Source organism: Symphalangus syndactylus, chromosome 21 (assembly GCF_028878055.3).
Source record: "Symphalangus syndactylus isolate Jambi chromosome 21, NHGRI_mSymSyn1-v2.1_pri, whole genome shotgun sequence".
Lineage (NCBI taxonomy): Eukaryota > Metazoa > Chordata > Mammalia > Primates > Hylobatidae > Symphalangus > Symphalangus syndactylus.
In genome coordinates this window covers 88,951,453-89,095,631 of record NC_072443.2, presented here as the reverse complement: position 1 = coordinate 89,095,631, position 144,179 = coordinate 88,951,453, and positions in this window count along the sequence as shown.

The window sequence follows — 144,179 nt, the reverse complement described above, 5'->3', positions numbered from 1 at the left end:
TCCATCTAACTTTAAAGAACTTTGAACTTCATAGAATTTTCTATTTTTTCGTGTTCTTAATACCACAAAACACAGGTATTAATATCATATGTATTGGCATTTGGATATCTCTTATAGCTTTATCTGACATGGGTTTGAAAATTATAAGGTCATTCTATTGGCATTTATTTAATTATTGCTTATGACACTTTATGTTGATTGAGCCCTACATTTTTGGCTTTTGGAAATAAAGACTGCTGTGATTTTGTCTGTAATGGTGCAAACACATTGTCATTCATTGACATATGAATGTACTTCAAGTTTAAAAGATGTCCTGTTTCTCTTGATCATCAGAAATCTCAGAGCTGACAGCACCAGGCATGTGTGTTTGTGTGTGTGTGACAGTGAGAGAGGGAGAGAGAGAGCGAGAGAGAGAGAGATTAAAAAACACCCCAGAACATAGTAAAGTGACAGAAACAAATTAAAGATGAATTAAATTTCATCCAAACTTTAAATATGGTCATTTTGCACCTTTGAGAAAGTTGGGTAGCTTATTCTAGGAAGACCATACTGTAGAAAGGATGGAATACCTGATTAGTACATTAACGTAATTTTGAAGACATGAAATGAATAAAGTACTTGATTCTAATGCATGATATGCAGGTGTATGTAAGAACTTTGCTAATAGTTGTCTTTTTGAAACAGTAATAGATGTTTCCACGTGTGCACAGGTATGTGCGAATATCAGAGATTAAAATAGAAATGGAACCAAAAAGCTGTGCCATCATTGAAAATGTATTTGTTTAAAGACTACGTGACACTTAGGAGGCATTTTAATGCAATATTTTATGTATGCAATTATTTACATATGTTTAAGTGTTTTTTATTTGACTTCCATAAAGTTTAGATTTGTCGCAATCTTATTTTTACCCTTGAGGGAAGAGAGAGACCCTCTCATATTGTTTTATACTGTTTTATACTCAGTACCTGTTTTAAGAAAAAAACAAGGAAGTGAAATCAAAGACAGGCAGCCCAGCGCCAGACCCAAAACCAGGCCTGGGCCTGCCTGGCCTAAACCTAGTAGCTAAAAATCAACTCATGACTTAGAACCCGATGTTACCCATAGATTTCAGGCATTGTATGGAAGAACATTGTGAAACTCCCTGCCCTGTCCCGTTTCACTCTGACCACCGGTGCATGCAGCCCCTGCCACGTACCCCTTGCTTGCTCAAATCAATCACGACCCTTTCTTGTGAAATCCTTAGTGTTGTGAGCCCTTAAAAGGGACAGAAATTGTGCACTTGGGGAGCTCGGGTTTTGAGGCAGTAGCTTGCTGATGCTCCCAACTGAATAAAGCCCTTCCTTCTACAACTCGGCGTCTGAGGGGTTTTGTCTGCGGCTCATCCTGCTACACACTTAGTAGTGTCTGAATCTTGGAAAGGAAGGGGAGGGAATATCCAGATACCTTAAACGGGGTTCTCGGACTTCTAATAAACAGTTAAAATCTTACACACACGGTATTTAAAGCATACAGATGATTCTACATTTGTCCTAACAGATCATAGTGCCATGAATATTTGTCCATTAACGAACATCCCTTACGTGTAAGAACATTTTGCCACTGCGCTTTGAGTTATCTCCTTTTCACCTACTGTCCCCTGGAATAGTCTCTCCCTTTCGTTTCTCAGGGGTCTTCTTGAGCCTGAAGCTTTTATTGGGCCTCACTTTTTGCTGCTTTGTTCCTTCGCCAGTTCTGGGCCTTTTTGCTGTGTCGACTACAGGTTGAAAAAAGGAGAAAGCGCAACCCCAAGCTACTGACCTATGAGTAACAAGGTCACCGAATTCCCCTTAATCCTGCTGGTCTGATCCCCCACTCTGTGAAGACCACGGCTGGGGAAGACCTAACCTTCACTCCAGCTCGCCTGAATTTGTCAGTCTTTGATGATGGAAGCCTGAAATGCAGACCTTATACCCTAACCAATTCTTCCTCGGCCAAAAAAAAAAACAACCAAAAACCAAACAAAACAAAACAAAAAAACACGGCCACCTCTTTATGACCAACCATAGTTTTGGTTTAAGCCTTCAAGACGCACTTATCTACTTCATCCACAATTACATTGTAGTATCACGCTAAGCCTGGAGTTAATATCAAGGAGCAAATGGCCTCTGGCCTTTTGGAATCCACATGATCTTGGAACTCTGTGGAGATTGTCTTCGGATCACTTTGCCCTGCTGTTGTCCCCCCACCCCGTGCATTTTGTCTTTTCTATCTCCTTCCCTATTGTCGTGTAAAGTTACATCACGATGTTGAGTGGTGTGTTTTACACCCCGATGTCCCATAAACAAATACTTTTAATACCCTTTTGTTGGTCTAATTTGTAAGTGACCATTTTATACGCCACAGTAAGTACCTGTAAAGTTGGAGACAAAGAAAAGAGAATTGTGTTGTTCTCGTTCTAAGAAAGGGCAGCATTAAACTCCTCCGTAACCTCTTTTCTGTATTTCCGTTTTAACAAGGGTAAAGTTATCACAAAGTAGGTGAATGTAAGCATTCTTCCCTCAAACATCTGTGTTCTTCAGCCTGTCCCACTTCACCCTTTCCAAAGAAGGGCAGGTTTTTAAATAGAAGAGAAGCAATGTTGAATAAAGAGTATATCATGACGCTCCATAATTCATATAACCTCCAGACAAGCTCTCAGGTTTATTGGTCAGAAAACACATGGTGACATTCACTACTTTTTTGTTATTATTTTAAAGATTTCTGTGAGAGTGTGGGGCTCAGTCAAACTTTGTAGGGAGAAATAAGCCACAGTCACAGAGATTCATTCATTCATTCAACACATAGCTTTGTTTCTATTATGCCCCAGTGTCCTAGGCTCTGGGGATTAGACAGTGACCAAAACTGACAGGTATTTAGCCTCATGGAGCTTAAAGCATATTGAAGGGAACAGACAAAACTCACATAGGAATGTGCGATGTGCATAAATAAAATACTTTCGGTAAGTGCCATGACTAAAATACACCGAGGGCTGACATACAGTTGCATGTTGCGTAAGAGAGACTTGCGTTAGGTAAGGTGTCTAGGTTAGCTGTCTCTGAGGAAATTGCATTTCAGCTGAGACCTAAAAGATTACAATGAGGTCGGAGAGTGTCCTAGGCAGAGATAAATAGAATGTGTAAATGACTTTACGTTGAAAAATTCCTAAGCTGTTTGAAAAACTGATAGCGGCCAAGTTGCAGGTGAAATGGATGAGAGCAAGTCAAGCTATTACCATTTTATTACAAACCACACATAGGGTCTTTAAATGTTCCAGAATTTTGATTTTTTTTATTACCTGGGAGAGAATGTAATTTTATTTTCATCAAATCTTGTTCTTATAAACTCCGTTTACATTTTGCTTTCATCTGAGTAAGCTGACCATATAGTGCCCTCGTGTGGCGTAGTGCTGTATTACACGATTAATACTGTAGACTCTTTGAGGCATGATTTTAGCAAAATTCTTTTACACCTTTTTCAGTTAATCTAAGTCACCTCTAGCTGCTCTCACTCAGACTCAAACATAGAATCTTATTTATTTGTATTTTTGTGTTTTACTACTTTCTCACATTCCACTGTGGAATGGACACGCGCTGGGAGCACAGAATCCAGTGACCTCAGGATCCAGGCAGACTGAGAACAAAAATGAGGGAGGCCAGACTAGACCTGAAACAAAGACTCCGAGAGATTTGGAGAAGCAGGTTATAGGAAAGACTTTCAATTTTATGTATTTACTTTATAAATAAGTAATGCCAAAATAAATAGCCTTGGGGATCATTGTATTTTTCAGTCTCTGTCCCCAGATTTCTACGTTTAGCAAATGTACATGGTTAATTTCTCAGTCAACACCACAAATGCTTTGTATCCTTTTGTACATTTTGACTATTTTAGAACTGATTATTTTGTGCATCAAGTTGTCTATTTCTGTTTCCAAGTTCAGCATTTTGCCACAGGTTTATTTTGGAAAGTATTTCAGGAATCTTTGTTGCTCAAAACCAAGCACTGTAGCTGGAGCTGGTTTCTTTCCTCCTCTCCCTTCCTCTCTCTTCCTTCTTCCTTCCTAAGGCTTGAGCCATTTTTCACTAGAAGAGTTTTATTTTTAATTTTATTTTTATTTATTTTTTTTGACAAATGACTGCCAGTATGCTTTATGGAATGCAGCTGTTGAACTTTATTTCCTGCTTTTCTTTGCATTAAAGTAGTCCCAAAATTGTTTTCTGAGGAACTCTTCACTTTGACTGCCAGCGCTGCTTGTGTACCTTTCAAGTCAGAAATTGAGCGGTCTGTTAAGGCCCATCTTTATCCAGCTCCTGCTTTTCACATGAGGATGTTTGTGCTACATGCAATTTTGTTGACTTTTGGAGTGTAATGCTTTGTTTGCAAATGAAAACATAGAATTACAGCTTTCCCGGTACTTGTCAGGGACTATAATCACGAATTCACTGCAGCTGGATACTTTTCAGACACGTGGATAAGATAAATAATATTTATGAAAGATGGCCTGGAGGAAACGAAGCCATCTATTCTGCATTGTTATCTAAAATCTGTTTCAAGATGAAGTGAGACCATCAAAAATGCCTAACTGGCCGGGTGCGGTGGCTCACCCCTGTAATCCCAGCACTTTGGGAGGCTGAGGCGGGCGGATCATGAGATGAGGAGATCGAGACCATCCTGGCTAACACGGTGAAACCCCGTCTCTACTAAAAACACAAAAAATTAGCCAGGCGTGGTGGCGGCGCCTGTAGTCCCAGCTACTTGGGAGGCTGAGGTGGGAGAATGGTGTGAACCCGGGAGGCGGAGCTTGCAGTGAGCCGAGATTGCACCACTGCACTCCAGCCTGGGCGACAGAGTGAGACTCTGTCTCAAAAAAAAAAAAAAAAAGAAAAAAGAAAAAGAAGCCTAACTGGACCACATCATACTGGGCCCAACACAGTCGCTTCTTACTGAACTGCTTTAGCCATCATAAAACCTTCTCTTCTTGAGGGGCCGTAGGAAATATTTTCTCTTATTTCATATTGGTGTTCTCCCAAATAACTAGAATATATCATGCACGGTCTTGTTACTGGTTATATTTTCTCCTTTCTGCATGTTAATTAGAAAACTCAAAGTCAAATTTGTGCTCTGCCCTGACTCAGTGCATGATTCGTCAAAGTGTCCATTTGTTCACTGACCACGTTTCTGACACCATCTTGCTTCCCTATTTTTTGTATTTTCTAAAGGTTCTTTCTAAAGAGTTTAAGTATTTTATATTGCTATATTGTATGCATTTGCAAGCAACTTAAATGCATTGGGAACAGAAGTGATAGATAAGTAGCAACCATGGGATCGCTATCGATTCTGTACCTAATTATAAGTACATAATTCCTGGCTTAACCGTCTGTAACCTAAATAAGTAAGAATTAATACACCCTATAATTCCTCGATAGCTGAAACCTCCCCCCAGATAAATTTTATAAGCCATGCTAATCCTATTTCTCAGTGCACAGAGGTTGAACTTGTGGACTAATAATGCATTAATATTCCTCATGAAAAATATAGCTAAATAGGGAGAAAGAGATGAAAAGAACCAAAAATATTCTTTTAAGGATAATATTTGATCCTCTGCATCCATTCATTAAAGCTAATATTCATTCTCCATTTCTCTCTGTCCGTCTGGTTCTATGAAAAGACCTAGCCTGCCCTCAACATGTGTGTGACATTAATAGATGTTAGTGATACAGAGATTGCCCTCAGTGCAGATTGACAGCACTGTGTGGAGGTGAGAAGGAGTCTTGTTTACCACTTAGGATCTGGATCTCTGGTCTGCTTTGTCATGCAACACAATCCTTCTGGGATTTGTAAGTGACGACAAGCCTCAGCGATAATTATATTAAAATGCTTTTAACTTAGTGTAAACATAATTTAATAAGATGTAGATGTTCAAAAGGCTAGCCTTGAATTCAGTCTTGAGACCAGAGACAATATGCCTGTGTGCATGGTGTATGTCTGGAAAGCATGTACATTCTTTGACCCCAGTTAATTTCTACGAAGAAGTGTGTTAGTCTCTGATCTAATAATCTCATCTGCAGATTACTACATTTTTATTACGATAAAGAACACCTGGGCTTTTAAAATATAGTAAGGTTATCTTACCTGGAATATTAAATATTATTGAAGTTACAACTTTGGAGAAATTATATTTTTAATGAATATGGTTATATTATACCTGTTCGTTATTAGAGTAGCCCTCAAAGTTGGTGATTTATCAATGCGTTGTTGCTGAATAACAATAGCTTTATTGAATGTCTGCTTGATACTGAGCGTTGTATTAGCGGCTTTTCATATATTATCTCATTTAGTCATCGTAAAACATTTTATGGAATGCATTGTCAACATTTTGAGAATGATAAGTGGAGTAAATTGTTTGCATTCCCTTAGGTGGGCAGGTATTTTATGCTAAAAAAAAAAAAGAAAATAGTTGCATTCACATCTCTTAACCTATATGCACACTTCCTTTGCACGGTGGGGTTTGGCAAAGCTCTATCTTCTGCTAGTGATAGGGCAATTCTGATTGAAATCATACCATTTTAGATAAAATTAAAAATTAAACTTGTATTTGTATAACTTGAAAATTGTGAATTTTTCCTGCAATGACAGGGAGGCACACATCATGATTGGCACTCAGGTTTATGTTTTAGAGTAGCAAACAGACAGTGATAAGCCAGAAAAATGAGTTTGTACGTAAACTGCAAATATTTTTACTTAATATAGTAAGCAGTAAATAATTAGTCAATGTTTTTGATCATATGAATGACAATTTGAACATGGGAATATTGCAGCCCTTATGCACTGCAGATGAGATTATGGATTGTCACACTGGTTGAAAAAACAATATGAAATTATACAATATGTTTTAAGATGCTCACAACCCCTAAAAAGCTAGCAAGGAAGCTCAGACACATGTGCATAAGGACACACAAGAGCATCCATGGCAGCTCTGTCTACGGTAACGGGGCACTGAAGATTAGCAGGAGAGCAAGTTAACAAATCATAGCATGTTTACAAATGGAATACTACACAGCAGTGTGAATGAGGGACCGGAACTGTAAATGTTAACAAGATTAATCTCAGGAACACAATGTTGAATGAAAATAGCACACCACAGAAAGATACATACTTCTTGAGTATACCTGAATAAAGTTCAAAGCATGCAACACTAAACAACATATTAGAGGCACATATGATGGTACAACTATTAATAAAAATAAAGAGGAATTAAAAACCACACAAGATACAGGATAATGGTAATCTCTTTGGGGGAGAGAGTTGTCAGGTTGAGGGACCCTCAGGGACCCTAAGGGTTTCGGCAACTTCTTTTTTTTTTATTTTTTTTTGAGACGGAGTCCCGCTCTGTCACCCAGGCTGGAGTGTAGTGGCGCGATCTCGGCTCACTTCAAGCTCCGCCTCCCGGGTTCCCGCCATTCTCCTGCCTCAGCCTCTCCGAGTAGCTGGGACTACAGGCGCCGCCACCACGCCCGGCTAATTTTTTGTATTTTTAGTAGAGACGGGGTTTCACCGTGGTCTCGATCTCCTGACCTCGTGATCCGCCCGCCTCGGCCTCCCAAAGTGCTGGGATTACAAGCGTGAGCCACCGTGCCCAGCCTCAGCAACTTCTTATTTTGAGCTGGGTAGCTAGGCGGTGGGTGTAAGGAACACCCTTTTACATTTAATCTCAGTGTCTCACGTTTATCACAAGCATTTTTTGTTTTTGCTTTTGTTTTTTTGAGACAGGGTTTTGCTGTGCTGCCCAGGCTGGAGTGCAATGATGTGACCACAGCTCACTGCTTCAGCCACGACCTCTTGGGCTCAAGCAGTCCTGTCACCTCAGCCTCTGGAGTAGCTGAGACCACAGGCGCATGCCACCACCCCTGGCTAATTTACGTGTATATATATATATTTTGTGTGTGTAGAGAAAGAGTTTTCCATATTGCCCAGGCTGATCTCAAACTCCTGGACTCAAGTGATCCATCTCCCTCAGTCTCCCAAAGTGCTGGGATTACAGGCGAGAGCCACAGAGCCTGGCCACAAGCGTTCCTTTAGTGTCTATGTATTCAATATTCCAACAAGGACAAACAATGAGAAAATATTTAGACCTTAAATATTTTCTAAGTAAAGTTATTTATATCACGCTCTTTAGAGAAGCACCTCCTCTTACTTTATTATTTACACATATTCTTCTCTGAATTTAATTCATAAAAGTTATTGTCCAGTGTCCTCTAATTTGTGCCACTTTTTCATCAAACGAGGAAGATATGTGTGTGTCCTCGTACCCTGGGTGGCATGTTGCAAATTTTTCACTCCTGGTAGTGCATAGTCCCTCTCTGGAAATCAGGTCAATTGGTAGAGTCCTCTGTATTTCTGCCTCCTGCCCCAGTGTATTAAAAATGATAAAAAGATAGGCCTCTTCTTCTTCGTGTTGTAATACAACCCAAGCATAGCAAAGCTTTGATTAAATGAGTAGAGAATAGTTGGTAGCTGATGCTTGCTATTCCCCAGTGTGATGGTTAATAACGAGTGTCAACTTGATTGGGTTGAAAGATGCAAATAACTGTTCCTGGGTGTGTCTTTGAGGGTATTGCCAAAGGACATTAGCATTTGAGTCAGTGGACTAAGAGACACAGACCCACCGTCAATCTGAGTGGGCGCTGTCTAAGCAGCTGCCATTGTGGCTAAGATAAAAGCAGGCAGGAGAACGCAGAAGGACCAGACTGGCTAAGTCCTCAGGTCTCCATCTTTCTCCCGTGCTGGGTGCTTTCTGCCCTCGAACATCGGACTCTGAGTTCTTCAGCTTTCAGACTCTTGGATTACACCAGTGATTTGCCAGGGGCTCTCGCGTCTTCGGCCACACACTGAAGGGGACACTGCTGGCTTCCCTGCTTTTGCAGTTTGGGACTCAGACTGGCTTCCTGGGTCCTCAGCTTGCAGATGGCGTATTGGGAGCTTCACCTTAAGATCATGTGAGTCAATTCTCCTAATAAACTCCCTTTCATGCATACATCTATCCTATTAGTCCTGTCGCCCTAGAGAACCCTGACTAATACACCCAGCTAGGAGGTACAGTTAAGTTGTAAATACCACCCACAGGCTGGTTCTTGTGGCCACTGCCTCTTACAGTGTTTATTTCTCCATCGAGTTCGCAACGGCTGTGTGCTTGCTGTGCTCTCCCTCTTCTCTCTCAGTACCTGATGGCCAGAGCTGTTTCCAGATCTTTTGCCTTTATAAATGCCTTCTTCCCTCCTACAGCTGATTCCTTCCAACAGGGCTCAGCAGGTGAAAGGCAGTTCACACAATTCTTCTCTAATGAATACTGCTGTGATGCTTTTTGAAATTACTAACATTCCTATCGTTTTCATTAAACAGTGAAGATAGAAGATTAAAGGCCACTATCCCTGCACAAGAGCTCCTCCTTGTGGCCTGCCCATGTTTTAAATGTGCAAACCTTGGTGATATATTGATATCCTGTGATGAGTTTATCCCACATCAACAATTGAGTTTTCTTCTGTTCTTTCGTATTTTATCACGTGTATAATTATTTTTCTCCAGATGAATCTTGTACTGTTTGTTATATTTACTTGTTCTTATATATATTGCCATATTGCCTAGGCTGGGAAAAAAATTGACGTATGCACTTACTTAGTGCCTCATTTGAAAAAAATGATTTCAGTGATATGAAACTCTAAAGTACATTTTCTTCATGTCTGTTTTCTATATTTTAAAAATGAAGTACTTTCATATGTATTCATGTCACTACAGTCATAAGTTCCCGTCCAAAGTTCCTCTGAAGAACCACCTTATCTTACACATCTCAAGGGAATTTAGCTGATGAAATAATTTGAGCTACATTAATCACTGTTTCTGACAGGTAAAATGCTGAAATAAGCTTCTTGTAATGAATGTGAATTTTTTGGGGGGCTTGCAGAATATTGCAGATTAATATCACAGAAAGCATGTCTAGTTCATGCAACAATTATTTTCATGCAAATTTTGTGGGGCTTTACAAATAATACGTATTTGTTACCACTCTTCTTGACAGCAAAGAAAATAAAAATAATAAATATTTGAGAAAAGATCAGGTTCACTTATACTACATATACCACATTATCTTTCATGTCAATAGTTGCCTTGCACTTTAAACCTGTGACAAAACATGACAAATTTTAGAAGGGAAAATATTGTAAGAAAAATTAATACCTCTGAAGCCTGTATTCCTATAAATTTAGTTGATAAAGCTCAGCTTATTTAGAGTTTTGAAGAGATATTTTCTCTTCAATGAAGAAATCTCCATAATTGAATGATCTAAATTTCAATGATTAAAAGTACTATTAAAAGAAAATATTTATAGAAAAGCTTTCCTTTAACAATTTTTACGTCCAAAATATGATTTATTTTTTCATGAAATGGGAATATGAATGATCATACATTCTTTTACACACACTTCATAAATTAAAAAGTTCTCAATCTATTTTAAAAACCCATATGTAAACAACAGTGTCATAGGATGTGTTAAGAACTACAGCAGTCAGAAAAAGTTAACAACCCTTGAAATGGCACAGGAAAGGACAGGATGTCTTCCAGGAAGAGGTGCCAATTCTGTTTAAAATTAAGAGACAACGGAGTAATGCAAATACTAACTTTACCCTGCAAATTGCAACATTTATCATCTAGCATCAAATGTGTATGCTGGGACTGACACATGCACGCATAGATGGTTTGTGTTCCATAATAAAGTTAATTGGTGAAATAAAATAATGGGTTTAATTTCTAGCAAAGAAATGCTTGGTTAATCTAAATTAGTAATGTTTGCTTATGGAATTTCCTACCCCAATTATTTCAGATGCTGTCCTTGAGATTCTTTTTGTTAAACTGCATGATACACATTTTGCGTGAAGTATTTTTAAAACTTAGGGTATCTCCTTATTTTCTGATTAAAGTAAAATTTCTCAGTGTTTCTGTAAGGACTTTGGCAAATACTCTTTCTGCTTTATAAAGCAAAATATAAGAACCAGAAATCTTTGTAATCCTTCACTATGTTGATGTCTTTTTACAGCAGATTTCTCAGGAATTATTGTTTGTGGTTCCAAATTGAAATTTTCCCTGCATAATCTAACATTCATATCTTCAGATCTGATGTGATAAACTGACCAATCTCTTTGTAAGTGATATTTTGTAAAACTCATTCTGTGTTTCGGACAAGGGAACACAAAGTTGTCACCTTCAAAATAGCTAATGGTCATATCACATGTTAAATTGACTGGGGAAATTCTAAACATTGAAAGTGTTCAAGTCTGGATTTTTCCTCAGGAAATATAACCTTTGGTTATTTATATTTGAAAGAAGCTAGTTTTATGAATTAAGCTTTAATTCTGAGATAATTATATGTTCATAGGCAGTTATAAGAAATAATACAGAGATATTTTATTGCCACTTGCCTAGCTTCCCGCAGTGGTCATGTAGGCCAAACTATAGGACAGTATCGTAACAAAGATGCTGACATTGATATAATCCACTGAACTTATTCAGGGTCAGTTTTACTTTTTACGTTAAAGTACATGATTCATTTAGTTTTTGTTTTTAAAATAAAATATCTGAGGGCCAAGTCTGCTGACTTAGTTCTTTAAATTTTACAACTAATACAAAGTTACTGAGACTTACAGAGCTTTGAGAAGTGCACTGTTATTTCTAGAGTTAAATTTAAATAAAACACTTAAAGTCTGAGACTATTTTCTAGTTGTAAAAAGGTTAAAACTGCATTGTAGATGTTCTTTTCCTTTCATTTCAAAACCTAAACAATGTTCTATTATTTAAAGGTAGTTCATTAATAAGCAAAGATTTGTTACAACTGTGATGAGAATAACATGTATGTATATTTTAGCATTTGAATACATTCTACATGAAAACATTTCTTTATATTTAAACTATTATTTCATACAAATAGAAGTCAAAAGAAATGTTATCAGATGCTATAAAATAACTCTTCCATAATGTAGGATGCACTAGGAAAATAGTGAATACAATATCATGTGCTGTTTTGGCATTAGATTTTCCATACATTAAGATAAATGCGTTCATTAACTTCTTCCACCCACCTTTTTTATTTTGGAGATTGACTTCATATTACTGTGATAAGAGGCAAATTGAAATCCTGGCTTCCTGATGATATATCTTCTTGTATGAACTCTTGTTGATGTAGATTAAGTGGGCTAGCAGATACAGTAGTACTCATAAAATAGTTTTTCAGAGCTTTTTATAGTTTAATAAACATTTGCCTATTTCCCAAAAATATCGTGCAAACATACTAAATTTAAGTCAATAATCCGTACTTTATATATCTATTACCATTGTCTAACAATGTAATTTATCTATTTGAAACTAAATTGACCAAAGACATTAACAAACATATAGGGAAATTTAAGTTTTATGTCTTTATGGAAATATGTTTTAAGTCCTGCCTTTTTGTAATTGAGAGTTATATTTTTACTCGAATATTTAAATGTTATAAGTAATTACAATCATAAGGCAACCCCTATCATGAATGAATCCTGATTTGGTGAGGTGAAATGTCTTAGTTTATGTTTGTATAAAATGTATACAGTATTGTGTAATTTGTATAAAATATTTTATCTGAATTTAGTTCTTTAGTTCAGATTGAAAAACCTCTCCTGCCTAGCCCTACCTCCAATAATTGGAAAATCTACTTACTGACATGTCAAGTCACTTCTCTTGAGGAATAAACTTCTAAAAGTAGTAGTCATAGAGTGAGTTTAGACAGAAATTCAGAAACGTCAACTAAAGTTAACTATACCCCTGTTGTTCACTGTTATCATGACTTTCATTTTTCTATCCGGCCAAAAATACTTCTAGTTTTATTCCCTCCAAGTTTAATGCCTTCTTGTTTACATGCCTATTGCATGTTGTCACTTATAAGTAGGAGCTGAAGAGTAAGGACACATGGACATAAACAGAGATAACAGACACTGGGAATTCCAACAGGATTTGGATTATGTATTATATTATTCACATTAAGTCCTATGAGCCTATCAGTGGAGGTGCATAATAATTATTTCAAAAATAATTTTAAACATGGAAGTTTGAAACGCATTTTTGGCATAGTTTATCAGGGAAAGTTGGAGAGAAGAGCAGAGATTTTCTAGCTGTCCTCTTGGTATGCTTGCTTATGCATTAGCTTGCATAAACTGACACATCCCGTGTCAGCCCTGAAACCCTTAAGCTGGAGTTTGGGGAGGTGAGGAATCTCTGGACATATCCTTGAGTTGATTGATTATCAGTTTGAAAGTGCAGTGTACTAGTCTGTTCTCATGCTGCTAATAAAGACACACCCGAGACTGGGTCATTTATGAAGGAAAGAGGTTTAATGGACTCACAGTTCTACATTGCTGGAGAGGCCTCACAATCATGGCTGAAGGTGAATGAGGAGCAAAGTCACATCTTACATGGCAGCAGGGAAGAGGGCATGTGCTTTATAAAACCATCAGCTCTCATGAGACTTATTCAACATCACGAGAACAGCATGGAAAATAACCACCTCCATGATTCAGTATCTCGCACGGGGTCCCTCCCACAACCTGTGGGGATTCTGGGAGCTACAATTCAAGATGAGATTTGGGTGGGGACACAAAGCCAAACCATATCAGGCAGACCTTACTAATTGTCACCACCATCTTTTTATTGTATTTATCTTATGTCTAATTTTAGATACATAGATTATTTGTTACATGGCTATTCCATGCGTGATGGTAGGGAATGTGCTTCTAGTACACCTGTCACCCAAATGGTGAACATTATACACAATAGGCAGTTTATGAACCCTCATTCCCATCGCCCTCCCCGCTTTTGGAGTTTTCAGTGTCTGTTATCTCCATCTTTATGTCCATGTGTCCCCATTATTTAGCTCCTACTTGTGAGAATATGAAATGATTTGATTTCCTGCTTCTGGGTTTGTTCACTTAGAATAATAGCCTCTAGCTCCATCCACATTGCTGCAAAGGGCATGATTTTATTATATTTATGACTGTATGGTATTCCATGGTGTATATATACATTTTTTAAATCTAATCAACTGTTGACTACCAGCTTTTATTTTATTTATTTATTTTTTTAATTTCATTTTTTGAGATGGAGTCTCACTCTGTTGCCAGGCTGGAGTGCAGTGGTGCCATCTCGGCTAGCTGCAACCTCCACCTCCTGGGTTCAAGCGATTTTCCTGCTTCAGCCTCCCAAGTAGCTGGGACTACAGGCACCACCACCACACCCGGCTGGACCACCAGCTTTTAAAAACAAACTTGATTGACTAATTTTACTAGTTTTTGTGACTGACGACTCATTCAACACTTTGGAGATTAAAAATACATCCTCTGGTTTTGCATCCATGGATTCAACCAAGTGCTAATTGAAAATATTTGAAAAAATGAAAAACAAAAAAAGATACAAATAACACAAATTAAAAACAATACAGTATAACAACTACATAGCATTCATATTGTATTAAGTATTATAACAACTCTGTAGATAATTTAAAGTATACGGGAGGATGTGCATAGATTATATACACATATTACACCATTTTATGTAAAGGACTTGAGTATCTGCAGATTCTGAGGAGGGTCCGTTCTGGAACAAGCGCCCCACAGGTACCAAGGGATGACTGTATTCAGACTGAAACAAAATATTCTTAAACAGAAGCCATTGGCCCATATAATATAGTTCTAATACTAACCCTGCTTTTAAAACCTTTAAATTACATGATATTTTCTTTAAAAAATGGTGACTTTTTAAAAGGCACGATCATGTTGGTTGTATTTAATTTTAACTACATGTTCTAAAAGGGTCTCCAAAATAAAATCGAAAAAAAATAACCCATTCACTTTTAAAATACTGAGGTTTTGTTGCCTGTTTATAGAGGAGGTTACCAAAAAAAAAGAAAAGAAAAAGGATCTTACATGTATCACTACACTGAAGCAATTGCCTTCAGAATACTTAGCATAGACTTAAATTTGAGTCTTGTAACATTCTGAGGAACATTTATGATGGGAGGGTTGCAGATGTTTATGGCAATTTAAGGAGGTACACATCTTAAACATACATCAGTAGATTATGAATTCAGAAGTGGTGATTGGTAGCACTTTATAATCTGCAAATTGATTTGCTAAAGTCTACCCTATAATAGAGGAAAGTGTAATGTCAGATGTAGCAAATTGCAATTTTGGGGCATATGTTAATAGTATGCAGTTTCAATCCTTCATTAAAACAAAACAAAACAGCTAAAAATTATGGTCTTTTTTAAAAAAAAATAATTATGTTGTGTATGCATGTGTATGTATTTAAAATATGTTATTTACCTAAATATTCTGTCTACTTAATTTTGGAGTTCCCCAAATTTTCTAAAGACCAGTTAGAAACAAAATGAGATCTTAAAATATTTTATCATGAGCATCTGGATTCCGTTCCTTTGTGTGTAATATTTTAAGTTACCATCATCTCTCACCTTCTAGGGCCTTTTATTTATACGTGCTTCAATCTGATACTAGGCGTATGCAGGCTTATTCAAATGTGTGCCACTCACAGCCTGCAGTGCCTATGACATTGAAGGAGTTTCTTAAAGTCATTTAGACTCTCCATCCTTGGGTTTATACGACACATTTGTTACTTCAGTAATTCAGTATGAATGATCCTCAGTACCTCAGGAGGAACAAAGCTCTTATGCTTAGAGATGTTAATATTTAGAAGCTTTGGAAGGTTCGAAATACTTTAAAGGAGACAAGCATTCTCTTAAAAAGCTAGAATATTTCCATATTTCCTTTATAAACATGTTCATGGTTGATAAATAAGTCAGTTTTGGGTCACAAAAAGGGGTTGTGCTGCACACTTCTGCATTTGGAATTATCCTCAGCATAGTAAGCTTTCAGGGTGACACGTAGATGGAACTTTTTTAGAGATATATCACTTTCTCGGGAAAGTATTGTGGAGTAGAACAGATTTATAGAGCTGGAACCGTATTATACAGAGCTGTAGATCACTGCTGCTGACCAATGAGACCAGCTTTTTTTTCCCTTTTTGCAAATATTCACCAAATGTCCTTTGTTTTATCTTTCCTTGTTGAAGTAACAATTCAATTAGTTTTTTGGTCTGAAAAATAAGATCATTCCCTGTTCTAAATCATTTTTCTTGATTTTTGTTCCTAATCTCATACCATAAACAAATGTTTTTGTTTAGCTGTGTTTGTCAGGAATGACAGATTTAACAGCAAAGCATAAATGTAGATAGGTAGTTAAAAATCCAGTACAGTAAATCACTGCTTTTACCATGTGTTTGTGAAGGGTTATGATTAAAAATGGAACCTGAGTGAGGTAGATAAAAGAAATCCAATAATGTTATTTTAGGAGGATAGTGTTGTAACTTTCAGAATTGTAATCATTATAAAGAGCTTTTTTTTTCCCCTTTTTTAAACTATACATTCACTTCTGGGACACATGTGCAGAATGTGAAGGTTTGTTACGTAGGTCTACACGTGCCATGGTGGATAGCTGCACCCATCAACCCATCACCTCCATTAGGCATTTCTCCTAATGCTCTCCCTCCCATAACTCCCACCCCTGACAGGCCCCAGTGTGTGATGTCCCCTCCCTGTGTCCACGTGTTCTAATTGTTCAACTCCCACTTAGGAGTGAGAACACGCGGTGTTTGGTTTTCTGTAGAGAATATTTTTAAAAGGAAAACAGATACTATAGTTATTACTACTGAATGTATTTAGAAGTTCTAATAAGTTCATATTATGAATGTAATACTGCCTTTTGCCTGAAGCACCTAGTGGGTAATTATAAAACTCATTGCGACCTAATTGATTAAATAGGTAGAGTGACAATTTCCACTTGTTGATGAACGTTACACATGAACTATCACATGTCGAAACAGCAGAAACTCTTTTTTTTTTTTTTTGCTATTTGGTTGCAAGATGGTTTCTTTGCCTTTTTCTTTTAATTATTATTATACTTTAGGTTTTAGGGTCCATGTGCACAACGTGCAGGTTTGTTACATATGTATCCATGTGCCGTGTTGGTTTGCTGCACCCATTAACTCGTCATTTAACATTAGGTATATCTCCTAATGCTGTCCCTCTCCCCACCCCACAACAGTCCCCGGAGTGTGATGTTCCCCTTCCTGTGTCCATGTGTTCTCATTGTTCAATTCCCACCTATGAGTGAGAACATGTGGTGTTTGGTTTTTGTCCTTGTGACAGTTTACTGAGAATGATGGTTTCCAGCTTCATCCATGTCCCTACAAAGGACATGAACTCATCCTTTTTTATGGCTGCATAGTATTCCATGGTGTATATGTGCCACATTTTCTTAATCCAGTCTATCACTGATGGACATTTGGGTTGGTTCCAAGTCTTTGCTATTGTGAATAGTGCCTCAGTAAACATATGTGTGCATGTGTCTTTATAGTAGCAACGATTTATAATCCTTTGGGTATATGCCCAGTAATGGGATGGCTGGGTCAAATGGTATTTCTAGTTCTAGATCCCTGAGAAATCGCCACACTGACTTCCACAATGGTTGAACTAGTTTACAGTCCCACCAACAGTGTAAAAGTGTTCCTATTTCTCCATTTATCCACATCCTCTCCAGCACCTGTTGTTTCCTGACTTTTTAATGATGGCCATTCTAACTGGTGTGAGATGGTATCTCACTGTGGTTTTGATTTGCATTTCTCTGATGGCCAGTGATGATGAGCATTTTTTCATGTGTTTTTTGGCTGCATAAATGTCTTCTTTTGAGAAGTGTCTTTTCATGTCCTTCACCCACTTTCTGATGGGGTTGTTTGTTTTTTTCTTGTAAATTTGTTTGAGTTCATTGTAGATTCTGGATATTAGCCCTTTGTCAGATGAGTAGGTTGTGAAAATTTTCTCCCTTTCTGTAGGTTGCCTGTTCACTCTGATGGTGGTTTCTTTTGCTGTGCAGAAGCTCTTGAGTTTAATTAGATCCCATTTGTCAATTTTGGCTTTTGTTGCCATTGCTTTTGGTGTTTTAGACATGAAATCCTTGCCCATGCCTATGTCCTGAATGGTATTACCTAGGTTTTCTTCTAGGGTTTGTATGGTTTTAGGTCTAACATGTAAGTCTTTAATCCATCTTGAATTAGTTTTTGTATAAGGTGTAAGGAAGGGATCCAGTTTCAGCTTTCTCCATATGGCTAGCCAGTTTTCCCAGCACCATTTATTAAATAGGGAATCCTTTCCCCATTTCTTGTTTTTGTCAGGTTTGTCAAAGATCAGATGGTTGTAGATGTGTGGTGTTATTTCTGAGGGCTCTGTTCTGTTCCATTGGTCTATATCTCTGTTTTGGTACCAGAGAAATTCTTTTATATATTTTTAAGACATTATCACATCAAGGTATTTTGGTGTGATTTCCAGCAGAATCAGCTAGAAAATGTTTTTTTTTAAAAAAAGAAAATGTGATTTGAGTATTTGATTATCATCACTGACTATAACTATAAATCATTTCCATGCTCTTATAATCCAAAAACTACCTGTGGGAAAATTATTAGCAATCACATCTATGCTGAATGTTCATTCATACATAAATTAAAAAGCATTTTCACACAGAGACCTGATTTTTGTGTACATCAGAAATAGAATAAAACCTAATATGGGTATTGTATTAATAATCCCATGTGGTGAAGGAACGATTAACTATATCTGTAACCATAATCTTGAGAAATATCTTACCTTTTAGTAAATAATAAAACCCATCTGCTGTTGCATCTCTCTGAGGTTTATAAAATTATGCTAGGGTTAGTTATTTTAATCAGCACAGGACATTTTGGCCCCGGATCTGTTGTCTTCTGGGAAAACATTGGCTTCCACAGAAGGTGGTCGTTTCGAAGGCTGGCAGCGATTTCTGCTGGTGACTGTCACCGAGGATTTTCATCCCTAACAATGGGAAGTGTAAATATAATCTGACTGCTGTGGCTAATTTGGGTCCCTTTACAACTGTAAATAACTAGTCCAAGGTTTTTGCTTAAGGTGTCACACCAATGTTACAACTCTTTTGAATTTTTTCAAGTCAGGAATAGACATCTCCTTCTTACTGCTGTGTGAAAGATAATTAATAGATCTTGTCTGTGACTCTTAACTTGGAAAAATGATTTGTTATGGGCAGAGAAATAACAGAGAATAAGAAATCTCAAACTTCGCCATCTCATGATCATCCCTGTTCCCACCTTGGAATTTGATTTAATGTTCTTTCACCTTGGACAGCGGTCAGTGTTTCAACATTAGAAATCCTAGAAGCATGTTCTTGCTATAGTTTCACCCCAAGGACAAGATTATTGCAAAACTCCACTCGATTTGAGGATTTTATTTTCCCTGGTATGATTTGCAGCCACCTGGAAAATGCCATGTTTATTTATGTTATTCTTCTTTATAAAGATTGCGAAAAATCAATGTCAAGGTGAATTCACATGTGCAAATTCTCAGCAACAAGTTAATTTAATGTCAAAGTTTAAAAAAAATGTCGTTATCATTCCTAAAACCAATTTTAGAAGCTGGAATTGTTTTACTGAATAAATTCAGGTAAAGTGCATGCTTCCTTTGAACACCTGCATCCTGCATCTCATGGTCAGCAACCAAGTTAATAATTAGGAAACACATCGCATTTCAGCTGAGTTGTTTGAGCTCTCTGTGTTTAAGTATAGTCTCATTATTCAGATTGTTTTTTTCTTTTTTTGGTAAGATGTATTTTTTACTTTTAAAGGAACCTGTAGTCATTGTTTACTCTGTAACTAAAGGTGGACACAGATATAAAATATTGCTTGCCTGTATTTTCTATATTTGACCAGGAGTTATTAACAGAGTTGTTTGATAGTAGAGACATGTTCTGTTGAAATTTGTGAAAAAAACATATTTTATCTAGATGAACCTGTTTACCAAATACTTTTTGGATATACAGCTGGAAGCACCAGAAATTTCCCTCCTGGAGAAAGTAAAGTCACACTTTTTAATTGTGTTAGTTCTATGCAGCTGCTGTAACAAATTACCTCTAATGGCTTGGTGGCTAAAACCCCAGAAATCCATTATCTTAAATTATGTATCTTAGAAATTCAACAAGGGTCTCAGTGGGCTGAAATCGAGGTATCAGCAGGACTGAATTCCTTTCTGGAGGTTCTACAGGGTCCATTTCCTTTCTTTTTCTATCCGGCAGGGGCCACCCGCATTCCTTTGGTCCCACAGCATCCTCAAAGCCAGCAACACTGCTCTCTCTGTTTCTTTCTTCCATAGTCACATCTCCCTCTGACTCTCGCTCTTCAGCTTCTCTTTCCCATTTTAAAGACCATTCTGATGTCACTGGGCTTGCTGGGATGACTCTAAATAATCTACCTATTTTGAGGCCAATTGGCTAGCAATCTTAACTTTCCCTGTGCCATGTAACCTAACATATTCACAGGTGTACAGAGATTAGAATGCGGACATTCTTGGGGGATATGGCCTAGTTCTGCCCACCACAAAGATGGAGCCAACTCTTAAAACAATCTTTGAAAGGCATAACTGATTTTTGGGTGCAACAGTAAAATTTAAATATTAATAAGATAATCAAAACAGCACGTCTAAAATAATTTGTTTTAAAAGTTAACTTACAAATTTCAATTGAAACATATTTTTTTTTATCAGAAATCCTAGCAGAGTTATATGCTGTCCGACTACTTCACTAATGTGATCCCCAAACAATTACAGGTGTACGAGTCACTGTAGTTTTACGACATTAGCAAAACTTTGTACCAGGTTTTGTCAGTCACAAAACGCGAAATTTCAAATCCAAGTTTCTCCCTCCTTCATTGATAAAAAGTGAAGTCAATACTCAGTCTTACCTGGCATTCTTCTTCTTACTTGGGTTATAGGCCTGTGTTCTAGATGCAAAGGAAATTGGGTTTTTGCTTTCATCTTAGAGAAGAATTTATAAGGTGAAATTTTCCCAGACACAGGCACAGTATTCAAAGAAATGCAGATCAAAAAGCATGAACAGTGTTAGCTATAGGGCTGTCAGAACGGAATCGTTGCTTGACCCTAGCAAATCATAGCTTTGTTCTGTTTTCCCCCAGATAATGGTGAGAAATCACAGAAAACATTTGGGGAGATTTCAAAATTGTTAAAATCATATATGTTGGAGTTAATATAGGAGAAAATTATGCCTACTGATACTAATATTTGTCTATGTCATTTTTAACAATCAGAGTTCATTTAAGTGATTTTCTATTCATAAGTAAGAAATCTATTACTGTAAGTTCTTGATTAAGCTTATTAGATTCATTCATTCTAAAAGCCTGGTTACATTTTGTCACATATCAGCTCATTTAAACAACTGATACTCAAATACTTAACCTATGTTTATGCAAGGTAACACTAACTATAGTCTTTAAAGAGGGAATGAGTCACCATACTTGGCAGCTATGCAAAAGTTTTGCATTGTTAATCATGAGCGTAATGTAATGTGGCAGAGGGCATGGGGCCTTTTGAGTTACTGGGCGAAGTCTAAAAATAGCTGCCATTCACTGAGTCCAGACCATAGACGTTGCTCTGAGAATTTTTTTATGCTGCCCTCCTCCCCCCCTTTTTTTTTTTTTGAGGCGGAGTCTCACTCTGTCACCCAGGTTGGAGTGCAGTGGCACAATCTTGGCTCACTGCAAACTCCATCTCCCGGGTTCACGCCATTCTCCTGCCTCAGCCTCCAAGTAGCTGGGACTACAGGCGCCACCACCACGCCCGGCTAATTTTTTTGTATTTTTAGTAGAGACGGGGTTTCACCGTGGTCTCGATCTCCTGACCTCGTGATCCGCTCGCCTCAGCCTCCCAAAGTGCTGGGATTACAAGCGTGAGCCACCGCGCCCGGCCTTTTTTTTTTTTTTTTTTGAGACAGAGTCTCACTTTGCTGCCCAGGCTGGAGTGCAGTGGTGCAACGGTGGCTGACTGCAGTCTTGACTCCCTTTGGGCTCAAGCAATCCTCCCACCTCAGACCCCCAGGTAGCTGAGACTGCAGGTGTTGCCACCACACGTGACCAATTTTATTATTTTTTTTGTAGAGATGAGACCTCACTCTGCGATCCAGGCTTGTCTTGAACTCCTGGCCTCAAGCTATCCTCCCATTTCGACCTCCCAAAGTGCTGGCAATACAGGCATAAGCCACTGTACCCAGCCTGTGTTAACTTTTCTTTCTACCAAACTTTTGAGATAGGTGCTAAGCTTATTCATATACTGAGATGTAACTTGACAAAGGTCACTCAGCAGACTTATGGCAGAGTAAAATCTCTGTACATCTGTTTTGTCTCCTGTGTACATGTGCTTTGTTTAATACCCTACCTTTAAGTGGAATTGGTGTGTGTGAATATAACTAAGCAAATTATACCACAAGAGTGATCCTCTTGGGATTATTTCTTGTTACATAAGCCTCCCTTATAGCAGGCTGGAGAGTTTCCTCTAGCTTTAGAGAAGTAAGCTGCTATGTGTTGAGAGGGCCATATGGCTTGGATCTGAAGGTGGCCTCCAAGAGCTGAAAGCAACTCTCGTTGACAACCAGCAGAGAAACAGGGACGTCAGTCCTCTAACTGCAAGAAGCTGAGTTCTGCCATCAATCAGAATGAGACTGGAAAAAGACCTCCGAGTTTCATGTGAGAATTGCAGACCGGTTGACACCTTGATTTCAGACTTGTGAGACCCAGAGCAGAGGATGCAGTTGAGTCACACACTCAGATTCCTGACCCATGGAAAATGTGAAATAATACACTTGTGTTGTGTTACACTTCTAATTTTGTTGTAATCTGTTATGCAGCAAGAGGAAACTGACATATTATGAAGGTTACACAGCTGATGAGGAGTTAAGTATTTTGCTGAGGAAGCTCAGCTGCAAATCCTCTGGCCTCTCCCATTATAGATGGTTGCCTTCAAATTCGAGGACTCAGCCGTGAACCAGTCCAGGGAACTAGCACAACCCTTGTCCTCTGGGCCAAGCTCCTAGGTAGTTCCACTCTCATTAGAGAATTACGGTTTGGTCCTCTGATGACCAAATTTAAAGACAAATTATTGGTGATTTGAAATTTATCTGAATGCTAATATATGATTAGCTCTAACAATCCTTAAAAAGAAAGAAAGATTTTCTAATAATTACTTTTATTCCTTTAGCAAATATAAGTACATCTGAATCAGGTCTTTTAAACTGATTTTCTTTTAATGAAAATAAAAGTTGGGGGCCTGAAAGAATACATACAATGTAAAAGCACAATAGAGCTAAGATATTTGAGGAAGTGTCTATTCAGGGCAGCTTGAATCTATGCTCCTGGAAATAACATTTTAAAAATAAAAAAGAGAAAGATCTAAATATTTTAAAGGGTGTATGTACCTAATAATACCTATCTTTTCCAATTTTATTTCAAATGTGCCATGCTGCCATAAAATAAAGGTAAGTTTTTTTTCTTTGTTTGTTTGTGTTTGACTTGTATATCTTTATCACAGGAGTATAACAAAGATTATATGTATAGTCATTAATCAATTTGCATTCCAGATTGTTATTATATATATATTTGCATTCCAGATTGTCCATATATAGGGAAATAGATAAGTTGAAACAACTTTCAGAAAGAAATGAAGCAAAAGTGGTTAATAAATATAATAGCATAAAAATTATTGTTAGAAACCGAAAGATTTGTAGCCCGTAAAGATTTCATTAATGTGGTGAGAGACACAGGCTCCGTATCTCTCTGTTGTCAGAGTTAACTTGATTTCCTCACAAAAAAGTGCTTTCAACAATCATTGTGGTTGCTTATCCTAGAATTATAGAATATGTTTTTCTTTGCTCAATTGTAAAGTAGTAATTAGTGCTTATTCTCAGGATATTTTAAATAATGTGCGAGAACAATTTACAATCTCAAGGAAGATGACTGCAAAGCGGCTTTTAAAACACTGTGTATATGATTCAAAAATCATTGGTAAAGACATAACAATCGTGTTGTGTTGAATACTTACTTCCAAATCGATGCCAAAGATTGTTGGCCACTAGTTAACCATATTTTGAACTATAAGAAACAAAATCTTTGGCAAATTCTGTCTGTAAAAGCATCAGAAACCTAAAAAGCCTCTACTTAGAAAATGAAATTTCCCTTATAATAACCTTTCCTCCAAAGGGTTATATTTTTGTAATGTTATGAAAGAAATAAAAATTATTTGACAAAGTAAAATTTTAAATGCCTAAAAATACAGCCTGATATGAGTTTTCACATTCATACCAATTTTTAAACTAAATATAAGCATGTGTATATATATATACACTCACATATATGCTGCCATTTGTAGTTTTACTTAGACATGTTGATTCAGTGCAGTGGTTATTCCAAATTTTGTCTGAAATATTTTAGATTAACTATTTAAAGAATAGTCCCTGTATTGAAAAATTGTCCATCCCATGGCAGTGCAGATGATAAGCTTTCTGTACTTCTGTATTATTCCCTGCTCTCAACAGCTGCTCTTAATTGAACCCTAGGTACGATTTAGGATTGTTTTCTTTTGCTTTGTTGTTCTAAGAATTCTCACTTTAAATCCGTCTAAGGTTACAACAGCCTCTTATCATGTAGCTTTCGTACAAATGTGACATGGTCTCATTATATTTCTGCCAATGGATTTTATCGCTTTAATAATCCTTTGCAATATTTATAGAATGTCATGATGAATCATATTATATTTATCATATCACACAATAAATAGCATGACATGCTAATAAATCATTCCAGTTTGGAGAGTGTTGAAATTATTCTTTGTAAGCTTACATCAAAATGATTAGTCAGCATCCAGTCTCTGCATTAAATCTGTAGTCTTACACCAATTTATAACTTAGAATGGATAATGCAAATGAATACTCAAAATTATTTAATTATTTGCTAATATTTTATATAAGTTAACTTCTTTAGTTGTACAAAATACTAAATTACGGAACCAAATATTTTTTATAATGAACCATTTTCTTAAGAATAATACAATAGACATAAGTCTAATAAGACTTTGCAAAAATTGAGATGTTTGTTGAACATTTTTCAAATTAGCAAGAATAAATTTAAGAGAAAACTTTATTTTAAGGATATTAGAATCCACAGAGAAGAAAGGAATAGAGAAATATGATTTAGTCTGCCAATTTTATATGTGAAAAAACATAGGCTCACCTATGTTAAGGAATGCAATCAGTTAGACTGACAAAGAAATGAAATTAGAAATTAGGTTTTCAGACATTTATCTTAGTGGTACTTTATAATAAGTTCTTTTCTGTTCTCTTTAAAATTTCATGTTGAGTTTTAAGAATTTAAGAAATAATATATAAATATTAAAAGATAATTAAGCTGATAGATATAATCAATCAAGTTAGCTTAGATTGCATCAGAATCTTTTGGAATCCGGGTGTTATCTTCTTGGCTGCGTGTTTGAAGCCAGCAATTTCTTTTCAATTGTCTTTTGCCTTAATGTGAATTCTTTATTAGCTCTTTCGAAACAAAGACACTTTCCATGGACAAATACGAGTCTCCAGCTCGATGACTGTAGGGTTCCTGAGGTTGTGTGGCTGACACAGGAAGCCCGAGGCAATAGCTGAGCAAAGTGGTTCAGGTTGTGAATTCTGGAGTCGGCTTTTTTGGTTTGAATCCCAGATTAGACACAAATCAGAAATGTGATCACAGGCCAGTTATCTGATTTTTCTAAGCCCCAGTTCCCTTCTGTTAAAAATGGGGATAATAAAGAATACAACACAGCTCACATCTGTTGTATGATTAATTATTGTATATCAAGATCAAAGGAGGACAATATCTGCATAATAATCAGCAAATAACAGCTATTGTGTATACTAGTAACAGGGACTAAGAGGAATCTTTCTGAACAAATGTTTGGAAAACATGGTAGAGATTGGCAGCCAAATTTAGTCAAATAGTTTACAGAATTCCTGCGATTCACTGCTTTTCTTTACAATAGATACCAGAGCCTTGGAAATGTTTTTTTTAAAAAAAACTATTGTTTACCTAAAGATCCATAAATATATCAGGCTCCGCACAATTAAGTAGAAAAAGAATCTTTTTTATATTATTATTATCCTGTAGCATTTATCTGTACTTGGTGTCATATCAAAAACCTTTGCGAGAGGGCCTGGTTTCTTCCAATTACAAAGTAGGAAATGTATTTATTTTGTAAACTTTCACCAGTGCTCTAGTTACCAGTATTTATTTTTGCCTTCTAGTCTTACGAGAAATCTCACTGAAAACTACAATACCCTCTAGTGTACATGATTGCATATAGTTTAAACATTGTTGTTTTAGGATTTTTATGCAAAGTAGTAAAAATTTGAGGTTAAGCCCTAAAATATCATTTTATTCATTTATCTGGCAAACTTACTGAACATGTAATATGTGATGGATAGTAATTTAGCTGCTGGATATATAGCAGTGAACGACGGGTAAAAATTTGTGTTCTCTTAAAATCTAAAGGGGTAAGACAATTATCAAAGAAAATATTTAAAACTCTTAATATGTCGTGTATTGGTGAGTGCTAAGGAGAAGAAGTACACGTGGAGGGTGGAGGGTTACAAGGTCAGGAAAGACTTCATTAAGCAGGTGAAATGTGAGCAAAGGCACAAATGAAAAGAGAAGGCAAGCCCTGCAGAATAGCCTAGTTGTTAAGAGCACAGACTTTGCAGGTACAGAGGCGTGCAGGTGTCTGGTGTGTTTGAGGGAGGGTAAGGAGTTCTGTCTGACTGGGCTGTAGTCAGCAAAAGGACAGTGAGAGCAGAAGGGGACAGCGGGGTAATGGAGCCAAATTACATAGTTCCTTGTAGGCCTCCGTAACACCTCAGGCTTTTACTTTGAATGAGATGGAAAGCCACTGAGGAGTTTGTAACCAGCCATACCTTATGGTCTGGTTTAATACGAGAAACTGTCACTGTGGGTGCCATGGAGAAGGTGCCCTAAGAGGCCACAGTGTGTTCATAGGAAATGCTAAGCCTTCTACCTGTGTGCCAGACACTGTCACCTCTCACCTAATGCAGGAACATCATTCCCCCAACTTTTCCCTTTCTTCTGCATCATCAATTCTCCTCTTGCTAATTAATAATATTCTTCATATGCAAACATGCTACAATTATTCTTATTTTAAAATACCTTTCCACATTCTACAAATCTCTCAAGATACTGCCTCCGTTCTCTGATCCTCAGAGCAAAACTCCATGCACCCATTATACCCAAATCCTTTCATCTTGGTTTTTAAAGATTCCACCCCAATCTGCCTTCTCCTTTTCTACTGTCCAAAATTTGTTGTTGCCAAGGACAACATTGATCTCCATATTCTTCAACTTTTAGTCCTTTTCACAGAATTTGACACAGGTAATCACTGACTTCTCCTTGAAACATGTTTGTCACCTGGGTTCCAGGTCACAGTATTGTCAGTTCCATTCACCTTGTTACAGCTGCTGCTTCCTGCGTTCCTTCGTTCACCACCATCTTCCTGATTTCTCAGTTACAGCACAGAAGGGATGATTCTGGCATTTATTTACTTTATTTAAATGCATTTTCTTTTTTATCTCAGATGGTGTCATGCTTTAACTCCTATGCGTATACTGCCGATTTTCAAGTGTTTAATCACCAGCCTTCATTGTGCTGTAGAACTCTAGAATTGTACATTGAGCCACCTAGTTGATATCACTTCTTGAAATCTAATAAGTAACTCAAGGTTATTATTTGCAAAATTGACCCTCTGATTTTCTCCCTAAACCTGGTTCTGCCGCAACTTGGCCAGCTCAATAAATGACAGTTTTATTCTTCGATAATTTAAACCAAACTCTATGAAGTTATCCTTACCTGCTATTTCTAGTTTTCCCAGATTCAATCCATCAGGAAATCCTGCAAGTCTACTTTTAAACTGAATGCCTGTTGAGGTAATTTGCACTGACACTACTTGGTATAAACCACCATCAGCTCTCAATGGAATATTGCCTTAGTTTCCTGTTTGCGTCTAGAGCTGATGAAGCCGGACAGCAGGCTGATGGCTAGTTTTTTTTTTTTCCTGAAAGAAATAAATTATTGTAATTTGGTGGGTCTTAAATAACTGACTTAGAAATTATGTAATCTCATTAAAATTCCTACACTATTTTTTAATGAAAATTAGAAACATCCTAAACTTTGTTTAGTAAAGTCTTGACAAGTTCTTTCTGTGTGAGTTTTAATGGCGAAATCTTGTTCAAGAACAAAGAACACGTTCAGACGTGTTAGGTAAGGGAAGGTCTAAGCTAAACTCAGAGAGAAGAGGCCTATTGCTTTATTTGAATTTGTGATTCTTTGAGATTCTTAATGTCACAAAAACAAGTATAAAAAGAAACCATACAAATACCTCATTAGCCATCTAGTTTTTAATATGCTGTCTAACCAAGGGTTGCATTTCTTGAGTCAAAGGTAGCATTTTATGATTCATAGTTTCTACCATTGCTAAAATTTTAAATTTGGTCTTAACATTTGATTGGTTCTCTTTCATAATTGCAATTTCAGGGCCTATAGTTTGTCTGGGTTGATAATTATTCAGATGAATGATTTATCCATTTAGATAAACATCAACTGGTTCTAATAATTTGCAGTTACTGTTTATGTCAGGTTGCTTAATCATAAATGCTTTCTTGAGACCCCCTCTTTGTCAAAACTGTTCTTTAGATTCCCACAAAACACTTTTGGAGTTAGAATTTTCCCTATCATTTCTAAAGATAAATGGAAGAACTCAAATTAATTTGACCTCTTTGCTGCCTTGCCATCCTGCTTAATTACTACAGAGTTAACTATAAAAGCTATTATCTCATCAGAAACTATCTAATTTATAATATCCTATATTGAGTATAAAATGTATGAACTGGTTGGGTTATCTGGCTTTATGTTACATAATTGCCCATTCAAATTTTTATTTCAACCTGGTTTATGTGCTTTGCGACATTTCGGATATATTCGTATTTTTAGGTATTTCTCGTTTTAGTAGAGACTGATGTTCTTAAATACAAGCTTTTACTTTGATTTTTATCAGCATTGTGAGCAATTTGCTCATTTTCTAATCGGACGTTTTCAGGTCATAGAAAAATTAAGGAATGATATTGTCATTTAAATTCACTAAGAGAGTTGGAAACACCAGTAGTGATTTACAAGTTAAGGAAAGTAAACAGACGCTTTAAAAATATATATTTTTTAATGATTATATTATTATTAATTGAAAGCTGATTTTTAGGAATGGAAACAAATGTAGATTTGTGGGTTCTTAATGTCAAGCTAACACCTGTTTCTGGTAGTTTAATTTACTTTGGTTCACTGTCTTCTTCATGTAAGAGTAAAAACTGTTTTGTGGAACACACTTCAGTACCAAGAAAAGCTTGTTAATAGCTGTTCTACAGTATATATTCTCAAATTCGTGTCATGCCACATCTTTTCATATGTTGTAAGTCAGTGGTTTAGGACATTAAAAAATGATGTTTCTCAAAACACTTGTTATTTTCTCACACATACTGTGTTCTAGCATTCTAGAAGTGTTTTGGTAGATTTAAAGATTGGTTTGCTCTGTCACACTATAATCTAACAAAGTTTTCTTTGGCTTTTAAATCTAATCTCTGAGGCTGGATAGTAGACTTTCTTTCCCCCACAAAAAAACTCTTCGTTGGATTTTTTTTCCTTGAGGCATATCAAATTCTTATTTCCTTTAGGTTATAAATAAATAGAGACTCAAAACATTGTGTCAAAACTTTTTCATATTTTACCCCCTATTTTGTGGAGAAATGTTTCGAAAAGTAGCCAATGCTATATTTCTTAGTTGTATTTTATTTTTATTTTTACTTCATATTATGTTGAATGTAAAATAAAACTTGAGAGATGCATTTACCAGTTTATTCAATAAGGCCTTTTCTTTATATATACTCCTAGATAAATTTTAGCAGGAAAGTCAGAAACTTGTACTAAATTAAAGCTTAGTTTTTTTTTTGTTTTTTTTTTTAAGACCTACAAACTCCTCTTGTATCAGCACACTTCATATTATGGCTTAAGCTGTTATCAGAAATACTATTTCTTAATATCATATATTATTTTTAAAGCGCAAAAATTTAATACAGCTCTATTTATTAAGACCCTCACAGATCAAGAGCTGAGGGTGTTTATAAATGAAACATAAAAGATGACAGACATAGGGCCAGTGGTCTCGAGCAATGTCCATGAAACCCCAGTGCAGGAATGCAGGCAGGCCTCAGAGGTAGTAAAGTTATACTAAGAAGTAGAAAGTTGACAATTGTTTCTCTACCTATTCAGACCTCTGTTTCCTCATTTGTCAAATGAAATCAATAATAGAAAGTACCTCCCAGGACAAACGATGGGATGGATATAAAGCATTCTTACACTTTAGCACATAATAATTTTTCAGTGTTCCACAAGAAACCTTTATTTTGATTTATTTTATTTTGTCCCTATTCTTTCCCCAGTCACTTGAAATGTTGGAATGAAGGTGAGGGGACTGATCTGCTTACTGCTCTTGTGTTGTGGCTGAAATTTGTAGGGGAGGCTGCTCTCCATAATTAAGTCTAGTATCATTGTTTCATACGTGTGCCTTTAATATTTTTAAAACATTTATTTAAAAACTTAAGCCTAACTGATTTGTGAACTTCTCAGAATGAGTATTGTTCTGAAAATGTTAAATTAATAAGAAAATTAAGCACAATATAAGGAAGATATTTATATAAAAACTGAACAATAAGTTAAATTGGAGTGTAGTCAAAGGCACTTGGGATGCTAGAGCTGTTATAAGTGAGCTTTCAATTTATGTCAAGAGTCCTGGTAGATGGAAGATTAAGAGTCTTTGTATCTTACCATCTTATAAAGTAAGTTATACGGGTTCAACTAGAGAGATAAGCAGTGTCCTGACAAACGTGAATACGGGTTCCCTTTTAAAAACGTTTCTAATAAAGGCATTGCGTTGAGCTTGCCTCCAATGTGGCATCTCGGTGGAGACCTGAAGCTGAGGCTCCAGGTGCGTGGAGGTCATTTCTCACTCTTCAGTTCCATCAGATGATGTGCCAGGGGTTAGGAGAAGCTACACCCCGTCTCACATTTCAACTCTGCTGCAATGAGAAGGAAATAAGCCAAGGAAAATGCCTTACTGCGTTAAGGCAGGGGCAAGAGAGAAGAAGAGCACCATGGTTTGCTCATGATTAAAAAATATTCAGCCAGATGGCCCACAAGTAAATGTGGCCCAATTAATTGGTAATGTGTAATCAGATTAGAATCTCTTGCCTTCTTAGAGGAGTAAGAAATGGGCAAAGATATGGACAGAGGTGCCAAACATATCTTCTTTCTTAATTTCTCATCAGGAAAAATGTTGATTATGAGTAAAAAGGAAGGAATTAAATGAAGTTAAACTAATATTAAGTGAGATGGATCAATATGTTAGGTTAAATACTTGTCATTAATCTGGAGGAATTAGTATAAAGTAAAATATAAGACTGTTCATTATAAAATAGTCAATAAAATGAATATAAAGGCACATAGCCCACATATGCTAGTTTTTTAATGAAAAAGGAAAGTTCTGTTTCAGATATGGCCCTTCAAAATATATGTAAAGAAGACACAAAATAAATTGATCAAAAAATGGTAAAGTAACATGTCAGATTACTTTTAAAAATTGTTCCTTTAAGCAAAAGTTAATGAAATGGTGGTAGTTGCATATAAAGAAAGAAATATGTGACAATAGGGTCTTTCATATTCACTAGAAACATACTTGGGGATGAGACTTAACCCATAAGGCATGAATACGAACAGAAATGGAAGACATTCAGACACAAGTGATCATTTGTGAGACATGAGATTGGTCGTATTTATCCTGCTGAGTTCTTTGTTGAAACGACATTGCTTCCCCACATGATATTTCCCACAGCCCGTCTGAATTATGCTGTGTGGAGCCGTGTCACCCAGGCTTTCTGTGCCAGGGCCACCGTGTGATGGCTCATCCAGTATCTACTATCCACTAGCCAGTAACTTCCAAGGCTGAGAGTGGCCAGGGGAGGAAGAAAGATTATGTCATTATTACCAGGAAGGCAAGGTACACTGGTGATATCTACAGCCTGAATGTTTCTACAGGAAGAGTGTTTCAGAAAGGCTCAATCAAAAATATAGTTCAACTCTTTTAGTTGAATGCAAAGAACAGAACGAAGTTTCACAGAATGCTTCTGTGTAGTTTAGATTTGAATATATTCCTTTTTCACTATTACCCTCTTAGCGCTCCGAATGTCCACTTGCATTTTCTACAGAAAGAGTGTTCAGAACTGCGCAATCAAAAGTATGGTTTAATTCTGTTAGCTGAATGCACATATCAGAAATAAGTTTCACACAATGCTTCTGTGTAGTTTTTATTTGAAGATATTATTTTTCCCAATATAGGCCTCTTAGCGCTCAGAATGTCCAATTGCAGTTTCTACAGAAAGAGTGTTTCAGAACGGCTCAATCAAAAGTAAGGTTCAACACTGTTAGTTGAATGCACAGAACAGAAAGAAGTTTCATACAATGCTTCTGTGTAGTTTATATTTGAACATATTCATTTTTCCATTGTTACCCACTTAGCGCTCCGAATGTCCAGTTGCATTTTCTACAGACAGAGTGTTTCAAAACTGCTCAATCAAAAGTATGGTTTAACTCTGTTAGCTCAATGCTCAGATCAGAAAGAAGTTTCACAGAATGCTTCTGTGTAGTTTATATTTGAATATATTCCTTTTTCCACTACTACCCTCTTAGCGCTCCAAATGTCCAGTTGCATTTTCTACAGAAAGAGTGTTCAGAACTGCTCAATCAAAAGTATGGTTTAACTCAGTTAGCTGAATGCACAGATCAGAAAGAAGTTTCACAGAATGATTCTGTGTAGTTGATATTTGAAGATATTACTTTTTCCACTATTACCCTCTTAGCGCTCCGAATCTCCACTTGCATTTTCTACAGAAAGAGTGTTTCAGAACGGCTCAATCAAAACTAAGGTTCAACTCTTTTAGTTGAATGCACAGAACAGAAAGAAGTTTCACAGAATGCTTCAGTGTAGTATTTAGTTGAAGATATTCCTTTTTCGACTATTACCGTCTTAGCGCTCCGAATGTCCACTGGCAGTTTCTACACAAAGAGTGTTTCAGAACTGCTACTTCAAAAGTAAGGCTCAGCTCTGTTAGTTGAATGCAGAGAACAGAAAGGAGTTTCAGAGAATGCTTCTGTGTAGTTTTTATTTGGAGATATTCCATTTTCCACTATTACAATCTTAGCGCTCCGAATGTCCACTTGCATTTTTTACAGAAAGAGTGGTTAGAACTGCTCAATCAAAAGAATGGTTTAACTCTGTTAGCTGTATGAACAGATCAGAAAGAAGTTTCACAGAATGCTTCTATGTAGTTTTTATTTGAAGAAATTCTTTTTCCCAATATAGGCCACTTAGCGCTCTGAACGTCCAATTGCAGTATCTACAGAAAGAGTGTTACAGAACTGTTCAATCAAAAATAAGGTTCAATAGTGTTAGTTGAATGCACAGAACAGAAAGAAGTTTCATACAATGCTTCTGTGTAGTTTATATTTGAAGATATTCCTTTTTCCACTATTACCCACTTAGCGCTCCAAATGTCCAGTTGCATTATCTACCGAAAGAGTGTTTCAGAACTGCTCAATCAAAAGTAAGGTTCAACTCTTTTAGTTGAATGCACAGAACAGAAAGAAGTTTCACAGAATGCTTCTGTGTAGTTTATATTTGAATATATTCCTTTTTCCACTATTACCCTCTTAGCGCTCCGAATGTCCACTTGCATTTTCTACAGAAAGAGTGTTCAGAACTGCTCAATCAAACTGTGGTTTAACTCTATTAGCTGAATGCCAATATCAGAAATAAGTTTAACAGAATGCTTCTGTGTAGTTTTTATTTGAAGATATTCTTTTTCCCAATATAGGCCTCTTAGCGCTCAGAATGTCCAATTGCAGTTTCTACAGAAAGAGTGTTTCAGAACGGCTGCATCAAAAGTAAGGTTCAACTCAGTTAGTTGAATGCAAAGAACAGAAAGAAGTTTCACAGAATGCTTCTGTGTAGTTTGTATTTGAATATATCCCTTTTTCCACTACTAACCTCTTAGCGCTCCAAATGTCCAGTTGCATTTTCTACAGAAAGAGTGTTCAGAGCTGCTCAATCAAAAGTATGGTTTAATTCTGTTAGCTGAATGCACAGATCAGAAAGATGTTTCACAGAATGATTCTGTGTAGTTGATATTTGAATATATTACTTTTTCCACTATTACCCACTTACCGCTCCAAATGTCCAGTTGCATTTTCTACAGAAAGAGTGTTTCAGAACTGCTCAATCAAAAGTATGGTTTAACTCTGTTAGTTGAATGCAGAGATCAGAAAGAAGTTTCACAGAATGCTTCTGTGTAGTGTTTATATGAAGATATTCTTTTTACCAATATAGGCCTCTTAGCGCTCAGAATGTCCAATTGCAGTTTCTATAGAAAGAGTGTTTCAGAACGGCTCAATAAAAATAAGGTTCACCTCTTTTAGTTGAATGCACAGAACAGAAAGAAGTTTCACAGAATGCTTCTGTGTAGTATTTAGTTGAAGATATTCCTTTTTTGACTATTACCCACTTAGCGCTCCGAATGTCCACTGGCAGTTTCTACACAAAGAGTGTTTCAGAACTGCTCCTTCAAAAGTAAGGCTAAACTCTGTTAGTTGAATGCAGAGAACAGAAAGGAGTCTCAGAGAATGCTTCTGTGTAGTTTTTATTTGGAGATATTCCCTTTTCCTCTATTACAATCTTAGCGCTCCGAATGTCCACTTGCATTTTCTACAGAACGAGTGTTTCATAAGTGCTCAATCAAAAGTATGGTTTAGCTCTATTAACTGAATGCACTGATCGGAAATAAGTTTCACAGAATGCTTCTGTGTAGTTTTTATTTGAAGATATTCTTTTTAACAATGTAGGCCTCTTAGCGCTTAGAAAGTCCAATTGCAGTTTCTACAGAAAGAGTGTTTCAGAACGGCTCAATCAAATGTAAGGTTCAACTCTGTTAGTTGAATGCACAGAACAGAAAGAAGTTTCACAGAATGCTTCTGTGTACTTTTTATTTGAATATATTCCTTTTTCAACTATTACCCTCTTAGCGCTCTGAATGTCCACTTACGTTTTCTACAGAAAGAGTGTTCAGAACGGCTCAATCAAAAGTATGGTTTTACTCTGTTAGTTCAATGCACAGATCCGAAAGAAGTTTCACAGAATGCTTCTGTGTAGTTTTTATTTGTAGATATTCTTTTTCCCAATATAGGACTTTTAGCGGTCAGAATGTCCGTTTGCAGTTTCTACAGAAAGAGTGTTTCACAACGGCTCCATCAAAAGTAAGGTTCAAATCAGTTAGTTGAATGCACAGAACTGAAAGAAGTTTCACAGAATGCTTCTGTGTAGTTTATAATTTCATATATTCCTTTTCCCACTATTACCGTATTAGCGCTCCGAATGTCCACTTGCATTTTCTACAGAAAGAGTGTTCAGAACTGCGCAATCAAAAGTATGGTTTAGCTCTGTTAGCTGAATGCACATATCAGAAATAAGTTTCACACAATGCTGCTGTGTAGTTTTTATTTGAAGATATTATTTTTCCCAATATAGGCCTCTTAGCGCTCAGAATGTCCAATTGCAGTTTCTACAGAAAGAGTGTTTCAGAACGGCTCAATCAAAAGTAAGGCTCAACTCTGTTACTTGAATGCACAGAACAGAAGGAAGTTTCATACAATGCTTCTGTGTAGTTTATATTTGAACATATTCATTTTTCCATTATTACCCACTTAGCGCTCCGAATGTCCAGTTGCATTTTCTACAGACAGAGTGTTTCAAATCTGCACAATCAAAAGTATGCTTTAACTCTGTTAGCTGAATGCTCAGATCAGAATGAAGTTTCACGGAATGCTTCTGTGTAGCTTATATTTGAATATATTCCTTTTTCCACTACCAAACTCTTAGCGCTCAAAATGTCCAGTTGCATTTTCTACAGAAAGAGTGTTCAAAACTGCTCTATCAAAACTATGGTTTAACTCTGTTAGCTGAATGCACATATCAGAAATAAGTTTCACAGAATGATTCTGTGTAGTATTTAGTTGAAGATATTCCTTTTTTACTATTACCCACTTAGCGCTCCGAATATCCACTGGCAGTTTCTACACAAAGAGTGTTTCAGAACTGCTCCTTCAAAAGTAAGGCTAAACTCTGTTAGTTGAATGCAGAGAACAGAAAGGAGTCTCAGAGAATGCTTCTGTGTAGTTTTTATTTGGAGATATTCCCTTTTCCTCTATTACAATCTTAGCGCTCCGAATGTCCACTTGCATTTCCTACAGAACGAGTGTTTCATAACTGCTCAATCAAAAGTATGGTTTAGCTCTGTTAACTGAATGCACTGATCAGAAATAAGTTTCACAGAATGCATCAGTGTAGTTTTTATTTGAAGATATGCTTTTTAACAATGTTGGCCTCTTAGCGCTTAGAAAGTCCAATTGCAGTTTCTACAGATAGAGTGTTTCAGAACGGCTCAATAAAAAGTAAGGTTCAACTCTGTTAGTTGAATGCACAGAACAGAAAGAAGTTTCAAAGAATGCTTCTGTGTACTTTTTAGTTGAATATATTCCTTTTTCAACTATTACCCTTTTAGCGCTCTGAATGTCCACTTACATTTTCTACAGAAAGAGTGTTCAGAACGGCTCAATCAAAAGTATGGTTTTACTCTGTTAGTTCAATGCACAGATCCGAAAGAAGTTTCACAGAATGCTTCTGTGTAGTATTTAGTTGAAGATATTCCTTTTTCCACTACTACTCTCTTAGCGCTCCAAATGTCCAGTTGCATTTTCTACAGAAAGAGAGTTCAGATCTGCTCAATCAAAAGTATGGTTTAACTCTGTTAGCTGAATGCACAGATCAGAAAGAAGTTTCACCGAATGATTCTGTGGAGTTTATATTTGGAGACATTCCTTTTTCCACTATTACCCTCTTAGCGCTCCGAATTTCCACTTGCATTTTCTACAGAAAGAGTGTTTCAGAACAGCTCAATCAAAACTAAGGTTCAACTCTTTTAGTTGAACAAACAGAACAGAAAGAAGTTTCACACAATTCTTCTGTGTAGTTTTTATTTGTAGACATTCTTTTTCCCAATATAGGCCTCTTAGCGCTCAGAATGTCCAATTGCAGTTTCTACAGAAAGAGTGTTTCAGAACGGCTCAATCAATAGTAAGGTTCAACTCTGTTAGTTGAATGCACAGAACAGAAAGAAGTTTCATACAATGCTTCTGTGTAGTTTATATTTGAACATATTTTTTTTCCACTATTACCCACTTAGCGCTACGAATGTCCAGTTGCATTTTCTACAGACAGAGTGTTTCAAAACTGCTCAATCAAAAGTATGGTTTAACTCTGTTAGCTGAATGCTCAGATCAGAAAGAAGTTTCACAGAATGCTTCTGTGTAGTTTATATTTGAATATATTCCCTTTTCCACTACTACGCTCTTAGCGCTCCAAATGTCCAGTTGCATTTTCTACAGAAAGAGTGTTCAGATCTGCTCAATCAAAAGTATGGTTTAACTCTGTTAGCTGAATGCACAGATCAGAAAGAAGTTTCACCGAATGATTCTGTGTAGTTTATATTTGAAGACATTCCTTTTTCCACTATTACCCTCTTAGCGCTCCGAATCTACACTTGCATTTTCTACAGAAAGAGTGTTTCAGAACGGCTCAATCAAAACTAAGGTTCAACTCTTTTAGTTGAACAAACAGAACAGAAAGAAGTTTCACACAATTCTTCTGTGTAGTTTTTATTTGTAGACATTCTTTTTCCCAATATAGGCCTCTTAGCGCTCAGAAAGTCCAATTGCAGTTTCTACAGAAAGAGTGTTTCAGAACGGCTCAATCAAAAGTAAGGTTCAACTCTGTTACTTGAATGCACAGAACAGAAAGAAGTTTCATACAATGCTTCTGTGTAGTTTATATTTGAAAATATTCTTTTTTCCACTATTAACCACTTAGCGCTACGAATGTCCAGTTGCATTTTCTACAGACAGAGTGTTTCAAAACTGCTCAATCAAAAGTATGGTTTAACTCTGTTAGCTGAATGCTCAGATCAGAAAGAAGTTTCACAGAATGCTTCTGTGTAGTTTATATTTGAATATATTCCTTTTTCCACTACTACGCTCTTAGCGCTCAAAATGTCCAGTTGCATTTTCTACAGAAAGAGTGTTCAGATCTGCTCAATCAAAAGTATGGTTTAACTCCGTTAGCTGAATGCACAGATCAGAAAGAAGTTTCACCGAATGATTCTGTGTAGTTTATATTTGAAGACATTCCATTTTCCACTATTACCCTCTTAGCACTCCGAATCTCCACTTGCGTTTTCTACAAAAAGAGTGTTTCATAACTGCTCAATCAAAAATATGTTTTATCTCTGTTAACTGAATTTACAGATCAGAAATAAGTTTCACAGAATGCATCTGTGTAGTTTTTATTTGAAGATATTATTTTTCCCAATGTAGGCCTCTTAGCGCTTAGCATGTCCAATTGCAGTTTCTACAGAAAGAGTGTTTCAGAACGGCTCAATCAAAAGTAAGGTTCAACTCTGTTAGTTGAATGCACAGAACAGAAAGAATTTTCACAGAATGCTACTGTGTAGTTTATATTTGAATATATTCCTTTTTCCACTATTACCCTCTTAGCGCTCCGAATGTGCACTTGCATTTTCTACAGAAAGAGTGTTCAGAACTGCGCAATCAAAAGTATGGTTTAACTCTGTTAGCTTAATGAACATATCAGAAATAAGTTTCACAAAATGCTTCTGTGTAGTTTTTATTTGAAGATATTATTTTTCCCAATACAGGCCTCTTAGCGCTCAGAATGTCCAAATGCAGTTTCTACAGAAAGAGTGTTTCAGAAAGGCTCAATCAAAAGTAAGGTTCAACTCTGTTAGTTGAATGCACAGAACAGAAAGAAGTTTCATACAATGCTTCTGTGTAGTTTATATTTGAACATACTCTTTTTTCCACTATTACCCACTTAGCGCTACGAATGTCCAGTTGCATTTTCTACAGACAGAGTGTTTCAAAACTGCTCAATCAAAAGTATGGTTTAACTCTGTTAGCTGAATGCTCAGATCAGAAAGAAGTTTCACAGAATGCTTCTGTGTAGTTTATATTTGAATATATTCCTTTTTCCACTACTACTCTCTTAGCGCTCCAAATGTCCAGTTGCATTTTCTACAGAAAGAGTGTTCAGATCTGCTCAATCAAAAGTATGGTTTAACTCAGTTACCTGAATGCACAGATCAGAAAGAAGTTTCACAGAATGATTCTGTGTAGTTTATATTTGGAGACATTCCTTTTTCCACTATTACCCTCTTAGCGCTCCGAATCTCCACTTGCATTTTCTACAGAAAGAGTGTTTCAGAACGGCTCAATCAAAACTAAGGTTCAACTCTTTTAGTTGAACAAACAGAACAGAAAGAAGTTTCACACAATTCTTCTGTGTAGTTTTTATTTGTAGACATTCTTTTTCCCAATATAGGCCTCTTAGCGCTTAGCATGTCCAATTGCAGTTTCTACAGAAAGAGTGTTTCAGAACGGCTCAATCAAAAGTAAGGTTCAACTCTGTTAGTTGAATGCACAGAACAGAAAGAAGTTTCATACAATGCTTCTGTGTAGTTTATATTTGAACATATTCTTTTTTCCACTATTACCCACTTAGCGCTACGAATGTCCAGTTGCATTTTCTACAGACAGAGTGTTTCAAAACTGCTCAATCAAAAGTATGGTTTAACTCTGTTAACTGAATGCTCAGATCAGAAAGAAGTTTCACAGAATGCTTCTGTGTAGTTTATATTTGAATATATTCCTTTTTCCACTACTACGCTCTTAGCGCTCCAAATGTCCAGTTGCATTTTCTACAGAAAGAGTGTTCAGATCTGCTCAATCAAAAGTATGGTTAACTCTGTTAGCTGAATGCACAGATCAGAAAGAAGTTTCACCGAATGATTCTGTGTAGTTTATATTTGAAGACATTTCTTTTTCCACTATTACCCTCTTAGCGCTCCGAATCTCCTCTTGCATTTTCTACAAAATGAGTGATTCATAACTGCTCAATCAAAAATATGTTTTATCTCTGTTAACTGAATTTACAGATCAGAAATAAGTTTCACAGAATGCATCTGTGTAGTTTTTATTTGAAGATATTCTTTTTCCCAATGTAGGCCTCTTAGCGCTTAGCATGTCCAATTGCAGTTTCTACAGAAAGAGTGTTTCAGAACGGCTCAATCAAAAGTAAGGTTCAACTCTGTTAGTTGAATGCACAGAACAGAAAGAATTTTCACAGAATGCTACTGTGTAGTTTATATTTGAATATATTCCTTTTTCCACTATTACCCTCTTAGCGCTCCGAATGTCCACTTGCATTTTCTACAGAAAGAGTGTTCAGAACTGCGCAATCAAAAGTATGGTTTAACTCTGTTAGCTTAATGAACATATCAGAAATAAGTTTCACACAATGCTTCTGTGTAGTTTTTATTTGAAGATATTATTTTTCCCATTAGAGGCGTCTTAGCGCTCAGAATGTCCAATTGCAGTTTCTACAGAAAGAGTGTTTCAGAAAGGCTCAATCAAAAGTAAGGTTCAACTCTGTTAGTTGAATGCACAGAACAGATAGAAGTTTCATACAATGCTTCTGTGTAGTTTATTTTTGAACATACTCTTTTTTCCACTATTACCCACTTAGCGCTACGAATGTCCAGTTGCATTTGCTACAGACAGAGTGTTTCAAAACTGCTCAATCAAAAGTATGGTTTAATTCTGTTAGCTGAATACTCAGATCAGAAAGGAGTTTCACAGAATGCTTCTGTGTAGTTTATATTTGAATATATTCCTTTTTCCACTACTACTCTCTTAGCGCTCCAAATGTCCAGTTGCATTTTCTACAGAAAGAGTGTTCAGATCTGCTCAATCAAAAGTATGGTTTAACTCTGTTGGCTGAATGCACAGATCAGAAAGAAGTTTCACAGAATGATTCTGTGTAGTTTATATTTGCAGACATTCCTTTTTCCACTATTACCCTCTTAGCGCTCCGAATCTCCACTTGCATTTTCTACAGAAAGAGTGTTTCAGAACGGCTCAATCAAAACTAAGGTTCAACTCATTTGTTTGAACAAACAGAACAGAAAGAAGTTTCACACAATTCTTCTGTGTAGTTTTTATTTGTAGACATTCTTTTTCCCAATATAGGCCTCTTAGCGCTCAGAATGTCCAATTGCAGTTTCTACAGAAAGAGTGTTTCAGAACGGCTCAATCAAAAGTAAGGTTCAACTCTGTTAGTTGAATGCACAGAACAGAAAGAAGTTTCATACAATGCTTCTGTGTAGTTTATATTTGAACATATTCTTTTTTCCACTATTACCCACTTAGCGCTACGAATGTCCAGTTGCATTTTCTACAGACAGAGTGTTTCAAAACTGCTCAATCAAAAGTATGGTTTAACTCTGTTAGCTGAATGCTCAGATCAGAAAGAAGCTTCACAGAATGCTTCAGTGTAGTTTATATTTGAATATATTCCTTTTTCCACTACTACGCTCTTAGCGCTCCAAATGTCCAGTTGCATTTTCTACAGAAAGAGTGTTCAGATCTGCTCAATCAAAAGTATGGTTTAACTCTGTTAGCTGAATGCACAGATCAGAAAGAAGTTTCACCGAATGATTCTGTGTAGTTTATATTTGAAGACATTCCTTTTTCCACTATTACCCACTTAGCGCTCCGAATCTCCACTTGCATTTTCTACAAAAAGAGTGTTTCATAACTGCTCAATCAAAAATATGTTTTATCTCTGTTAACTGAATTTACAGATCAGAAATAAGTTTCACAGAATGCATCTGTGTAGTTTTTATTTGAAGATATTCTTTTTCCCAATGTAGGCCTCTTAGTGCTTAGCATGTCCAATTGCAGTTTCTACAGAAAGAGTGTTTCAGAACGGCTCTATAAAAAGTAAGGTTCAACTCTGTTAGTTGAATGCACAGAACAGAAAGAATTTTCACAGAATGATACTGTGTAGTTTATATTTGAATATATTCCTTTTTCCACTATTACCCTCTTAGCGCTCCGAATGTCCACTTGCATTTTCTACAGAAAGAGTGTTCAGAACTGCGCAATCAAAGGTATGGTTTAACTCTGTTAGCTTAATGAACATATCAGAAATAAGTTTCACACAATGCTTCTGTGTAGTTTTTATTTGAAGATATTATTTTTCCCAATATAGGCCTCTTAGCGCTCAGAATGTCCAATTGCATTTTCTACAGAAAGAGTGTTTCAGAAAGGCTCAATCAAAAGTAAGGTTCAACTCTGTTAGTTGAATGCACAGAACAGAAAGAAGTTTCATACAATGCTTCTGTGTAGTTTATATTTGAACATATTCTTTTTTCCACTATTACCCACTTAGCGCTACAAATGTCCAGTTGCATTTTCTACAGACAGAGTGTTTCAAAACTGCTCAATCAAAAGTATGGTTTAACTCTGTTAGCTGAATGCTCAGATCAGAAAGAAGTTTCACAGAATGCTTCTGTGTAGTTTATATTTGAATATATTCCTTTTTCCACTACTACTCTCTTAGCGCTCCAAATGTCCAGTTGCATTTTCTACAGAAAGAGTGTTCAGATCTGCTCAATCAAAAGTATGGTTTAACTCTGTTAGCTGAATGCACAGATCAGAAAGAAGTTTCACAGAATGATTCTGTGTAGTTTATATTTGGAGACATTCCTTTTTCCACTATTACCCTCTTAGCGCTCCGAATCTCCACTTGCATTTTCTACAGAAAGAATGTTTCAGAACGGCTCAATCAAAACTAAGGTTCAACTCTTTTAGTTGAACAAACAGAACAGAAAGAAGTTTCACACAATTCTTCTGTGTAGTTTTTATTTGTAGACATTCTTTTTCCCAATATAGGCCTCTTAGCGCTCAGAATGTCCAATTGCTGTTTCTACAGAAAGAGTGTTTCAGAACGGCTCAATTAAAAGTAAGGTTCAACTCTGTTAGTTGAATGCACAGAACAGAAAGAAGTTTCATACAATGCTTCTGTGTAGTTTATATTTGAACATATTCTTTTTTCCACTATTACCCACTTAGCGCTACGAATGTCCAGTTGCATTTTCTACAGACAGAGTGTTTCAAAACTGCTCAATCAAAAGTATGGTTTAACTCTGTTAGCTGAATGCTCAGATCAGAAAGAAGTTTCACAGAATGCTTCTGTGTAGTTTATATTTGAATATATTCCTTTTTCCACTACTACGCTCTTAGCGCTCCAAATGTCCAGTTGCATTTTCTACAGAAAGAGTGTTCAGATCTGCTCAATCAAAAGAATGGTTTAACTCTGTTAGCTGAATGCACAGATCAGAAAGAAGTTTCACCGAATGATTCTGTGTAGTTTATATTTGAAGACATTCCTTTTTCCACTATTACCCTCTTAGCGCTCCGAATCTGCACTTGCATTTTCTACAAAAAGAGTGTTTCATAACTGCTCAATCAAAAATATGTTTTATCTCTGTTAACTGAATTTACAGATCAGAAATAAATTTCACAGAATGCATCTGTGTAGTTTTTATTTGAAGATATTCTTTTTCCCAATGTAGGCCTCTTAGCGCTTAGCATGTCCAATTGCAGTTTCTACAGAAAGAGTGTTTCAGAACGGCTCAATCAAAAGTAAGGTTCAACTCTGTTAGTTGAATGCACAGAACAGAAAGAATTTTCACAGAATGCTACTGTGTAGTTTATATTTGAATATATTCCTTTTTCCACTATTACCCTCTTAGCGCTCCGAATGTCCACTTGCATTTTCTACAGAAAGAGTGTTCAGAACTGCGCAATCAAAAGTATGGTTTAACTCTGTTAGCTTAATGAACATATCAGAAATAAGTTTCACACAATGCTTCTGTGTAGTTTTTATTTGAAGATATTATTTTTCCCATTACAGGCCTCTTAGCGCTCAGAATGTCCAATTGCAGTTTCTACAGAAAGAGTGTTTCAGAACGGCTCAATCAAAAGTAAGATTCAACACTGTTAGTTGAATGCACAGAACAGAAAGAAGTTTCATACAATGCTTCTGTGTAGTTTATATTTGAACATATTCATTTTTCCATTGTTACCCACTTAGCGCTCCGAATGTCCAGTTGCATTTTCTACAGACAGAGTGTTTCAAAACTGCTCAATCAAAAGTATGGTTTAACTCTGTTAGCTCAATGCTCAGATCAGAAAGAAGTTTCACAGAATGCTTCTGTGTAGTTTATATTTGAATATATTCCTTTTTCCACTACTACCCTCTTAGCGCTCCAAATGTCCAGTTGCATTTTCTACAGAAAGAGTGTTCAGAACTGCTCAATCAAAAGTATGGTTTAACTCAGTTAGCTGAATGCACAGATCAGAAAGAAGTTTCACAGAATGATTCTGTGTAGTTGATATTTGAAGATATTACTTTTTCCACTATTACCCTCTTAGCGCTCCGAATCTCCACTTGCATTTTCTACAGAAAGAGTGTTTCAGAACGGCTCAATCAAAACTAAGGTTCAACTCTTTTAGTTGAATGCACAGAACAGAAAGAAGTTTCACAGAATGCTTCAGTGTAGTATTTAGTTGAAGATATTCCTTTTTCGACTATTACCGTCTTAGCGCTCCGAATGTCCACTGGCAGTTTCTACACAAAGAGTGTTTCAGAACTGCTACTTCAAAAGTAAGGCTCAGCTCTGTTAGTTGAATGCAGAGAACAGAAAGGAGTTTCAGAGAATGCTTCTGTGTAGTTTTTATTTGGAGATATTCCATTTTCCACTATTACAATCTTAGCGCTCCGAATGTCCACTTGCATTTTTTACAGAAAGAGTGGTTAGAACTGCTCAATCAAAAGAATGGTTTAACTCTGTTAGCTGTATGAACAGATCAGAAAGAAGTTTCACAGAATGCTTCTATGTAGTTTTTATTTGAAGAAATTCTTTTTCCCAATATAGGCCACTTAGCGCTCTGAACGTCCAATTGCAGTATCTACAGAAAGAGTGTTACAGAACTGTTCAATCAAAAATAAGGTTCAATAGTGTTAGTTGAATGCACAGAACAGAAAGAAGTTTCATACAATGCTTCTGTGTAGTTTATATTTGAAGATATTCCTTTTTCCACTATTACCCACTTAGCGCTCCAAATGTCCAGTTGCATTATCTACCGAAAGAGTGTTTCAGAACTGCTCAATCAAAAGTAAGGTTCAACTCTTTTAGTTGAATGCACAGAACAGAAAGAAGTTTCACAGAATGCTTCTGTGTAGTTTATATTTGAATATATTCCTTTTTCCACTATTACCCTCTTAGCGCTCCGAATGTCCACTTGCATTTTCTACAGAAAGAGTGTTCAGAACTGCTCAATCAAACTGTGGTTTAACTCTATTAGCTGAATGCCAATATCAGAAATAAGTTTAACAGAATGCTTCTGTGTAGTTTTTATTTGAAGATATTCTTTTTCCCAATATAGGCCTCTTAGCGCTCAGAATGTCCAATTGCAGTTTCTACAGAAAGAGTGTTTCAGAACGGCTGCATCAAAAGTAAGGTTCAACTCAGTTAGTTGAATGCAAAGAACAGAAAGAAGTTTCACAGAATGCTTCTGTGTAGTTTGTATTTGAATATATCCCTTTTTCCACTACTAACCTCTTAGCGCTCCAAATGTCCAGTTGCATTTTCTACAGAAAGAGTGTTCAGAGCTGCTCAATCAAAAGTATGGTTTAATTCTGTTAGCTGAATGCACAGATCAGAAAGATGTTTCACAGAATGATTCTGTGTAGTTGATATTTGAATATATTACTTTTTCCACTATTACCCACTTACCGCTCCAAATGTCCAGTTGCATTTTCTACAGAAAGAGTGTTTCAGAACTGCTCAATCAAAAGTATGGTTTAACTCTGTTAGTTGAATGCAGAGATCAGAAAGAAGTTTCACAGAATGCTTCTGTGTAGTGTTTATATGAAGATATTCTTTTTACCAATATAGGCCTCTTAGCGCTCAGAATGTCCAATTGCAGTTTCTATAGAAAGAGTGTTTCAGAACGGCTCAATAAAAATAAGGTTCACCTCTTTTAGTTGAATGCACAGAACAGAAAGAAGTTTCACAGAATGCTTCTGTGTAGTATTTAGTTGAAGATATTCCTTTTTTGACTATTACCCACTTAGCGCTCCGAATGTCCACTGGCAGTTTCTACACAAAGAGTGTTTCAGAACTGCTCCTTCAAAAGTAAGGCTAAACTCTGTTAGTTGAATGCAGAGAACAGAAAGGAGTCTCAGAGAATGCTTCTGTGTAGTTTTTATTTGGAGATATTCCCTTTTCCTCTATTACAATCTTAGCGCTCCGAATGTCCACTTGCATTTTCTACAGAACGAGTGTTTCATAAGTGCTCAATCAAAAGTATGGTTTAGCTCTATTAACTGAATGCACTGATCGGAAATAAGTTTCACAGAATGCTTCTGTGTAGTTTTTATTTGAAGATATTCTTTTTAACAATGTAGGCCTCTTAGCGCTTAGAAAGTCCAATTGCAGTTTCTACAGAAAGAGTGTTTCAGAACGGCTCAATCAAATGTAAGGTTCAACTCTGTTAGTTGAATGCACAGAACAGAAAGAAGTTTCACAGAATGCTTCTGTGTACTTTTTATTTGAATATATTCCTTTTTCAACTATTACCCTCTTAGCGCTCTGAATGTCCACTTACGTTTTCTACAGAAAGAGTGTTCAGAACGGCTCAATCAAAAGTATGGTTTTACTCTGTTAGTTCAATGCACAGATCCGAAAGAAGTTTCACAGAATGCTTCTGTGTAGTTTTTATTTGTAGATATTCTTTTTCCCAATATAGGACTTTTAGCGGTCAGAATGTCCGTTTGCAGTTTCTACAGAAAGAGTGTTTCACAACGGCTCCATCAAAAGTAAGGTTCAAATCAGTTAGTTGAATGCACAGAACTGAAAGAAGTTTCACAGAATGCTTCTGTGTAGTTTATAATTTCATATATTCCTTTTCCCACTATTACCGTATTAGCGCTCCGAATGTCCACTTGCATTTTCTACAGAAAGAGTGTTCAGAACTGCGCAATCAAAAGTATGGTTTAGCTCTGTTAGCTGAATGCACATATCAGAAATAAGTTTCACACAATGCTGCTGTGTAGTTTTTATTTGAAGATATTATTTTTCCCAATATAGGCCTCTTAGCGCTCAGAATGTCCAATTGCAGTTTCTACAGAAAGAGTGTTTCAGAACGGCTCAATCAAAAGTAAGGCTCAACTCTGTTACTTGAATGCACAGAACAGAAGGAAGTTTCATACAATGCTTCTGTGTAGTTTATATTTGAACATATTCATTTTTCCATTATTACCCACTTAGCGCTCCGAATGTCCAGTTGCATTTTCTACAGACAGAGTGTTTCAAATCTGCACAATCAAAAGTATGCTTTAACTCTGTTAGCTGAATGCTCAGATCAGAATGAAGTTTCACGGAATGCTTCTGTGTAGCTTATATTTGAATATATTCCTTTTTCCACTACCAAACTCTTAGCGCTCAAAATGTCCAGTTGCATTTTCTACAGAAAGAGTGTTCAAAACTGCTCTATCAAAACTATGGTTTAACTCTGTTAGCTGAATGCACATATCAGAAATAAGTTTCACAGAATGATTCTGTGTAGTATTTAGTTGAAGATATTCCTTTTTTACTATTACCCACTTAGCGCTCCGAATATCCACTGGCAGTTTCTACACAAAGAGTGTTTCAGAACTGCTCCTTCAAAAGTAAGGCTAAACTCTGTTAGTTGAATGCAGAGAACAGAAAGGAGTCTCAGAGAATGCTTCTGTGTAGTTTTTATTTGGAGATATTCCCTTTTCCTCTATTACAATCTTAGCGCTCCGAATGTCCACTTGCATTTTCTACAGAACGAGTGTTTCATAACTGCTCAATCAAAAGTATGGTTTAGCTCTGTTAACTGAATGCACTGATCAGAAATAAGTTTCACAGAATGCTTCAGTGTAGTTTTTATTTGAAGATATGCTTTTTAACAATGTTGGCCTCTTAGCGCTTAGAAAGTCCAATTGCAGTTTCTACAGATAGAGTGTTTCAGAACGGCTCAATAAAAAGTAAGGTTCAACTCTGTTAGTTGAATGCACAGAACAGAAAGAAGTTTCAAAGAATGCTTCTGTGTACTTTTTAGTTGAATATATTCCTTTTTCAACTATTACCCTTTTAGCGCTCTGAATGTCCACTTACATTTTCTACAGAAAGAGTGTTCAGAACGGCTCAATCAAAAGTATGGTTTTACTCTGTTAGTTCAATGCACAGATCCGAAAGAAGTTTCACAGAATGCTTCTGTGTAGTATTTAGTTGAAGATATTCCTTTTTCCACTACTACTCTCTTAGCGCTCCAAATGTCCAGTTGCATTTTCTACAGAAAGAGAGTTCAGATCTGCTCAATCAAAAGTATGGTTTAACTCTGTTAGCTGAATGCACAGATCAGAAAGAAGTTTCACCGAATGATTCTGTGGAGTTTATATTTGGAGACATTCCTTTTTCCACTATTACCCTCTTAGCGCTCCGAATTTCCACTTGCATTTTCTACAGAAAGAGTGTTTCAGAACAGCTCAATCAAAACTAAGGTTCAACTCTTTTAGTTGAACAAACAGAACAGAAAGAAGTTTCACACAATTCTTCTGTGTAGTTTTTATTTGTAGACATTCTTTTTCCCAATATAGGCCTCTTAGCGCTCAGAATGTCCAATTGCAGTTTCTACAGAAAGAGTGTTTCAGAACGGCTCAATCAATAGTAAGGTTCAACTCTGTTAGTTGAATGCACAGAACAGAAAGAAGTTTCATACAATGCTTCTGTGTAGTTTATATTTGAACATATTTTTTTTCCACTATTACCCACTTAGCGCTACGAATGTCCAGTTGCATTTTCTACAGACAGAGTGTTTCAAAACTGCTCAATCAAAAGTATGGTTTAACTCTGTTAGCTGAATGCTCAGATCAGAAAGAAGTTTCACAGAATGCTTCTGTGTAGTTTATATTTGAATATATTCCCTTTTCCACTACTACGCTCTTAGCGCTCCAAATGTCCAGTTGCATTTTCTACAGAAAGAGTGTTCAGATCTGCTCAATCAAAAGTATGGTTTAACTCTGTTAGCTGAATGCACAGATCAGAAAGAAGTTTCACCGAATGATTCTGTGTAGTTTATATTTGAAGACATTCCTTTTTCCACTATTACCCTCTTAGCGCTCCGAATCTCCACTTGCATTTTCTACAGAAAGAGTGTTTCAGAACGGCTCAATCAAAACTAAGGTTCAACTCTTTTAGTTGAACAAACAGAACAGAAAGAAGTTTCACACAATTCTTCTGTGTAGTTTTTATTTGTAGACATTCTTTTTCCCAATATAGGCCTCTTAGCGCTCAGAAAGTCCAATTGCAGTTTCTACAGAAAGAGTGTTTCAGAACGGCTCAATCAAAAGTAAGGTTCAACTCTGTTACTTGAATGCACAGAACAGAAAGAAGTTTCATACAATGCTTCTGTGTAGTTTATATTTGAAAATATTCTTTTTTCCACTATTAACCACTTAGCGCTACGAATGTCCAGTTGCATTTTCTACAGACAGAGTGTTTCAAAACTGCTCAATCAAAAGTATGGTTTAACTCTGTTAGCTGAATGCTCAGATCAGAAAGAAGTTTCACAGAATGCTTCTGTGTAGTTTATATTTGAATATATTCCTTTTTCCACTACTACGCTCTTAGCGCTCAAAATGTCCAGTTGCATTTTCTACAGAAAGAGTGTTCAGATCTGCTCAATCAAAAGTATGGTTTAACTCCGTTAGCTGAATGCACAGATCAGAAAGAAGTTTCACCGAATGATTCTGTGTAGTTTATATTTGAAGACATTCCATTTTCCACTATTACCCTCTTAGCACTCCGAATCTCCACTTGCGTTTTCTACAAAAAGAGTGTTTCATAACTGCTCAATCAAAAATATGTTTTATCTCTGTTAACTGAATTTACAGATCAGAAATAAGTTTCACAGAATGCATCTGTGTAGTTTTTATTTGAAGATATTATTTTTCCCAATGTAGGCCTCTTAGCGCTTAGCATGTCCAATTGCAGTTTCTACAGAAAGAGTGTTTCAGAACGGCTCAATCAAAAGTAAGGTTCAACTCTGTTAGTTGAATGCACAGAACAGAAAGAATTTTCACAGAATGCTACTGTGTAGTTTATATTTGAATATATTCCTTTTTCCACTATTACCCTCTTAGCGCTCCGAATGTGCACTTGCATTTTCTACAGAAAGAGTGTTCAGAACTGCGCAATCAAAAGTATGGTTTAACTCTGTTAGCTTAATGAACATATCAGAAATAAGTTTCACAAAATGCTTCTGTGTAGTTTTTATTTGAAGATATTATTTTTCCCAATACAGGCCTCTTAGCGCTCAGAATGTCCAAATGCAGTTTCTACAGAAAGAGTGTTTCAGAAAGGCTCAATCAAAAGTAAGGTTCAACTCTGTTAGTTGAATGCACAGAACAGAAAGAAGTTTCATACAATGCTTCTGTGTAGTTTATATTTGAACATACTCTTTTTTCCACTATTACCCACTTAGCGCTACGAATGTCCAGTTGCATTTTCTACAGACAGAGTGTTTCAAAACTGCTCAATCAAAAGTATGGTTTAACTCTGTTAGCTGAATGCTCAGATCAGAAAGAAGTTTCACAGAATGCTTCTGTGTAGTTTATATTTGAATATATTCCTTTTTCCACTACTACTCTCTTAGCGCTCCAAATGTCCAGTTGCATTTTCTACAGAAAGAGTGTTCAGATCTGCTCAATCAAAAGTATGGTTTAACTCAGTTACCTGAATGCACAGATCAGAAAGAAGTTTCACAGAATGATTCTGTGTAGTTTATATTTGGAGACATTCCTTTTTCCACTATTACCCTCTTAGCGCTCCGAATCTCCACTTGCATTTTCTACAGAAAGAGTGTTTCAGAACGGCTCAATCAAAACTAAGGTTCAACTCTTTTAGTTGAACAAACAGAACAGAAAGAAGTTTCACACAATTCTTCTGTGTAGTTTTTATTTGTAGACATTCTTTTTCCCAATATAGGCCTCTTAGCGCTTAGCATGTCCAATTGCAGTTTCTACAGAAAGAGTGTTTCAGAACGGCTCAATCAAAAGTAAGGTTCAACTCTGTTAGTTGAATGCACAGAACAGAAAGAAGTTTCATACAATGCTTCTGTGTAGTTTATATTTGAACATATTCTTTTTTCCACTATTACCCACTTAGCGCTACGAATGTCCAGTTGCATTTTCTACAGACAGAGTGTTTCAAAACTGCTCAATCAAAAGTATGGTTTAACTCTGTTAACTGAATGCTCAGATCAGAAAGAAGTTTCACAGAATGCTTCTGTGTAGTTTATATTTGAATATATTCCTTTTTCCACTACTACGCTCTTAGCGCTCCAAATGTCCAGTTGCATTTTCTACAGAAAGAGTGTTCAGATCTGCTCAATCAAAAGTATGGTTAACTCTGTTAGCTGAATGCACAGATCAGAAAGAAGTTTCACCGAATGATTCTGTGTAGTTTATATTTGAAGACATTTCTTTTTCCACTATTACCCTCTTAGCGCTCCGAATCTCCTCTTGCATTTTCTACAAAATGAGTGATTCATAACTGCTCAATCAAAAATATGTTTTATCTCTGTTAACTGAATTTACAGATCAGAAATAAGTTTCACAGAATGCATCTGTGTAGTTTTTATTTGAAGATATTCTTTTTCCCAATGTAGGCCTCTTAGCGCTTAGCATGTCCAATTGCAGTTTCTACAGAAAGAGTGTTTCAGAACGGCTCAATCAAAAGTAAGGTTCAACTCTGTTAGTTGAATGCACAGAACAGAAAGAATTTTCACAGAATGCTACTGTGTAGTTTATATTTGAATATATTCCTTTTTCCACTATTACCCTCTTAGCGCTCCGAATGTCCACTTGCATTTTCTACAGAAAGAGTGTTCAGAACTGCGCAATCAAAAGTATGGTTTAACTCTGTTAGCTTAATGAACATATCAGAAATAAGTTTCACACAATGCTTCTGTGTAGTTTTTATTTGAAGATATTATTTTTCCCATTAGAGACGTCTTAGCGCTCAGAATGTCCAATTGCAGTTTCTACAGAAAGAGTGTTTCAGAAAGGCTCAATCAAAAGTAAGGTTCAACTCTGTTAGTTGAATGCACAGAACAGATAGAAGTTTCATACAATGCTTCTGTGTAGTTTATTTTTGAACATACTCTTTTTTCCACTATTACCCGCTTAGCGCTACGAATGTCCAGTTGCATTTGCTACAGACAGAGTGTTTCAAAACTGCTCAATCAAAAGTATGGTTTAACTCTGTTAGCTGAATACTCAGATCAGAAAGGAGTTTCACAGAATGCTTCTGTGTAGTTTATATTTGAATATATTCCTTTTTCCACTACTACTCTCTTAGCGCTCCAAATGTCCAGTTGCATTTTCTACAGAAAGAGTGTTCAGATCTGCTCAATCAAAAGTATGGTTTAACTCTGTTAGCTGAATGCACAGATCAGAAAGAAGTTTCACAGAATGATTCTGTGTAGTTTATATTTGCAGACATTCCTTTTTCCACTATTACCCTCTTAGCGCTCCGAATCTCCACTTGCATTTTCTACAGAAAGAGTGTTTCAGAACGGCTCAATCAAAACTAAGGTTCAACTCATTTGTTTGAACAAACAGAACAGAAAGAAGTTTCACACAATTCTTCTGTGTAGTTTTTATTTGTAGACATTCTTTTTCCCAATATAGGCCTCTTAGCGCTCAGAATGTCCAATTGCAGTTTCTACAGAAAGAGTGTTTCAGAACGGCTCAATCAAAAGTAAGGTTCAACTCTGTTAGTTGAATGCACAGAACAGAAAGAAGTTTCATACAATGCTTCTGTGTAGTTTATATTTGAACATATTCTTTTTTCCACTATTACCCACTTAGCGCTACGAATGTCCAGTTGCATTTTCTACAGACAGAGTGTTTCAAAACTGCTCAATCAAAAGTATGGTTTAACTCTGTTAGCTGAATGCTCAGATCAGAAAGAAGCTTCACAGAATGCTTCAGTGTAGTTTATATTTGAATATATTCCTTTTTCCACTACTACGCTCTTAGCGCTCCAAATGTCCAGTTGCATTTTCTACAGAAAGAGTGTTCAGATCTGCTCAATCAAAAGTATGGTTTAACTCTGTTAGCTGAATGCACAGATCAGAAAGAAGTTTCACCGAATGATTCTGTGTAGTTTATATTTGAAGACATTCCTTTTTCCACTATTACCCACTTAGCGCTCCGAATCTCCACTTGCATTTTCTACAAAAAGAGTGTTTCATAACTGCTCAATCAAAAATATGTTTTATCTCTGTTAACTGAATTTACAGATCAGAAATAAGTTTCACAGAATGCATCTGTGTAGTTTTTATTTGAAGATATTCTTTTTCCCAATGTAGGCCTCTTAGTGCTTAGCATGTCCAATTGCAGTTTCTACAGAAAGAGTGTTTCAGAACGGCTCTATAAAAAGTAAGGTTCAACTCTGTTAGTTGAATGCACAGAACAGAAAGAATTTTCACAGAATGATACTGTGTAGTTTATATTTGAATATATTCCTTTTTCCACTATTACCCTCTTAGCGCTCCGAATGTCCACTTGCATTTTCTACAGAAAGAGTGTTCAGAACTGCGCAATCAAAGGTATGGTTTAACTCTGTTAGCTTAATGAACATATCAGAAATAAGTTTCACACAATGCTTCTGTGTAGTTTTTATTTGAAGATATTATTTTTCCCAATATAGGCCTCTTAGCGCTCAGAATGTCCAATTGCAGTTTCTACAGAAAGAGTGTTTCAGAAAGGCTCAATCAAAAGTAAGGTTCAACTCTGTTAGTTGAATGCACAGAACAGAAAGAAGTTTCATACAATGCTTCTGTGTAGTTTATATTTGAACATATTCTTTTTTTCACTATTACCCACTTAGCGCTACAAATGTCCAGTTGCATTTTCTACAGACAGAGTGTTTCAAAACTGCTCAATCAAAAGTATGGTTTAACTCTGTTAGCTGAATGCTCAGATCAGAAAGAAGTTTCACAGAATGCTTCTGTGTAGTTTATATTTGAATATATTCCTTTTTCCACTACTACTCTCTTAGCGCTCCAAATGTCCAGTTGCATTTTCTACAGAAAGAGTGTTCAGATCTGCTCAATCAAAAGTATGGTTTAACTCTGTTAGCTGAATGCACAGATCAGAAAGAAGTTTCACAGAATGATTCTGTGTAGTTTATATTTGGAGACATTCCTTTTTCCACTATTACCCTCTTAGCGCTCCGAATCTCCACTTGCATTTTCTACAGAAAGAATGTTTCAGAACGGCTCAATCAAAACTAAGGTTCAACTCTTTTAGTTGAACAAACAGAACAGAAAGAAGTTTCACACAATTCTTCTGTGTAGTTTTTATTTGTAGACATTCTTTTTCCCAATATAGGCCTCTTAGCGCTCAGAATGTCCAATTGCTGTTTCTACAGAAAGAGTGTTTCAGAACGGCTCAATTAAAAGTAAGGTTCAACTCTGTTAGTTGAATGCACAGAACAGAAAGAAGTTTCATACAATGCTTCTGTGTAGTTTATATTTGAACATATTCTTTTTTCCACTATTACCCACTTAGCGCTACGAATGTCCAGTTGCATTTTCTACAGACAGAGTGTTTCAAAACTGCTCAATCAAAAGTATGGTTTAACTCTGTTAGCTGAATGCTCAGATCAGAAAGAAGTTTCACAGAATGCTTCTGTGTAGTTTATATTTGAATATATTCCTTTTTCCACTACTACGCTCTTAGCGCTCCAAATGTCCAGTTGCATTTTCTACAGAAAGAGTGTTCAGATCTGCTCAATCAAAAGTATGGTTTAACTCTGTTAGCTGAATGCACAGATCAGAAAGAAGTTTCACCGAATGATTCTGTGTAGTTTATATTTGAAGACATTCCTTTTTCCACTATTACCCTCTTAGCGCTCCGAATCTGCACTTGCATTTTCTACAAAAAGAGTGTTTCATAACTGCTCAATCAAAAATATGTTTTATCTCTGTTAACTGAATTTACAGATCAGAAATAAATTTCACAGAATGCATCTGTGTAGTTTTTATTTGAAGATATTCTTTTTCCCAATGTAGGCCTCTTAGCGCTTAGCATGTCCAATTGCAGTTTCTACAGAAAGAGTGTTTCAGAACGGCTCAATCAAAAGTAAGGTTCAACTCTGTTAGTTGAATGCACAGAACAGAAAGAATTTTCACAGAATGCTACTGTGTAGTTTATATTTGAATATATTCCTTTTTCCACTATTACCCTCTTAGCGCTCCGAATGTCCACTTGCATTTTCTACAGAAAGAGTGTTCAGAACTGCGCAATCAAAAGTATGGTTTAACTCTGTTAGCTTAATGAACATATCAGAAATAAGTTTCACACAATGCTTCTGTGTAGTTTTTATTTGAAGATATTATTTTTCCCATTACAGGCCTCTTAGCGCTCAGAATGTCCAATTGCAGTTTCTACAGAAAGAGTGTTTCAGAAAGGCTCAATCAAAAGTAAGGTTCAACTCTGTTATTTGAATGCACAGAACACAAAGAAGTTTCATACAATGCTTCTGTGTAGTTTATATCTGAACATACTCTTTTTTCCACTATTACCCACTTAGCGCTACGAATGTCCAGTTGCATTTTCTACAGACAGAGTGTTTCAAAACTGCTCAATCAAATGTATGGTTTAACTCTGTTAGCTGAATGCTCAGATCAGAAAGAAGTTTCACAGAATGCTTCTGTGTAGTTTATATTTGAATATATTCCTTTTTCCACTACTACTCTCTTAGCGCTCCAAATGTCCAGTTGCATTTTCTACAGAAAGAGTGTTCAGATCTGCTCAATCAAAAGTATGGTTTAACTCTGTTAGCTGAATGCACAGATCAGAAATAAGTTTCACAGAATGATTCTGTGTAGTTTATATTTGGAGACATTCCTTTTTCCACTATTACCCTCTTAGCGCTCCGAATCTCCACTTGCATTTTCTACAGAAAGAGTGTTTCAGAACGGCTCAATCAAAACTAAGGTTCAACTCTTTTAGTTGAACAAACAGAACAGAAAGAAGTTTCACACAATTCTTCTGTGTAGTTTTTATTTGTAGACATTCTTTTTCCCAATATAGGCCTCTTAGCGCTCAGAATGTCCAATTGCAGTTTCTACAGAAAGAGTGTTTCCGAACGGCTCAATCAAAAGGAAGGTTCAACTCTGTTAGTTGAATGCACAGAACAGAAAGAAGTTTCATACAATGCTTCTGTGTAGTTAATATTTGAACATATTCTTTTTTCCACTATTACCCACTTAGCGCTACGAATGTCCAGTTGCATTTTCTACAGACATAGTGTTTCAAAACTGCTCAATCAAAAGTATGGTTTAACTCTGTTAGCTGAATGCTCAGATCAGAAAGAAGTTTCACAGAATGCTTCTGTGTAGTTTATATTTGAATATATTCCTTTTTCCACTACTACTCTCTTAGCGCTCCAAATGTCCAGTTGCATTTTCTACAGAAAGAGTGTTCAGATCTGCTCAATCAAAAGTATGGTTTAACTCTGTTAGCTGAATGCACAGATCAGAAAGAAGTTTCACTGAATGATTCTGTGTAGTTTATATTTGAAGACATTCCTTTTTCCACTATTACCCTCTTAGTGCTCCGAATCTCCACTTGCATTTTCTACAAAAAGAGTGTTTCATAACTGCTCAATCAAAAATATGTTTTATCTCTGTTAACTGAATTTACAGATCAGAAATAAGTTTCACAGAATGCATCTGTGTAGTTTTTATTTGAAGATATTCTTTTTCCCAATGTAGGCCTCTTAGCGCTTAGCATGTCCAATTGCAGTTTCTACAGAAAGAGTGTTTCAGAACGGCTCAATCAAAAGTAAGGTTCAACTCTGTTAGTTGAATGCACAGAACAGAAAGAATTTTCACAGAATGCTACTGTGTAGTTTATATTTGAATATATTCCTTTTTCCACAATTACCCTCTTAGCGCTCCGAATGTCCACTTGCATTTTCTACAGAAAGAGTGTTCAGAACTGCGCAATCAAAAGTATGGTTTAACTCTGTTAGCTTAATGAACATATCAGAAATATGTTTCACACAATGCTTCTGTGTAGTTTTTATTTGAAGATATTATTTTTCCCATTACAGGCCTCTTAGCGCTCAGAATGTCCAATTGCAGTTTCTACAGAAAGAGTGTTTCAGAAAGGCTCAATCAAAAGTAAGGTTCAACTCTGTTAGTTGAATGCACAGAACACAAAGAAGTTTCATAAAATGCTTCTGTGTAGTTTATATCTGAACATACTCTTTTTTCCACTATTACCCACTTAGCGCTACGAATGTCCAGTTGCATTTTCTACAGACAGAGTGTTTCAAAACTGCTCAATCAAAAGTATGGTTTAACTCTGTTAGCTGAATGCTCAGATCAGAAAGAAGTTTCACAGAATGCTTCTGTGTAGTTTATATTTGAATATATTCCTTTTTCCACTACTACTCTCTTAGCGCTCAAAATGTCCAGTTGCATTTTCTACAGAAAGAGTGTTCAGATCTGCTCAATCAAAAGTATGGTTTAACTCTGTTAGCTGAATGCACAGATCAGAAAGAAGTTTCACAGAATGATTCTGTGTAGTTTATATTTGGAGACATTCCTTTTTCCACTATTACCCTCTTAGCGCTCCGAATCTCCACTTGCATTTTCTACAGAAAGAATGTTTCAGAACGGCTCAATCAAAACTAAGGTTCAACTCTTTTAGTTGAACAAACAGAACAGAAAGAAGTTTCACACAATTCTTCTGTGTAGTTTTTATTTGTAGACATTCTTTTTCCCAATATAGGCCTCTTAGCGCTCAGAATGTCCAATTGCTGTTTCTACAGAAAGAGTGTTTCAGAACGGCTCAATCAAAAGTAAGGTTCAACTCTGTTAGTTGAATGCACAGAACAGAAAGAAGTTTCATACAATGCTTCTGTGTAGTTTATATTTGAACATATTCTTTTTTCCACTATTACCCACTTAGCGCTACGAATGTCCAGTTGTATTTTCTACAGACAGAGTGTTTCAAAACTGCTCAATCAAAAGTATGGTTTAACTCTGTTAGCTGAATGCTCAGATCAGAAAGAAGTTTCACAGAATGCTTCTGTGTAGTTTATATTTGAATATATTCCTTTTTCCACTACTACGCTCTTAGCGCTCCAAATGTCCAGTTGCATTTTCTACAGAAAGAGTGTTCAGATCTGCTCAATCAAAAGTATGGTTTAACTCTGTTAGCTGAATGCACAGATCAGAAAGAAGTTTCACCGAAGGACTCTGTGTAGTTTATATTTGAAGACATTCCTTTTTCCACTATTACCCTCTTAGCGCTCCGAATCTGCACTTGCATTTTCTACAAAAAGAGTGTTTCATAACTGCTCAATCAAAAATATGTTTTATCTCTGTTAACTGAATTTACAGATCAGAAATAAATTTCACAGAATGCATCTGTGTAGTTTTTATTTGAAGATATTCTTTTTCCCAATGTAGGCCTTTTAGCGCTTAGCATGTCCAATTGCAGTTTCTACAGAAAGAGTGTTTCAGAACGGCTCAATCAAAAGTAAGGTTCAACTCTGTTAGTTGAATGCACAGAACAGAAAGAATTTTCACAGAATGCTACTGTGTAGTTTATATTTGAATATATTCCTTTTTCCACTATTACCCTCTTAGCGCTCCGAATGTCCACTTGCATTTTCTACAGAAAGAGTGTTCAGAACTGCGCAATCAAAAGTATGGTTTAACTCTGTTAGCTTAATGAACATATCAGAAATAAGTTTCACACAATGCTATTGTGTAGTTTTTATTTGAAGATATTATTTTTCCCATTACAGGCCTCTTAGCGCTCAGAATGTCCAATTGCAGTTTCTACAGAAAGAGTGTTTCAGAAAGGCTCAATCAAAAGTAAGGTTCAACTCTGTTATTTGAATGCACAGAACACAAAAAAGTTTCATACAATGCTTCTGTGTAGTTTATATCTGAACATACTCTTTTTTCCACTATTACCCACTTAGCGCTACGAATGTCCAGTTGCATTTTCTACAGACAGAGTGTTTCAAAACTGCTCAATCAAATGTATGGTTTAACTCTGTTAGCTGAATGCTCAGATCAGAAAGAAGTTTCACAGAATGCTTCTGTGTAGTTTATATTTGAATATATTCCTTTTTCCACTACTACTCTCTTAGCGCTCCAAATGTCCAGTTGCATTTTCTACAGAAAGAGTGTTCAGATCTGCTCAATCAAAAGTATGGTTTAACTCTGTTAGCTGAATGCACAGATCAGAAATAAGTTTCACAGAATGATTCTGTGTAGTTTATATTTGGAGACATTCCTTTTTCCACTATTACCCTCTTAGCGCTCCGAATCTCCACTTGCATTTTCTACAGAAAGAGTGTTTCAGAACGGCTCAATCAAAACTAAGGTTCAACTCTTTTAGTTGAACAAACAGAACAGAAAGAAGTTTCACACAATTCTTCTGTGTAGTTTTTATTTGTAGACATTCTTTTTCCCAATATAGGCCTCTTAGCGCTCAGAATGTCCAATTGCAGTTTCTACAGAAAGGGTGTTTCCGAACGGCTCAATCAAAAGGAAGGTTCAACTCTGTTAGTTGAATGCACAGAACAGAAAGAAGTTTCATACAATGCTTCTGTGTAGTTAATATTTGAACATATTCTTTTTTCCACTATTACCCACTTAGCGCTACGAATGTCCAGTTGCATTTTCTACAGACATAGTGTTTCAAAACTGCTCAATCAAAAGTATGGTTTAACTCTGTTAGCTGAATGCTCAGATCAGAAAGAAGTTTCACAGAATGCTTCTGTGTAGTTTATATTTGAATATATTCCTTTTTCCACTACTACTCTCTTAGCGCTCCAAATGTCCAGTTGCATTTTCTACAGAAAGAGTGTTCAGATCTGCTCAATCAAAAGTATGGTTTAACTCTGTTAGCTGAATGCACAGATCAGAAAGAAGTTTCACTGAATGATTCTGTGTAGTTTATATTTGAAGACATTCCTTTTTCCACTATTACCCTCTTAGCGCTCCGAATCTCCACTTGCATTTTCTACAAAAAGAGTGTTTCATAACTGCTCAATCAAAAATATGTTTTATCTCTGTTAACTGAATTTACAGATCAGAAATAAGTTTCACAGAATGCATCTGTGTAGTTTTTATTTGAAGATATTCTTTTTCCCAATGTAGGCCTCTTAGCGCTTAGCATGTCCAATTGCAGTTTCTACAGAAAGAGTGTTTCAGAACGGCTCAATCTAAAGTAAGGTTCAACTCTGTTAGTTGAATGCACAGAACAGAAAGAATTTTCACAGAATGCTACTGTGTAGTTTATATTTGAATATATTCCTTTTTCCACTATTACCTTCTTAGCGCTCCGAATGTCCACTTGCATTTTCTACAGAAAGAGTGTTCAGAACTGCGCAATCAAAAGTATGGTTTAACTCTGTTAGCTTAATGAACATATCAGAAATATGTTTCACACAATGCTTCTGTGTAGTTTTTATTTGAAGATATTATTTTTCCCATTACAGGCCTCTTAGCGCTCAGAATGTCCAATTGCAGTTTCTACAGAAAGAGTGTTTCAGAAAGGCTCAATCAAAAGTAAGGTTCAACTCTGTTAGTTGAATGCACAGAACACAAAGAAGTTTCATAAAATGCTTCTGTGTAGTTTATATCTGAACATACTCTTTTTTCCACTATTACCCACTTAGCGCTACGAATGTCCAGTTGAATTTTCTACAGACAGAGTGTTTCAAAACTGCTCAATCAAAAGTATGGTTTAACTCTGTTAGCTGAATGCTCAGATCAGAAAGAAGTTTCACAGAATGCTTCTGTGTAGTTTATATTTGAATATATTCCTTTTTCCACTACTACTCTCTTAGCGCTCCAAATGTCCAGTTGCATTTTCTACAGAAAGAGTGTTCAGATCTGCTCAATCAAAAGTATGGTTTAACTCTGTTAGCTGAATGCACAGATCAGAAAGAAGTTTCACAGAATGATTCTGTGTAGTTTATATTTGGAGACATTCCTTTTTCCACTATTACCCTCTTAGCGCTCCGAATCTCCACTTGCATTTTCTACAGAAAGAATGTTTCAGAACGGCTCAATCAAAACTAAGGTTCAACTCTTTTAGTTGAACAAACAGAACAGAAAGAAGTTTCACACAATTCTTCTGTGTAGTTTTTATTTGTAGACATTCTTTTTCCCAATATAGGCCTCTTAGCGCTCAGAATGTCCAATTGCTGTTTCTACAGAAAGAGTGTTTCAGAACGGCTCAATCAAAAGTAAGGTTCAACTCTGTTAGTTGAATGCACAGAACAGAAAGAAGTTTCATACAATGCTTCTGTGTAGTTTATATTTGAACATATTCTTTTTTCCACTATTACCCACTTAGCGCTACGAATGTCCAGTTGCATTTTCTACAGACAGAGTGTTTCAAAACTGCTCAATCAAAAGTATGGTTTAACTCTGTTAGCTGAATGCTCAGATCAGAAAGAAGTTTCACAGAATGCTTCTGTGTAGTTTATATTTGAATATATTCCTTTTTCCACTACTACGCTCTTAGCGCTCCAAATGTCCAGTTGCATTTTCTACAGAAAGAGTGTTCAGATCTGCTCAATCAAAAGTATGGTTTAACTCTGTTAGCTGAATGCACAGATCAGAAAGAAGTTTCACCGAATGACTCTGTGTAGTTTATATTTGAAGACATTCCTTTTTCCACTATTACCCTCTTAGCGCTCCGAATCTGCACTTGCATTTTCTACAAAAAGAGTGTTTCATAACTGCTCAATCAAAAATATGTTTTATCTCTGTTAACTGAATTTACAGATCAGAAATAAATTTCACAGAATTCATCTGTGTAGTTTTTATTTGAAGATATTCTTTTTCCCAATGTAGGCCTCTTAGCGCTTAGCATGTCCAATTGCAGTTTCTACAGAAAGAGTGTTTCAGAACGGCTCAATCAAAAGTAAGGTTCAACTCTGTTAGTTGAATGCACAGAACAGAAAGAATTTTCACAGAATGCTACTGTGTAGTTTATATTTGAATATATTCCTTTTTCCACTATTACCCTCTTAGCGCTCCGAATGTCCACTTGCATTTTCTACAGAAAGAGTGTTCAGAACTGCGCAATCAAAAGTATGGTTTAACTCTGTTAGCTTAATGAACATATCAGAAATAAGTTTCACACAATGCTTCTGTGTAGTTTTTATTTGAAGATATTATTTTTCCCATTACAGGCCTCTTAGCGCTCAGAATGTCCAATTCCAGTTTCTACAGAAAGAGTGTTTCAGAAAGGCTCAATCAAAAGTAAGGTTCAACTCTGTTATTTGAATGCACAGAACACAAAGAAGTTTCATACAATGCTTCTGTGTAGTTTATATCTGAACATACTCTTTTTTCCACTATTACCCACTTAGCGCTACGAATGTCCAGTTGCATTTTCTACAGACAGAGTGTTTCAAAACTGCTCAATCAAATGTATGGTTTAACTCTGTTAGCTGAATGCTCAGATCAGAAAGAAGTTTCACAGAATGCTTCTGTGTAGTTTATATTTGAATACATTCCTTTTTCCACTACTACTCTCTTAGCGCTCCAAATGTCCAGTTGCATTTTCTACAGAAAGAGTGTTCAGATCTGCTCAATCAAAAGTATGGTTTAACTCTGTTAGCTGAATGCACAGATCAGAAATAAGTTTCACAGAATGATTCTGTGTAGTTTATATTTGGAGACATTCCTTTTTCCACTATTACCCTCTTAGCGCTCCGAATCTCCACTTGCATTTTCTACAGAAAGAGTGTTTCAGAACGGCTCAATCAAAACTATGGTTCAACTCTTTTAGTTGAACAAACAGAACAGAAAGAAGTTTCACACAATTCTTCTGTGTAGTTTTTATTTGTAGACATTCTTTTTCCCAATATAGGCCTCTTAGCGCTCAGAATGTCCAATTGCAGTTTCTACAGAAAGAGTGTTTCAGAACGGCTCAATCAAAAGTAAGGTTCAACTCTGATAGTTGAATGCACAGAACAGAAAGAAGTTTCATACAATGCTTCTGTGTAGTTTATATTTGAACATATTCTTTTTTCCACTATTACCCACTTAGCGCTACGAATGTCCAGTTGCATTTTCTACAGACAGAGTGTTTCAAAACTGCTCAATCAAAAGTATGGTTTAACTCTGTTAGCTGAATGCTCAGATCAGAAAGAAGTTTCACAGAATGCTTCTGTGTAGTTTATATTTGAATATATTCCTTTTTCCACTACTACGCTCTTAGCGCTCCAAATGTCCAGTTGCATTTTCTACAGAAAGAGTGTTCAGATCTGCTCAATCAAAAGTATGGTTTAACTCTGTTAGCTGAATGCACAGATCAGAAAGAAGTTTCACCGAATGATTCTGTGTAGTTTATATTTGAAGACATTCCTTTTTCCACTATTACCCTCTTAGCGCTCCGAATCTGCACTTGCATTTTCTACAAAAAGAGTGTTTCATAACTGCTCAATCAAAAATATGTTTTATCTCTGTTAACTGAATTTACAGATCAGAAATAAATTTCACAGAATGCATCTGTGTAGTTTTTATTTGAAGATATTCTTTTTCCCAATGTAGGCCTCTTAGCGCTTAGCATGTCCAATTGCAGTTTCTACATAAAGAGTGTTTCAGAACGGCTCAATCAAAAGTAAGGTTCAACTCTGTTAGTTGAATGCACAGAACAGAAAGAATTTTCACAGAATGCTACTGTGTAGTTTATATTTGAATATATTCCTTTTTCCACTATTACCCTCTTAGCGCTCCGAATGTCCACTTGCATTTTCTACAGAAAGAGTGTTCAGAACTGCGCAATCAAAAGTATGGTTTAACTCTGTTAGCTTAATGAACATATCAGAAATAAGTTTCACACAATGCTTCTGTGTAGTTTTTATTTGAAGATATTATTTTTCCCATTACAGGCCTCTTAGCGCTCAGAATGTCCAATTGCAGTTTCTACAGAAAGAGTGTTTCAGAAAGACTCAATCAAAAGTAAGGTTCAACTCTTTTATTTGAATGCACAGAACACAAAGAAGTTTCATACAATGCTTCTGTGTAGTTTATATCTGAACATACTCTTTTTTCCACTATTACCCACTTAGCGCTACGAATGTCCAGTTGCATTTTCTACAGACAGAGTGTTTCAAAACTGCTCAATCAAAAGTATGGTTTAACTCTGTTAGCTGAATGCTCAGATCAGAAAGAAGTTTCACAGAATGCTTCTGTGTAGTTTATATTGGAATATATTCCTTTTTCCACTACTACTCTCTTAGCGCTCCAAATGTCCAGTTGCATTTTCTACAGAAAGAGTGTTCAGATCTGCTCAATCAAAAGTATGGTTTAACTCTGTTAGCTGAATGCACAGATCAGAAATAAGTTTCACAGAATGATTCTGTGTAGTTTATATTTGGAGACATTCCTTTTTCCACTATTACCCTCTTAGCGCTCCGAATCTCCACTTGCATTTTCTACAGAAAGAGTGTTTCAGAACGGCTCAATCAAAACTAAGGTTCAACTCTTTTAGTTGAACAAACAGAACAGAAAGAAGTTTCACACAATTCTTCTGTGTAGTTTTTATTTGTAGACATTCTTTTTCCCAATATAGGCCTCTTAGCGCTCAGAATGTCCAATTGCAGTTTCTACAGAAAGGGTGTTTCCGAACGGCTCAATCAAAAGGAAGGTTCAACTCTGTTAGTTGAATGCACAGAACAGAAAGAAGTTTCATACAATGCTTCTGTGTAGTTAATATTTGAACATATTCTTTTTTCCACTATTACCCACTTAGCGCTACGAATGTCCAGTTGCATTTTCTACAGACATAGTGTTTCAAAACTGCTCAATCAAAAGTATGGTTTAACTCTGTTAGCTGAATGCTCAGATCAGAAAGAAGTTTCACAGAATGCTTCTGTGTAGTTTATATTTGAATATATTCCTTTTTCCACTACTACTCTCTTAGCGCTCCAAATGTCCAGTTGCATTTTCTACAGAAAGAGTGCTCAGATCTGCTCAATCAAAAGTATGGTTTAACTCTGTTAGCTGAATGCACAGATCAGAAAGAAGTTTCACTGAATGATTCTGTGTAGTTTATATTTGAAGACATTCCTTTTTCCACTATTACCCTCTTAGCGCTCCGAATCTCCACTTGCATTTTCTACAAAAAGAGTGTTTCATAACTGCTCAATCAAAAATATGTTTTATCTCTGTTAACTGAATTTACAGATCAGAAATAAGTTTCACAGAATGCATCTGTGTAGTTTTTATTTGAAGATATTCTTTTTCCCAATGTAGGCCTCTTAGCGCTTAGCATGTCCAATTGCAGTTTCTACAGAAAGAGTGTTTCAGAACGGCTCAATCAAAAGTAAGGTTCAACTCTGTTAGTTGAATGCACAGAACAGAAAGAATTTTCACAGAATGCTACTGTGTAGTTTATATTTGAATATATTCCTTTTTCCACTATTACCCTCTTAGCGCTCCGAATGTCCACTTGCATTTTCTACAGAAAGAGTGTTCAGAACTGCGCAATCAAAAGTATGGTTTAACTCTGTTAGCTTAATGAACATATCAGAAATAAGTTTCACACAATGCTTCTGTGTAGTTTTTATTTGAAGATATTATTTTTCCCATTACAGGCCTCTTAGCGCTCAGAATGTCCAATTCCAGTTTCTACAGAAAGAGTGTTTCAGAAAGGCTCAATCAAAAGTAAGGTTCAACTCTGTTATTTGAATGCACAGAACACAAAGAAGTTTCATACAATGCTTCTGTGTAGTTTATATCTGAACATACTCTTTTTTCCACTATTACCCACTTAGCGCTACGAATGTCCAGTTGCATTTTCTACAGACAGAGTGTTTCAAAACTGCTCAATCAAATGTATGGTTTAACTCTGTTAGCTGAATGCTCAGATCAGAAAGAAGTTTCACAGAATGCTTCTGTGTAGTTTATATTTGAATATATTCCTTTTTCCACTACTACTCTCTTAGCGCTCCAAATGTCCAGTTGCATTTTCTACAGAAAGAGTGTTCAGATCTGCTCAATCAAAAGTATGGTTTAACTCTGTTAGCTGAATGCACAGATCAGAAATAAGTTTCACAGAATGATTCTGTGTAGTTTATATTTGGAGACATTCCTTTTTCCACTATTACCCTCTTAGCGCTCCGAATCTCCACTTGCATTTTCTACAGAAAGAGTGTTTCAGAACGGCTCAATCAAAACTATGGTTCAAATCTTTTAGTTGAACAAACAGAACAGAAAGAAGTTTCACACAATTCTTCTGTGTAGTTTTTATTTGTAGACATTCTTTTTCCCAATATAGGCCTCTTAGCGCTCAGAATGTCCAATTGCAGTTTCTACAGAAAGAGTGTTTCAGAACGGCTCAATCAAAAGTAAGGTTCAACTCTGATAGTTGAATGCACAGAACAGAAAGAAGTTTCATACAATGCTTCTGTGTAGTTTATATTTGAACATATTCTTTTTTCCACTATTACCCACTTAGCGCTACGAATGTCCAGTTGCATTTTCTACAGACAGAGTGTTTCAAAACTGCTCAATCAAAAGTATGGTTTAACTCTGTTAGCTGAATGCTCAGATCAGAAAGAAGTTTCACAGAATGCTTCTGTGTTGTTTATATTTGAATATATTCCTTTTTCCACTACTACGCTCTTAGCGCTCCAAATGTCCAGTTGCATTTTCTACAGAAAGAGTGTTCAGATCTGCTCAATCAAAAGTATGGTTTAACTCTGTTAGCTGAATGCACAGATCAGAAAGAAGTTTCACCGAATGATTCTGTGTAGTTTATATTTGAAGACATTCCTTTTTCCACTATTACCCTCTTAGCGCTCCGAATCTCCACTTGCATTTTCTACAAAAAGAGGGTTTCATAACTGCTCAATCAAAAATATGTTTTATCTCTGTTAACTGAATTTACGGATCAGAAATAAATTTCACAGAATGCATCTGTGTAGTTTTTATTTGAAGATATTCTTTTTCCCAATGTAGGCCTCTTAGCGCTTAGCATGTCCAATTGCAGTTTCTACATAAAGAGTGTTTCAGAACGGCTCAATCAAAAGTAAGGTTCAACTCTGTTAGTTGAATGCACAGAACAGAAAGAATTTTCACAGAATGCTACTGTGTAGTTTATATTTGAATATATTCCTTTTTCCACTATTACCCTCTTAGCGCTCCGAATGTCCACTTGCATTTTCTACAGAAAGAGTGTTCAGAACTGCGCAATCAAAAGTATGGTTTAACTCTGTTAGCTTAATGAACATATCAGAAATAAGTTTCACACAATGCTTCTGTGTAGTTTTTATTTGAAGATATTATTTTTCCCATTACAGGCCTCTTAGGGCTCAGAATGGCCAATTGCAGTTTCTACAGAAAGAGTGTTTCAGAAAGACTCAATCAAAAGTAAGGTTCAACTCTTTTATTTGAATGCACAGAACACAAAGAAGTTTCATACAATGCTTCTGTGTAGTTTATATCTGAACATACTCTTTTTTCCACTATTACCCACTTAGCGCTACGAATGTCCAGTTGCATTTTCTACAGACAGAGTGTTTCAAAACTGCTCAATCAAAAGTATGGTTTAACTCTGTTAGCTGAATGCTCAGATCAGAAAGAAGTTTCACAGAATGCTTCTGTGTAGTTTATATTGGAATATATTCCTTTTTCCACTACTACTCTCTTAGCGCTCCAAATGTCCAGTTGCATTTTCTACAGAAAGAGTGTTCAGATCTGCTCAATCAAAAGTATGGTTTAACTCTGTTAGCTGAATGCACAGATCAGAAATAAGTTTCACAGAATGATTCTGTGTAGTTTATATTTGGAGACATTCCTTTTTCCACTATTACCCTCTTAGCGCTCCGAATCTCCACTTGCATTTTCTACAGAAAGAGTGTTTCAGAACGGCTCAATCAAAACTAAGGTTCAACTCTTTTAGTTGAACAAACAGAACAGAAAGAAGTTTCACACAATTCTTCTGTGTAGTTTTTATTTGTAGACATTCTTTTTCCCAATATAGGCCTCTTAGCGCTCAGAATGTCCAATTGCAGTTTCTACAGAAAGAGTGTTTCCGAACGGCTCAATCAAAAGTAAGGTTCAACTCTGTTAGTTGAATGCACAGAACAGAAAGAAGTTTCATACAATGCTTCTGTGTAGTTTATATTTGAACATATTCTTTTTTCCACTATTACCCACTTAGCGCTACGAATGTCCAGTTGCATTTTCTACAGACAGAGTGTTTCAAAACTGCTCAATCAAAAGTATGGTTTAACTCTGTTAGCTGAATGCTCAGATCAGAAAGAAGTTTCACAGAATGCTTCTGTGTAGTTTATATTTGAATATATTCCTTTTTCCACTACTACTCTCTTAGCGCTCCAAATGTCCAGTTGCATTTTCTACAGAAAGAGTGTTCAGATCTGCTCAATCAAAAGTATGGTTTAACACTGTTAGCTGAATGCACAGATCAGAAAGAAGTTTCACTGAATGATTCTGTGTAGTTTATATTTGAAGACATTCCTTTTTCCACTATTACCCTCTTAGCGCTCCGAATCTCCACTTGCATTTTCTACAAAAAGAGTGTTTCATAACTGCTCAATCAAAAATATGTTTTATCTCTGTTAACTGAATTTACAGATCAGAAATAAGTTTCACAGAATGCATCTGTGTAGTTTTTATTTGAAGATATTCTTTTTCCCAATGTAGGCCTCTTAGCACTTAGCATGTCCAATTGCAGTTTCTACAGAAAGAGTGTTTCAGAACGGCTCAATCAAAAGTAAGGTTCAACTCTGTTAGTTGAATGCACAGAACAGAAAGTATTTTCACAGAATGCTACTGTGTAGTTTATATTTGAATATATTCCTTTTTCCACTATTACCCTCTTAGCGCTCCGAATGTCCACTTGCATTTTCTACAGAAAGAGTGTTCAGAACTGCGCAATCAAAAGTATGGTTTAACTCTGTTAGCTTTATGAACATATCAGAAATATGTTTCACACAATTCTTCTGTGTAGTTTTTATTTGAAGATATTATTTTTCCCATTACAGGCCTCTTAGCGCTCAGAATGTCCAATTGCAGTTTCTACAGAAAGAGTGTTTCAGAAAGGCTCAATCAAAAGTAAGGTTCAACTCTGTTAGTTGAATGCACAGAACACAAAGAAGTTTCATAAAATGCTTCTGTGTAGTTTATAGCTGAACATACTCTTTTTTCCACTATTACCCACTTAGCGCTACGAATGTCCAGTTGCATTTTCTACAGACAGAGTGTTTCAAAACTGCTCAATCAAAAGTATGGTTTAACTCTGTTAGCTGAATGCTCAGATCAGAAAGAAGTTTCACAGAATGCTTCTGTGTAGTTTATATTTGAATATATTCCTTTTTCCACTACTACTCTCTTAGCGCTCCAAATGTCCAGTTGCATTATCTACAGAAAGAGTGTTCAGATCTGCTCAATCAAAAGTATGGTTTAACTCTGTTAGCTGAATGCACAGATCAGAAAGAAGTTTCACAGAATGATTCTGTGTAGTTTATATTTGGAGACATTCCTTTTTCCACTATTACCCTCTTAGCACTCCGAATCTCCACTTGCATTTTCTACAGAAAGAGTGTTTCAGAACGGCTCAATCAAAACTAAGGTTCAACTCTTTTAGTTGAACAAACAGAACAGAAAGAAGTTTCACACAATTCTTCTGTGTAGTTTTTATTTGTAGACATTCTTTTTCCCAATATAGGCCTCTTAGCGCTCAGAATGTCCAATTGCAGTTTCTACAGAAAGAGTGTTTCCGAACGGCTCAATCAAAAGTAAGGTTCAACTCTGTTAGTTGAATGCACAGAACACAAAGAAGTTTTATAAAATGCTTCTGTGTAGTTTATATCTGAACATACTCTTTTTTCCACTATTACCCACTTAGCGCTACGAATGTCCAGTTGCATTTTCTACAGACAGAGTGTTTCAAAACTGCTCAATCAAAAGTATGGTTTAACTCTGTTAGCTGAATGCTCAGATCAGAAAGAAGTTTCACAGAATGCTTCTGTGTAGTTTATATTTGAATATATCCCTTTTTCCACTACTACTCTCTTGGCGATCCAAATGTACACTTGCATTATCTACAGAAAGAGTGTTCAGATCTGCTCAATCAAAAGTATGGTTTAACTCTGTTAGCTGAATGCACAGATCAGAAAGAGGTTTCACAGAATGATTCTGTGTAGTTTATATTTGGAGACATTCCTTTTTCCACTATTACCCTCTTAGCTCTCCGAATCTCCACTTGCATTTTCTACAGAAAGAGTGTTTCAGAACGGCTCAATCAAAACTAAGGTTCAACTCTTTTAGTTGAACAAACAGAACAGAAAGAAGTTTCACACAATTCTTCTGTGTAGTTTTTATTTGTAGACATTCTTTTTCCCAATATAGGCCTCTTAGCGCTCAGAATGTCCAATTGCAGTTTCTACAGAAAGAGTGTTTCAGAACGGCTCAATCAAAAGTAAGGTTCAACTCTGTTAGTTGAATGCACAGAACAGAAAGAAGTTTCATACAATGCTTCTGTGTAGTTTATATTGGAACATATTCTTTTTTCCACTATTACCCACTTAGCGCTACGAGTGTCCAGTTGCATTTTCTACAGACAGAGTGTTTCAAAACTGCTCAATCAAAAGTATGGTTTAACTCTGTTAGCTGAATGCTCAGATCAGAAAGAAGTTTCACAGAATGCTTCTGTGTAGTTTATATTTGAATATATTCCTTTTTCCACTACTACGCTCTTAGCGCTCCAAATGTCCAGTTGCATTTTCTACAGAAAGAGTGTTCAGATCTGCTCAATCAAAAGTATGGTTTAACTCTGTTAGCTGAATGCACAGATCAGAAAGAAGTTTCACCGAATGATTCTGTGTAGTTTATATTTGAAGACATTTCTTTTTCCACTATTACACTCTTAGCGCTCCAAATCTAGACTTGCATTTTCTACAAAAAGAGTGTTTCATAACTGCTCAATCAAAAATATGTTTTATCTCTGTTAACTGAATTTACAGATCAGAAATAAGTTTCACAGAATGCATCTGTGTAGTTTTTATTTGAAGATATTCTTTTTCCCAATGTAGGCCTCTTAGCGCTTAGCATGTCCAATTGCAGTTTCTACAGAAAGAGTGTTTCAGAACGGCTCAATCAAAAGTAAGGTTCAACTCTGTTAGTTGAATGCACAGAACAGAAAGAATTTTCACAGAATGCTACTGTGTAGTTTATATTTGAATATATTCCTTTTTCCACTATTACCCTCTTAGCGCTCCGAATGTCCACTTGCATTTTCTACAGAAAGAGTTTTCAGAACTGCGCAATCCAAAGTATGGTTTAACTCTGTTAGCTTAATGAACATATCAGAAATAAGTTTCACACAATGCTTCTGTGTAGTTTTTATTTGAAGATATTATTTTTCCCATTACAGGCCTCTTAGCGCTCAGAATGTCCAATTGCAGTTTCTACAGAAAGAGTGTTTCAGAAAGGCTCAATCAAAAGTAAGGTTCAACTCTGTTAGTTGAATGCACAGAACAGAAAGAAGTTTCATACAATGCTTCTGTGTAGTTTATATCTCAACATACTCTTTTTTCCACTATTACCCACTTAGCGCTACGAATGTCCAGTTGCATTTTCTACAGACAGAGTGTTTCAAAACTGCTCAATCAAAAGTATGGTTTAACTCTGTTAGCTGAATGCTCAGATCAGAAAGAAGTTTCACAGAATGCTTCTGTGTAGTTTATATTTGAATATATTCCTTTTTCCACTACTACACTCTTAGCGCTCCAAATGTCCAGTTTCATTTTCTACAGAAAGAGTGTTCAGATCTGCTCAATCAAAAGTATGGTTTAACTCTGTTAGCTGAATGCACAGATCAGAAAGAAGTTTCACAGAATGATTCTGTGTAGTTTATATTTGGAGACATTCCTTTTTCCACTATTACCCTCTTAGCGCTCCGAATCTCCACTTGCATTTTCTACAGAAAGAGTGTTTCAGAACGGCTCAATCAAAACAAAGGTTCAACTCTTTTAGTTGAACAAACAGAACAGAAAGAAGTTTCACACAATTCTTCTGTGTAGTTTTTATTTGTAGACATTCTTTTTCCCAATATAGGCCTCTTAGCGCTCAGAATATCCAATTGCAGTTTCTACAGAAAGAGTGTTTCAGAACGGCTCAATCAAAAGTAAGGTTCAACTCTGTTAGTTGAATGCACAGAACAGAAAGAAGTTTCATACAATGCTTCTGTGTAGTTTATATTTGAACATATTCTTTTTTCCACTATTACCCACTTAGCGCTACGAATGACCAGTTGCATTTTCTACAGACAGAGTGTTTCAAAACTGCTCAATCAAAAGTATGGTTTAACTCTGTTAGCTGAATGCTCAGATCAGAAAGAAGTTTCACAGAATGCTTCTGTGTAGTTTATATTTGAATATATTCCTTTTTCCACTACTACGCTCTTAGCGCTCCAAATGTCCAGTTGCATTTTCTACAGAAAGAGTGTTCAGATCTGCTCAATCAAAAGTATGGTTTAACTCTGTTAGCTGAATGCACAGATCAGAAAAAAGTTTCACCGAATGATTCTGTGTAGTTTATATTTGAAGATATTCCTTTTTCCACTATTACCCTCTTAGCGCTCCGAATCTCCACTTGCATTTTCTACAAAAAGAGTGTTTCATAACTGCTCAATCAAAAATATGTTTTATCTCTGTTAACTGAATTTACAGATCAGAAATAAATTTCACAGAATGCATCTGTGTAGTTTTTATTTGAAGATATTCTTTTTCCCAATGTAGGCCTCTTAGCGCTTAGCATGTCCAATTGCAGTTTCTACAGAAAGAGTGTTTCAGAACGGCTCAATCAAAAGTAAGGTTCAACTCTGTTAGTTGAATGCACAGAACAGAAAGAATTTTCACAGAATGCTACTGTGTAGTTTATATTTGAATATATTCCTTTTTCCACTATTACCCTCTTATCGCTCCGAATGTCCACTTGCATTTTCTACAGAAAGAGTGTTCAGAACTGCGCAATCAAAAGTATGGTTTAACTCTGTTAGCTTAATGAACATATCAGAAATAAGTTTCACACAATGCTTCTGTGTAGTTTTTATTTGAAGATATTATTTTTCCCATTACAGGCCTCTTAGCGCTCAGAATGTCCAATTGCAGTTTCTACAGAAAGAGTGTTTCAGAAAGGCTCAATCAAAAGTAAGGTTCAACTCTTTTATTTGAATGCACAGAACACAAAGAAGTTTCATACAATGCTTCTGTGTAGTTTATATCTGAACATACTCTTTTTTCCACTATTACCCACTTAGCGCTACTAATGTCCAGTTGCATTTTCTACAGACAGAGTGTTTCAAAACTGCTCAATCAAAAGTATGGTTTAACTCTGTTAGCTGAATGCTCAGATCAGAAAGAAGTTTCACAGAATGCTTCTGTGTAGTTTATATTTGAATATATTCCTTTTTCCACTACTACTCTCTTAGCGCTCCAAATGTCCAGTTGCATTTTCTACAGAAAGAGTGTTCAGATCTGCTCAATCAAAAGTATGGTTTAACTCTGTTAGCTGAATGCACAGATCAGAAATAAGTTTCACAGAATGATTCTGTGTAGTTTATATTTGGAGACATTCCTTTTTCCACTATTACCCTCTTAGCGCTCCGAATCTCCACTTGCATTTTCTACAGAAAGAGTGTTTCAGAACGGCTCAATCAAAACTAAGGTTCAACTCTTTTAGTTGAACAAACAGAACAGAAAGAAGTTTCACACAATTCTTCTGTGTAGTTTTTATTTGTAGACATTCTTTTTCCCAATATAGGCCTCTTAGCGCTCAGAATGTCCAATTGCAGTTTCTACAGAAAGAGTGTTTCCGAACGGCTCAATCAAAAGTAAGGTTCAACTCTGTTATTTGAATGCACAGAACAGAAAGAAGTTTCATACAATGCTTCTGTGTAGTTTATATTTGAACATATTCTTTTTTCCACTATTACCCACTTAGCGCTACGAATGTCCAGTTGCATTTTCTACAGACAGCGTGTTTCAAAAATGCTCAATCAAAAGTATGGTTTAACTCTGTTAGCTGAATACTCAGATCAGAAACAAGTTTCACAGAATGGTTCTGTGTAGTTTATATTTGAATATATTCCTTTTTCCACTACTACTCTCTTAGCGCTCCAAATGTCCAGTTGCATTTTCTACAGAAAGAGTGTTCAGATCTGCTCAATCAAAAGTATGGTTTAACACTGTTAGCTGAATGCACAGATCAGAAAGAAGTTTCACTGAATGATTCTGTGTAGTTTATATTTGAAGACATTCCTTTTTCCACTATTACCCTCTTAGCGCTCCGAATCTCCACTTGCATTTTCTACAAAAAGAGTGTTTCATAACTGCTCAATCAAAAATATGTTTCATCTCTGTTAACTGAATTTACAGATCAGAAATAAGTTTCACAGAATGCATCTGTGTAGTTTTTATTTGAAGATATTCTTTTTCCCAATGTAGGCCTCTTAGCGCTTAGCATGTCCAATTGCAGTTTCTACAGAAAGAGTGTTTCAGAACGGCTCAATCAAAAGTAAGGTTCAACTCTGTTAGTTGAATGCACAGAACAGAAAGAATTTTCACAGAATGCTACTGTGTAGTTTATATTTGAATATATTCCTTTTTCCACTATTGCCCTCTTAGCACTCCGAATGTCCACTTGCATTTTCTACAGAAAGAGTGTTCAGAACTGCGCAATCAAAAGTATGGTTTAACTCTGTTAGCTTAATGAACATATCAGAAATATGTTTCACACAATGCTTCTGTGTAGTTTTTATTTGAAGATATTATTTTTCCCATTACAGGCCTCTTAGCGCTCAGAATGTCCAATTGCAGTTTCTACAGAAAGAGTGTTTCAGAAAGGCTCAATCAAAAGTAAGGTTCAACTCTGTTAGTTGAATGCACAGAACACAAAGAAGTTTCATAAAATGCTTCTGTGTAGTTTATATCTGAACATACTCTTTTTTCCACTATTACCCACTTAGCGCTACGAATGTCCAGTTGCATTTTCTACAGACAGAGTGTTTCAAAACTGCTCAATCAAAAGTATGGTTTAACTCTGTTAGCTGAATGCTCAGATCAGAAAGAAGTTTCACAGAATGCTTCTGTGTAGTTTATATTTGAATATATCCCTTTTTCCACTACTACTCTCTTGGCGCTCCAAATGTCCAGTTGCATTATCTACAGAAAGAGTGTTCAGATCTGCTCAATCAAAAGTATGGTTTAACTCTGTTAGCTGAATGCACAGATCAGAAAGAGGTTTCACAGAATGATTCTGTGTAGTTTATATTTGGAGACATTCCTTTTTCCACTATTACCCTATTAGCACTCCGAATCTCCACTTGCATTTTCTACAGAAAGAGTGTTTCAGAACGGCTCAATCAAAACTAAGGTTCAACTCTTTTAGTTGAACAAACAGAACAGAAAGAAGTTTCACACAATTCTTCTGTGTAGTTTTTATTTGTAGACATTCTTTTTCCCAATATAGGCCTCTTAGCGCTCAGAATGTCCAATTGCAGTTTCTACAGAAAGAGTGTTTCAGAACGGCTCAATCAAAAGTAAGGTTCAACTCTGTTAGTTGAATGCACAGAACAGAAAGAAGTTTCATTCAATGCTTCTGTGTAGTTTATATTGGAACATATTCTTTTTTCCACTATTACCCACTTAGCGCTACGAGTGTCCAGTTGCATTTTCTACAGACAGAGTGTTTCAAAACTGCTCAATCAAAAGTATGGTTTAACTCTGTTAGCTGAATGCTCAGATCAGAAAGAAGTTTCACAGAATGCTTCTGTGTAGTTTATATTTGAATATATTCCTTTTTCCACTACTACGCTCTTAGCGCTCCAAATGTCCAGTTGCATTTTCTACAGAAAGAGTGTTCAGATCTGCTCAATCAAAAGTATGGTTTAACTCTGTTAGCTGAATGCACAGATCAGAAAGAAGTTTCACCGAATGATTCTGTGTAGTTTATATTTGAAGACATTTCTTTTTCCACTATTACACACTTAGCGCTCCAAATCTAGACTTGCATTTTCTACAAAAAGAGTGTTTCATAACTGCTCAATCAAAAATATGTTTTATCTCTGTTAACTGAATTTACAGATCAGAAATAAGTTTCACAGAATGCATCTGTGTAGTTTTTATTTGAAGATATTCTTTTTCCCAATGTAGGCCTCTTAGCGCTTAGCATGTCCAATTGCAGTTTCTACAGAAAGAGTGTTTCAGAACGGCTCAATCAAAAGTAAGGTTCAACACTGTTAGTTGAATGCACAGAACAGAAAGAATTTTCACAGAATGCTACTGTGTAGTTTATATTTGAATATATTCCTTTTTCCACTATTACCCTCTTAGCGCTCCGAATGTCCACTTGCATTTTCTACAGAAAGAGTTTTCAGAACTGCGCAATCCAAAGTATGGTTTAACTCTGTTAGCTTAATGAACATATCAGAAATAAGTTTCACACAATGCTTCTGTGTAGTTTTTATTTGAAGATATTATTTTTCCCATTACAGGCCTCTTAGCGCTCAGAATGTCCAATTGCAGTTTCTACAGAAAGAGTGTTTCAGAAAGGCTCAATCAAAAGTAAGGTTCAACTCTGTTAGTTGAATGCACAGAACAGAAAGAAGTTTCATACAATGCTTCTGTGTAGTTTATATCTCAACATACTCTTTTTTCCACTATTACCCACTTAGCGCTACGAATGTCCAGTTGCATTTTCTACAGACAGAGTGTTTCAAAACTGCTCAATCAAAAGTATGGTTTAACTCTGTTAGCTGAATGCTCAGATCAGAAAGAAGTTTCACAGAATGCTTCTGTGTAGTTTATATTTGAATATATTCCTTTTTCCACTACTACTCTCTTAGCGCTCCAAATGTCCAGTTTCATTTTCTACAGAAAGAGTGTTCAGATCTGCTCAATCAAAAGTATGGTTTAACTCTGTTAGCTGAATGCACAGATCAGAAAGAAGTTTCACAGAATGATTCTGTGTAGTTTATATTTGGAGACATTCCTTTTTCCACTATTACCCTCTTAGCGCTCCGAATCTCCACTTGCATTTTCTACAGAAAGAGTGTTTCAGAACGGCTCAATCAAAACAAAGGTTCAACTCTTTTAGTTGAACAAACAGAACAGAAAGAAGTTTCACACAATTCTTCTGTGTAGTTTTTATTTGTAGACATTCTTTTTCCCAATATAGGCCTCTTAGCGCTCAGAATGTCCAATTGCAGTTTCTACAGAAAGAGTGTTTCAGAACGGCTCAATCAAAAGTAAGGTTCAACTCTGTTAGTTGAATGCACAGAACAGAAAGAAGTTTCATACAATGCTTCTGTGTAGTTTATATTTGAACATATTCTTTTTTCCACTATTACCCACTTAGCGCTACGAATGACCAGTTGCATTTTCTACAGACAGAGTGTTTCAAAACTGCTCAATCAAAAGTATGGTTTAACTCTGTTAGCTGAATGCTCAGATCAGAAAGAAGTTTCACAGAATGCTTCTGTGTAGTTTATATTTGAATATATTCCTTTTTCCACTACTACGCTCTTAGCGCTCCAAATGTCCAGTTGCATTTTCTACAGAAAGAGTGTTCAGATCTGCTCAATCAAAAGTATGGTTTAACTCTGTTAGCTGAATGCACAGATCAGAAAAAAGTTTCACCGAATGATTCTGTGTAGTTTATATTTGAAGATATTCCTTTTTCCACTATTACCCTCTTAGCGCTCCGAATCTCCACTTGCATTTTCTACAAAAAGAGTGTTTCATAACTGCTCAATCAAAAATATGTTTTATCTCTGTTAACTGAATTTACAGATCAGAAATAAATTTCACAGAATGCATCTGTGTAGTTTTTATTTGAAGATATTCTTTTTCCCAATGTAGGCCTCTTAGCGCTTAGCATGTCCAATTGCAGTTTCTACAGAAAGAGTGTTCCAGAACGGCTCAATCAAAAGGAAGGTTCAACTCTGTTAGTTGAATGCACAGAACAGAAAGAATTTTCACAGAATGCTACTGTGTAGTTTATATTTGAATATATTCCTTTTTCCACTATTACCCTCTTAGCGCTCCGAATGTCCACTTGCATTTTCTACAGAAAGAGTGTTCAGAACTGCGCAATCAAAAGTATGGTTTAACTCTGTTAGCTTAATGAACATATCAGAATTAAGTTTCACACAATGCTTCTGTGTAGTTTTTATTTGAAGATATTATTTTTCCCATTACAGGCCTCTTAGCGCTCAGAATGTCCAATTGCAGTTTCTACAGAAAGAGTGTTTCAGAAAGGCTCAATCAAAAGTAAGGTTCAACTCTGTTATTTGAATGCACAGAACACAAAGAAGTTTCATACAATGCTTCTGTGTAGTTTATATCTGAACATACTCTTTTTTCCACTATTACCCACTTAGCGCTACGAATGTCCAGTTGCATTTTCTACAGACAGAGTGTTTCAAAACTGCTCAATCAAAAGTATGGTTTAACTCTGTTAGCTGAATGCTCAGATCAGAAAGAAGTTTCACAGAATGCTTCTGTGTAGTTTATATTTGAATATATTCCTTTTTCCACTACTACTCTCTTAGCGTTCCAAATGTCCAGTTGCATTTTCTACAGAAAGAGTGTTCAGATCTGCTCAATCAAAAGTATGGTTTAACTCTGTTAGCTGAATGCACAGATCAGAAATAAGTTTCACAGAATGATTCTGTGTAGTTTATATTTGGAGACATTCCTTTTTCCACTATTACCCTCTTAGCGCTCCGAATCTCCACTTGCATTTTCTACAGAAAGAGTGTTTCAGAACGGCTCAATCAAAACTAAGGTTCAACTCTTTTAGTTGAACAAACAGAACAGAAAGAAGTTTCACACAATTATTCTGTGTAGTTTTTATTTGTAGACATTCTTTTTCCCAATATAGGCCTCTTAGCGCTCAGAATGTCCAATTGCAGTTTCTACAGAAAGAGTGTTTCCGAACGGCTCAATCAAAAGTAAGGTTCAACTCTGTTAGTTGAATGCACAGAACAGAAAGAAGTTTCATACAATGCTTCTGTGTAGTTTATATTTGAACATATTCTTTTTTCCACTATTACCCACTTAGCGCTACGAACGTCCAGTTGCATTTTCTACAGACAGAGTGTTTCAAAACTGCTCAATCAAAAGTATGGTTTAACTCTGTTAGCTGAATACTCAGATCAGAAAGAAGTTTCACAGAATGCTTCTGTGTAGTTTATATTTGAATATATTCCTTTTTCCACTACTACTCTCTTAGCGCTCCAAATGTCCAGTTGCATTTTCTACAGAAAGAGTGTTCAGATCTGCTCAATCAAAAGTATGGTTTAACTCTGTTTGCTGAATGCACAGATCAGAAAGAAGTTTCACTGAATGATTCTGTGTAGTTTATATTTGAAGACATTACTTTTTCCACTATTACCCTCTTAGCGCTCCGAATCTCCACTTGCATTTTCTACAAAAAGAGTGTTTCATAACTGCTCAATCAAAAATATGTTTTATCTCTGATAACTGAATTTACAGATCAGAAATAAGTTTCACAAAATGCATCTGTGTAGTTTTTATTTGAAGATATTCTTTTTCCCAATGTAGGCCTCTTAGCGCTTAGCATGTCCAATTGCAGTTTCTACAGAAAGAGTGTTTCAGAACGGCTCAATCAAAAGTAAGGTTCAACTCTGTCAGTTGAATGCACAGAACAGAAAGAATTTTCACAGAATGCTACTGTGTCGTTTATATTTGAATATATTCCTTTTTCCACTATTGCCCTCTTAGCACTCCGAATGTCCACTTGCATTTTCTACAGAAAGAGTGTTCAGAACTGCGCAATCAAAAGTATGGTTTAACTCTGTTAGCTTAATGAACATATCAGAAATATGTTTCACACAATGCTTCTGTGTAGTTTTTATTTGAAGATATTATTTTTCCCATTACAGGCCTCTTAGCGCTCAGAATGTCCAATTGCAGTTTCTACAGAAAGAGTGTTTCAGAAAGGCTCAATCAAAAGTAAGGTTCAACTCTGTTAGTTGAATGCACAGAACACAAAGAAGTTTCATAAAATGCTTCTGTGTAGTTTATATCTGAACATACTCTTTTTTCCACTATTACCCACTTAGCGCTACGAATGTCCAGTTGCATTTTCTACAGACAGAGTGTTTCAAAACTGCTCAATCAAAAGTATGGTTTAACTCTGTTAGCTGAATGCTCAGATCAGAAAGAAGTTTCACAGAATGCTTCTGTGTAGTTTATATTTGAATATATCCCTTTTTCCACTACTACTCTCTTAGCGCTCCAAATGTCCAGTTGCATTATCTACAGAAAGAGTGTTCAGATCTGCTCAATCAAAAGTATGGTTTAACTCTGTTAGCTGAATGCACAGATCAGAAAGAAGTTTCACAGAATGATTCTGTGTAGTTTATATTTGGAGACATTCCTTTTTCCACTATTACCCTCTTAGCACTCCGAATCTCCACTTGCATTTTCTACAGAAAGAGTGTTTCAGAACGGCTCAATCAAAACTAAGGTTCAACTCTTTTAGTTGAACAAACAGAACAGAAAGAAGTTTCATACAATTCTTCTGTGTAGTTTTTATTTGTAGACATTCTTTTTCCCAATATAGGCCTCTTAGCGCTCAGAATGTCCAATTGCAGTTTCTACAGAAAGAGTGTTTCAGAACGGCTCAATCAAAAGTAAGGTTCAACTCTGTTAGTTGAATGCACAGAACAGAAAGAAGTTTCATACAATGCTTCTGTGTAGTTTATATTGGAACATATTCTTTTTTCCACTATTACCCACTTAGCGCTACGAGTGTCCAGTTGCATTTTCTACAGACAGAGTGTTTCAAAACTGCTCAATCAAAAGTATGGTTTAACTCTGTTAGCTGAATGCTCAGATCAGAAAGAAGTTTCACAGAATGCTTCTGTGTAGTTTATATTTGAATATATTCCTTTTTCCACTACTACGCTCTTAGCGCTCCAAATGTCCAGTTGCATTTTCTACAGAAAGAGTGTTCAGATCTGCTCAATCATAAGTATGGTTTAACTCTGTTAGCTGAATGCACAGATCAGAAAGAAGTTTCACCGAATGATTCTGTTTAGTTTATATTTGAAGTCATTCCTTTTTCCACTATTACCCTCTTAGCGCTCCGAATCTCCACTTGCATTTTCTACAAAAAGAGTGTTTCATAACTGCTCAATCAAAAATATGTTTTATCTCTGTTAACTGAATTTACAGATCAGAAATAAGTTTCACAGAATGCATCTGTGTAGTTTTTATTTGAAGATATTCTTTTTCCCAATGTAGGCCTCTTAGCGCTTAGCATGTCCAATTGCAGTTTCTACAGAAAGAGTGTTTCAGAACGGCTCAATCAAAAGTAAGTTTCAACTCTGTTAGTTGAATGCACAGAACAGATAGAATTTTCACAGAATGCTACTGTGTAGTTTATATTTGAATATATTCCTTTTTCCACTATTACCCTCTTAGCGCTCCGAATGTCCACTTGCATTTTCTACAGAAAGAGTTTTCAGAACTGCGCAATCCAAAGTATGGTTTAACTCTGTTAGCTTAATGAACATATCAGAAATAAGTTTCACACAATGCTTCTGTGTAGTTTTTATTTGAAGATATTTTTTTTCCCAATAGAGGCCTCTTAGCGCTCAGAATGTCCAATTGCAGTTTCTACAGAAAGAGTGTTTCAGAAAGGCTCAATCAAAAGTAAGGTTCAACTCTGTTAGTTGAATGCACAGAACAGAAAGAAGTTTCATACAATGCTTCTGTGTAGTTAATATTTGAACATATTCTTTTTTCCACTATTACCCACTTAGCGCTACGAATGTCCAGTTGCATTTTCTACAGACAGAGTGTTTCAAAACTGCTCAATCAAAAGTATGGTTTAACTCTGTTAGCTGAATGCTCAGATCAGAAAGAAGTTTCACAGAATGCTTCTGTGTAGTTTATATTTGAATATATTCCTTTTTCCACTACTACTCTCTTAGCGCTCCAAATATCCAGTTGCATTTTCTACAGAAAGAGTGTTCAGATCTGCTCAATCAAAAGTATGGTTTAACTCTGTTAGCTGAATGCACAGTTCAGAAAGAAGATTCACAGAATGATTCTGTGTAGTTTATATTTGGAGACATTCCTTTTTCCACTATTACCCTCTTAGCGCTCCGAATCTCCACTTGCATTTTCTACAGAAAGAGTGTTTCAGAACGGCTCAATCAAAACTAAGGTTCAACTCTTTTAGTTGAACAAACAGAACAGAAAGAAGTTTCACACAATTCTTCTGTGTAGTTTTTATTTGTAGACATTCTTTTTCCCAATATAGGCCTCTTAGCGCTCAGAATGTCCAATTGCTGTTTCTACAGAAAGAGTGTTGCAGAACGGCTCAATCAAAAGTAAGGTTCAACTCTGTTAGTTGAATGCACAGAACAGAAAGAAGTTTCATACAATGCTTCTGTGTAGTTTATATTTGAACATATTCTTTTTTCCACTATTACCCACTTAGCGCTACGAATGTCCAGTTGCATTTTCTACAGACAGAGTGTTTCAAAACTGCTCAATCAAAAGTATGGTTTAACTCTGTTAGCTGAATGCTCAGAACAGAAAGAAGTTTCACAGAATGCTTCTGTGTAGTTTATATTTGAATATATTCCTTTTTCCACTACTACGCTCTTAGCGCTCCAAATGTCCAGTTGCATTTTCTACAGAAAGAGTGTTCAGATCTGCTCAATCAAAAGTATGGTTTAACTCTGTTAGCTGAATGCACAGATCAGAAAGAAGTTTCACCGAATGATTCTGTGTAGTTTTTATTTGAAGACATTCCTTTTTCCACTATTACACTCTTAGCGCTCCAAATCTAGACTTGCATTTTCTACAAAAAGAGTGTTTCATAACTGCTCAATCAAAAATATGTTTTATCTCTGTTAACTGAATTTACAGATCAGAAATAAGTTTCACAGAATGCATCTGTGTAGTTTTTATTTGAAGATATTCTTTTTCCCAATGTAGGCCTCTTAGCGCTTAGCATGTCCAATTGCAGTTTCTACAGAAAGAGTGTTTCAGAACGGCTCAATCAAAAGTAAGGTTCAACTCTGTTAGTTGAATGCACAGAACAGAAAGAATTTTCACAGAATGCTACTGTGTATTATATATTTGAATATATTCCTTTTTCCACTATTACCCTCTTAGCGCTCCGAATGTCCACTTGCATTTTCTACAGAAAGAGTGTTCAGAACTGCGCAATCAAAAGTATGGTTTAACTCTGTTAGCTTAATGAACATATCAGAAATAAGTTTCACACAATGCTTCTGTGTAGTTTTTATTTGAAGATATTATTTTTCCCATTACAGGCCTCTTAGCGCTCAGAATGTCCAATTGCAGTTTCTACAGAAAGAGTGTTTCAGAAAGGCTCAATCAAAAGTAAGGTTCAACTCTGTTAGTTGAATGCACAGAACAGAAAGAAGTTTCATACAATGCTTCTGTGTAGTTTATATTTGAACATATTCTTTTCTCCACTATTACCCACTTAGCGCTACGAATGACCAGTTGCATTTTCTACAGACAGAGTGTTTCAAAACTGCTCAATCAAAAGTATGGTTTAACTCTGTTAGCTGAATGCTCAGATCAGAAAGAAGTTTCACAGAATGCTTCTGTGTAATTTATATTTGAATATATTCCTTTTTCCACTACTACGCTCTTAGCGCTCCAAATGTCCAGTTGCATTTTCTACAGAAAGAGTGTTCAGATCTGCTCAATCAAAAGTATGGTTTAACTCTGTTAGCTGAATGCACAGATCAGAAAAAAGTTTCACCGAATGATTCTGTGTAGTTTATATTTGAAGACATTCCTTTTTCCACTATTACCCTCTTAGCGCTCCGAATCTCCACTTGCATTTTCTACAAAAAGAGTGTTTCATAACTGCTCAATCAAAAATATGTTTTATCTCTGTTAACTGAATTTACAGATCAGAAATAAATTTCACAGAATGCATCTGTGTAGTTTTTATTTGAAGATATTCTTTTTCCCAATTTAGGCCTCTTAGCGCTTAGCATGTCCAATTGCAGTTTCTACAGAAAGAGTGTTCCAGAACGGCTCAATCAAAAGGAAGGTTCAACTCTGTTAGTTGAATGCACAGAACAGAAAGAATTTTCACAGAATGCTACTGTGTAGTTTATATTTGAATATATTCCTTTTTCCACTATTACCCTCTTAGCGCTCCGAATGTCCACTTGCATTTTCTACAGAAAGAGTGTTCAGAACTGCGCAATCAAAAGTATGGTTTAACTCTGTTAGCTTAATGAACATATCAGAAATAAGTTTCACACAATGCTTCTGTGTAGTTTTTATTTGAAGATATTATTTTTCCCATTACAGGCCTCTTAGCGCTCAGAATGTCCAATTGCAGTTTCTACAGAAAGAGTGTTTCAGAAAGGCTCAATCAAAAGTAAGGTTCAACTCTGTTATTTGAATGCACAGAACACAAAGAAGTTTCATACAATGCTTCTGTGTAGTTTATATTTGAACATATTCTTTTTTCCACTATTACCCACTTAGCGCTACGAATGTCCAGTTGCATTTTCTACAGACAGAGTGTTTCAAAACTGCTCAATCAAAAGTATGGTTTAACTCTGTTAGCTGAATGCTCAGATCAGAAAGAAGTTTCACAGAATGCTTCTGTGTAGTTTATATTTGAATATATTCCTTTTTCCACTACTACTCTCTTAGCGCTCCAAATGTCCAGTTGCATTTTCTACAGAAAGAGTGTTCAGATCTGCTCAATCAAAAGTATGGTTTAACTCTGTTAGCTGAATGCACAGATCAGAAAGAATTTTCACAGAATGATTCTGTGTAGTTTATATTTGGAGACATTCCTTTTTCCACTATTACCCTCTTAGCGCTCCGAATCTCCACTTGCATTTTCTACATAAAGAGTGTTTCAGAACGGCTCAATCAAAACTAAGGTTCAACTCCTTTAGTTGAACAAACAGAACAGAAAGAAGTTTCACACAATTCTTCTGTGTAGTGTTTATTTGTAGACATTCTTTTTCCCAATATAGGCCTCTTAGCGCTCAGAATGTCCAATTGCAGTTTCTACAGAAAGAGTGTTTCAGAACGGCTCAATCAAAAGTAAGGTTCAACTCTGTTAGTTGAATGCACAGAACAGAAAGTAGTTTCATACAATGCTTCTGTGTAGTTTATATTTGGACATATTCTTTTTTCCACTATTACCCACTTAGCGCTACGAATGTCCAGTTGCATTTTCTACAGACAGAGTGTTTCAAAACTGCTCAATCAAAAGTATGGTTTAACTCTGTTAGCTGAATGCCCAGATCTGAAAGAAGTTTCACAGAATGCTTCTGTGTAGTTTATATTTGAATATATTCCTTTTTCCACTTCTACGCTCTTAGTGCTCCAAATGTCCAGTTGCATTTTCTACAGAAAGAGTGTTCAGATCTGCTCAATCAAAAGTATGGTTTAACTCTGTTAGCTGAATGCACAGATCAGAAAGAAGTTTCACCGAATGATTCTGTGTAGTTTATATTTGAAGACATTCCTTTTTCCACTGTTACCCTCTTAGCGCTCCGAATCTCCACTTGCATTTTCTACAAAAAGAGTGTTTCATAACTGCTCAATCAAAAATATGTTTTATATCTGTTAACTGAATTTACAGATCAGAAATAAGTTTCACAGAATGCATCTGTGTAGTTTTTATTTGAAGATATTCTTTTTCCCAATGTAGGCCTCTTAGCGCTTAGCATGTCCAATTGCAGTTTCTACAGAAAGAGTGTTTCAGAACGGCTCAATCAAAAGTAAGGTTCAACTCTGTTAGTTGAATGCACAGAACAGAAAGAATTTTCACAGAATGCTACTGTGTAGTTTATATTTGAATATATTTCTTTTTCCACTATTACCCTCTTAGCGCTCCGAATGTCCACTTGCATTTTCTACAGAAAGAGTGTTCAGAACTGCGCAATCAAAAGTATGGTTTAACTCTGTTAGCTTAATGAACATATCAGAAATAAGTTTCAAACAATGCTTCTGTGTAGTTTTTATTTGAAGATATTATTTTTCCCAATAGAGGCCTCTTAGCGCTCAGAATGTCCAATTGCAGTTTCTACAGAAAGAGTGTTTCAGAAAGGCTCAATCAAAAGTAAGGTTCAACTTTGTTAGTTGAATGCACAGAACAGAAAGAAGTTTCATACAATGCTTCTGTGTAGTTTATATTTGAACATATTCTTTTTTCCACTATTACCCACTTAGCGCTACGAATGTCCAGTTGCATTTTCTACAGACAGAGTGTTTCAAAACTGCTCAATCAAAAGTATGGTTTAACTCTGTTAGCTGAATGCTCAGATCAGAAAGAAGTTTCACAGAATGCTTCTGTGTAGTTTATATTTGAATATATTCCTTTTTCCACTACTACGCTCTTAGCGCTCCAAATGTCCAGTTGCATTTTCAACAGAAAGAGTGTTCAGATCTGCTCAATCAAAAGTATGGTTTAACTCTGTTAGCTGAATGCACAGATCAGAAAGAAGTTTCACCGAATGATTCTGTGTAGTTTATATTTGAAGACATTCCTTTTTCCACTATTACCCTCTTAGCGCTCCGAATCTCCACTTGCATTTTCTACAAAAAGAGTGTTTCATAACTGCTCAATCAAAAATATGTTTTATCTCTGTTAACAGAATTTACAGATCAGAAATAAGTTTCACAGAATGCATCTGTGTAGTTTTTATTTGAAGATATTCTTTTTCCCAATGTAGGCCTCTTAGCGCTTAGCATGTCCAAATGCAGTTTCTACAGAAACAGTGTTTCAGAACGGCTCAATCAAAAGTAAGGTTCAACTCTGTTAGTTGAATGCACAGAACAGAAAGAATTTTCACAGAATGCTACTGTGTAGTTTATATTTGAATATATTCCTTTTTCCACTATTGCCCTCTTAGCGCTCCGAATGTCCACTTGCATTTTCTACAGAAAGAGTGTTCAGAACTTCGCAATCAAAAGTATGGTTTAACTCTGTTAGCTTAATGAACGTATCAGAAATAAGTTTCACAAAATGCTTCTGTGTAGTTTTTATTTGAAGATATTATTTTTCCCAATATAGGCCTCTTAGCGCTCAGAATGTCCAATTGCATTTTCTACAGAAAGAGTGTTTCAGAAAGGTTCAATCAAAAGTAAGGTTCAACTCTGTTAGTTGAATGCACAGAACAGAAAGAAGTTTCATACAATGCTTCTGTGTAGTTTATATTTGAACATATTCTTTTTTCCACTATTACCCACTTAGCGCTACGAATGTCCAGTTGCATTTTCTACAGACAGAGTGTTTCAAAACTGCTCAATCAAAAGTATGGTTTAACTCTGTTAGCTGAATGCTCAGATCAGAAAGAAGTTTCACAGTATGCTTCTGTGTAGTTTATATTTGAATATATTCCTTTTTCCACTTCTACGCTCTTAGTGCTACAAATGTCCAGTTGCATTTTCTACAGAAAGAGTGTTCAGATCTGCTCAATCAAAAGTATGGTTTAACTCTGTTAGCTGAATGCACAGATCAGAAAGAAGTTTCACCGAATGATTCTGTGTAGTTTATATTTGAAGACATTCCTTTTTCCACTGTTACCCTCTTAGCGCTCCGAATCTCCACTTGCATTTTCTACAAAAAGAGTGTTTCATAACTGCTCAATCAAAAATATGTTTTATATCTGTTAACTGAATTTACAGATCAGAAATAAGTTTCACAGAATGCATCTGTGTAGTTTTTATTTGAAGATATTCTTTTTCCCAATGTAGGCCTCTTAGCGCTTAGCATGTCCAATTGCAGTTTCTACAGAAAGAGTGTTTCAGAACGGCTCAATCAAAAGTAAGGTTCAACTCTGTTAGTTGAATGCACAGAAGAGAAAGAATTTTCACAGAATGCTACTGTGTAGTTTATATTTGAATATATTCCTTTTTCCACTATTACCCTCTTAGCGCTCCGAATGTCCACTTGCATTTTCTACAGAAAGAGTGTTCAGAACTGCGCAATCAAAAGTGTGGTTTAACTCTGTTAGCTTAATGAACATATCAGAAATAAGTTTCACACAATGCTTCTGTGTAGTTTTTATTTGAAGATATTATTTTTACCAATAGAGGCCTCTTAGCGCTCAGACTGTCCAATTGCAGTTTCTACAGAAAGAGTGTTTCAGAACGGCTCAATCAAAAGTAAGGTTCAACTCTGTTAGTTGAAAGCACAGAAAAGAAAGAAGTTTCATACAATGCTTCTGTGTAGTTTATATTTGAACATATTCTTTTTTCCACTATTATCCACTTAGCGCTACGAATGTCCAGTTGCATTTTCTACAGACAGAGTGTTTCAAAACTGCTCAATCAAAAGTATGGTTTAACTCTGTTAGCTGAATGCTCAGATCAGAAAGAAGTTTCACAGAATGCTTCTGTGTAGTTTATATTTGAATATATTCCTTTTTCCACTACTACTCTCTTAGCGCTCCAAATGTCCAGTTGCATTTTCTACAGAAAGAGTGTTCAGATCTGCTCAATCAAAAGTATGGTTTAACTCTGTTAGCTGAATGCACAGATCAGAAAGAATTTTCACAGAATGATTCTGTGTAGTTTATATTTGGAGACATTCCTTTTTCCACTATTACCCTCTTAGCGCTCCGAATCTCCACTTGCATTTTCTACATAAATAGTGTTTCAGAATGGCTCAATCAAAACTAAGGTTCAACTCCTTTAGTTGAACAAACAGAACAGAAAGAAGTTTCACACAATTCTTCTGTGTAGTGTTTATTTGTAGACATTCTTTTTCCCAATATAGGCCTCTTAGCGCTCAGAATGTCCAATTGCAGTTTCTACAGAAAGAGTGTTTCAGAACGGCTCAATCAAAAGTAAGGTTCAACTCTGTTAGTTGAATGCACAGAACAGAAAGAAGTTTCATACAATGCTTCTGTGTAGTTTATATTTGGACATATACTTTTTTCCACTATTACCCACTTAGCGCTACGAATGTCCAGTTGCATTTTCTACAGACAGAGTGTTTCAAAACTGCTCAATCAAAAGTATGGTTTAACTCTGTTAGCTGAATGCCCAGATCAGAAAGAAGTTTCACAGAATGCTTCTGTGTAGTTTATATTTGAATATATTCCTTTTTCCACTTCTACGCTCTTAGTGCTCCAAATGTCCAGTTGCATTTTCTACAGAAAGAGTGTTCAGATCTGCTCAATCAAAAGTATGGTTTAACTCTGTTAGCTGAATGCACAGATCAGAAAGAAGTTTCACCGAATGATTCTGTGTAGTTTATATTTGAAGACATTCCTTTTTCCACTGTTATTCTCTTAGCGCTCCGAATCTCCACTTGCATTTTCTACAAAAAGAGTGTTTCATAACTGCTCAATCAAAAATATGTTTTATATCTGTTAACTGAATTTACAGATCAGAAATAAGTTTCACAGAATGCATCTGTGTAGTTTTTATTTGAAGATATTCTTTTTCCCAATGTAGGCCTCTTAGCGCTTAGCATGTCCAATTACAGTTTCTACAGAAAGAGTGTTTCAGAACGGCTCAATCAAAAGTAAGGTTCAACTCTGTTAGTTGAATGCACAGAACAGAAAGAATTTTCACAGAATGCTACTGTGTAGTTTATATTTGAATATATTTCTTTTTCCACTATTACCCTCTTAGCGCTCCGAATGTCCACTTGCATTTTCTACAGAAAGAGTGTTCAGAACTGCGCAATCAAAAGTATGGTTTAACTCTGTTAGCTTAATGAACATATCAGAAATAAGTTTCAAACAATGCTTCTGTGTAGTTTTTATTTGAAGATATTATTTTTCCCAATAGAGGCCTCTTAGCGCTCAGAATGTCCAATTGCAGTTTCTACAGAAAGAGTGTTTCAGAAAGGCTCAATCAAAAGTAAGGTTCAACTTTGTTAGTTGAATGCACAGAACAGAAAGAAGTTTCATACAATGCTTCTGTGTAGTTTATATTTGAACATATTCTTTTTTCCACTATTACCCACTTAGCGCTACGAATGTCCAGTTGCATTTTCTACAGACAGAGTGTTTCAAAACTGCTCAATCAAAAGTATGGTTTAACTCTGTTAGCTGAATGCTCAGATCAGAAAGAAGTTTCACAGAATGCTTCTGTGTAGTTTATATTTGAATATATTCCTTTTTCCACTACTACGCTCTTAGCGCTCCAAATGTCCAGTTGCATTTTCAACAGAAAGAGTGTTCAGATCTGCTCAATCAAAAGTATGGTTTAACTCTGTTAGCTGAATGCACAGATCAGAAAGAAGTTTCACCGAATGATTCTGTGTAGTTTATATTTGAAGACATTCCTTTTTCCACTATTACCCTCTTAGCGCTCCGAATCTCCACTTGCATTTTCTACAAAAAGAGTGTTTCATAACTGCTCAATCAAAAATATGTTTTATCTCTGTTAACAGAATTTACAGATCAGAAATAAGTTTCACAGAATGCATCTGTGTAGTTTTTATTTGAAGATATTCTTTTTCCCAATGTAGGCCTCTTAGCGCTTAGCATGTCCAAATGCAGTTTCTACAGAAACAGTGTTTCAGAACGGCTCAATCAAAAGTAAGGTTCAACTCTGTTAGTTGAATGCACAGAACAGAAAGAATTTTCACAGAATGCTACTGTGTAGTTTATATTTGAATATATTCCTTTTTCCACTATTGCCCTCTTAGCGCTCCGAATGTCCACTTGCATTTTCTACAGAAAGAGTGTTCAGAACTTCGCAATCAAAAGTATGGTTTAACTCTGTTAGCTTAATGAACGTATCAGAAATAAGTTTCACAAAATGCTTCTGTGTAGTTTTTATTTGAAGATATTATTTTTCCCAATATAGGCCTCTTAGCGCTCAGAATGTCCAATTGCATTTTCTACAGAAAGAGTGTTTCAGAAAGGTTCAATCAAAAGTAAGGTTCAACTCTGTTAGTTGAATGCACAGAACAGAAAGAAGTTTCATACAATGCTTCTGTGTAGTTTATATTTGAACATATTCTTTTTTCCACTATTACCCACTTAGCGCTACGAATGTCCAGTTGCATTTTCTACAGACAGAGTGTTTCAAAACTGCTCAATCAAAAGTATGGTTTAACTCTGTTAGCTGAATGCTCAGATCAGAAAGAAGTTTCACAGTATGCTTCTGTGTAGTTTATATTTGAATATATTCCTTTTTCCACTTCTACGCTCTTAGTGCTACAAATGTCCAGTTGCATTTTCTACAGAAAGAGTGTTCAGATCTGCTCAATCAAAAGTATGGTTTAACTCTGTTAGCTGAATGCACAGATCAGAAAGAAGTTTCACCGAATGATTCTGTGTAGTTTATATTTGAAGACATTCCTTTTTCCACTGTTACCCTCTTAGCGCTCCGAATCTCCACTTGCATTTTCTACAAAAAGAGTGTTTCATAACTGCTCAATCAAAAATATGTTTTATATCTGTTAACTGAATTTACAGATCAGAAATAAGTTTCACAGAATGCATCTGTGTAGTTTTTATTTGAAGATATTCTTTTTCCCAATGTAGGCCTCTTAGCGCTTAGCATGTCCAATTGCAGTTTCTACAGAAAGAGTGTTTCAGAACGGCTCAATCAAAAGTAAGGTTCAACTCTGTTAGTTGAATGCACAGAAGAGAAAGAATTTTCACAGAATGCTACTGTGTAGTTTATATTTGAATATATTCCTTTTTCCACTATTACCCTCTTAGCGCTCCGAATGTCCACTTGCATTTTCTACAGAAAGAGTGTTCAGAACTGCGCAATCAAAAGTGTGGTTTAACTCTGTTAGCTTAATGAACATATCAGAAATAAGTTTCACACAATGCTTCTGTGTAGTTTTTATTTGAAGATATTATTTTTACCAATAGAGGCCTCTTAGCGCTCAGACTGTCCAATTGCAGTTTCTACAGAAAGAGTGTTTCAGAACGGCTCAATCAAAAGTAAGGTTCAACTCTGTTAGTTGAAAGCACAGAAAAGAAAGAAGTTTCATACAATGCTTCTGTGTAGTTTATATTTGAACATATTCTTTTTTCCACTATTATCCACTTAGCGCTACGAATGTCCAGTTGCATTTTCTACAGACAGAGTGTTTCAAAACTGCTCAATCAAAAGTATGGTTTAACTCTGTTAGCTGAATGCTCAGATCAGAAAGAAGTTTCACAGAATGCTTCTGTGTAGTTTATATTTGAATATATTCCTTTTTCCACTACTACTCTCTTAGCGCTCCAAATGTCCAGTTGCATTTTCTACAGAAAGAGTGTTCAGATCTGCTCAATCAAAAGTATGGTTTAACTCTGTTAGCTGAATGCACAGATCAGAAAGAATTTTCACAGAATGATTCTGTGTAGTTTATATTTGGAGACATTCCTTTTTCCACTATTACCCTCTTAGCGCTCCGAATCTCCACTTGCATTTTCTACATAAATAGTGTTTCAGAATGGCTCAATCAAAACTAAGGTTCAACTCCTTTAGTTGAACAAACAGAACAGAAAGAAGTTTCACACAATTCTTCTGTGTAGTGTTTATTTGTAGACATTCTTTTTCCCAATATAGGCCTCTTAGCGCTCAGAATGTCCAATTGCAGTTTCTACAGAAAGAGTGTTTCAGAACGGCTCAATCAAAAGTAAGGTTCAACTCTGTTAGTTGAATGCACAGAACAGAAAGAAGTTTCATACAATGCTTCTGTGTAGTTTATATTTGGACATATACTTTTTTCCACTATTACCCACTTAGCGCTACGAATGTCCAGTTGCATTTTCTACAGACAGAGTGTTTCAAAACTGCTCAATCAAAAGTATGGTTTAACTCTGTTAGCTGAATGCCCAGATCAGAAAGAAGTTTCACAGAATGCTTCTGTGTAGTTTATATTTGAATATATTCCTTTTTCCACTTCTACGCTCTTAGTGCTCCAAATGTCCAGTTGCATTTTCTACAGAAAGAGTGTTCAGATCTGCTCAATCAAAAGTATGGTTTAACTCTGTTAGCTGAATGCACAGATCAGAAAGAAGTTTCACCGAATGATTCTGTGTAGTTTATATTTGAAGACATTCCTTTTTCCACTGTTATTCTCTTAGCGCTCCGAATCTCCACTTGCATTTTCTACAAAAAGAGTGTTTCATAACTGCTCAATCAAAAATATGTTTTATATCTGTTAACTGAATTTACAGATCAGAAATAAGTTTCACAGAATGCATCTGTGTAGTTTTTATTTGAAGATATTCTTTTTCCCAATGTAGGCCTCTTAGCGCTTAGCATGTCCAATTACAGTTTCTACAGAAAGAGTGTTTCAGAACGGCTCAATCAAAAGTAAGGTTCAACTCTGTTAGTTGAATGCACAGAACAGAAAGAATTTTCACAGAATGCTACTGTGTAGTTTATATTTGAATATATTCCTTTTTCCACTATTACCCTCTTAGCGCTCCGAATGTCCACTTGCATTTTCTACAGAAAGAGTGTTCAGAACTGCGCAATCAAAAGTATGGTTTAACTCTGTTAGCTTAATGAACATATCAGAAATAAGTTTCACACAATGCTTCTGTGTAGTTTTTATTTGAAGATATTTTTTTTCCCAATAGAGGCCTCTTAGCGCTCAGAATGTCCAATTGCAGTTTCTACAGAAAGAGTGTTTCAGAAAGGCTCAATCATAAAGTAAGGTTCAACTCTGTTAGTTGAATGCACAGAACAGAAAGAAGTTTCATACAATGCTTCTGTGTAGTTTATATTTGAACATATTCTTTTTTCCACTATTTCCCACTTAGCGCTATGAATGTCCAGTTGCATTTTCTACAGACAGAGTGTTTCAAATCTGCTCAATCAAAAGTATGGTTTAACTCTGTTAGCTGAATGCTCAGATCAGAAAGAAGTTTCACAGAATGCTTCTGTGTAGTTTATATTTGAATATATTCCTTTTTCCACTACTACTCTCTTAGCGCTCCAAATGTCCAGTTGCATTTTCTACAGAAAGAGTGTTCAGATCTGCTCAATCAAAAGTATGGTTTAACTCTGTTAGCTGAATGCACAGATCAGAAAGAAGTTTCACAGAATGATTCTGTGTAGTTTATATTTGGAGACATTCCTTTTTCCACTATTACCCTCTTAGCGCTCCGAATCTCCACTTGCATTTTCTACAGAAAGAGTGTTTCAGAACGGCTCAATCAAAACTAAGGTTCAACTCTTTTAGTTGAACAAACAGAACAGAAAGAAGTTTCACACAATTCTTCTGTGTAGTTTTTATTTGTAGACATTCTTTTTCCCAATATAGGCCTCTTAGCGCTCAGAATGTCCAATTGCAGTTTCTACAGAAAGAGTGTTTCAGAACGGCTCAATCAAAAGTAAGGTTCAACTCTGTTAGTTGAATGCACAGAACAGAAAGAAGTTTCATACAATGCTTCTTGGTAGTTTATATTTGAACATATTCTCTTTTCCCCTATTACCCACTTAGCGCTACGAATGTCCAGTTGCATTTTCTACAGACAGAGTGTTTCAAAACTGCTCAATCAAAAGTATGGTTTAACTCTGTTAGCTGTATGCTCAGATCAGAAAGAAGTTTCACAGAATGTTCTGTGTAGTTTATATTTGAATATATTCCTTTTTCCACTACTACGCTCTTAGCGCTCCAAATGTCCAGTTGCATTTTCAACAGAAAGAGTGTTCAGATCTGCTCAATCAAAAGTATGGTTTAACTCTGTTAGCTGAATGCACAGACCAGAAAGAAGTTTCACCGAATGATTCTGTGTATTTTATATTTGAAGACATTCCTTTTTCCACTATTACCCTCTTAGCGCTCCGAATCTCCACTTGCATTTTCTACAAAAAGAGTGTTTCATAACTGCTCAATCAAAAATATGTTTTATCTCTGTTAACTGAATTTACAGATCAGAAATAAGTTTCACAGAATGCATCTGTGTAGTTTTTATTTGAAGATATTCTTTTTCCCAATGTAGGCCTCTTAGCGCTTAGCATGTCCAATTGCAGTTTCTACAGAAACAGTGTTTCAGAACGGCTCAATCAAAAGTAAGGTTCAACTCTGTTAGTTGAATGCACAGAACAGAAAGGTTTTTCACAGAATGCTACTGTGTAGTTTATATTTGAATATATTCCTTTTTCCACTATTACCCTCTTAGCGCTCCGAATGTCCACTTGCATTTTCTACAGAAAGAGTGTTCAGAACTGTGCAATCAAAAGTATGGTTTAACTCTGTTAGCTTAATGAACATATCAGAAATAAGTTTCACACAATGCTTCTGTGTAGTTTTTATTTGAAGATATTATTTTTCCCAATAGAGGCCTCTTAGCGCTCAGAATGTCCAATTGCAGTTTCTACAGAAAGAGTGTTTCAGAAAGGCTCAATCAAAAGTAAGGTTCAACTCTGTTAGTTGAATGCACAGAACAGAAAGAAGTTTCATACAATGCTTCTGTGTAGTTTATATTTGAACATATTCTTTTTTCCACTATTACCCACTTAGCGCTACGAATGTCCAGTTGCATTTTCTACATACAGAGTGTTTCAAAACTGCTCAATCAAAAGTATGGTTTAACTCTGTAAGCTGAATGCTCAGATCAGAAAGAAGTTTCACAGAATGCTTCTGTGTAGTTTATATTTGAATATATTCCTTTTTCCACTACTACTCTCTTAGCGCTCCAAATGTCCAGTTGCATTTTCTACAGAAAGAGTGTTCAGATCTGCTCAATCAAAAGTATGGTTTAACTCTGTTAGCTGAATGCACAGATCAGAAAGAAGTTTCACAGAATGATTCTGTGTAGTTTATATTTGGGACATTCCTTTTTCCACTATTACCCTCTTAGCGCTCCGAATCTCCACTTGCATTTTCTACAGAAAGACTGTTACAGAACGGCTCAATCAAAACTAAGGTTCAACTCTTTTAGTTGAACAAACAGAACAGAAAGAAGTTTCACACAATTCTTCTGTGTAGTTTTTATTTGTAGACATTCTTTTTCCCAATATAGGCCTCTTAGCGCTCAGAATGTCCATTTGCAGTTTCTACAGAAAGAGTGTTTCAGAACGGCTCAATCAAAAGTAAGGTTCAACTCTGTTAGTTGAATGCACAGAACAGAAAGTAGTTTCATACAATGCTTCTGTGTAGTTTATATTTGAACATATTCTTTTTTCCACTATTACCCACTTAGCGCTACGAATGTCCAGTTGCATTTTCTACAGACAGAGTGTTTCAAAACTGCTCAATCAAAAGTATGGTTTAACTCTGTTAGCTGAATGCTCAGATCAGAAAGAAGTTTCACAGAATGCTTCTGTGTAGTATATATTTGAATATATTCCTTTTTCCACTACTGCTCTCTTAGCGCTCCAAATGTCCAGTTGCATTTTCTACAGAAAGAGTGTTCAGATGTGCTCAATCAAAAGTATGGTTTAACTCTGTTAGCTGAATGCACAGATCAGAAAGAAGTTTCACAGAATGATTCTGTGTAGTTTATATTTGGAGACATTCCTTTTTCCACTATTACCTTCTTAGCGCTCCGAATCTCCACTTGCATTTTCTACAGAAAGAGTGTTTCAGAACGGCTCAATCAAAACTAAAGTTCAACTCTTTTAGTTGAACAAACAGAACAGAAAGAAGTTTCACACAATTCTTCTGTGTAGTTTTTATTTGTAGACATTCTGTTTCCCAATATAGGCCTCTTAGCGCTCAGAATGTCCAATTGCAGTTTCTACAGAAAGAGTGTTTCAGAACGGCTCAATCAAAAGTAAGGTTCAACTCTGTTAGTTGAATGCACAGAACAGAAAGATGTTTCATACAATGCTTCTGTGTAGTTTATATTTGAACATATTCTTTTTTCCACTATTACCCACTTAGCGCTACGAATGTCCAGTTGCATTTTCTACAGACAGAGTGTTTCAAAACTGCTCAATCAAAAGTATGGTTTAACTCTGTTAGCTGAATGCTCAGATCAGAAAGAAGTTTCACAGAATGCTTCTGTGTAGTTTATATTTGAATATATTCCTTTTTCCACTACTACGCTCTTAGCGCTCCAAATGTCCAGTTGCATTTTCTACAGAAAGAGTGTTCAGATCTGCTCAATCAAAAGTATGGTTTAGCTCTGTTAGCTGAATGCACAGATCAGAAAGAAGTTTCACCGAATGATTCTGTGTAGTTTATATTTGAAGACATTCCTTTTTCCACTATTACCCTCTTAGCGCTCCGAATCTCCACTTGCATTTTCTACAAAAAGAGTGTTTCATAACTGCTCAATCAAAAATATGTTTTATCTCTGTTAACTGAATTTACAGATCAGAAATAAGTTTCACAGAATGCATCTGTGTAGTTTTTATTTGAAGATATTATTTTTCCCAATAGAGGCCTCTTAGCGCTCAGAATGTCCAATTGCAGTTTCTACAGAAAGAGTGTTTCAGAACGGCTCAATCAAAAGTAAGGTTCAACTCTGTTAGTTGAATGCACAGAACAGAAAGAAGTTTCATACAATGCTTCTGTGTAGTTTATATTTGAACATATTCTTTTTTCCACTATTACCCACTTAGCGCTACGAATGTCCAGTTGCATTTTCTACAGACAGAGTGTTTCAAAACTGCTCAATCAAAAGTATGTTTTAACTCTGTTAGCTGAATGCTCAGATCAGAAAGAAGTTTCACAGAATGCTTCTGTGTAGTTTATATTTGAATATATTCCTTTTTCCACTACTGCTCTCTTAGCGCTCCAAATGTCCAGTTGCATTTTCTACATAAAGAGTGTTCAGATCTGCTCAATCAAAAGTATGTTTTAATTCTGTTAGCTGAATGCACAGATCAGAAAGAAGTTTCACAGAATGATTCTGTGTAGTTTATATTTGGAGACATTCCTTTTTCCACTATTACCCTCTTAGCGCACCGAATCTCCACTTGCATTTTCTACAGAAAGAGTGTTTCAGAACGGCTCAATCAAAATTAAGGTTCAACTCTTTTAGTTGAACAAACAGAACAGAAAGAAGTTTCACACAATTTTCCTGTGTAGTTTTTATTTGTAGACATTCTTTTTCCCAATATAGGCCTCTTAGCGCTCAGAATGTCCAATTGCATTTTCTACAGAAAGAGTGTTTCAGAACGGCTCAATCAAATGTAAGGTTCAACTCTGTTAGTTGAATGCACAGAACAGAAAGAAGTTTCATACAATGCTTCTGTGTAGTTTATATTTGGACATATTCTTTTTTCCACTATTACCCACTTAGCGCTACGAATGTCCAGTTGCATTTTCTACAGACAGAGTGTTTCAAAACTGCTCAATCAAAAGTATGGTTTAACTCTGTTAGCTGAATGCCCAGATCAGAAAGAAGTTTCACAGAATGCTTCTGTGTAGTTTATATTTGAATATATTCCTTTTTCCACTACTACGCTCTTAGCGCTCCAAATGTCCAGTTGCATTTTCTACAGAAAGAGTGTTCAGATCCGCTCAATCAAAAGTACGGTTTAACTCTGTTAGCTGAATGCACAGATCAGAAAGAAGTTTCACCGAATGATTCTGTGTAGTTTATATTTGAAGACATTCCTTTTTCCACTATTACCCTCTTAGCGCTCCGAATCTCCACTTGCATTTTCTACAAAAACAGTGTTTCATAACTGCTCAATCAAAAATATGTTTTATCTCTGTTAACTGAATTTACAGATCAGAAATAAGTTTCACAGAATGCATCTGTGTAGTTTTTATTTGAAGATATTCTTTTTCCCAATGTAGGCCTCTTAGCGCTTAGCATGTCCAATTGCAGTTTCTACAGAAACAGTGTTTCAGAACGGCTCAATCAAAAGTAAGGTTCAACTCTGTTAGTTGAATGCACAGAACAGAAAGATTTTTCACAGAATGCTACGGTGTAGTTTATATTTGAATATATTCCTTTTTCCACTATTACCCTCTTAGCGCTCCGAATGTCCACATGCATTTTCTACAGAAAGAGTGTTCAGAACTGCGCAATCAAAAGTATGGTTTAACTCTGTTAGCTTAATGAACATATCAGAAATAAGTTTCACACAATGCTTCTGTGTAGTTTTTATTTGAAGATATTATTTTTCCCAATAGAGGCCTCTTAGCGCTCAGAATGTCCAATTGCAGTTTCTACAGAAAGAGTGTTTCAGAAAGGCTCAATCAAAAGTAAGGTTCAACTCTGTTAGTTGAATGCACAGAACAGAAAGAAGTTTCATACAATGCTTCTGTGTAGTTTATATTTGAACATATTCTTTTTTCCACTATTACCCTCTTAGCGCTACGAATGTCCAGTTGCATTTTCTACAGACAGAGTGTTTCAAAACTGCTCAATCAAAAGTATGGTTTAACTCTGTTAGCTGAATGCTCAGTTCAGAAAGAAGTTTCACAGAATGCTTCTGTGTAGTTTATATTTGAATATATTCCTTTTTCCACTACTACTCTCTTAGCGCTCCAAATGTCCAGTTGCAATTTCTACAGAAAGAGTGTTCAGATCTGCTCAATCAAAAGTATGGTTTAACTCTGTTAGCTGAATGCACAGTTCAGAAAGAAGTTTCACAGAATGATTCTGTGTAGTTTATATTTGGAGACATTCCTTTTTCCACTATTACCCTCTTAGCGCTCCGAATCTCCACTTGCATTTTCTACAGAAAGAGTGTTTCAGAACGGCTCAATCAAAACTAACGTTCAACTCTTTTAGTTGAACAAACAGAACAGAAAGAAGTTTCACACAATTCTTCTGTGTAGTTTTTATTTGTAGACATTCATTTTCCCAATATAGGCCTCTTAGCGCTCAGAATGTCCAATTGCAGTTTCTACAGAAAGAGTGTTTCAGAACGTCTCAATCAAAAGTAAGGTTCAACTCTGTTAGTTGAATGCACAGAACAGAAAGAAGTTTCATACAATGCTTCTGTGTAGTTTATATTTGAACATATTCTTTTTTCCACTATTACCCACTTAGCGCTACGAATGTCCAGTTGCATTTTCTACAGACAGAGTGTTTCAAAACTGCTCAATCAAAAGTATGCTTTAACTCTGTTAGCTGAATGCTCAGATCAGAAAGAAGTTTCACAGAATGCTTCTGTGTAGTTTATATTTGAATATATTCCTTTTTCCACTAATACGCGCTTAGCGCTCCAAATGTCCAGTTGCATTTTCAACAGAAAGAGTGTTCAGATCTGCTCAATCAAAAGTACGGTTTAACTCTGTTAGCTGAATGCACAGATCAGAAAGAAGTTTCACGAATGATTCTGTGTAGTTTATATTTGAAGACATTCCTTTTTCCACTATTACCCTCTTAGCGCTCCGAATCTCCACTTGCATTTTCTACAAAAAGAGTGTTTCATAACTGCTCAATCAAAAATATGTTTTATCTCTGTTAACTGAATTTACAGATCAGAAATAAGTTTCACAGAATGCATCTGTGTAGTTTTTATTTGAAGATATTCTTTTTCCCAATGTAGGCCTCTTAGCGCTTAGCATGTCCAATTGCAGTTTCTACAGAAAGAGTGTTTCAGAACGGCTCAATCAAAGTAAGGTTCAACTCTGTTAGCTGAATGCACAGAACAGAAAGAGTTTTCACAGAATGCTACTGTGTAGTTTATATTTGAATATATTCCTTTTTCCACTTTTACCCTCTTAGCGCTCCGAATGTCCACTTGCATTTTCTACAGAAAGAGTTTTCAGAACTGCGCAATCAAAAGTATGGTTTAACTCTGTTAGCTTAATGAACATATCAGAAATAAGTTTCACACAATGCTTCTGTGTAGTTTTTATTTGAAGATATTATTTTTCCCAATATAGGCCTCTTAGCGCTCAGAATGTCCAATGGCAGTTTCTACAGAAAGAGTGTTTCAGAAAGGCTCAATCAAAAGTAAGGTTCAACTCTGTTAGTTGAATGCACAGAACAGAAAGAAGTTTCATACAATGCTTCTGTGTAGTTTATATTGGAACATATTCTTTTTTCCACTATTACCCACTTAGCGCTACGAATGTCCAGTTGCATTTTCTACAGACAGAGTGTTTCAAAACTGCTCAATCAAAAGTATGGTTTAACTCTGTTAGCTGAATGCTCAGATCAGAAAGAAGTTTCACAGAATGCTTCTGTGTAGTTTATATTTGAATATATTCCTTTTTCCACTACTACTCTCTTAGCGCTCCAAATGTCCAGTTGCATTTTCTACAGAAAGAGTGTTCAGATCTGCTCAATCAAAAGTATGGTTTAACTCTGTTAGCTGAATGCACAGATCAGAAAGAAGTTTCACAGAATGATTCTGTGTAGTTTATATTTGGAGACATTCCTTTTTCCACTATTACCCTCTTAGCGCTCCGAATCTCCACTTGCATTTTCTACAGAAAGAGTGTTTCAGAACGGCTCAATCAAAACTAAGTTTCAACTCTTTTAGTTGAACAAACAGAACAGAAAGAAGTTTCACACAATTCTTCTGTGTAGTTTTTATTTGTAGACATTCTTTTTCCCAATATAGGCCTCTTAGCGCTCAGAATGTCCAATTGCAGTTTCTACAGAAAGAGTGTTTCAGAACGGCTCAATCAAAAGTAAGGTTCAACTCTGTTAGTTGAATGCACAGAACAGAAAGAAGTTTCATACAATGCTTCTGTGTAGTTTATATTTGAACATATTCTCTTTTCCCCTATTACCCACTTAGCGCTACGAATGTCCAGTTGCATTTTCTACAGACAGAGTGTTTCAAAACTGCTCAATCAAAAGTATGGTTTAACTCTGTTAGCTGTATGCTCAGATCAGAAAGAAGTTTCACAGAATGCTTCTGTGTAGTTTATATTTGAATATATTCCTTTTTCCACTACTACGCTCTTAGCGCTCCAAATGTCCAGTTGCATTTTCAATAGAAAGAGTGTTCAGATCTGCTCAATCAGAAGTATGGTTTAACTCTGTTAGCTGAATGCACAGATCAGAAAGAAGTTTCACCGAATGATTCTGTGTATTTTATATTTGAAGACATTCCTTTTTCCACTATTACCCTCTTAGCGCTCCGAATCTCCACTTGCATTTTCTACAAAAAGAGTGTTTCATAACTGCTCAATCAAAAATATGTTTTATCTCTGTTAACTGAATTTACAGATCAGAAATAAGTTTCACAGAATGCATCTGTGTAGTTTTTATTTGAAGATATTCTTTTTCCCAATGTAGGCCTCTTAGCGCTTAGCATGTCCAATTGCAGTTTCTACAGAAACAGTGTTTCAGAACGGCTCAATAAAAAGTAAGGTTCAACTCTGTTAGTTGAATGCACAGAACAGAAAGATTTTTCACAGAATGCTACTGTGTAGTTTATATTTGAATATATTCCTTTTTCCACTATTACCCTCTTAGCGCTCCGAATGTCCACTTGCATTTTCTACAGAAAGAGTGTTCAGAACTGCGCAATCAAAAGTATGGTTTAACTCTGTTAGCTTAATGAACATATCAGAAATAAGTTTCACACAATGCTTCTGTGTAGTTTTTATTTGAAGATATTATTTTTCCCAATAGAGGCCTCTTAGCGCTCAGAATGTCCAATTGCAGTTTCTACAGAAAGAGTGTTTCAGAAAGGCTCAATCAAAAGTAAGGTTCAACTCTGTTAGTTGAATGCACAGAACAGAAAGAAGTTTCATACAATTCTTCTGTGTTGTTTATATTTGAACATATTCTTTTTTCCACTATTACCCACTTAGCGCTACGAATGTCCAGTTGCATTTTCTACAGACAGAGTGTTTCAAAACTGCTCTATCAAAAGTATGGTTTAACTCTGTTAGCTGAATGCTCAGTTCAGAAAGAAGTTTCACAGAATGCTTCTGTGTAGTTTATATTTGAATATATTCCTTTTTCCACTACTACTCTCTTAGCGCTCCAAAGGTCCAGTTGCATTTTCTACAGAAAGAGTGTTCAGATCTGCTCAATCAAAAGTATGGTTTAACTCTGTTAGCTGAATGCACAGATCAGAAAGAAGTTTCACAGAATGATTCTGTGTAGTTTATATTTGGAGACATTCCTTTTTCCACTATTACCCTCTTAGCGCTCCGAATCTCCACTTGCATTTTCTACAGAAAGAGTGTTTCAGAACGGCTCAATCAAAACTAAGGTTCAACTCTTTTAGTTGAACAAACAGAACAGAAAGAAATTTCACACAATTCTTCTGTGTAGTTTTTATTTGTAGACATTCTTTTTCCCAATATAGGCCTCTTAGCGCTCAGAATGTTCAATTGCAGTTTCTACAGAAAGAGTGTTTCAGAACGGCTCAATCAAAAGTAAGGTTCAACTCTGTTAGTTGAATGCACAGAACAGAAAGAAGTTTCATACAATGCTTCTGTGTAGTTTATATTTGAACATATTCTTTTTTCCACTATTACCCACTTAGCGCTACGAATGTCCAGTTGCATTTTCTACAGACAGAGTGTTTCAAAACTGCTCAATCAAAAGTATGGTTTAACTCTGTTAGCTGAATGCTCAGATCAGAAAGAAGTTTCACAGAATGCTTCTGTGTAGTTTATATTTGAATATATTACTTTTTCCACTACTACGCTCTTAGCGCTCCAAATGTCCAGTTGCATTTTCTACAGAAAGAGTGTTCAGATCTGCTCAATCAAAAGTATGGTTTAGCTCTGTTAGCTGAATGCACAGATCAGAAAGAAGTTTCACCGAATGATTCTGTGTAGTTTATATTTGAAGACATTCCTTTTTCCACTATTACCCTCTTAGCGCTCCGAATCTCCACTTGCATTTTCTACAAAAAGAGTGTTTCATAACTGCTCAATCAAAAATATGTTTTATCTCTGTTAACTGAATTTACAGATCAGAAATTAGTTTCACAGAATGCATCTGTGTAGTTTTTATTTGAAGATATTCTTTTTCCCAATATAGGCCTCTTAGCGCTTAGCATGTCCAATTGCAGTTTCTACAGAAAGAGTGTTTCAGAACGGCTCAATTAAAAGTAAGGTTCAACTCTGTTAGTTGAATGCACAGAACAGAAAGAATTTTCACAGAATGCTACTGTGTAGTTTATATTTGAATATATTCCTTTTTCCACTATTACCCTCTTAGCGCTCCGAATGTCCACTTGCATTTTCTACAGAAAGAGTGTTCAGAACTGCGCAATCAAAAGTATGGTTTAACTCTGTTAGCTTAATGAACATATCAGAAATAAGTTTCACAAAATGCTTCTGTGTAGTTTTTATTTGAAGATATTATTTTTCCCAATAGAGTCCTCTTAGCGCTCAGAATGTCCAATTGCAGTTTCTACAGAAAGAGTGTTTCAGAAAGGCTCAATCAAAAGTTAGGTTCAACTCTGTTAGTTGAATGCACAGAACAGAAAGTAGTTTCATACAATGCTTCTGTGTAGTTTATATTTGAACATATTCTTTTTTCCACTATTACCCACTTAGCGCTATGAATGTCCAGTTGCATTTTCTACAGACAGAGTGTTTCAAAACTGCTCAATCAAAAGTATGGTTTAACTCTGTTAGCTGAATGCTCAGATCAGAAAGAAGTTTCACAGAATGCTTCTGTGTAGTTTATATTTGAATATATTACTTTTTCCACTACTACGCTCTTAGCGCTCCAAATGTCCAGTTGCATTTTCTACAGAAAGAGTGTTCAGATCTGCTCAATCAAAAGTATGGTTTAGCTCTGTTAGCTGAATGCACAGATCAGAAAGAAGTTTCACCGAATGATTCTGTGTAGTTTATATTTGAAGACATTCCTTTTTCCACTATTACCCTCTTAGCGCTCCGAATCTCCACTTGCATTTTCTACAAAAAGAGTGTTTCATAACTGCTCAATCAAAAATATGTTTTATCTCTGTTAACTGAATTTACAGATCAGAAATTAGTTTCACAGAATGCATCTGTGTAGTTTTTATTTGAAGATATTCTTTTTCCCAATATAGGCCTCTTAGCGCTTAGCATGTCCAATTGCAGTTTCTACAGAAAGAGTGTTTCAGAACGGCTCAATTAAAAGTAAGGTTCAACTCTGTTAGTTGAATGCACAGAACAGAAAGAATTTTCACAGAATGCTACTGTGTAGTTTATATTTGAATATATTCCTTTTTCCACTATTACCCTCTTAGCGCTCCGAATGTCCACTTGCATTTTCTACAGAAAGAGTGTTCAGAACTGCGCAATCAAAAGTATGGTTTAACTCTGTTAGCTTAATGAACATATCAGAAATAAGTTTCACAAAATGCTTCTGTGTAGTTTTTATTTGAAGATATTATTTTTCCCAATAGAGTCCTCTTAGCGCTCAGAATGTCCAATTGCAGTTTCTACAGAAAGAGTGTTTCAGAAAGGCTCAATCAAAAGTTAGGTTCAACTCTGTTAGTTGAATGCACAGAACAGAAAGTAGTTTCATACAATGCTTCTGTGTAGTTTATATTTGAACATATTCTTTTTTCCACTATTACCCACTTAGCGCTATGAATGTCCAGTTGCATTTTCTACAGACAGAGTGTTTCAAAACTGCTCAATCAAAAGTATGGTTTAACTCTGTTAGCTGAATGCTCAGATCAGAAAGAAGTTTCACAGAATGCTTCTGTGTAGTTTATATTTGAATATATTCCTTTTTCCACTACTACGCTCTTAGCGCTCCAAATGTCCAGTTGCATTTTCTACAGAAAGAGTGTTCAGATCTGCTCAATCAAAAGTATGGTTTAACTCTGTTAGCTGAATGCACAGATCAGAAAGAAGTTTCACAGAATGATTCTGTGTAGTTTATATTTGGAGACATTCCTTTTTCCACTATTACCCTCTTAGCGCTCCGAATCTCCACTTGCACTTTCTACAGAAAGAGTGTTTCAGAACGGCTCAATCAAAATTAAGGTTCAACTCTTTTAGTTGAACAAACAGAACAGAAAGAAGTTTCACACAATTCTTCTGTGTAGTTTTTATTTGTAGACATTCTTTTTCCCAATATAGGCCTCTTAGCGCTCAGAATGTCCAATTGCAGTTTCTACAGAAAGAGTGTTTCAGAACGGCTCAATCAAAAGTAAGGTTCAACTCTGTTAGTTGAATGCACAGAACAGAAAGTAGTTTCATACAATGCTTCTGTGTAGTTTATATTTGGACATATTCTTTTTTCCACTATTACCCACTTAGCGCTACGAATGTCCAGTTGCATTTTCTACAGACAGAGTGTTTCAAAACTGCTCAATCAAAAGTATGGTTTAAATCTGTTAGCTGAATGCTCAGATCAGAAAGAAATTTCACAGAATGCTTCTGTGTAGTTTATATTTGAATATATTCCTTTTTCCACTACTACGCTCTTAGCGCTCCAAATGTCCAGTTGCATTTTCAACAGAAAGAGTGTTCAGATCTGCTCAATCAAAAGTATGGTTTAACTCTGTTAGCTGAATGCACAGATCAGAAAGAAGTTTCACCGAATGATTCTGTGTAGTTTATATTTGAAGACATTCCTTTTTCCACTATTACCCTCTTAGCGCTCCGAATCTCCACTTGCATTTTCTACAAAAAGAGTGTTTCATAACTGCTCAATCAAAAATATGTTTTATCTCTGTTAACTGAATTTACAGATCAGAAATAAGTTTCACAGAATGCATCTGTGTAGTTTTTATTTGAAGATATTCTTTTTCCCAATGTAGGCCACTTAGCGCTTAGCATGTCCAATTGCAGTTTCTACAGAAAGAGTGTTTCAGAACGGCTCAATCAAAAGTAAGGTTCAACACTGTTAGTTGAATGCACAGAACAGAAAGGATTTTCACAGAATGCTACTGTGTAGTTTATATTTGAATATATTCCTTTTTCCACTATTACCCTCTTAGCGCTCCGAATGACCACTTGCATTTTCTACAGAAAGAGTGTTCAGAACTGCGCAATCAAAAGTGTGGTTTAACTCTGTTAGCTTAATGAACATATCAGAAATAAGTTTCACACAATGCTTCTGTGTAGTTTTTATTTGAAGATATTATTTTTCCCAATAGAGGCCTCTTAGCGCTCAGAATGTCCAATTGCAGTTTCTACAGAAAGAGTGTTTCAGAACGGCTCAATCAAAAGTAAGGTTCAACTCTGTTAGTTGAAAGCACAGAAAAGAAAGAAGTTTCATACAATGCTTCTGTGTAGTTTATATTTGAACATATTCTTTTTTCCACTATTACCCACTTAGCGCTACGAATGTCCAGTTGCATTTTCTACAGACAGAGTGTTTCAAAACTGCTCAATCAAAAGTATGGTTTAACTCTGTTAGCTGAATGCTCAGATCAGAAAGAAGTTTCACAGAATGCTTCTGTGTAGTTTATATTTGAATATATTCCTTTTTCCACTACTACGCTCTTAGCGCTCCAAATGTCCAGTTGCATTTTCTACAGAAAGAGTGTTCAGATCTGCTCAATCAAATGTATGGTTTAACTCTGTTAGCTGAATGCACAGATCAGAAAGAAGTTTCACAGAATGATTCTGTGTAGTTTATATTTGGAGACATTCCTTTTTCCACTATTACCCTCTTAGCGCTCCGAATCTCCACTTGCATTTTCTACAGAAAGACTGTTACAGAACGGCTCAATCAAAACTAAGGTTCAACTCTTTTAGTTGAACAAACAGAACAGAAAGTAGTTTCACACAATTCTTCTGTGTAGTTTTTATTTGTAGACATTCTTTTTCCCAATATAGGCCTCTTAGCGCTCAGAATGTCCAACTGCAGTTTCTACAGAAAGAGTGTTTCAGAACGGCTCAATCAAAAGTAAGGTTCAACTCTGTTAGTTGAATGCACAGAACAGAAAGAAGTTTCATACAATGCTTCTGTGTAGTTTATATTTGAACATATTCTTTTTTCCACTATTACCCTCTTAGCGCTACGAATGTCCAGTTGCATTTTCTACAGACAGAGTGTTTCAAAACTGCTCAATCAAAAGTATGGTTTAACTCTGTTAGCTGAATGCTCAGATCAGAAAGAAGTTTCACAGAATGCTTCTGTGTAGTTTATATTTGAATATATTCCTTTTTCCACTACTACGCTCTTAGCGCTCCAAATGTCCAGTTGCATTTTCAACAGAAAGAGTTTTCAGATCTGCTCAATCAAAGTATGGTTTAACTCTGTTAGCTGAATGCACAGATCAGAAAGAAGTTTCATCGAATGATTCTGTGTAGTTTATATTTGAAGACATTCCTTTTTCCACTATTACCCTCTTAGCGCTCCGAATCTCCACTTGCATTTTCTACAAAAAGAGTGTTTCATAACTGCTCAATCAAAAATATGTTTTATATCTGTTAACTGAATTTACAGATCAGAAATAAGTTTCACAGAATGCATCTGTGTAGTTTTTATTTGAAGATATTCTTTTTCCCAATGTAGGCCTCCTAGCGCTTAGCATGTCCAATTACAGTTTCTACAGAAAGAGTGTTTCAGAACGGCTCAATCAAAAGTAAGGTTCAACTCTGTTAGTTGAATGCACAGAACAGAAAGAATTTTCACAGAATGCTACTGTGTAGTTTATATTTGAATATATTCCTTTTTCCACTATTACACTCTTAGCGCTCCGAATGTCCACTTGCATTTTCTACAGAAAGAGTGTTCAGAACTGCGCAATCAAAAGTATGGTTTAACTCTGTTAGCTTAATGAACATATCAGAAATAAGTTTCACACAATGCTTCTGTGTAGTTTTTATTTGAAGATATTATTTTTCCCAATAGAGGCCTCTTAGCGCTCAGAATGTCCAATTGCAGTTTCTACAGAAAGAGTGTTTCAGAAAGGCTCAATCAAAAGTAAGGTTCAACTCTGTTAGTTGAATGCACAGAACAGAAAGAAGTTTCATACAATGCTTCTGTGTAGTTTATATATGAACATATTCTTTTTTCCACTATTACCCACTTAGCGCTACGAATGTCCAGTTGCATTTTCTACAGACAGAGTGTTTCAAAACTGCTCAATCAAAAGTATGGTTTAACTCTGTAAGCTGAATGCTCAGATCAGAAAGAAGTTTCACAGAATGCTTCTGTGTAGTTTATATTTGAATATATTCCTTTTTCCACTACTACTCTCTTAGCGCTCCAAATGTCCAGTTGCATTTTCTACAGAAAGAGTGTTCAGATCTGCTCAATCAAAAGTATGGTTTAACTCTGTTAGCTGAACGCACAGATCAGAAAGAAGTTTCACAGAATGATTCTGTGTAGTTTATATTTGGAGACATTCCTTTTTCCACTATTACCCTCTTAGCGCTCCGAATCTCCACTTGCATTTTCTACAGAAAGACTGTTACAGAACGGCTCAATCAAAACTAAGGTTCAACTCTTTTAGTTGAACAAACAGAACAGAAAGAAGTTTCACACAATTCTTCTTTGTAGTTTTTATTTGTAGACATTCTTTTTCCCAATATAGGCCTCTTAGCGCTCAGAATGTCCAATTGCAGTTTCTACAGAAAGAGTGTTTCAGAACGGCTCAATCAAAAGTAAGGTTCAACTCTGTTAGTTGAATGCACAGAACAGAAAGAAGTTTCATACAATGCTTCTGTGTAGTTTATATTTGAACATATTCTTTTTTCCACTATTACCCACTTAGCGCTACGAATGTCCACTTGCATTTTCTACAGACAGAGTGTTTCAAACTGCTCAATCAAAAGTATGGTTTAACTCTGTTAGCTGAATGCTCAGATCAGAAAGAAGTTTCACAGAATGCTTCTGTGTAGTTTATATTTGAATATATTCCTTTTTCCACTACTACGCTCTTAGCGCTCCAAATGTCCAGTTGCATTTTCAACAGAAAGAGTTTTCAGATCTGCTCAATCAAAGTATGGTTTAACTCTGTTAGCTGAATGCACAGATCAGAAAGAAGTTTCATCGAATGATTCTGTGTAGTTTATATTTGAAGACATTCCTTTTTCCACTATTACCCTCTTAACGCTCCGAATATCCACTTGCATTTTCTACAAAAAGAGTGTTTCATAACTGCTCAATCAAAAATATGTTTTATCTCTGTTAACTGAATTTACAGATCAGAAATAAGTTTCACAGAATGCATCTGTGTAGTTTTTATTTGAAGATATTCTTTTTCCCAATGTAGGCCTCTTAGCGCTTAGCATGTCCAATTGCAGTTTCTACAGAAAGAGTGTTTCAGAACGGCTCAATCAAAAGTAAGGTTCAACTCTGTTAGTTGAATGCACAGAAGAGAAAGAATTTTCACAGAATGCTACTGTGTAGTTTATATTTGAATATATTCCTTTTTCCACTATTACCCTCTTAGCGCTCCGAATGTCCACTTGCATTTTCTACAGAAAGAGTGTTCAGAACTGCGCAATCAAAAGTGTGGTTTAACTCTGTTAGCTTAATGAACATATCAGAAATAAGTTTCACACAATGCTTCTGTGTAGTTTTTATTTGAAGATATTATTTTTCCCAATAGAGGCCTCTTAGCGCTCAGAATGTCCAATTGCAGTTTCTACAGAAAGAGTGTTTCAGAACGGCTCAATCAAAAGTAAGGTTCAACTCTGTTAGTTGAAAGCACAGAAAAGAAAGAAGTTTCATACAATGCGTCTGTGTAGTTTATATTTGAACATATTCTTTTTTCCACTATTACCCACTTAGCGCTACGAATGTCCAGTTGCATTTTCTACAGACAGAGTGTTTCAAAACTGCTCAATCAAAAGTATGGTTCAACTCTGTTAGCTGAATGCTCAGATCAGAAAGAAGTTTCACAGAATGCTTCTGTGTAGTTTATATTTGAATATATTCCTTTTTCCACTACTACTCTCTTAGCGCTCCAAATGTCCAGTTGCATTTTCTACAGAAAGAGTGTTCAGATCTGCTCAATCAAAAGTATGGTTTAACTCTGTTAGCTGAATGCACAGATCAGAAAGAATTTTCACAGAATGATTCTGTGTAGTTTATATTTGGAGACATTCCTTTTTCCACTATTACCCTCTTAGCGCTCCGAATCTCCACTTGCATTTTCTACATAAAGAGTGTTTCAGAACGGCTCAATCAAAACTAAGGTTCAACTCCTTTAGTTGAACAAACAGAACAGAAAGAAGTTTCACACAATTCTTCTGTGTAGTGTTTATTTGTAGACATTCTTTTTCCCAATATAGGCCTCTTAGCGCTCAGAATGTCCAATTGCAGTTTCTACAGAAAGAGTGTTTCAGAACGGCTCAATCAAAAGTAAAGTTCAACTCTGTTAGTTGAATGCACAGAACAGAAAGAAGTTTCATACAATGCTTCTGTGTAGTTTATATTTGGACATATTCTTTTTTCCACTATTACCCACTTAGCGCTACGAATGTCCAGTTGCATTTTCTACAGACAGAGTGTTTCAAAACTGCTCAATCAAAAGTATGGTTTAACTCTGTTAGCTGAATGCCCAGATCAGAAAGAAGTTTCACAGAATGCTTCTGTGTAGTTTATATTTGAATATATTCCTTTTTCCACTTCTACGCTCTTAGTGCTCCAAATGTCCAGTTGCATTTTCTACAGAAAGAGTGTTCAGATCTGCTCAATAAAAAGTATGGTTTAACTCTGTTAGCTGAATGCACAGATCAGAAAGAAGTTTCACCGAATGATTCTGTGTAGTTTATATTTGAAGACATTCCTTTTTCCACTGTTACCCTCTTAGCGCTCCGAATCTCCACTTGCATTTTCTACAAAAAGAGTGTTTCATAACTGCTCAATCAAAAATATGTTTTATATCTGTTAACTGAATTTACAGATCAGAAATAAGTTTCACAGAATGCATCTGTGTAGTTTTTATTTGAAGATATTCTTTTTCCCAATGTAGGCCTCTTAGCGCTTAGCATGTCCAATTGCAGTTTCTACAGAAAGAGTGTTCCAGAACGGCTCAATCAAAAGGAAGGTTCAACTCTGTTAGTTGAATGCACAGAACAGAAAGAATTTTCACAGAATGCTACTGTGTAGTTTATATTTGAATATATTCCTTTTTCCACTATTACCCTCTTAGCGCTCCGAATGTCCACTTGCATTTTCTACAGAAAGAGTGTTCAGAACTGCGCAATCAAAAGTATGGTTTAACTCTGTTAGCTTAATGAACATATCAGAAATAAGTTTCACACAATGCTTCTGTGTAGTTTTTATTTGAAGATATTATTTTTCCCAATAGAGGCCTCTTAGCGCTCAGAATGTCCAATTGCAGTTTCTACAGAAAGAGTGTTTCAGAAAGGCTCAATCAAAAGTAAGGTTCAACTCTGTTAGTTGAATGCACAGAACAGAAAGAAGTTTCATACAATGCTTCTGTGTAGTTTATATTTGAACATATTCTTTTTTCCACTATTACCCACTTAGCGCTACGAATGTCCAGTTGCATTTTCTACAGACAGAGTGTTTCAAAACTGCTCAATAAAAAGTATGGTTTAACTCTGTTAGCTGAATGCTCAGATCAGAAAGAAGTTTCACAGAATGCTTCTGTGTAGTTTATATTTGAATATATTCCTTTTTCCACTACTACTCTCTTAGCGCTCCAAATGTCCAGTTGCATTTTCTACAGAAAGAGTGTTCATATCTGCTCAATCAAAAGTATGGTTTAACTCTGTTAGCTGAATGCACAGATCAGAAAGAAGTTTCACAGAATGATTCTGTGTAGTTTATATTTGGAGACATTCCTTTTTCCACTATTACCCTCTTAGCGCTCCGAATCTCCACTTGCATTTTCTACAGAAAGAGTGTTTCAGAACGGCTCAATCAAAACTAAGGTTCAACTCTTTTAGTTGAACAAACAGAACAGAAAGAAGTTTCACACAATTCTTCTGTGTAGTTTTTATTTGTAGACATTCTTTTTCCCAATATAGGCCTCTTAGCGCTCAGAATGTCCAATTGCAGTTTCTACAGAAAGAGTGTTTCAGAACGGCTCAATCAAAAGTAAGGTTCAACTCTGTTAGTTGAATGCACAGAACAGAAAGAAGTTTCACACAATGCTTCTGTGTAGCTTATATTTGAACATATTCTCTTTTCCCCTATTACCCACTTAGCGCTACGAATGTCCAGTTGCATTTTCTACAGACAGAGTGTTTCAAAACTGCTCAATCAAAAGTATGGTTTAACTCTGTTAGCTGTATGCTCAGATCAGAAAGAAGTTTCACAGAATGCTTCTGTGTAGTTTATATTTGAATATATTCCTTTTTCCACTACTACGCTCTTAGCGCTCCAAATGTCCAGTTGCATTTCTACAGAAAGAGTGTTCAGATCTGCTCAATCAAAAGTATGGTTTAACTCTGTTAGCTGAATGCACAGATCAGAAAGAAGTTTCACAGAATGATTCTGTGTAGTTTATATTTGGAGACATTCCTTTTTCCACTATGACCCACTTAGCGCTACGAATGTCCAGTTGCATTTTCTACAGACAGAGTGTTTCAAAACTGCTCAATCAAAAGTATGGTTTAACTCTGTTAGCTGAATGCTCAGATCAGAAAGAAGTTTCACAGAATGCTTCTGTGTAGTTTATATTTGAATATACTCCTTTTTCCACTACTACTCTCTTAGCGCTCCAAATGTCCAGTTGCATTTTCTACAGAAAGAGTGTTCAGATCTGCTCAATCAAAAGTATGGTTTAACTCTGTTAGCTGAATGCACAGATCAGAAAGAAGTTTCACAGAATGATTCTGTGTAGTTTATATTTGGAGACATTCCTTTTTCCACTATTACCCTCTTAGCGCTCCGAATCTCCACTTGCATTTTCTACAGAAAGAGTGTTTCAGAACGGCTCAATCAAAACTAAGGTTCAACTCTTTTAGTTGAACAAACAGAACAGAAAGAAGTTTCACACAATTCTTCTGTGTAGTTTTTATTTGTAGACATTCTTTTTCCCAATATAGGCCTCTTAGCGCTCATAATGTACAATTGCAGTTTCTACAGAAAGAGTGTTTCAGAACGGCTCAATCAAAACTAAGGTTCAACTCTGTTAGTTGAATGCACAGAACAGAAAGAAGTTTCACAGAATGCTTCTCTGAAGTTTATATTTGAACATATTCTTTTTTCCACTAGTACCCACTTAGCGCTACGAATGTCCAGTTGCATTTTCTACAGACAGAGTGTTTCAAAACTGCTCAATCAAAAGTATGGTTTAACTCTGTTAGCTGAATGCTCAGATCAGAAAGAAGTTTCACAGAATGCTTCTGTGTAGTTTATATTTGAATATATTCCTTTTTCCACTACTACGCTCTTAGCGCTCAAAATGTCCAGTTGCATTTTCTACAGAAAGAGTGTTCAGATCTGCTCAATCAAAAGTATGGTTTAACTCTGTTAGCTGAATGCACAGATCAGAAAGAAGTTTCACCGAATGATTCTGTGTAGTTTATATTTGAAGACATTCCTTTTTCCACTATTACCCTCTTAGTGCTCCGAATCTCCACTTGCATTTTCTACAAAAAGTGTGTTTCATAACTGCTCAATCAAAAATATGTTTTATCTCTGTTAACTGAATTTACAGATCAGAAATAAGTTTCACAGAATGCATCTGTGTAGTTTTTATTTGAAGATATTCGTTTTCCCAATGTAGGCCTCTTAGCGCTTAGCATGTCCAATTGCAGTTTCTACAGAAAGAGTGTTTCAGAACGGCTCAATCAAAAGTAAGGTTCAACTCTGTTAGTTGAATGCACAGAACAGAAAGAATTTTCACAGAATGCTACTGTGTAGTTTATATTTGAATATATTCCTTTTTCCACTATTACCCTCTTAGCGCTCCGAATGTCCACTTGCATTTTCTACAGAAAGAGTGTTCAGAACTGCGCAATCAAAAGTATGGTTTAACTCTGTTAGCTTAATGAACATATCAGAAATAAGTTTCACACAATGCTTCTGTGTAGTTTTTATTTGAAGATATTATTTTTCCCAATAGAGGCCTCTTAGCGCTCAGAATGTCCAATTGCAGTTACTACAGAAAGAGTGTTTCAGAAAGGCTCAATGAAAACTAAGGTTCAACTCTGTTAGTTGAATTCACAGAACAGAAAGAAGTTTCATACAATGCTTCTGTGTAGTTTATATTTGAACATACTCTTTTTTCCACTATTACCCACTTAGCGCTATGAATGTCCAGTTGCATTTTCTACAGACAGAGTGTGTCAAAACTGCTCAATCAAAAGTATGGTTTAACTCTGTTAGCTGAATGCTCACATCAGAAAGAAGTTTCACAGAATGCTTCTGTGTAGTTTATATTTGAATATATTCCTTTTTCCACTACTACTTTCTTAGCGCTCCAAATGTCCGGTTGCATTTTCTACAGAAAGAGTGTTCAGATCTGCTCAATCAAAAGTATGGTTTAACACTGTTAGCTGAATGCACAGATCAGAAAGAAGTTTCACAGAATGATTCTGTGTAGTTTATATTTGGAGACATTCCTTTTTCCACTATTACCCTCTTAGCGCTCCGAATCTCCACTTGCATTTTCTACAGAAAGAGTGTTTCAGAACGGCTCAATCAAAACTAAGGTTCAACTCTTTTAGTTGAACAAACAGAACAGAAAGAAGTTTCACACAATTCTTCTGTGTAGTTTTTATTTGTAGACATTCTTTTTCCCAATATAGGCCTCTTAGCGCTCAGAATGTCCAATTGCAGTTTCTAAAGAAAGAGTGTTTCAGAACGGCTCAATCAAAAGTAAGGTTCAACTCTGTTAGTTGAATGCACAGAACAGAAAGAAGTTTCATACAATGCTGCTGTGTAGTTTATATTTGAACATATTCTTTTTTCCACTATTACCCACTTAGCGCTACGAATGTCCAGTTGCATTTTCTACAGACAGAGTGTTTCAAAACTGCTCAGTGAAAAGTACGGTTTAACTCTGTTAGCTGAATGCTCAGATCAGAAAGAAGTTTCACAGAATGCTTCTGTGTAGTTTATATTTGAATATATTCCTTTTTCCACTACTACGCTCTTAGCGCTGCAAATGTCCAGTTGCATTTTCTACAGAAAGAGTGTTCAGATCTGCTCAATCAAAAGTATGGTTTAACACTGTTAGCTGAATTCACAGATCAGAAAGAAGTTTCACCGAATGATTCTGTGTAGTTTATATTTGAAGACATTCCTTTTTCCACTATTACCCTCTTAGCGCTCCGAATCTCCACTTGCATTTTCTACAAAAAGAGTGTTTCATAACTGCTCAATCAAAAATATGTTTTATCTCTGTTACCTGAATTTACAGATCAGAAATAAGTTTCACAGAATGCATCTGTGTCGTTTTTATTTGAAGATATTCTTTTTCCCAATGTAGGCCTCTTAGCGCTTAGCATGTCCAATTGCAGTTTCTACAGAAAGAGTGTTTCAGAACGGCTCAATCAAAAGTAAGGTTCAACTCTGTTAGCTGAATGCACAGAACAGAAAGAGTTTTCACAGAATGCTACTGTGTAGTTTATATTTGAATATATTCCTTTTTCCACTATTACCCTCTTATTGCTCCGAATGTCCACTTGCATTTTCTAGAGAAAGAGTGTTCAGAACTGCGCAATAAAAAGTATGGTTTAACTCTGTTAGCTTAATGAACATATCAGAAATAAGTTTCACACAATGCTTCTGTGTAGTTTTTATTTGAAGATATTATTTTTCCCAGTATAGGCCTCTTCGCGCTCAGAATGTCCAATTGCAGTTTCTACAGAAAGAGTGTTTCAGAAAGGCTCAATCAAAAGTAAGGTTCAACTCTGTTAGTTGAATGCACAGAACAGAAAGTAGTTTCATACAATGCTTCTGTGTAGTTTATATTTGAACATATTCTTTTCTCCACTATTACCCACTTAGCACTACTAATGTCCAGTTGCATTTTCTACAGACAGAGTGTTTCAAAACTGCTCAATCAAAAGTATGGTTTAACTCTGTTAGCTGAATGCTCAGATCAGAAAGAAGTTTCACAGAATGCTTCTGTGTAGTTTATTTTTGAATATATTCCTTTTTCCACTACTACTCTCTTAGCGCTCCAAATGTCGAGTTGCATTTTCTACAGAAAGAGTGTTCAGATCTGCTGAATCAAAAGTATGGTTTAACTCTGTTAGCTGAATGCACAGATCAGAAAGAAGTTTCACAGAATGATTCTGTGTAGTTTATATTTGGAGACATTCCTTTTTCCACTATTACCCTCTTAGCGCTCCGAATCTCCACTTGCATTTTCTACAGAAAGAGTGTTTTAGAATGGCTCAATCAAAACAAAGGTTCAACTCTTTTAGTTGAACAAACAGAACAGAAAGAAGTTTCACACAATTCTTCTGTGTAGTTTTTATTTGTAGACATTCTTTTTCCCAATATAGGCCTCTTAGCGCTCAGAATGTCCAATTGCAGTTTCTACAGAAAGAGTGTTTCAGAACGGCTCAATCAAAAGTAAGGTTCAACTCTGTTAGTTGAATGCACAGAACAGAAAGAAGTTTCATACAATGCTTCTGTGTAGTTTATATTTGAACATATTCTTTTTTCCACTATTACCCACTTAGCGCTACGAATGTCCAGTTGCATTATCTACAGACAGAGTGTTTCAAAACTGCTCAATCAAAAGTATGGTTTAACTCTGTTAGCTGAATGCTCAGATCAGAAAGAAGTTTCACAGAATGCTTCTGTGTAGTTTATATTTGAATATATTCCTTTTTCGACTACTACGCTCTTAGCGCTCCAAATGTCCAGTTGCATTTTCTACAGAAAGAGTGTTCAGATCTGCTCAATCAAAAGTATGGTTTAACTCTGTTAGCTGAATGCACAGATCAGAAAGAAGTTTCACCGAATGATTCTGTGTAGTTTTTATTTGAAGACATTACTTTTTCCACTATTACCTTCTTAGCGCTCCGAATCTCCACTTGCATTTTCTACAAAAAGAGTGTTTCATAACTGCTCAATCAAAAATATGTTTTATCTCTGTTAACTGAATTTACAGATCAGAAATAAGTTTCACAGAATGCATCTGTGTAGTTTTTATTTGAAGATATTCTTTTTCCCAATGTAGGCCTCTTAGCGCTTAGCATGTCCAATTGCAGTTTCTACAGAAAGAGTGTTTCAGAACGGCTCAATCAAAAGTAAGGTTCAACTCTGTTAGTTGAATGCACAGAACAGAAAGAATTTTCACAGAATGCTACTGTAGTTTATATTTGAATATATTCCTTTTTCCACTATTACCCTCTTAGCGCTCCGAATGTCCACTCGCATTTTCTACAGAAAGAGTGTTCAGAACTGCGCAATCAAAAGTATGGTTTAACTCTGTTAGCTTAATGAACATATCAGAAATAAGTTTCACACAATGCTTCTGTGTAGTTTTTATTTGAAGATATTATTTTTCCCAATAGAGGCCTCTTAGCGCTCAGAATGTCCAATTGCAGTTTCTACAGAAAGAGTGTTTCAGAAAGGCTCAATCAAATGTAAGGTTCAACTCTGTTAGTTGAATGCACAGAACAGAAAGAAGTTTCATACAATGCTTCTGTGTAGTTTATATTTGAACATAGTCTTTTTTCCACTATTACCCACTTAGCGCTACGAATGTCCAGTTGCATTTTCTACAGACAGAGTGTTTCAAAACTGCTCAATCAAAAGTATGGTTTAACTCTGTTAGCTGAATGCTCAGTTCAGAAAGAAGTTTCACAGAATGCTTCTGTGTAGTTTATATTTGAATATATTCCTTTATCCACTACTACTCTCTTAGCGCTCTGAATGTCCAGTTGCATTTTCTACAGAAAGAGTGTTCAGATCTGCTCAATCAAAAGTATGGTTTAACTCTGTTAGCTGAATGCACAGATCAGAAAGGAGTTTCACCGAATGATTCTGTGTAGTTTATATTTGAAGACATTCCTTTTTCCACTATTACCCTCTTAGCGCTCCGAATCTCCACTTGCATTTTCTACAAAAAGTGTGTTTCATAACTGCTCAATCAAAAATATGTTTTATCTCTGTTAACTGAATTTACAGATCAGAAATAAGTTTCACAGAATGCATCTGTGTAGTTTTTATTTGAAGATATTCTTTTTCCCAATGTAGGCCTCTTAGCGCTTAGCATGTCCAATTGCAGTTTCTACAGAAAGAGTGTTTCAGAACGGCTCAATCAAAAGTAAGGTTCAACTCTGTTAGTTGAATGCACAGAACAGAAAGAATTTTCACAGAATGCTACTGTGTAGTTTATATTTGAATATATTCCTTTTTCCACTATTACCCTGTTAGCGCTCCGAATGTCCACTTGCATTTTCTACAGAAAGAGTGTTCAGAACTGCGCAATCAAAAGTATGGTTTAACTCTGTTAGCTTAATGAACATATCAGAAATAAGTTTCACACAATGCTTCTGTGTAGTTTTTATTTGAAGATATTATTTTTCCCAATAGAGGCCTCTTAGCGCTCAGAATGTCCAATTGTAGTTACTACAGAAAGAGTGTTTCAGAAAGGCTCAATGAAAACTAAGGTTCAACTCTGTTAGTTGAATTCACAGAACAGAAAGAAGTTTCATACAATGCTTCTGTGTAGTTTATATTTGAACATACTATTTTTTCCACTATTACCCACTTAGCGCTATGAATGTCCAGATGCATTTTCTACAGACAGAGTGTGTCAAAACTGCTCAATCAAAAGTATGGTTTAACTCTGTTAGCTGAATGCTCACATCAGAAAGAAGTTTCACAGAATGCTTCTGTGTAGTTTATATTTGAATATATTCCTTTTTCCACTACTACTTTCTTAGCGCTCCAAATGTCCGGTTGCATTTTCTACAGAAAGAGTGTTCAGATCTGCTCAATCAAAAGTATGGTTTAACACTGTTAGCTGAATGCACAGATCAGAAAGAAGTTTCACAGAATGATTCTGTGTAGTTTATATTTGGAGACATTCCTTTTTCCACTATTACCCTCTTAGCGCTCCGAATCTCCACTTGCATTTTCTACAGAAAGAGTGTTTCAGAACGGCTCAATCAAAAGTAAGGTTCAACTCTTTTAGTTGAACAAACAGAACAGAAAGAAGTTTCACACAATTCTTCTGTGTAGTTTTTATTTGTAGACATTCTTTTTCCCAATATAGGCCTCTTAGCGCTCAGAATGTCCAATTGCAGTTTCTAAAGAAAGAGTGTTTCAGAACGGCTCAATCAAAAGTAAGGTTCAACTCTGTTAGTTGAATGCACAGAACAGAAAGTAGTTTCATACAATGCTGCTGTGTAGTTTATATTTGAACATATTCTTTTTTCCACTATTACCCACTTAGCGCTACGAATGTCCAGTTGCATTTTCTACAGACAGAGTGTTTCAAAACTGCTCAGTGAAAAGTACGGTTTAACTCTGTTAGCTGAATGCTCAGATCAGAAAGAAGTTTCACAGAATGCTTCTGTGTAGTTTATATTTGAATATATTCCTTTTTCCACTACTACGCTCTTAGCGCTGCAAATGTCCAGTTGCATTTTCTACAGAAAGAGTGTTCAGATCTGCTCAATCAAAAGTATGGTTTAACACTGTTAGCTGAATTCACAGATCAGAAAGAAGTTTCACCGAATGATTCTGTGTAGTTAATATTTGAAGACATTCCTTTTTCCACTATTACCCACTTAGCGCTCCGTATCTCCACTTGCATTTTCTACAAAAAGAGTGTTTCATAACTGCTCAATCAAAAATATGTTTTATCTCTGTTAACTGAATTTACAGATCAGAAATAAGTTTCACAGAATGCATCTGTGTAGTTTTTATTTGAAGATATTCTTTTTCCCAATGTAGGCCTCTTAGCGCTTAGCATGTCCAATTGAAGTTTCTACAGAAAGAGTGTTTCAGAACGGCTCAATCAAAAGTAAGGTTCAACTCTGTTAGTTGAATGCACAGAACAGAAAGAATTTTCACAGAATGCTACTGTAGTTTATATTTGAATATATTCCTTTTTCCACTATTACCCTCTTAGCGCTCCGAATGTCCACTCGCATTTTCTACAGAAAGAGTGTTCAGAACTGCGCAATCAAAAGTATGGTTTAACTCTGTTAGCTTAATGAACATATCAGAAATAAGTTTCACACAATGCTTCTGTGTAGTTTTTATTTGAAGATATTATTTTTCCCAATAGAGGCCTCTTAGCGCTCAGAATGTCCAATTGCAGTTTCTACAGAAAGAGTGTTTCATAAAGGCTCAATCAAAAGTAAGGTTCAACTCTGTTAGTTGAATGCACAGAACAGAAAGAAGTTTCATACAATGCTTCTGTGTAGTTTATATTTGAACATATTCTTTTTTCCACTATTACCCACTTAGCGCTACGAATGTCCAGTTGCATTTTCTACAGACAGAGTGTTTCAAAACTGCTCAATCAAAAGTATGGTTTAACTCTGTTAGCTGAATGCTCAGTTCAGAAAGAAGTTTCACAGAATGCTTCTGTGTAGTTTATATTTGAATATATTCCTTTATCCACTACTACTCTCTTAGCGCTCTGAATGTCCAGTTGCATTTTCTACAGAAAGAGTGTTCAGATCTGCTCAATCAAAAGTATGGTTTAACTCTGTTAGCTGAATGCACAGATCAGAAAGAAGTTTCACCGAATGATTCTGTGTAGTTTATATTTGAAGACATTCCTTTTTCCACTATTACCCTCTTAGCGCTCCGAATCTCCACTTGCATTTTCTACAAAAAGTGTGTTTCATAACTGCTCAATCAAAAATATGTTTTATCTCTGTTAACTGAATTTACAGATCAGAAATAAGTTTCACAGAATGCATCTGTGTAGTTTTTATTTGAAGATATTCTTTTTCCCAATGTAGGCCTCTTAGCGCTTAGCATGTCCAATTGCAGTTTCTACAGAAAGAGTGTTTCAGAATGGCTCAATCAAAAGTAAGGTTCAACTCTGTTAGTTGAATGCACAGAACAGAAAGAATTTTCACAGAATGCTACTGTGTAGTTTATATTTGAATATATTCCTTTTTCCACTATTACCCTCTTAGCGCTCCGAATGTCCACTTGCATTTTCTACAGAAAGAGTGTTCAGAACTGCGCAATCAAAAGTATGGTTTAACTCTGTTAGCTTAATGAACATATCAGAAATAAGTTTCACACAATGCTTCTGTGTAGTTTTTATTTGAAGATATTATTTTTCCCAATAGAGGCCTCTTAGCGCTCAGAATGTCCAATTGCAGTTACTACAGAAAGAGTGTTTCAGAAAGGCTCAATGAAAACTAAGGTTCAACTCTGTTAGTTGAATTCACAGAACAGAAAGAAGTTTCATGCAATGCTTCTGTGTAGTTTATATTTGAACATACTCTTTTTTCCACTATTACCCACTTAGCGCTATGAATGTCCAGTTGCATTTTCTACAGACAGAGTGTGTCAAAACTGCTCAATCAAAAGTATGGTTTAACTCTGTTAGCTGAATGCTCACATCAGAAAGAAGTTTCACAGAATGCTTCTGTGTAGTTTATATTTGAATATATTCCTTTTTCCACTACTACTTTCTTAGCGCTCCAAATGTCCGGTTGCATTTTCTACAGAAAGAGTGTTCAGATCTGCTCAATCAAAAGTATGGTTTAACACTGTTAGCTGAATGCACAGATCAGAAAGAAGTTTCACAGAATGATTCTGTGTAGTTTATATTTGGAGACATTCCTTTTTCCACTATTACCCTCTTAGCGCTCCGAATCTCCACTTGCATTTTCTACAGAAAGAGTGTTTCAGAACGGCTCAATCAAAACTAAGGTTCAACTCTTTTAGTTGAACAAACAGAACAGAAAGAAGTTTCACACAATTCTTCTGTGTAGTTTTTATTTGTAGACATTCTTTTTCCCAATATAGGCCTCTTAGCGCTCAGAATGTCCAATTGCAGTTTCTAAAGAAAGAGTGTTTCAGAACGGCTCAATCAAAAGTAAGGTTCAACTCTGTTAGTTGAATGCACAGAACAGAAAGAAGTTTCATACAATGCTGCTGTGTAGTTTATATTTGAACATATTCTTTTTTCCACTATTACCCACTTAGCGCTACGAATGTCCAGTTGCATTTTCTACAGACAGAGTGTTTCAAAACTGCTCAGTGAAAAGTACGGTTTAACTCTGTTAGCTGAATGCTCAGATCAGAAAGAAGTTTCACAGAATGCTTCTGTGTAGTTTATATTTGAATATATTCCTTTTTCCACTACTACGCTCTTAGCGCTGCAAATGTCCAGTTGCATTTTCTACAGAAAGAGTGTTCAGATCTGCTCAATCAAAAGTATGGTTTAACACTGTTAGCTGAATTCACAGATCAGAAAGAAGTTTCACCGAATGATTCTGTGTAGTTAATATTTGAAGACATTCCTTTTTCCACTATTACCCTCTTAGCGCTCCGTATCTCCACTTGCATTTTCTACAAAAAGAGTGTTTCATAACTGCACAATCAAAAATATGTTTTATCTCTGTTAACTGAATTTACAGATCAGAAATAAGTTTCACAGAATGCATCTGTGTAGTTTTTATTTGAAGATATTCTTTTTCCCAATGTAGGCCTCTTAGCGCTTAGCATGTCCAATTGCAGTTTCTACAGAAAGAGTGTTTCAGAACGGCTCAATCAAAAGTAAGGTTCAACTCTGTTAGTTGAATGCACAGAACAGAAAGAATTTTCACAGAATGCTACTGTGTAGTTTATATTTGAATATATTCCTTTTTCCACTATTACCCTCTTAGCGCTCCGAATGTCCACTTGCATTTTCTACAGAAAGAGTGTTCAGAACTGCGCAATCAAAAGTATGGTTTAACTCTGTTAGCTTAATGAACGTATCAGAAATAAGTTTCACACAATGCTTCTGTGTAGTTTTTATTTGAAGATTTTATTTTTCCCAATATACGCCTCTTAGCGCTCAGAATGTCCAATTGCAGTTTCTACAGAAAGAGTGTTTCAGAAAGGCTCAATCAAAACTAAGGTTCAACTCTGTTAGTTGAATGCACAGAACAGAAAAAAGTTTCATACAATGCTTCTGTGTAGTTTATATTTGAACATACTCTTTTTTCCACTATTACCCACTTAGCGCTACGAATGTCAAGTTGCATTTTCTACAGACAGAGTGTTTCAAAACTGCTCAATCAAAAGTATGGTTTAACTCTGTTAGCTGAATGCTCAGATCAGAAAGAAGTTTCACAGAATGCTTCTGTGTAGTTTATATTTGAACATATTCCTTTTTCCACTACTACTCTCTTAGCGCTCCAAATGTCCAGTTGCATTTTCTACAGAAAGAGTGTTCAGATCTGCTCAATCAAAAGTATGGTTTAACTCTGTTAGCTGAATGCACAGATCAGAAAGAAGTTTCACAGAATGATTCTGTGTAGTTTATATTTGGAGACATTCCTTTTTCCACTATTACCCTCTTAGCGCTCCGAATCTCCACTTGCATTTTCTACAGAAAGAGTGTTTCAGAACGGCTCAATCAAAACTAAGGTTCAACTCTTTTAGTTGAACAAACAGAACAGAAAGAAGTTTCACACAATTCTTCTGTGTAGTTTTTATTTGTAGACATTATTTTTCCCAATAGAGGCCTCTTAGCGCTCAGAATGTCCAATTGCAGTTTCTACAGAAAGAGTGTTTCAGAAAGGCTCAATCAAAACTAAGGTTCAAATCTGTTAGTTGAATGCACAGAACAGAAAGAAGTTTCACAGAATGCTTCTGTGTAGTTTATATTTGAACATATTCTTTTTTCCACTATTACCCACTTAGCGCTACGAATGTCCAGTTGCATTTTCTACAGACAGAGTGTTTCAAAACTGCTCAATCAAAAGTATGGTTTAACTCTGTTAGCTGAATGCTCAGATCAGAAAGAAGTTTCACAGAATGCTTCTGTGTAGTTTATATTTGAATATATTCCTTTTTCCACTACTACGCTCTTAGCGCTCCAAATGTCCAGTTGCATTTTCTACAGAAAGAGTGTTCAGATCTGCTCAATCAAAAGTATGGTTTAACTCTGTTAGCTGAATGCACAGATCAGAAAGAAGTTTCACCGAATGATTCTGTGTAGTTTATATTTGAAGACATTCCTTTTTCCACTATTACCCTCTTAGCGCTCCGAATCTCCACTTGCATTTTCTACAAAAAGAGTGTTTCATAACTGCTCAATCAAAAATATGTTTTATCTCTGTTAACTGAATTTACAGATCAGAAATAAGTTTCACAGAATGCATCTGTGTCGTTTTTATTTGAAGATATTCTTTTTCCCAATATAGGCCTCTTAGCGCTTAGCATGTCCAATTGCAGTTTCTACAGAAAGAGTGTTTCAGAACGGCTCAATCAAAAGTAAGGTTCAACTCTGTTAGCTGAATGCACAGAACAGAAAGAGTTTTCACAGAATGCTACTGTGTAGTTTATATTTGAATATATTCCTTTTTCCACTATTACCCTCTTATTGCTCCGAATGTCCACTTGCATTTTCTAGAGAAAGAGTGTTCAGAACTGCGCAATAAAAAGTATGGTTTAACTCTGTTAGCTTAATGAACATATCAGAAATAAGTTTCACACAATGCTTCTGTGTAGTTTTTATTTGAAGATATTATTTTTCCCAGTATAGGCCTCTTCGCGCTCAGAATGTCCAATTGCAGTTTCTACAGAAAGAGTGTTTCAGAAAGGCTCAATCAAAAGTAAGGTTCAACTCTGTTAGTTGAATGCACAGAACAGAAAGAAGTTTCATACAATGCTTCTGTGTAGTTTATATTTGAACATATTCTTTTCTCCACTATTACCCACTTAGCACTACTAATGTCCAGTTGCATTTTCTACAGACAGAGTGTTTCAAAACTGCTCAATCAAAAGTATGGTTTAACTCTGTTAGCTGAATGCTCAGATCAGAAAGAAGTTTCACAGAATGCTTCTGTGTAGTTTATTTTTGAATATATTCCTTTTTCCACTACTACTCTCTTAGCGCTCCAAATGTCGAGTTGCATTTTCTACAGAAAGAGTGTTCAGATCTGCTGAATCAAAAGTATGGTTTAACTCTGTTAGCTGAATGCACAGATCAGAAAGAAGTTTCACAGAATGATTCTGTGTAGTTTATATTTGGAGACATTCCTTTTTCCACTATTACCCTCTTAGCGCTCCGAATCTCCACTTGCATTTTCTACAGAAAGAGTGTTTTAGAACGGCTCAATCAAAACAAAGGTTCAACTCTTTTAGTTGAACAAACAGAACAGAAAGAAGTTTCACACAATTCTTCTGTGTAGTTTTTATTTGTAGACATTCTTTTTCCCAATATAGGCCTCTTAGCGCTCAGAATGTCCAATTGCAGTTTCTACAGAAAGAGTGTTTCAGAACGGCTCAATCAAAAGTAAGGTTCAACTCTGTTAGTTGAATGCACAGAACAGAAAGAAGTTTCATACAATGCTTCTGTGTAGTTTATATTTGAACATATTCTTTTTTCCACTATTACCCACTTAGCGCTACGAATGTCCAGTTGCATTTTCTACAGACAGAGTGTTTCAAAACTGCTCAATCAAAAGTATGGTTTAACTCTGTTAGCTGAATGCTCAGATCAGAAAGAAGTTTCACAGAATGCTTCTGTGTAGTTTATATTTGAATATATTCCTTTTTCGACTACTACGCTCTTAGCGCTCCAAATGTCCAGTTGCATTTTCTACAGAAAGAGTGTTCAGATCTGCTCAATCAAAAGTATGGTTTAACTCTGTTAGCTGAATGCACAGATCAGAAAGAAGTTTCACCGAATGATTCTGTGTAGTTTTTATTTGAAGACATTACTTTTTCCACTATTACCTTCTTAGCGCTCCGAATCTCCACTTGCATTTTCTACAAAAAGAGTGTTTCATAACTGCTCAATCAAAAATATGTTTTATCTCTGTTAACTGAATTTACAGATCAGAAATAAGTTTCACAGAATGCATCTGTGTAGTTTTTATTTGAAGATATTCTTTTTCCCAATGTAGGCCTCTTAGCGCTTAGCATGTCCAATTGCAGTTTCTACAGAAAGAGTGTTTCAGAACGGCTCAATCAAAAGTAAGGTTCAACTCTGTTAGTTGAATGCACAGAACAGAAAGAATTTTCACAGAATGCTACTGTAGTTTATATTTGAATATATTCCTTTTTCCACTATTACCCTCTTAGCGCTCCGAATGTCCACTCGCATTTTCTACAGAAAGAGTGTTCAGAACTGCGCAATCAAAAGTATGGTTTAACTCTGTTAGCTTAATGAACATATCAGAAATAAGTTTCACACAATGCTTCTGTGTAGTTTTTATTTGAAGATATTATTTTTCCCAATAGAGGCCTCTTAGCGCTCAGAATGTCCAATTGCAGTTTCTACAGAAAGAGTGTTTCAGAAAGGCTCAATCAAATGTAAGGTTCAACTCTGTTAGTTGAATGCACAGAACAGAAAGAAGTTTCATACAATGCTTCTGTGTAGTTTATATTTGAACATAGTCTTTTTTCCACTATTACCCACTTAGCGCTACGAATGTCCAGTTGCATTTTCTACAGACAGAGTGTTTCAAAACTGCTCAATCAAAAGTATGGTTTAACTCTGTTAGCTGAATGCTCAGTTCAGAAAGAAGTTTCACAGAATGCTTCTGTGTAGTTTATATTTGAATATATTCCTTTATCCACTACTACTCTCTTAGCGCTCTGAATGTCCAGTTGCATTTTCTACAGAAAGAGTGTTCAGATCTGCTCAATCAAAAGTATGGTTTAACTCTGTTAGCTGAATGCACAGATCAGAAAGAAGTTTCACCGAATGATTCTGTGTAGTTTATATTTGAAGACATTCCTTTTTCCACTATTACCTTCTTAGCGCTCCGAATCTCCACTTGCATTTTCTACAAAAAGTGTGTTTCATAACTGCTCAATCAAAAATATGTTTTATCTCTGTTAACTGAATTTACAGATCAGAAATAAGTTTCACAGAATGCATCTGTGTAGTTTTTATTTGAAGATATTCTTTTTCCCAATGTAGGCCTCTTAGCGCTTAGCATGTCCAATTGCAGTTTCTACAGAAAGAGTGTTTCAGAACGGCTCAATCAAAAGTAAGGTTCAACTCTGTTAGTTGAATGCACAGAACAGAAAGAATTTTCACAGAATGCTACTGTGTAGTTTATATTTGAATATATTCCTTTTTCCACTATTACCCTCTTAGCGCTCCGAATGTCCACTTGCATTTTCTACAGAAAGAGTGTTCAGAACTGCGCAATCAAAAGTATGGTTTAACTCTGTTAGCTTAATGAACATATCAGAAATAAGTTTCACACAATGCTTCTGTGTAGTTTTTATTTGAAGATATTATTTTTCCCAATAGAGGCCTCTTAGCGCTCAGAATGTCCAATTGTAGTTACTACAGAAAGAGTGTTTCAGAAAGGCTCAATGAAAACTAAGGTTCAACTCTGTTAGTTGAATTCACAGAACAGAAAGAAGTTTCATACAATGCTTCTGTGTAGTTTATATTTGAACATACTATTTTTTCCACTATTACCCACTTAGCGCTATGAATGTCCAGTTGCATTTTCTACAGACAGAGTGTGTCAAAACTGCTCAATCAAAAGTATGGTTTAACTCTGTTAGCTGAATGCTCACATCAGAAAGAAGTTTCACAGAATGCTTCTGTGTAGTTTATATTTGAATATATTCCTTTTTCCACTACTACTTTCTTAGCGCTCCAAATGTCCGGTTGCATTTTCTACAGAAAGAGTGTTCAGATCTGCTCAATCAAAAGTATGGTTTAACACTGTTAGCTGAATGCACAGATCAGAAAGAAGTTTCACAGAATGATTCTGTGTAGTTTATATTTGGAGACATTCCTTTTTCCACTATTACCCTCTTAGCGCTCCGAATCTCCACTTGCATTTTCTACAGAAAGAGTGTTTCAGAACGGCTCAATCAAAACTAAGGTTCAAGTCTTTTAGTTGAACAAACAGAACAGAAAGAAGTTTCACACAATTCTTCTGTGTAGTTTTTATTTGTAGACATTCTTTTTCCCAATATAGGCCTCTTAGCGCTCAGAATGTCCAATTGCAGTTTCTAAAGAAAGAGTGTTTCAGAACGGCTCAATCAAAAGTAAGGTTCAACTCTGTTAGTTGAATGCACAGAACAGAAAGAAGTTTCATACAATGCTGATGTGTAGTTTATATTTGAACATATTCTTTTTTCCACTATTACCCACTTAGCGCTACGAATGTCCAGTTGCATTTTCTACAGACAGAGTGTTTCAAAACTGCTCAGTGAAAAGTACGGTTTAACTCTGTTAGCTGAATGCTCAGATCAGAAAGAAGTTTCACAGAATGCTTCTGTGTAGTTTATATTTGAATATATTCCTTTTTCCACTACTACGCTCTTAGCGCTGCAAATGTCCAGTTGCATTTTCTACAGAAAGAGTGTTCAGATCTGCTCAATCAAAAGTATGGTTTAACACTGTTAGCTGAATTCACAGATCAGAAAGAAGTTTCACCGAATGATTCTGTGTAGTTAATATTTGAAGACATTCCTTTTTCCACTATTACCCTCTTAGCGCTCCGTATCTCCACTTGCATTTTCTACAAAAAGAGTGTTTCATAACTGCACAATCAAAAATATGTTTTATCTCTGTTAACTGAATTTACAGATCAGAAATAAGTTTCACAGAATGCATCTGTGTAGTTTTTATTTGAAGATATTCTTTTTCCCAATGTAGGCCTCTTAGCGCTTAGCATGTCCAATTGCAGTTTCTACAGAAAGAGTGTTTCAGAACGGCTCAATCAAAAGTAAGGTTCAACTCTGTTAGTTGAATGCACAGAACAGAAAGAATTTTCACAGAATGCTACTGTGTAGTTTATATTTGAATATATTCCTTTTTCCACTATTACCCTCTTAGCGCTCCGAATGTCCACTTGCATTTTCTACAGAAAGAGTGTTCAGAACTGCGCAATCAAAAGTATGGTTTAACTCTGTTAGCTTAATGAACGTATCAGAAATAAGTTTCACACAATGCTTCTGTGTAGTTTTTATTTGAAGATTTTATTTTTCCCAATATACGCCTCTTAGCGCTCAGAATGTCCAATTGCAGTTTCTACAGAAAGAGTGTTTCAGAAAGGCTCAATCAAAACTAAGGTTCAACTCTGTTAGTTGAATGCACAGAACAGAAAAAAGTTTCATACAATGCTTCTGTGTAGTTTATATTTGAACATACTCTTTTTTCCACTATTACCCACTTAGCGCTACGAATGTCACGTTGCATTTTCTACAGACAGAGTGTTTCAAAACTGCTCAATCAAAAGTATGGTTTAACTCTGTTAGCTGAATGCTCAGATCAGAAAGAAGTTTCACAGAATGCTTCTGTGTAGTTTATATTTGAACATATTCCTTTTTCCACTACTACTCTCTTAGCGCTCCAAATGTCCAGTTGCATTTTCTACAGAAAGAGTGTTCAGATCTGCTCAATCAAAAGTATGGTTTAACTCTGTTAGCTGAATGCACAGATCAGAAAGAAGTTTCACAGAATGATTCTGTGTAGTTTATATTTGGAGACATTCCTTTTTCCACTATTACCCTCTTAGCGCTCCGAATCTCCACTTGCATTTTCTACAGAAAGAGTGTTTCAGAACGGCTCAATCAAAACTAAGGTTCAACTCTTTTAGTTGAACAAACAGAACAGAAAGAAGTTTCACACAATTCTTCTGTGTAGTTTTTATTTGTAGACATTATTTTCCCCAATAGAGGCCTCTTAGCGCTCAGAATGTCCAATTGCAGTTTCTACAGAAAGAGTGTTTCAGAAAGGCTCAATCAAAACTAAGGTTCAAATCTGTTAGTTGAATGCACAGAACAGAAAGAAGTTTCACAGAATGCTTCTGTGTAGTTTATATTTGAACATATTCTTTTTTCCACTATTACCCACTTAGCGCTACGAATGTCCAGTTGCATTTTCTACAGACAGAGTGTTTCAAAACTGCTCAATCAAAAGTATGGTTTAACTCTGTTAGCTGAATGCTCAGATCAGAAAGAAGTTTCACAGAATGCTTCTGTGTAGTTTATATTTGAATATATTCCTTTTTCCACTACTACTCTCTTAGCGCTCCAAATGTCCAGTTGCATTTTCTACAGAAAGAGAGTTCAGATCTGCTCAATCAAAAGTATGGTTTAACTCTGTTAGCTGAATGCACAGATCAGAAAGAAGTTTCACAGAATGATTCTGTGTAGTTTATATTTGGAGACATTCCTTTTTCCACTATTACCCTCTTAGCGCTCCGAATCTCCACTTGCATTTTCTACAAAAAGAGTGTTTCATAACTGCTCAATCAAAAATATGTTTTATCTCTGTTAACTGAATTTACAGATCAGAAATAAGTTTCACAGAATGCATCTGTGTAGTTTTTATTTGAATATATTCCTTTTTCCACTATTACCCTCTTAGCGCTCCGAATGTCCACTTGCATTTTCTACAGAAAGATTGTTCAGAACTGCGCAATCAAAAGTATGGTTTAACTCTGTTAGCTTAATGAACATATCAGAAATAAGTTTCACACAATGCTTCTGTGTAGTTTTTATTTGAAGATATTATTTTTCCCAATAGAGGCCTCTTAGCGCTCAGAATGTCCAATTGCAGTTACTACAGAAAGAGTGTTTCAGAAAGGCTCAATCAAAACTAAGGTTCAACTCTGTTAGTTGAATGCACAGAACAGAAAGAAGTTTCATACAATGCTTCTGTGTAGTTTATATTTGAACATACTCTTTTTTCCACTATTACCCACTTAGCGCTACGAATGTCCAGTTGCATTTTCTACAGACAGAGTGTGTCAAAACTGCTCAATCAAAAGTATGGTTTAACTCTGTTAGCTGAATGCTCAGATCAGAAAGAAGTTTCACAGAATGCTTCTGTGTAGTTTATATTTGAATATATTCCTTTTTCCACTACTACTTTCTTAGCGCTCCAAATGTCCAGTTGCATTTTCTACAGAAAGAGTGTTCAGATCTGCTCAATCAAAAGTATGGTTTAACTCTGTTAGCTGAATGCACAGATCAGAAAGAAGTTTCACAGAATGATTCTGTGTAGTTTATATTTGGAGACATTCCTTTTTCCACTATTACCCTCTTAGCGCTCCGAATCTCCACTTGCATTTTCTACAGAAAGAGTGTTTCAGAACGGCTCAATCAAAACTAAGGTTCAACTCTTTTAGTTGAACAAACAGAACAGAAAGAAGTTTCACACAATTCTTCTGTGTAGTTTTTATTTGTAGACATTCTTTTTCCCAATATAGGCCTCTTAGCGCTCAGAATGTCCAATTGCAGTTTCTAAAGAAAGAGTGTTTCAGAACGGCTCAATCAAAAGTAAGGTTCAACTCTGTTAGTTGAATGCACAGAACAGAAAGAAGTTTCATACAATGCTTCTGTGTAGTTTATATTTGAACATATTCTTTTTTCCACTATTACCCACTTAGCGCTACGAATGTCCAGTTGCATTTTCTACAGACAGAGTGTTTCAAAACTGCTCAATCAAAAGTATGGTTTAACTCTGTTAGCTGAATGCTCAGATCAGAAAAAAGTTTCACAGAATGCTTCTGTGTAGTTTATATTTGAATATATTCCTTTTTCCACTACTACTCTCTTAGCGCTCCAAATGTCCAGTTGCATTTTCTACAGAAAGAGTGTTCAGATCTGCTGAATCAAAAGTATGGTTTAACTCTGTTAGCTGAATGCACAGATCAGAAAGAAGTTTCACAGAATGATTCTGTGTAGTTTATATTTGGAGACATTCTTTTTTCCACTATTACCCTCTTAGCGCTCCGAATCTCCACTTGCATTTTCTACAGAAAGAGTGTTTCAGAACGGCTCAATCAAAACTAAGGTTCAACTCTTTTAGTTGAACAAACAGAACAGAAAGAAGTTTCACACAATTCTTCTGTGTAGTTTTTATTTGTAGACATTCTTTTTCCCAATATAGGCCTCTTAGCGCTCAAAATGTCCAATTGCAGTTTCTACAGAAAGAGTGTTTCAGAACGGCTCAATCAAAAGTAAGGTTCAACTCTGTTAGTTGAATGCAGAGAACAGAAAGAAGTTTCACAGAATGCTTCGGTGTAGTTTATATTTAACATATTATTTTTTCCACTATTACCCACTTAGCGCTACGAATGTCCAGTTGCATTTTATACAGACAGAGGGTTTCAAAACTGCTCAATCAAAAGTATGGTTTAACTCTGTTAGCTGAATGCTCAGATCAGAAAGAAGTTTCACAGAATGCTTCTGTGTAGTTTATATTTGAATATATTACTTTTTCCACTACTACGCTCTTAGCGCTCCAAATGTCCAGTTGCATTTTCTACAGAAAGATTGTTCAGATCTGCTCAATCAAAAGTATGGTTTAACTCTGTTAGCTGAATGCACAGATCAGAAAGAAGTTTCACCGAATGATTCTGTGTAGTTTATATTTGAAGACATTCCTTTTTCCACTATTACCCTCTTAGCGCTCCGAATCTCCACTTGCATTTTCTACAAAAAGAGTGTTTCATAACTGCTCAATCAAAAATATGTTTTATCTCTGTTAACTGAATTTACAGATCAGAAATAAGTTTCACAGAATGCATCTGTGTCGTTTTTATTTGAAGATATTCTTTTTCCCAATGTAGGCCTCTTAGCGCTTAGCATGTCCAATTGCAGTTTCTACAGAAAGAGTGTTTCAGAACGGCTCAATCAAAAGTAAGGTTCAACTCTGTTAGCTGAATGCACAGAACAGAAAGAGTTTTCACAGAATGCTACTGTGTAGTTTATATTTGAATATATTCCTTTTTCCACTATTACCCTCTTATTGCTCCGAATGTCCACTTGCATTTTCTAGAGAAAGAGTGTTCAGAACTGCGCAATCAAAAGTATGGTTTAACTCTGTTAGCTTAATGAACATATCAGAAATAAGTTTCACACAATGCTTCTGTGTAGTTTTTATTTGAAGATATTATTTTTCCCAGTATAGGCCTCTTCGCGCTCAGAATGTCCAATTGCAGTTTCTACAGAAAGAGTGTTTCAGAAAGGCTCAATCAAAAGTAAGGTTCAACTCTGTTAGTTGAATGCACAGAACAGAAAGAAGTTTCATACAATGCTTCTGTGTAGTTTATATTTGAACATATTCTTTTCTCCACTATTACCCACTTAGCACTACTAATGTCCAGTTGCATTTTCTACAGACAGAGTGTTTCAAAACTGCTCAATCAAAAGTATGGTTTAACTCTGTTAGCTGAATGCTCAGATCAGAAAGAAGTTTCACAGAATGCTTCTGTGTAGTTTATTTTTGAATATATTCCTTTTTCCACTACTACTCTCTTAGCGCTCCAAATGTCGAGTTGCATTTTCTACAGAAAGAGTGTTCAGATCTGCTGAATCAAAAGTATGGTTTAACTCTGTTAGCTGAATGCACAGATCAGAAAGAAGTTTCACAGAATGATTCTGTGTAGTTTATATTTGGAGACATTCCTTTTTCCACTATTACCCTCTTAGCGCTCCGAGTCTCCACTTGCATTTTCTACAGAAAGAGTGTTTCAGAACGGCTCAATCAAAACTAAGGTTCAACTCTTTTAGTTGAACAAACAGAACAGAAAGAAGTTTCACACAATTCTTCTGTGTAGTTTTTATTTGTAGACATTCTTTTTCCCAATATAGGCCTCTTAGCGCTCAGAATGTCCAATTGCAGTTTCTACAGAAAGAGTGTTTCAGAACGTCTCAATCAAAAGTAAGGTTCAACTCTGTTAGTTGAATGCACAGAACAGAAAGAAGTTTCACAGAATGCTTCTGTGTAGTTTATATTTGAACATATACTTTTTTCCACTATTACCCACTTAGCGCTACGAATGTCCAGTTGCATTTTCTACAGACAGAGTGTTTCAAAACTGCTCATTCAAAAGTATGGTTTAACTCTGTTAGCTGAATGCTCAGATCAGAAAGGAGTTTCACAGAATGCTTCTGTGTAGTTTATATTTGAATATATTCCTTTTTCCACTACTACGCTCTTAGCGCTCCAAATGTCCAGTTGCATTTTCTACAGAAAGAGTGTTCAGATCTGCTCAATCAAAAGTATGGTTTAACTCTGTTAGCTGAATGCACAGATCAGAAAGAAGTTTCACCGAATGATTCTGTGTAGTTTATATTTGAAGACATTCCTTTTTCCACTATTACCCTCTTAGCGCTCCGAATCTCCACTTGCATTTTCTACAAAAAGAGTGTTTCATAACTGCTCAATCAAAAATATGTTTTATCTCTGTTAACTGAATTTACAGATCAGAAATAAGTTTCACAGAATGCATCTGTGTAGTTTTTATTTGAAGATATTCTTTTTCCCAATGTAGGCCTCTTAGCGCTTAGCATGTCCAATTGCAGTTTCTACAGAAAGAGTGTTTCAGAATGGCTCAATCAAAAGTAAGGTTCAACTCTGTTAGCTGAATGCGCAGAACAGTAAGAGTTTTCACAGAATGCTACTGTGTAGTTTATATTTGAATATATTCCTTTTTCCACTATTACCCTCTTAGCGCTCCGAATGTCAACTTGCATTTTCTACAGAAAGAGTGTTCAGAACTGCGCAATCAAAAGTATGGTTTAACTCTGTTAGCTTAATGAACATATCAGAAATAAGTTTCACACAATGCTTCTGGGTAGTTTTTATTTGAAGATATTATTTTTCCTAATAGAGGCCTCTTAGCGCTCAGAATGTCCAATTGCAGTTTCTACAGAAAGAGTGTTTCAGAAAGGCTCAATCAAAAGTAAGGTTCAACTCTGTTAGTTGAATGCACAGAACTGAAAGAAGTTTCATACAATGCTTCTGTGTAGTTTATATTTGAACATATTCTTTTCTCCACTATTACCCACTTAGCGCTACGAATGTCCAGTTGCATTTTCTACAGACAGAGTGTTTCAAAACTGCTCAATCAAATGTATGGTTTAACTCTGTTAGCTGAATGCTCAGATCCGAAAGAAGTTTCACAGAATGCTTCTGTGTAGTTTATATTTGAATATATTCCTTTTTCCACTACTACTCTCTTAGCGCTCCAAATGTCCAGTTGCATTTTCTACAGAAAGAGTGTTCAGATCTGCTGAATCAAAAGTATGGTTTAACTCTGTTAGCTGAATGCACAGATCAGAAAGAAGTTTCACAGAATGATTCTGTGTAGTTTATATTTGAAGACATTCCTTTTTCCACTACTACCCTCTTAGCACTCCGAATCTCCACTTGCATTTTCTACAAAAAGTGTGTTTCATAACTACTCAATCAAAAATATGTTTTATCTTTGTTAACTGAATTTACAGATCAGAAATATGTTTCACAGAATGCATCTGTGTAGTTTTTATTTGAAGATATTCTTTTTCCCAATGTAGGCCTCTTAGCGCTTAGCATGTCCAATTGCAGTTTCTACAGAAAGAGTGTTTCAGAACGGCTCAATCAAAAGTAAGGTTCAACTCTGTTAGCTGAATGCACAGAACAGAAAGAGTTTTCACAGAATGCTACTGTGTAGTTTATATTTGAATATATTCCTTTTTCCACTATTACCCTCTTAGCGCTCCGAATGTCCACTTGCATTTTCTACAGAAAGAGTGTTCAGAACTGCGCAATCAAAAGTATGGTTTAACTCTGTTAGCTTAATGAACATATCAGAAATAAGTTTCACAAAATGCTTCTGTGTAGTTTTTATTTGAAGATATTATTTTTCCCAATAGAGTCCTCTTAGCGCTCAGAATGTCCAATTGCAGTTTCTACAGAAAGAGTGTTTCAGAAAGGCTCAATCAAAAGTTAGGTTCAACTCTGTTAGTTGAATGCACAGAACAGAAAGTAGTTTCATACAATGCTTCTGTGTAGTTTATATTTGAACATATTCTTTTTTCCACTATTACCCACTTAGCGCTATGAATGTCCAGTTGCATTTTCTACAGACAGAGTGTTTCAAAACTGCTCAATCAAAAGTATGGTTTAACTCTGTTAGCTGAATGCTCAGATCAGAAAGAAGTTTCACAGAATGCTTCTGTGTAGTTTATATTTGAATATATTCCTTTTTCCACTACTACGCTCTTAGCGCTCCAAATGTCCAGTTGCATTTTCTACAGAAAGAGTGTTCAGATCTGCTCAATCAAAAGTATGGTTTAACTCTGTTAGCTGAATGCACAGATCAGAAAGAAGTTTCACAGAATGATTCTGTGTAGTTTATATTTGGAGACATTCCTTTTTCCACTATTACCCTCTTAGCGCTCCGAATCTCCACTTGCACTTTCTACAGAAAGAGTGTTTCAGAACGGCTCAATCAAAATTAAGGTTCAACTCTTTTAGTTGAACAAACAGAACAGAAAGAAGTTTCACACAATTCTTCTGTGTAGTTTTTATTTGTAGACATTCTTTTTCCCAATATAGGCCTCTTAGCGCTCAGAATGTCCAATTGCAGTTTCTACAGAAAGAGTGTTTCAGAACGGCTCAATCAAAAGTAAGGTTCAACTCTGTTAGTTGAATGCACAGAACAGAAAGTAGTTTCATACAATGCTTCTGTGTAGTTTATATTTGGACATATTCTTTTTTCCACTATTACCCACTTAGCGCTACGAATGTCCAGTTGCATTTTCTACAGACAGAGTGTTTCAAAACTGCTCAATCAAAAGTATGGTTTAAATCTGTTAGCTGAATGCTCAGATCAGAAAGAAGTTTCACAGAATGCTTCTGTGTAGTTTATATTTGAATATATTCCTTTTTCCACTACTACGCTCTTAGCGCTCCAAATGTCCAGTTGCATTTTCAACAGAAAGAGTGTTCAGATCTGCTCAATCAAAAGTATGGTTTAACTCTGTTAGCTGAATGCACAGATCAGAAAGAAGTTTCACCGCATGATTCTGTGTAGTTTATATTTGAAGACATTCCTTTTTCCACTATTACCCTCTTAGCGCTCCGAATCTCCACTTGCATTTTCTACAAAAAGAGTGTTTCATAACTGCTCAATCAAAAATATGTTTTATCTCTGTTAACTGAATTTACAGATCAGAAATAAGTTTCACAGAATGCATCTGTGTAGTTTTTATTTGAAGATATTCTTTTTCCCAATGTAGGCCTCTTAGCGCTTAGCATGTCCAATTGCAGTTTCTACAGAAAGAGTGTTTCAGAACGGCTCAATCAAAAGTAAGGTTCAACACTGTTAGTTGAATGCACAGAACAGAAAGGATTTTCACAGAATGCTACTGTGTAGTTTATATTTGAATATATTCCTTTTTCCACTATTACCCTCTTAGCGCTCCGAATGACCAGTTGCATTTTCTACAGAAATAGTGTTCAGAACTGCGCAATCAAAAGTGTGGTTTAACTCTGTTAGCTTAATGAACATATCAGAAATAAGTTTCACACAATGCTTCTGTGTAGTTTTTATTTGAAGATATTATTTTTCCCAATAGAGGCCTCTTAGCGCTCAGAATGTCCAATTGCAGTTTCTACAGAAAGAGTGTTTCAGAACGGCTCAATCAAAAGTAAGGTTCAACTCTGTTAGTTGAAAGCACAGAAAAGAAAGAAGTTTCATACAATGCTTCTGTGTAGTTTATATTTGAACATATTCTTTTTTCCACTATTACCCACTTAGCGCTACGAATGTCCAGTTGCATTTTCTACAGACAGAGTGTTTCAAAACTGCTCAATCAAAAGTATGGTTTAACTCTGTTAGCTGAATGCTCAGATCAGAAAGAAGTTTCACAGAATGCTTCTGTGTAGTTTATATTTGAATATATTCCTTTTTCCACTACTACGCTCATAGCGCTCCAAATGTCCAGTTGCATTTTCTACAGAAAGAGTGTTCAGATCTGCTCAATCAAATGTATGGTTTAACTCTGTTAGCTGAATGCACAGATCAGAAAGAAGTTTCACAGAATGATTCTGTGTAGTTTATATTTGGAGACATTCCTTTTTCCACTATTACCCTCTTAGCGCTCCGAATCTCCACTTGCATTTTCTACAGAAAGACTGTTACAGAACGGCTCAATCAAAACTAAGGTTCAACTCTTTTAGTTGAACAAACAGAACAGAAAGTAGTTTCACACAATTCTTCTGTGTAGTTTTTATTTGTAGACATTCTTTTTCCCAATATAGGCCTCTTAGCGCTCAGAATGTCCAATTGCAGTTTCTACAGAAAGAGTGTTTCAGAACGGCTCAATCAAAAGTAAGGTTCAACTCTGTTAGTTGAATGCACAGAACAGAAAGAAGTTTCATACAATGCTTCTGTGTAGTTTATATTTGAACATATTCTTTTTTCCACTATTACCCACTTAGCGCTACGAATGTCCAGTTGCATTTTCTACAGACAGAGTGTTTCAAAACTGCTCAATCAAAAGTATGGTTTAACTCTGTTAGCTGAATGCTCAGATCAGAAAGAAGTTTCACAGAATGCTTCTGTGTAGTTTATATTTGAATATATTCCTTTTTCCACTACTACGCTCTTAGCGCTCCAAATGTCCAGTTGCATTTTCAACAGAAAGAGTTTTCAGATCTGCTCAATCAAAGTATGGTTTAACTCTGTTAGCTGAATGCACAGATCAGAAAGAAGTTTCATCGAATGATTCTGTGTAGTTTATATTTGAAGACATTCCTTTTTCCACTATTACCCTCTTAGCGCTCCGAATCTCCACTTGCATTTTCTACAAAAAGAGTGTTTCATAACTGCTCAATCAAAAATATGTTTTATATCTGTTAACTGAATTTACAGATCAGAAATAAGTTTCACAGAATGCATCTGTGTAGTTTTTATTTGAAGATATTCTTTTTCCCAATGTAGGCCTCCTAGCGCTTAGCATGTCCAATTACAGTTTCTACAGAAAGAGTGTTTCAGAACGGCTCAATCAAAAGTAAGGTTCAACTCTGTTAGTTGAATGCACAGAACAGAAAGAATTTTCACAGAATGCTACTGTGTAGTTTATATTTGAATATATTCCTTTTTCCACTAATACACTCTTAGCGCTCCGAATGTCCACTTGCATTTTCTACAGAAAGAGTGTTCAGAACTGCGCAATCAAAAGTATGGTTTAACTCTGTTAGCTTAATGAACATATCAGAAATAAGTTTCACACAATGCTTCTGTGTAGTTTTTATTTGAAGATATTATTTTTCCCAATAGAGGCCTCTTAGCGCTCAGAATGTCCAATTGCAGTTTCTACAGAAAGAGTGTTTCAGAAAGGCTCAATCAAAAGTAAGGTTCAACTCTGTTAGTTGAATGCACAGAACAGAAAGAAGTTTCATACAATGCTTCTGTGTAGTTTATATATGAACATATTCTTTTTTCCACTATTACCCACTTAGCGCTACGAATGTCCAGTTGCATTTTCTACAGACAGAGTGTTTCAAAACTGCTCAATCAAAAGTATGGTTTAACTCTGTAAGCTGAATGCTCAGATCAGAAAGAAGTTTCACAGAATGCTTCTGTGTAGTTTATATTTGAATATATTCCTTTTTCCACTACTACTCTCTTAGCGCTCCAAATGTCCAGTTGCATTTTCTACAGAAAGAGTGTTCAGATCTGCTCAATCAAAAGTATGGTTTAACTCTGTTAGCTGAATGCACAGATCAGAAAGAAGTTTCACAGAATGATTCTGTGTAGTTTATATTTGGAGACATTCCTTTTTCCACTATTACCCTCTTAGCGCTCCGAATCTCCACTTGCATTTTCTACAGAAAGACTGTTACAGAACGGCTCAATCAAAACTAAGGTTCAACTCTTTTAGTTGAACAAACAGAACAGAAAGAAGTTTCACACAATTCTTCTGTGTAGTTTTTATTTGTAGACATTCTTTTTCCCAATATAGGCCTCTTAGCGCTCAGAATGTCCAATTGCAGTTTCTACAGAAAGAGTGTTTCAGAACGGCTCAATCAAAAGTAAGGTTCAACTCTGTTAGTTGAATGCACAGAACAGAAAGAAGTTTCATACAATGCTTCTGTGTAGTTTATATTTGAACATATTCTTTTTTCCACTATTACCCACTTAGCGCTACGAATGTCCAGTTGCATTTTGTACAGACAGAGTGTTTCAAACTGCTCAATCAAAAGTATGGTTTAACTCTGTTAGCTGAATGCTCAGATCAGAAAGAAGTTTCACAGAATGCTTCTGTGTAGTTATATTTGAATATATTCCTTTTTCCACTACTACGCTCTTAGCGCTCCAAATGTCCAGTTGCATTTTCAACAGAAAGAGTTTTCAGATCTGCTCAATCAAAGTATGGTTTAACTCTGTTAGCTGAATGCACAGATCAGAAAGAAGTTTCACCGAATGATTCTGTGTAGTTTATATTTGAAGACATTCCTTTTTCCACTATTACCCTCTTAGCGCTCCGAATCTCCACTTGCATTTTCTACAAAAAGAGTGTTTCATAACTGCTCAATCAAAAATATGTTTTATCTCTGTTAACTGAATTTACAGATCAGAAATAAGTTTCACAGAATGCATCTGTGTAGTTTTTATTTGAAGATATTCTTTTTCCCAATGTAGGCCTCTTAGCGCTTAGCATGTCCAATTGCAGTTTCTACAGAAAGAGTGTTTCAGAACGGCTCAATCAAAAGTAAGGTTCAACACTGTTAGTTGAATCCACAGAACAGAAAGGATTTTCACAGAATGCTACTGTGTAGTTTATATTTGAATATATTCCTTTTTCCACTATTACCCTCTTAGCGCTCCGAATGACCACTTGCATTTTCTACAGAAAGAGTGTTCAGAACTGCGCAATCAAAAGTGTGGTTTAACTCTGTTAGCTTAATGAACATATCAGAAATAAGTTTCACACAATGCTTCTGTGTAGTTTTTATTTGAAGATATTATTTTTCCCAATAGAGGCCTCTTAGCGCTCAGAATGTCCAATTGCAGTTTCTACAGAAAGAGTGTTTCAGAACGGCTCAATCAAAAGTAAGGTTCAACTCTGTTAGTTGAAAGCACAGAAAAGAAAGAAGTTTCATACAATGCTTCTGTGTAGTTTATATTTGAACATATTCTTTTTTCCACTATTACCCACTTAGCGCTACGAATGTCCAGTTGCATTTTCTACAGACAGAGTGTTTCAAAACTGCTCAATCAAAAGTATGGTTTAACTCTGTTAGCTGAATGCTCAGATCAGAAAGAAGTTTCACAGAATGCTTCTGTGTAGTTTATATTTGAATATATTCCTTTTTCCACTACTACGCTCATAGCGCTCCAAATGTCCAGTTGCATTTTCTACAGAAAGAGTGTTCAGATCTGCTCAATCAAATGTATGGTTTAACTCTGTTAGCTGAATGCACAGATCAGAAAGAAGTTTCACAGAATGATTCTGTGTAGTTTATATTTGGAGACATTCCTTTTTCCACTATTACCCTCTTAGCGCTCCGAATCTCCACTTGCATTTTCTACAGAAAGACTGTTACAGAACGGCTCAATCAAAACTAAGGTTCAACTCTTTTAGTTGAACAAACAGAACAGAAAGTAGTTTCACACAATTCTTCTGTGTAGTTTTTATTTGTAGACATTCTTTTTCCCAATATAGGCCTCTTAGCGCTCAGAATGTCCAATTGCAGTTTCTACAGAAAGAGTGTTTCAGAACGGCTCAATCAAAAGTAAGGTTCAACTCTGTTAGTTGAATGCACAGAACAGAAAGAAGTTTCATACAATGCTTCTGTGTAGTTTATATTTGAACATATTCTTTTTTCCACTATTACCCACTTAGCGCTACGAATGTCCAGTTGCATTTTCTACAGACAGAGTGTTTCAAAACTGCTCAATCAAAAGTATGGTTTAACTCTGTTAGCTGAATGCTCAGATCAGAAAGAAGTTTCACAGAATGCTTCTGTGTAGTTTATATTTGAATATATTCCTTTTTCCACTACTACGCTCTTAGCGCTCCAAATGTCCAGTTGCATTTTCAACAGAAAGAGTTTTCAGATCTGCTCAATCAAAGTATGGTTTAACTCTGTTAGCTGAATGCACAGATCAGAAAGAAGTTTCATCGAATGATTCTGTGTAGTTTATATTTGAAGACATTCCTTTTTCCACTATTACCCTCTTAGCGCTCCGAATCTCCACTTGCATTTTCTACAAAAAGAGTGTTTCATAACTGCTCAATCAAAAATATGTTTTATATCTGTTAACTGAATTTACAGATCAGAAATAAGTTTCACAGAATGCATCTGTGTAGTTTTTATTTGAAGATATTCTTTTTCCCAATGTAGGCCTCCTAGCGCTTAGCATGTCCAATTACAGTTTCTACAGAAAGAGTGTTTCAGAACGGCTCAATCAAAAGTAAGGTTCAACTCTGTTAGTTGAATGCACAGAACAGAAAGAATTTTCACAGAATGCTACTGTGTAGTTTATATTTGAATATATTCCTTTTTCCACTATTACACTCTTAGCGCTCCGAATGTCCACTTGCATTTTCTACAGAAAGAGTGTTCAGAACTGCGCAATCAAAAGTATGGTTTAACTCTGTTAGCTTAATGAACATATCAGAAATAAGTTTCACACAATGCTTCTGTGTAGTTTTTATTTGAAGATATTATTTTTCCCAATAGAGGCCTCTTAGCGCTCAGAATGTCCAATTGCAGTTTCTACAGAAAGAGTGTTTCAGAAAGGCTCAATCAAAAGTAAGGTTCAACTCTGTTAGTTGAATGCACAGAACAGAAAGAAGTTTCATACAATGCTTCTGTGTAGTTTATATATGAACATATTCTTTTTTCCACTATTACCCACTTAGCGCTACGAATGTCCAGTTGCATTTTCTACAGACAGAGTGTTTCAAAACTGCTCAATCAAAAGTATGGTTTAACTCTGTAAGCTGAATGCTCAGATCAGAAAGAAGTTTCACAGAATGCTTCTGTGTAGTTTATATTTGAATATATTCCTTTTTCCACTACTACTCTCTTAGCGCTCCAAATGTCCAGTTGCATTTTCTACAGAAAGAGTGTTCAGATCTGCTCAATCAAAAGTATGGTTTAACTCTGTTAGCTGAATGCACAGATCAGAAAGAAGTTTCACAGAATGATTCTGTGTAGTTTATATTTGGAGACATTCCTTTTTCCACTATTACCCTCTTAGCGCTCCGAATCTCCACTTGCATTTTCTACAGAAAGAC